This window comes from Carcharodon carcharias, chromosome 7 (assembly GCF_017639515.1).
Source record: "Carcharodon carcharias isolate sCarCar2 chromosome 7, sCarCar2.pri, whole genome shotgun sequence".
Lineage (NCBI taxonomy): Eukaryota > Metazoa > Chordata > Chondrichthyes > Lamniformes > Lamnidae > Carcharodon > Carcharodon carcharias.
In genome coordinates this window covers 172,329,200-172,473,378 of record NC_054473.1, presented here as the reverse complement: position 1 = coordinate 172,473,378, position 144,179 = coordinate 172,329,200, and the positions used below count along the sequence as shown (strand labels likewise).

Here is a 144,179-nt window from a genome sequence, read left to right as displayed (position 1 = left end):
ATATTTATGCCATGTCAATCATTTCTCCAGGCTTAAAATATTTTGATTTGTCACAGGATAAGCTATAATAATCATGTTAACCATCATTTTACATTTGCCTATGGACCTGCTGCTCCCGTGTCAGCTGTGACTCAGTGGTAGCGCTTGTATCCCCTGAATCAGAAGATTGTGGCCTCAGATTTCACTCCTGAGGCATGACTACAGAAACTTAGGCTGGCACTCCAGAGCAGCATTGAGGGAGTGCTGGAATGTTGGTGGTGCTGCCTTTCAGGTGAAATGTTAAACTGAGGTCCTGTCTGGTACCTCAGGTGGATGTAAAAGATCCCATGACACTATTTGAAGAAGAACAGTGGCGTTATCTCTGATGTTCAGGCTGATACTTATTTCTCAATCGCCATCACCTCAAAAAAAAATGTCTGGTGATGATTATTTGTGGAACTTTGCTATATGTAAGTTGACTTTTGTGTTCCCTGCATCAGTGAAGCCCTTTGGCTGTAAAGTGTTTTTGGGATGTCCCAAGGTTGTGAAAGCTGCTATATAAGTACAAGTCTTTCTTTTTGTTACCATGAAGTTAATTGATAATTAAACCAGTTCGGCCAAGAGGCTCTAATCTCATGATTACCATGAACTCTTGTGTTTTTTTTTTCTCTCTAAGAACGGTGATGTGGATGTCACTGGGGTCTTGAGCTGGTAACACCACAATGATTTTAGCGATTGCATTCAACCGAAACCAAACGCTCCAGGTGAAGTACATTTTTGAATGGCTGTTTATTAGATTCATGAAACTGGCTAATTAATGGTTCGCAACAGGACACTAAATACAAGCTTCTTCGATAAAAAGAGTTGAAACTCAAATTCAATTCCAGTTTTCCGTGATTCAACGTTACTTGTTAACAGCGTATTTCGAACTATATATAATTCTAAATTGCAGTCATTTCGATGCCAGCACCTCTTGGTGGACTTTAATGGCGGTGGAAAAGTTCAGCAATCTGACAGTGGTAAATATTATACATGGTCAACCAGATTTCAGGATGGGTTTGCAAGAAACATCAAAGAAACCTCAAAAAAGTCCCAGATGTTGCACAGAACAACTGCACTCGTTAGTGTTGATTGTGTGACCTTAAAAGTAATTGCATCCATTTTGATGTGGCTTTTTAAAGATTTAAGATTGCATTCGGCGTAATAAAGATTGTTGTTTGTACAGTGTAAATACACCGTCCGGATCTTGCTTGACAACACTTGTATTTTGAAGTGTGTCGTACAGGAGACAAACTCAAATGTGTGGAGCAGTGAAAAATGTGTTGATTCGGAGTATTCACTCCCTCCCTGACAAACCTTCATATGCTCCCGTACTACCTTGGAAAAAGGTTTAGTTCAACAAATGCAGAGATTGAAAATGGTCCAAATTACTAGCTGTGGCTGCTGGCAAGTTTGATCATGATTAATTGAGTGTGTATTTTATGATTTATGTTCTTTGCGACTATAGCATCAATTTATCAAAGAGAGAATTTAGAGCAGCTACATTGAGTTACACCGATGCCACCCATCGAGAGAATGATTGGCTTATTTAGCTTTCAGCAACGTGAGTTTTGAAATAATGAAGTTTTTGTTAAACCCACTGAACTACCCCCACCACCACCCCGTCACAATTTCTCAGCCTCCTTGCGCTATTATCCTCTCTAAAGCAAACGGTGTCCAAAGAAAACAACGTCGAGTCTCACTGAACACAACAGAACGTAAAGGCAAAAGATTAAAAAAAATAGAAACCCAACTGCTCTGCGCTACTTTTGGATGGGGTGTGTGAATGCTGCCTCGCCCATTAAAAGGTTAAATTGTGTTCTGTGATGGTGCAGCTTGTAAGAAGGAGAATACATCCCTCACGTTTGTTTTTCCTCTACTACTTGGGAAATACTTTCTACACACAAAAAAAAAACCAACACTTGAACATTCTGCAGATTAAATTGTATGAATGCAACACGAATGGAAGACAATCCCATTCCAACTAGCGGCTGGTGAATGACAAAATCACAGAAAACAGCTGCAAACATCACACCTTAGGGTCTCTCCCTCTCCTCCCCCCTCTCTCTAAGTCCATGGCATGTGACTTCATCAATATTGTTGCCCCACCTGATCTAGTTTAGCTATTACAATGAATCCCCGCGAGTAGCAATTTGCCTGTTTTGTCCAAGCTTAGGAATATTTAAATTTCTGTGAGGAAACATGATGGAGATCACCAGATCATTTGGACCCCTCTCTGCGTTGCGTTTTCTTGCTTGAATTTACAAAGGTCATTAAAATGAAGAATGCACAAGACAATAATGTTTTTTTTAAAAAAAACAGCGCCAGTGCGCATAGTTGACACGGATAATACTATCTCCCATTGGAATTGTATTTACTGGAAGGTATCCAATGGTTTGCGGGCTAATGATGGGGCTTTAGTGTTCATAAACAGATACAATGGAAAACACGAACACAATTTTGGATGGAAGACAGTTTTATTTTGTATGATCGACTTGGTGTTCTCCCTTTAAATGAGTCACTGCTATGGTTAGACTTCAAGAAGGCATTAATTTTGAAGATTAGAATAACATACACCAATGAGTGTTTTGAATAGTTTGGACCTACTTGTTTATGATTAGCAAATTACAACCTCTCACCTTGATGACATGGATGAAGAAATACAGTTACCGCACACTTCAGAACCCTAGTGGAAAAGTTATTGGCCAGCAAGGGGAAAAGGGTTCCCCTGAGCGCTATGTAACGAAATCATCACCCGCTTTGTTTAAGCGCCTTTATGATTTCGCCACATGTTTCACAGATAGGAAACGTTCCCCAAACGGCTGAAGTGCTCTTTTTTTGCCACATATTGGACAACCCGCCGTTGTAAATAGATGGGAGCACTGAGGGGTGTATTTCATTGCCTCAGACCCGTGCAATTACCTCGAAGGGAGGAGGGTTGAGAAAGGACAGATCGCAGTAAACTAACAGCGGTTTACAATTCTCTCTCCAACTTGCACTCAACCCACGGCGTTCCTTAAGAGATTTCACCAGTCAATTATGAAAAGACAAATAAGTAGTTGAGGCAATTGGAGCCAGGTTACTGGAGGCCCGGTCTTATGGCTTTTCACCAATACAAATCAGCTTGAAGTGTCTGGAAATGCTTCGGAAACAAACGAGGATGCCAATACATATACTGTAACACATCCACTGAGAAGGAATCACATGTAACTATCAACAGGAACTGTCATTTTATTTAACCTGGTAATATAGTAAACTTGCAAAAGGTATTTAATTTCATGCCTACTGAACTGGAATATGATGAATATATTTCCAATTTAGTTTTATGTGGTTAAAAAGCAAACCCTGTGTGAAATAAAATGTGCAAATAAAAATATACGCTGTAGCAGATGAGACAAAACACAATAATATTTATATAATCAGTGAAGACTTCAAAATCTGAAAAGACGGTATAGAATTATCACGCAGCACTTCCACTTTTCGTTACTTAACTATTAAGCCACAGACAGCAAAGGTTGCCTTTAATCTCCCCTTGCTGCCAATTAATGCTAATCTTGTGTCAATTTAATATCAATTTACCTGTTTTCGTATACAACACAACGAAAATTGCCGTGATGTGCATTGTATATAATCTCAAAACGAACCTTGTAAAATTCGTCTAATAAACGGTTAAGCACTTGAAATCATAGTTTGTTTATTTTTAATTTAATGTTTAACTCCTAATTTGAAAGTATTCAATTAAGTTGCAAATGTTGGCGAATTTTCCTTTACTAACTTCCAGTGCTGTTTGAGCCACGAGTGTACACTGGCAGCTCCGAGTTGTTACATGTTAACTCAAGCTAGCTCACTTGGTGGAAAGTGTGCATTTTCCTTGGATGAGTATATTATACCAAAGAGATAACATTATTGGTCAAGCCTTCGCACAAACAAAAAGCCCCCGCAACTCAGAAATTGCCAGCGGCTGAAGGAAATGTGCTCAATTATAATGTGTTTAAGTGAATCCTAAAATCCAAAACTATTTGCTTTCATAAAAACAAAGCTTTTTCTGAAAAAAATCTAAAATTCTTAAAACCTATTCTACTACATGTAAACGAAACTGTTTGAGAACTAAACAAGGTGAACTCCGAATGAAGGAGACACCTAATGATTATTTTCTGTTGTGCGTATCCAAGTTTCAATAACTTTGCTGAGCTCACTTCGAGTTTATTATTTTGATGCCACTGGGCCAACAGAGAAGAAGCAATGATCCAAAAAATGTCATCCACTGTAGATATGCAATACAGCATTTAGGTTTCAGGATATTAAACTTGACAATTAATCTTACATAATCACAATATATTTCATTTTTATATATTTAAATTTCTATATTTTAAAATCTTTGACTCCAAAAAGTAGTTGTTCTAATAGACTTGATCATTAACATCAGTTAATCTTTGTTAGCTTCTCACTACACACGTTATCTCACATGCACTTCTCGTGCCATTTTCCGTAGTGGAGGTAAAGCAGCAATTCCGGCGAGACTCAAGAGATTGTACATGACTTGCATAGAGCAACATTGACTATAATCATCGATGATTATGCTAGGAACACAATTGCAAATGTGGAACGACCTGCCGGTATTAAAACATTGCCAGGAATGTGCTTACATTCAGTTTGCATGGATGGGTTTTGGGGGCATTTGAGACGAGTTTTCTCGCTGGATCCCGAGGATCGTTTTCTAAAGCAACAACCTTTCCTAAAAATGCTTCCAAAGCTGAAAAAGCGTAACCTAGAAACTGCGAGAATGTCATTCTTTGTTCTGATTCAACTGTAAAAATAATCACCAGCTAATTGTTACTAATCAGATGACTTTGAAATTGCCTCAACGTGAGCCTGTACAGTTAAATTTCCATTTTTTTTAGAAGATGGACTATATTTGATATATGCTTAGCATAGGGGCTTTTTATTAATTGCTGCAATTGTACCAGAAAGAACGAAAGTTGTGTCGAGCTCTGAATTCGATATCCCGTTACTTCCATTATTGAATGTGTCTTGTGAATATTCCGTTCTCTCGGTATTAATAACACGTGTACTTCTCTAACCTGCTGAGTTTTCCCAGGTATTTTAGTTTTTGTTTTTTTACTTCTCTAACTCCTTGTTCAACCGGTTCTAATGAGGCAATCTTTCATACGATTTCAGATGCTGACCGACCTGCTGTGAATTTTCCCATTCCGTTTCTTATTTAAAAAAAAAAGTATCTTTTTCTCTTGGTATCCGAGGAAATGTTAAAGAGTATTGATTATGACTGGGTGGTATTTTTTTTTTGCCCAGATTTATTTTTTTCTTTGGTGTTAGCTCATTTACACAAAAGCGTGTGGCTCTCCTTAATTTGTTCGGATTGCAATTTTTTCGAGGCATCGCCAGGGGAAAGGAACTGATTTTTGATCTGGCCAAAATTCGCTAAACCACCGCCCCTGAAATAGCAGTAGATTGTGCATTTGTTTCTAATTATATTCACTTAACAATGACAGTCCCTTATCACATGTGTTTACTTCAGGTCAAGTCAGTTGTCAATACAATGTTCAGTGCAGCTTTCAACCAATAAAGAGCCTCGAAGTAAGACCCCTAGTGTTTACTCAGTAGAATTACAATTTCCTAACACAATGCCCAACCCCCATCAGTAAATGCTCACTAAAACAATGCACTCTTGTATACAAGTGACATTTACCACTGTAGCTTCACCATTTTACCAATCACATAAACTTTTAAATGGTCCTGCATCTCCTAAAAATCAATTGAAGAGGGGGAGATTTGCATTCATTTATCTCGAATTCGCCGGAGATGATAAAAGTGACAGTTCGAAAACTGAACAGAGATGCTGCATTTTGACACTTGCTTAAACTGGTTTGGCCGCTAATTCGCAAGAGGGTCAAAATTATCTTGCCATTTTGTGTACAAATACGGTTGGGATAAATATAAAAACTGATTTCGATTGAGCCTGTCTATAAGACAGGTGACAGTTATGCCAGTTCTTGCTATTCAGGGCTACACTGGGATTCGCTAAGGAGATAATTAGATCCGAAGTTTGCTCTTATCAGATCATCAATGAATGAAAATCCCGTGAATATTACATATCCTGTTGGGAAGAGCATAACTAGAGCCCATCAATACAAGCTGGTCACCAAGAAATCCAATGGGGTATTCAGAAGAAACGTCTTTACCCAAACAGTGGTGAGAATATGGAACTCGTAACTGAGAGGGGGGAGGGGGAGGAGGGGGAGGGGAGGGGAGGGGGAGGAGGGGGAGGGGAGGGGAGGGGGAGGAGGGGGAGGGGAGGGGGAGGGGAGGGGAGGGGGAGGAGGGGGAGGAGGGGGAGGGGAGGGGAGGGGAGGGGAGGGGAGGGGGGGGGTTGAAGCCAAGTGTCGATGCACTTAAGGGGAAACTAGACAAGCGCATAGGGGAGAAGGAAATAGAGGGTTACAATAGTTGATTTGGATGAGGAAAGATTGGGGGGGGGGGGGGGGTGGAGGCCCGATTGGAGCAGAAACGCCTGCAAACTGGTTGCACGAATGGCCTGTTTCTGTGTGGTAGATCCAATGCAACCCTGTGCAAACAATTAACTTATGTTTTTGTCTGATTACTCTCATGTGCAGCGCATTGGTACAAGTCAACACATGCTGTTTTGTTGGTTCTGGCTGGGGGGAGGGTTGTTCCGTTAAATTCTTATTTTGTAAGAATTGCGGAAGTCACTGACTCCGTCTCTTACAACACAATTTGTTACCCTAGAGCCATTACATTCTCCTCACTCGGCAAGGTAGGAATCTAGGTGCCTCAAACTCATTAATTGCTGCACTCCAGTACGCTAAATGTGCCCGTTTCAAAACCTAGCTATGTGAAGAACAAAAAAATACAATTGCCTTAAACTTAAGTGGAGCTGGAAATCTCCCTGAAGGGCTGAACACTGTATAGTACAGTAGACGTTAGAGATCGAGGTAGTTTGCTTAAAGTAGAATGTTTAGTAAAAGTAACCTATTTTATTGCAAAACAAGTTCAGAGGGAATGGAGTCGCGGTAGTCAAAATACGACATGTGCAACTGATATTTATTTCATTAGTCAAAACATAGGGAAAGAATATTCTGTTCCTGGGTGATTTTGTTCAGAATAGTTTATACAATCAAGAGCTTTAATGTGTGGGGGTCAAATTTGGATTCTTGCGCTTTTTCGTAAATAATAGCTATCATTGAATAGAACCGATAATATCCTCCTAATTAAAGAAGAGAATTAATAAACTATCATTAAAAAGCGGTAGCAACAGCATGATACTTGGCAGATTGTGCTCAGGGAAATCTTACCCCACTTGCATCAATCTAGACAGAAAATTTCATCGTTTGTCTCGAAGTATCTGTGGAAACATTTGTCCATTAACATAAATCTTATTTTACGGAATTATATTCAGAAATCTTAGTTTGCGTTGCGACTTACAAGCAGCCGCTTACCCTTCCCTATTGAAGGGTAGCTGCAGGTCAATTTTACCAAATACTGGCCTCTGTAATTCAAATTAGTATATGAGGAAGAGGTTGTATTCATAGTCCCATTAACGCAACAAACAGGGGGCATCGAGAATAGGTAATTGAAAGCAACGAACAATAATACACACGTATGAAATCCGTTGAAACATCCATCCAAGAACCGCGGTATCTTTGAGCAGGTAAAGGTACAAAGAGGTTGAACATGCCTGACAATCATGGTCACGAATGCCATTCGTTTACATTGCTGTAACACATATGGACTTGTACCATGTCCCTGCATTGTATTACTTCAAGGATGTGAACTCGCGATCCCTAATATTTCAGCGTGCTTTATCAAAATGCTAACAGGCAAGAGCGGTTATTGGCTGATTTTGTCACCGTCTGTCTTGCCTTCTTGAAGTTTGGATTTCGGATGGAGGAATTGCCAATAATTACATATTTTTGTCTTTTGATTGACGTGCCAATGTTTGTTTTAAAGCAGACTTGAATTGTACATTTTTGTTTAATATTAGTAATGCAAGTTCTAAAGATCATAAAACGGGGGAAGAGGCTGTAAATTCCCTCAACTACAGAGTTGTCACATATTTTTGTGGAATAACGTCATGGAAAATCTGTGCCTTCAATTGAAGGGCCAGGCAGAATGGGTCGAGCGAGGACGCCACAGAAGTAATTTACATCTCCACAGCAAAAAAGATTTACCTCATTAATAAAACATTTTGTTAAAGTATTTACGCTGAAAATTACACTGGGGCTTTTCTTGCTGGTGATTGTTTAAAAAAAATGTTAACTGTCTGCTGAAGACCATCTCTCTTAGAAAGTACAGTTTCCGCCCCAGCCTCCCTGTTAATGAAGATTGTGAGTGTATGACCTGTCCACAATTGCCACTGGAGTCACAAAATGCAGACAATAGAGCTCATTACTATTCAGTAGAAACCCATGTTAAGCAACGTGTCCTAGTGTAGTGAGCAGCTGAGTTGTTGGTTATTGCAATAAAGGTAACAAGGTCACCTATCACCCAGTCAATCGATTTGCATTTTATTCATTTCAATCCGCCTTGTCTCCCATAGCATTTAAATAACTACATGCACGCGCACAAAGTCACTGCAAACCTTGTGCTCCTGCTCAATTTGAGATTATATTTTACAGCATAAAACCGATCTCAGCATTTTACCCTCACTCCACGCCCAGTATGTGGCACATTCCTTCCTGCTATGTCAAGTGCATTTAACATTTAAAAATCAGTGACAAGAGTTCGCCTATTATGTTGTTGCATAAACTTAAATTATATTAACACATCAGTACGCTTTCTCCCCTGTCAACACATCCCTGATATTACTTAAGCAACAGAGAGCATAGCTGAACTGAAGGAGCGTTTCCTCCGCGCGTCAAGGCATACCCTAATCTCTCATCTCACAAAATCCAGATCGGAGAATATCATGCGCCGGCCAGTCTTTCCAGCCTAATGCATGGTCAGTTTGCTGGCGTTATTACTGTATAGATTATGTATAAGTAAAATAAGCTATTGCTAAAAGTGATGCATGATAAAGCAGCCAGAAATACACCTTTGCTCTTTCCTTTTTGCCGCAGAATCATTTATTACACTACACATCACAATATTGACATTGTTTAAAACGACCTCCCTATGCTTTAATAATCGTATTACTAGACCAAATGCACGGACCATGTTTTGCTCTATTGCTTTATGCGCCTCTTTCCTTTCCATATTACTCTTGGCTTCGTGTATGTCAGCTGAACATAGTAGTAGACAAAAGACAACAGCATTCAACAATTCATAATACATCTCTCGTTCCCAAATCCTGGGTCGCGCTTTATAGAAGGTATTTGCAAGTCTTTTCTTTTAAATGTTCACGAACCGTCCCTGTGCGTCCATTAAGAAGACACTACATTATTCTGTCACCACCTTGGGGGTGGAGGAGGGATGGGGGGAAGAAACTTTTAACAGTTGATGGAATTACTCCTGTCACTACCCCCTCGCCTTGCATAAACGTTGAGGGATCAATTTCCATGGCTACCCTGATGTTTTTTGTAGGGAGGGTTTGTACATTTTAAAATAACCCCTGTCGAAGGTGATCTTGGGGAGGGAGAGGCTAATTAAAAGCAGGGAGTGGAACGGGGCACACGCGTGCCTTAATTCCAGCCGTGGGTGGTCTCGGCTCCTTCTACCTCAGCCCCTAGTGCTGATAAATGCCTGGCCCCGGCTAACAGGGTCACTGATTGCGCAGCCTGTTTACAATAACAACCAAAACCTGGGGTCTTCGTGGAGCATAATACCTCTTGTATTAATTTTATTTGCACCCCACATACAATCTCGAATCCAATCAACACGACTTGGTCGATGCCGAATTTGATCTTGAACGGAAACTGCTTTTTAATGGGCGGTCATGGGAGGCGGGGGAGTGGGGTGGAATCAAACTGCCCCAAGAGGGTGGGATGGGAAATGTAAAACATTGGTGTTCCAAAAGAGGTGATTTTAGAACAGATTATGTTTTAAAATGTAGGCGTATAATTTTAGGTTGTTTAAATTCGATAAGCATTGTGTTACCTTCAATATTGAACCAGTACTTTACACCTGGAATTGACCCTATTCCTTTTTGATAATATTGTTTAATCTATAATTAATACGCATTTTAACGTTAATAGCTTTTTCGTACTACGAACATCAGAAAATGTCATATAATCACCACTAAATGCATTTTAGTCTGATTTTGAGGAATGAGTTCTCTCCAGCTACCATCTCAGATATGTTTTCATGATAGTTTTCTTTCTCCACAGATAGATTGTAAAGCAAATACTTGTATTTATCCAATCTGTTCTGTACCAAAAAGTAGATGCAATACCTAAAACACGGGTATATATATGTGTGTATATATATATAGCTTATCATAGTAAGTCGAGTTTATAAAACATGTTCCTATATTCCGATGATAGGGCGACATCATTTCTAAATCCTTTATATACGCAATAATAAAATGTAAGTGTACATTACAGCGTGGCCTTTTCTGTTCATCAATTCACACAGGCTGGAATGGTCTATAGCGCCTACTTTACTTAAACCACATAATTGTATAATAGTTTGTGTTAATAGTATATATATATATGCATGAAATCGGAATATATTTTAACAGTAGTGTGCGCAATCAAATCCTACAAGTTATTGTCTTGGTCGGGATCTATTTCTCATTTACTGTAAATAAGTCATGTCAACAATTCTCCTAATGGATACTGTGCCTGTGCGCAGGTGAGTAAGGCGTGTGAATATCATTAAAGTGCAGTGATTCAACAGATGGGTATAATATTTTTTTTATAGAGGCGCTGGCGTGCATTCTATCAAAAAAAGGAAATTAAATGCTGAAAGTATAATAGGTCGAAAGACATCTTAACAACAGCCCATTCGATAATCAACCTCAAGTATTAACAAAATAAATTGTAAACTGTTTAGGCAAATATGTCACTTGAATACACCGTGCATTTATAACTTTCGAATTTGTCTTATCCACTGGAGGCACACGGCTCGGTTTACGAATCCTCTCATCCAAATTTAAAGAAGGATCCGGCAAGTTTTATAGTTTTGCCTTTATCCTTCTTAGCATTGCATTTTAAAAAAACAAACACATTTGTTGGTCTTACAGTTTGAGTGCACCAAGTTCTTTTTCGCAATACTATTAACGCTTTTAAAAAAAATACTTTCCTTTTGCAATTACAAATATTATTTTTTGCCACATGCAAGAGGCACTCTATCGTTTAAGTTGATGCAGCATGTTATTGTTCTCTATCATTTATAACCTAAACTAGCTCTTTGCAACCAGACTGCACTAGGGATGTGGCCTTTTTTAATCGTGCCTTTGCTTCAATATTGTGATGTTATTGTGTATATGAGGACAACAGAACTCTGTAGAAAGTGTTCAGTAATGATGGTACAACTCTGATTAGGGTCGATGCATTAATGAGGACTATGATATGTATTTGTTGAAAATCACTGCTACAACTGGCTGTCCTACTGTTTTCGGAAGTGTATTTGGTGTGTTCGTATGAAGTCGTTTATACTTCGGCAAACCTTACTTTTCATAGCAAAAACAAAGCAAATCAGTTACAGAATCTCTAAAGTGCAACATATTTTAATTTGGAGATAACTCCCAGGGGAAAATAGATGCAAATTCCCTTCAAGATCATAATTTTCGCCAAATATGTAAAATATTTAATATATAAAAATGGGAGTTTAGATTACAACTTTGTCGGCATTAAATAACATCAAACCGATCTTCTCCAACGCTAATCCCAACCCTGTTAGCAATTCAACGCTTTCTATATAACTTTGAGAGAGAAAAAAAAATCAGTGATCTTACCAGAGAGAGAAAAAAGATCAGGGTATAGGCGCCGTCTGGGCTTGTCACAGGCATTTGCTTTTGTAGTTCATCTTAAACAGCAAGAATGGCACTTTCTAAATCACGACGCCCGAATCAAAGCACACTTTCTCACACTTGGCTTCTAATCATGTAAAAGCTTTCACTTTACATGAAAGAAGTGCAGAGATAGTTGCGATCTCCCTTACCTTTGGGTAGTGTTTGTGGAGATGCGACACGCTCTTGCAAACGATGCCAGGCGCCGAAGCTGCTCGTTCACGCCGCTGCTTTTTTCCTCTCTCTTGCTGGGACAGAATATGTGTGTGTGTGTGTGTGTGTGTGTATGTGTGTGTGTGTGTGTGGCAAACTCTGTGGGCCAGAAAGTGGGCACAATTCAGCTTGTACTGACTTATTTATATATATACATATATATATACACACACACATATATAAAGAGAATATCTAAACAGTCAGGCGTGAGGCTACAAAGAGCATTTTATAAGTAACAGAAAAGAAACAGTATTAGACGAGATTTCATTGAATTTTCTTTAAAGGGGCAGATTGCAGATGTTTACATTGTTTTTGTATAAACATCCTGTACATGTTCCTGTCTTTTAAACATCAGTTTTCAAACAAGGGACGGAATGTGTATCTGATCTACATTTTAAATAGGGGAAAATCCAATACTAATTTACTATCAACGATTCCTCAAAAAAATATATAAACTGGTTCTTAAAGTACAATAAACACGTTGTACTATAGTGAGATTTAATCTTGTGTTTTCTCTTTTTGTAAAAAAAATTGTTAGACCGCCAATTCTGTACCTTCACTTCATTTTGTAGTCTCTAGAATCCACTTTCTTCACGGGAACATATCTTTTGCTCAAATTATTGACTTTTTTTCCTTTTAAATAGAATAACATGTTAAAAAAATCATTCTATCAGTTCCTGCTTTTTTTCAGCTTGAAATCTTTATCAAGGCTTATAATTTACGTTTATTCAAGGGTTGGTTTTATGAATTAACTGCAGTTAATACTCATTTATGTATATACACATATATTGACCCCCACCCCCCTCCCCCCACCCCACCCCACCAACCGACACCCCCGCCGGCCTTAAAAGCTGGTTTGAACTGCGCAGAGAAAGACAGATACCACATCAAATCACTAATGAAGGCGGGTGTTGAAACGCTTTAACAGCCCACCAGTCCTGACCTAAGTGGGAGGGGGGAAGGAGGGGTGGGGGGGGTGGGGGGAGGAGGAGTGGGGGGGGGGGGGTCGGGGCGGGGAGTTCCTTGTTCCTTTACGTCTGACAGTCGAGAGGTTGGAGACGCTGATGACAAGAGATAAGTAAACGCGATCTCTTTGGCGTGGCAGATCCCAGAACAACTGCGATGAAAAGCTGCTCCCTGTCCAAGCGACCCATGCAAAAAGTTGCAGAGTTGAAGCAATAACTACGCCGAGGAAGGAAGGGCTTCCTCCCCTACAGCGTCTAACAACTGCATTGATATCACTTTTTGGAAGATCCGGATTTAAAAGAAACGATATATATATATATACATATATATATATATATATAATAGAAACATTCTAGCCAAAAAAAAACTTTTATTTTGAAACAAGTTTAACGGTTTTGGGAATATTGAAGAAACGGCGGAGTTGAATCAAAGCGCTCAGAGCTTTAGCTGCCGGCGATTCCGCTGTAAAGTGTCTTGCCGAGTGAGAATTGTTCCTAAATGACGGCCGAGGTTCAGCAGCCGCCGGCTCATAGCACGGCCCAGAGCAGCCCCATGTCTGCAGGCACCGAGAAGCCCAACAATCAGACCTCTGTGATGGAATCAGCCATCTCCACCACCAAAACTAAGAAAACAAACGCTGGCATACGACGCCCGGAGAAGCCGCCGTACTCCTACATAGCCCTGATTGTGATGGCCATCCAGAGCTCACCAACCAAGAGGCTGACCCTGAGCGAAATCTACCAGTTCCTCCAGAGCCGCTTCCCCTTTTTCCGGGGCTCCTACCAAGGCTGGAAGAATTCGGTGCGTCACAACCTTTCCCTGAACGAGTGCTTCATCAAACTGCCCAAGGGTCTGGGCAGACCGGGCAAAGGCCACTACTGGACCATTGACCCCGCCAGCGAGTTCATGTTTGAGGAGGGTTCCTTTCGACGCAGACCAAGGGGCTTTCGCAGGAAATGCCAGGCCCTTAAGCCAATGTACAGCATGATGAACGGATTGGGCTTCAACCACATCCCAGAGACCTATAACTTCCAGGGGTCAAGAGGACCCATCTCCTGTGCTCCAAACGGGCTTTCTCTAGATAGTAGCATTAGTATGATGAATGGACATTTGTCCAACAACGTTGATGGGATGGGTTTACCAGGACATTCTGTCTCTCACCTCTCGACTAACAACGGGCACTATATGGGAAGCTGTACAGGGTCTTCGGTAGGAGATTACCCCAACCACGCCGACAGCTCGGTGCCCGCCTCTCCCTTGCTGACCGGCGGTGGGGTGATGGAGCCTCACTCCATGTATACTACCTCGGCTTCAGCATGGGCTCCATCGGCCTCCGCACTCAACAACGGGGCTCCTTACATCAAACAGCAGTCTCTATCACCGTGCAACCCGTCGGCGAATCTAACTTCAAACCTGCAAGCGCACTCCCTAGATCAGTCCTATTTACATCAAAATAGCCACAATGCTACCGATATACAAGGTACAGAGCTATAGTTTTACAGATAGACATAAGCAAAAGTATTTGTGCTTTTACATTGCAGGAGGTACTATGCATTAAAACCACAGTGCAGCAATATATGACTAAGTGAAAAACTGATAATTTAATTTTAAGCAGGATTTTAAGAATGTGCACACAATGCGGTAGACGGAACAATGTTGTGATAGAGAAGGTTGCGCTACTTGCCGGTGAGGATATGTCAATTCAGGTATAGAACCCATAATTCCAGAAGCAATCATTTCGATTTATTGTTCCATTTGTGTCGGTGAAAACCTTAAGCATCAGTAATAGGGAAAAGAAAAAATAAACTTCCTGGTGCTCTCGCGATTTAATGAAAGCAAGGGTTAAATAAGATTTCAACCAATTATTTGCCTGACACAGCTTCTCTAATGCAGCATTTCCAAAAAAAAACGCGTATTTACTTCTGCAGATAGCAATTCTAAAACTCCAAAAAGATTTGGCAGTGTTGGTGAATAAACCTAGCGGTTGAAATCTCGTTCGAATTGGTCACATTGGTAAAAATCTCTGTTAAAAAAAGAGAAGTGGTGTTTTTCACACTGTGTATGAATTGTTTGGAGGCTGTGCACCAGTGAGATGCATTAGGAAATTGATAGAGACTGGATTTAGAGCCGTTGTCTTGTGGAAGAGTTTCAAAAGTGTCATTAAGTGAAGGAAGTAAGTTGTTTTTGCTTCCTCTCCGCACACGTAATTGGTTACTGGGCTGGAATAATAACAAACTGAAAGGATAAACCCGGCCTTTGTTTTTCCAACAAATTCCAAAACGTGGTCAAAGAAAACATCTCGATGCCATCCCCGCAGGGACAGTGTTTACTGTGGTGCCAACTCGACGGCAATAACAACATCAGAATGCAAAAAGCCGACTCCCTGCCGCAGAAACCGTCTACTGGGGATTCATAGCGTGCAGTTCAGCCCCAAACCAACCCCGCCAGAAGCACGATTAATTGTGTGAATCTGCAGTGTGGGGTGTGTGTGTGTTGGGGGTGGGGTGGGGAGGGAGGAATAGCAACTCTCCACCCCGCACAAATGTCTATTCCCACTTCTCCCCAGAAATATTTTTATATTATCATTTCTGTGAGCATTCCGGCTGGGATATTTAATTTGTAAATAGACCGAATAGCAAATATACCGCGTTAAAAAGCCTCAATAGGAGCGGCTTTAAAAATCCAACCACAAACGGTATGACCAGGTCGATCCCTCTGTTGGCTGATAGATACCGAGTTAACATTCGTATACGATAACTGCAGATGTACAATTCCCGACTAGGCAAGAACAGATTTTGATTTCAGTTATAAAGCAACTTTAGCAACCGGCTCTACTTTGTGAATCAAAGCAGCAACTAATTCATGGGGAAAATTAAATCCCCAAGGCCTCCAACTCGTGGAAGTATTTTTTTAAAATAAAACTTGTGCATTTTACAAAGGCCAGCAGTATAATGATATTAAATATGCTACTTTAACCACACGATCAGATTAAGTTCAACCGGCATAACTACATTGTAATGTGAAAGTATGTAGACAAACAAAACTCAAGTATGTCGACTAAGACGGCCAGGGGCTACTTCTAAATACAACGGAAATAATTCATTTCTGTGGGCGTTAAGTTTTTGAGCGTGACTAATTTCAAGATATTAGAACATGTGAAGGAAATTAATTTAAGCATGAAACTAAGTAGCTTTGACGTGTGTGAACACTGTGTTTAAATGTGTAGGTCAGAAACTTGCCTAAATGGGTTTCTGTTAGTAACAACTCGCAATGACGTGACTTTAGCCTCACCGCACAAATCATGGTAAGCATTCGTACATCTCTCATACTTGGCTGAGAAATAAGGCCGGATAAATTCAACCGACAGGGTGGCAATTTTTCTTCAGTAATCAGTGAAACAATCAGAGAGGGGTCCTTTTTGCTTTCTTATTTGAGAGAGATTCCCGCTCTGTGTAAAATATACTTGAATATACAATGTGAGGCGACTTGATGGGAAAACTGGAACGCAGTTTTGACATGCAAATAGTTCCGGGTTTGCATTTTGTGCAAATATTAAAAGTTAAATATAGGTGACAGTATAACAAAGGCAACTGATTGATTATATTAGAGTTATGAAAATAGATTTAAGAAAAAGTTCATAGATTAATGCATTATTGGGTAGTGAGGTGACAGTGATTATTGGTCTCTATTGGACACATTACAATCAAACCTTTAAGTCGAATTTATCATTTTAATAACAGAAGCCCCATGAAAAGATATGTGTCTATCACAGTATTAGAGTGGGCTCCCGTGATAGCTGAACAGGTCCATTGTGAACCTTCATTTTAATTTTATTCACCGCATCGTAGCTTGAAAGCAACGTATGATCAGGCTGGCTTTTTAGTGATAAGTACAAGCTCCTAACGAAGCTTCACTTGAATGGCATTTCTTCATCTCGGTGCGTTTTTTTTTTCTCTTCCCATTTTCTTTTAACAGGAATTCCGCGATATCACTCGCAGTCTCCCAGCATGTGTGACAGGAAAGAATTCGTCTTCTCTTTCAACGCCATGACGTCCCCTTCAATGCATCCATCAACTAATGGATCTTACTATCATCAGCAAGTGACTTACCAAGATATCAAACCTTGTGTAATGTGATACTATATAGAGAGCCCGTGGAATATGCTCCCCCGGCCTTGCACTGCCACAGCTCCATCAGCAGCAGCGGTGCGTTCTAGTCCATAAAAAAAAACTTTATTTGGATCCTTATTTAAAGCGATAAGTGAATCCAGGATGATTACTAGAGAAAGAAAAATACCATTTGTGAAGGCACTTTCAGCGAAGTTCAATCTAATAGTTCCTATTTATTCTAATTTTTTGTAGCTACCCAACATAAAGAACACCGCATAGCCTCCAAAACTTATCAGTATTGTACAATAAGTCAATGGTGCAGTTTGTTGGCAATATTTGCCGTTCCTGTAGTTTTTTTTGACATTTAATGTAAATCAAGCCTAACATGCATTTTAATAAAAAAAAGTTATCCTAACCTTTTTTTTAAATTTGAATATGTATTGGGAAAATACATATTTAGTGTTTCTTGGCTTTGGGAAAGATTTTAAAAAAACAGTATTGTGACACCTGACTTTTTAACGTAATCTTATGCACTGTATACCAATGTAATTCATGTGGATTTATAGGCGAGTTGGTTTGTACTTTTTGTAGATGAACAAAATGAAATGTTCTTTTATTCTGTGTAAGAAGTCTACATGGTATTGTATAATTCAGTAAAATAAAAAAAAAACAAGGCATGCAGTTTAGGCCTGGAATGTGTAGTCTAGTTTAAAGCGGGAGAGGTTGTATGGCCTGGACCCACCGCAGGCCGCATTACTCCCGAGGTCCTGGACAACTGAAACTGCAACGTTTCAAACTTGACATTTCAGACCTGGGGTGTAATTTATTTGAAAGCCTGTTCCTCTCGGATTATCAGTGTTATTTAACTCTGTAATTGTCGTGCAAATAAACAGCGATCCCAAATGCAATTCTTTAACTAGGATGAAAATATAACCATCGTTACTCAGTAGGAAGTTCCGATTTTTTAAAAAAGATCTGGATTTAAGTAAAATTAGAAAATAACTATTTCAAATACAAGAAAATAAATAGGAATTCTGGTCCAGACTGTTTCTGTTGCTGCTGAAAAATTCTTTGCATGCAAAATGTAGAAAATGTACCATTGACAGTCACAATCCAATAAGGCATGTCTCCACAGTATTTTTGTAAATAATGGTCAGTGCTATAACACTGGGATATAATTGTCGCATTATTAAGGGGGACATCACAGAATTATAACTAATAATGATAAGTGCATACGAAGACCTTCACGTACGCGTAGGTATATTTTATATGATTTATTTTAAACAGTTGTGAAATTTAAGAAGTATATTTTTCCAAAGGATGTGGTATCGCTGTATTAAAGTTCCAAGTTATTGTACTCAATTTGCCCAGGTCCGTTTCGATGTGAGTTTTCATTATCTCTCCAACTTATCCCCCTTAGCTCTTCCTTATTTCCTGACAGTGCTCAGTACACGTAGACATTCCGTCGCGATTTTTCGAAGGAGTTTCCTCTTTTTAATTATTGATTGCTTTTACCCCGAAACACTTTACTGGTGTAAATAGATCGTTAAATTCACACATGAACTATTCATCATTTGTTCTGAGTTGCTGAAATCACATTCGAATCTATAATCTACATTTATATCCGTGCAACTGTGTATCTTATGATCTGTATATGTGGATATTAAAATTCTAAAATGGTTTACAGCTGAGAGACATTTTTAAAAAAAAAACAATGTTCACAAACCTCTCCAACAACACATGAAAAAAAAAACAAAAACAAACAAAAAAAAAGTGCAGCCCCTCTTAACAAAATTGGACGCTGTAGGCGAGCTATTGAGTCTTGCGGATTTTGGAACCAGAGAGAAGAGAATGTCCAGATTCTGAAGAATACATTTCCCTCTAGCGCCATCGCGTGGCCCTGCTGCCTTTAAAACTATTGAGAACCCCTTGCATCAGGCAGTCCAATGGAATCCATGTCATTGTATTGTGCAGGCAAAGAAATAGAGAAAGACTTGCATTTAAATAAGGCCTTTCACGATCCCAGGATGCCCCAGCACTCTTTAAAAGTGGCAAGACACCCTCAGTTGTTCCACAGGAGAGTGATCGGACGAAAAGATTACACACAGCCAAAGGAGAAGCCATTTATGCCAGATGACCAAAAAGCTTGATCTGAAGAAGTGGGCTCCCGGGAGCCTCTTAATGAAGGAGGAAGAGACAGAGAAGTGAAAAAGTTTAGTGACAGTCACCCAGAGCTTAGCTGGCTAAAGGTAATTGATGGTTGGGGCAGAGGCTGAGCAGGCCTGAAATCAAGTAACTCGATAGGGTGAAAGGAAACATTGGACAAATAAATCTCTGTTCGATTGGAAAATTCATTCAGAAAACTAACAAGAATTATAGTGGTTTTGAATTCTTCTCTGCTGTTCAAAATTCTGTTTTTTTTGTCAGGAATATGATGATTTATAATTATTCATAACTACTCCGATACCAGAATGGTCACTGGAATTTAAAGCAGAATTGTGGTACTTGGGCTGCAAATTATGCTTCGCATGAGGGTTCTGGGTTGGCCAGCTCGCATTTTCCATCAATTCCATTTTCATCATAGAATCTTATAACACGAAAGGGAGTCATTTGACCCATTATGCCTGTGCTATCTCTTTGAAAGAGCTATCAAGTTAGTCACACGCTCCCAATCTTTCTACATAACCTTGCAGATGAAAGGAGCAAGATCTGGAGGTGGCCAGTGCAGGGGTAGAAAACCCATGTAGGAAATGTAGAAGCTTGTAAGACTTGTTAGGGGGATGTCAAAGCCACAGCAAATCATTTGCCCTAATCATGGTTCAGCTGCAAAGCAGGAGCCAATGACACTAAAGTGTGAGGGAGTGGACAGAGCATCAGCAGGTACACCATTAGCCAAGGGTGTTTTAGGGAACCTAGTTATTTCAATTCTATACAACATTTTACTCCCTCACATTGTCAAATTCAGTAATCCCTCCAAGACAGTTTCCAGATGATGTAATGAATGCTAAGTTTTAAACTGAACTATTAAAAAAAAAGTAGGACAGAAAACAGATACTGAAGTTAGCTAGAATTATTCATAAACATTGATTCTGAGATTCTGGAGTGATGGTTAAACTCCCACTTTAATTTATATTGAAAGTCTTTGCCATATTAATTACAGTATGAAGTGGACGTCAAATGTTTACTACAGATTTCCACTTGTCAATTTTTACACAAATCTCACATATACTCACATTGGTTGTTATCTCACCTTATCCATGAATGTCAATGGGCTCAGTAGCATTGTTGGTTCTGAGTTAGAAGGTTATAAGTTCAAGCCTCACTTCAAGGGTTGAGTACATACATTTCAGTATTGAAGGAGTGCTCCATTGCCAGAGATAAGTTCTTTTGCATGCGAGGTTAAACAGAGGTCCTGCTCAGACCTCTTTTCATGCTCAGGTGGATGTTAAGGAACACAATACGATATTTGACATAGTGGAGGAACCTCACAGGTATCTAAGGCGCCATTCCATCAGCACCAAAACAGGTTAGCTGTACATGTTTTTACAGGTGGAAGGTTAGAAAATACCAGTAAAGCAAAAGAAAAACACAAAATGCTGAAAATCTGATTTAAGTAAAAAAAAAATGCAACTGAAAAGACACTGCATGTTTATTAGTGCCTGAAGAGAAAATGAGAACAGGTGAATGTTTTGGATCTGTTCTGGTCAAAGGTTATGGGAGGCAGGCAGAAAAGTGGAGTTAAAGACACAATCAGATCAGCCATGATCTAATTGAATGGTGGAGCATGCTCAAGGGGCCAAATGGTCTTCTCCTGCTCTTATTTATTATATTCTTCTGTATGTGAGATGTTTACTGGATGGTGACGGACCTCTTGTGTATTCCCAGAATTTGCCCTTTTTAAAATTGCAACAAAGGTGATGTTCCATTTTTCATATTATGCAATTTACTGAAAGGTCACATATAGATAGATAAATCTCAGTGTCAGATTTTGCCTGGTAATGCTCCTGTGAAGTGCTTTCCGAAATTAAAGTTGCCGTGGGTTAATGTTGTAGATAGATGGATAGAGCTCCTTTTTGATGTAACAAAGCTGGGAAAGACTTTAAAAAGGTTGATGAGTGAAAGTTGAGGTAGCCTGCCATTTTGGAATTTCCTATCTCAGGTACTGTCAGAATGTGTTGCACGTTGCATAGGGAAAGGAGTAGAAAAGCTAAGGGAAAAGAAACCCAAAAGGTCCACGGTGAGGGAATGAAATAAACCACTGAATATTAAATACCAGTCATGTTGATGGTTAGTAGTTACAAACAGTGATTTTAGAACAAAATAACAATATAGCCATCATCTTCAAAGGAAACTCCTAGATCTCCATACAGTGGTAAAGACCTATAACAATTGAGAAGACTCTTTCACTTGACTGCCATGCCAACAACCTTGTAAGCCAATGTTTAATCAAATTCACTGAGCTGTGCTTAGCAGGAAGTTTTTCCACAGAACCTATTGACAATATTGGCCGAAAATCTAGTCATAAGTAAACATTATTACAGGACTTAGGGCTATTCTGGTGTTAGTAAATCCCTATATAGCAGCAAGCTTCAAGCATTGGGACACATTGCTGCAAATTTTGCACTAAGATGCCAAAAATATGAGCAAGGATCAAAGAGCTTGGATGACAGGATATAAACAGCCTCTTGGCCTACAAAACTCTTTTTACAGGCTTTTACACACTCAATAGAAACATTTTAGCTTTAACTGGAATTTCTTCATCACAGCCCTGTCTTGAAGATATTTCGGCAGTTTGAGTTATGCTTGTTGGACTCCATTGCCTAAAAAACTTGGGCATTGGAGGGAAAAAATCAACACATAATGGTGCCTGTGTAAATGAGCAGACTGGAGCTGAAAATCAGGGGTTTGGGGGCTGAAGAGAGGAAGTGCGGTAGGGGCACCTTGGTCATTATTGATGCACAAAGCCAGCCTGTAATCATATTCCGGTCGGCTTATAGATGGTAAGCAGCATGCCTGCCTGAGACATGCATAAAGATGTTTTGCTATGCAAATTGGAGTCCTACGCTGAGGTAGTGTGAATTGCTGAGGTAGTGTGGTTAAATTGCTCTTCATACCCCATCTTTGCCTCAGCCCAGATCTTTAATTGTGCTCAGTATTCAGTCTAATAACTTAGTAAAGATCAGATTAGCACAATTATTAGCAGAAGCTGTGATCAATGCCACAATATATTAAACTAAACCACTATCCCTAATAGTTTTATGCTGTGAAATCATTTAACTAATAAAAACAACATTTTTGTAAACTTACATCTTACAACATCTAAAAAAATTACTGGAAACCAATTCCTTGAGTGAACACATTTGTATTAATCACAGCTTGTAGCAATCATGTGGAGATAGGGAGATTTTCTGCTGCAATGCTCCTGGCATATGCCAGCATGCATATCAGGAAATTGCACACCCAACCTTTGACTTTCCACCACTAAATGTAATAGGCAGAAAATTATGGGGCTTGAGGTTGCATGATTTCTCAAGATGGAAAATCTCCCAAATTTTTAAAATCTCATATATTAGGCTTCCCAAAACCCTTTTTACACCCAGCTGCACTTTTACTATTGGGTGTATGCTTGTGTATAAATCCAACTGAGAAGCTGCCAATACAAATAAAGCCACAATGCCACAATGCCCTATCGGGCAGCTGTCTAACAAAAAACCAACACTTTGAGCAATGTTTACTATTTACAAGATGCACTGCAGCAACTCGCCAAGGCTCCTTTGACAGCACCTTCCAAACCGAAACCATCTACCACCTAGAAAGACAAGAACAACAGATGCATGGGAACACAACCACTTGCAACTTCCCCTTTAATTTACACACTGTACTGACTTGGAACAGTATAAATTGCCAGTGAGCAGCATTGCTAAATAGCTAAGCAGGACTGACAACAGTGTTAAACTGTAAGTTAATTTTTACAGTCTTGGCATGCCGCCAGCAATGAATAAATATAATAGTAGAAGTGTCATGTGTTAATAAGACTGGAATGTTCATTCTAGCAATATTTTCAATCCGTACTTTGCTTAGCAACGTATTAAAAAAAAAACACTAAATACTCCCTTGAAGGGAGAGTGGAATGGAGCTCATTTCTGAATGAATTTAATTCACTTATTGACAGAAAAATAATGATTTTCAACAAGATGATTACAAAGGATATTAACGAGTAATTTTGTTGGAGTGAATTTCCTATAGTCAGGTGCATTCCTTTTGACTGTGCAGTGGACTGGTCAGCCTAACCCTCTCAGAAGAGATTTAATTTTCTAACGAGAAATATGTTCTTAAAGTATTATTTTTCATAAGTTAAAGAATATTTCAGCAACTAGAATATAATATCACCAACAGCAGTGATGTTATAATGTTTAACTTACATCTTTTGATCATTGTTGTTAATTGTTCACATCAGACCTTTACAAAGTCTACTATTTTAATAGGCCAGTATAGGAGAGCTCATTCTTACTGCTCTGCCACAAAGTTACCAGCAAGGTGTAAACTGAGAAATTATTGTTGGCAAAGAATGCTGACAATGAATGCTTAATGGACTGGTATTAAAGCTCGCCTAAAATAAATGGGTTAATGCCTGCATCAGACTTGTGCCACACCAGAAGTACCCCTTATAGTAATTCCAAAACTATATTTTCACTTAAATGGTGGTCAGCTCAGCATCATTTACAGTTATAAATTGGGAGCCAACTTCACCTCACTCAAAGAGGGAAAATAAAACCCAAGTGACACTCCATTTGGAATTTGACATATGAGCTAGACTTTTCACCCACATGACATAATTGAAACCTTTTAAGATCCTGAGGGGTTTGACAGAGTGGATGTAGAGATGATGTTTCCTCTTGTGGGAGAATCTAGTGCTAGGGGATCACTGTTTAAAAATAAGGGATTGCTCATATAAGACAGAGGTAAGGAGAATTTTTTTCTCTCTGAGGGTTGTGAGTCTTTGGAACTCTCTTCCTCAAAAGGTGGTGGAAGCAGAGCCTTTGAATATTTTTAAGGCAGGGCTAGATAGATTCTTGATTAACAAGGGGGTGAAAGGTATTGGGGGTAGGTAGGAATGTGAGGTGGAGGTTACATTCAGATCAGCCATGATCTTATTGAATGGCAGAGCAGGCTCGAGGGGCCCAGTGGCCTACTCCTGCTCCTAACTCGTATGTACGTGTATTCGTACGTATGTTGATTAAATTTTTGGTGCAAAAGGCACTCAGGGATATGTCATCATATTTGGGTGGGTTTAAATCAGAGAACTATCTCCTCGAACATGCTTCTCATGATTTCTTTCCCTCAAATGTTGGACACAAAGCTCTCTGTTAGCCAAGTTGTTTTCACAGTGGATGGTGTGGATGTTGGGGGGCGGTGGTGGAGATGGTCAGATTTTTCTTCTGGTACTGGGAGCCTGTAGAAACATGCAAAAGTTGAAGAGGGTGATATAATAAAAAATTCCTTGGAGCCTTGCTGCAAGTAAATGGTAACTTGCATTTATATAGCGTCCTTAATGTAACAATTGTCTACAAACACAAAATGAATGCCAAACCAAAGAAGAAATTAGGAAGGGTGACAAAAGCCATGACCAAAAAGATGAATTTTAAAGAGAATCTTAAAAGGAGATTCAGGAGTTTGAGAGGTTTTAGGGAGGCTTAATGTAATGGTTTAGTTATTGGATTAGTAATCCAGCATCATGAACAAGGACCAGTGAATTATCTTATTTTATAAGAACATAAGAAATGGGAAAAGGAGTAGACCATTCGACCCCTCAAGCCTGTTCCATCATTCAATAAGATCATGGCTGATTTTCTTGTGTTTCAATTTCCACATTCCCATCTACCCCCGATAACCTTTGATTCCCTTGCCTAACAAAAATCTCTTTACCTCTACCTTAAAAATATTCAATAGCTCCTCCTCCACCACCTTCTGAGGCAGAGAATTCCAAAGTTGCACAACCCTCTGAGAGAAAAAAATTCTCCTCATCTCTGTCCTAAAAGGGCGACCCCTAATTTTAAAACAGTGCCCCCTAGTTCTGCACTCATCCACAAGAGGAAATATAATTTTGACATCCACCTTGTCAAGGCCATTCAGGATCTTGAATGCTTCTATCAAATCACCCCTCGCTCTTCTAAACTCCAGTGGAAACAAGCTCAGTCTGTCCAACCTTTCCTCTTAAGACAGCCCACTCATTCCAGGTATCAATCTAGTAAACCTCCTTTGAACCACCTCCAATGCATTTACATCCTTCCTTAAATAAGGAGACCAAAACTGCACACAGTATTCGAGGTGTGGTCTCAGCAACGCCCTGTATAACTGAAGCATAACATCCTTACTTTTATGTTCAATCCCTCTCATGATAAAATACAGCATTCCATTAGCCTTCTTAATTACTTGCTGTACCTGCATACTAACTTTTTGTGACTCATGTACTAGAACACCTAGATCCCTCTGAACATCAGAATTATGCAGCCATTCTCCATGTAAGTAATACTCTGCTTTTTTTGTTCTTCCTGCCAAAGTGAACAACTTCACATTTTCCCACATTAAACTCCATTTGCCAGATCTTTGCCCACTCACTCAACCTATCTATATCCAGCTGCAACCTCCTCATGTCTTCTTCACAACATACTTTTCTACCTATCTTTGTGTCATCTGCAAATTTAGCTACCAGGTCTTCACTCCCCTCATCTAAGTCATTGACGTAAATTGTAAAAAGTTGAGGCCCCAGTACAGGCTCCTGTGGGACTCCACTCGTCACATCCTGCCAATCAGAAAAAGACCATTTATGCATATTCTCTGCTTCCTGGCAGCCAGCCAATCTTCTATCAATGCTAATATGTTACCCACTACATCATGCTCTTTTATTTTCTGTAATAATCTTTGATGTGGCACCTTATCAAATGCCTTCTGGAAATCTAAGTACAGTACGTCTACAGGCTCCCTTTTATCCATTGCACATGTTACTCCTTCAAAACACTTCAATAAATTGGTCAAACATGATTTTCCTTTCACAAAACCATGTCTGACTCTTCCCTATTGCCTTGAGCTCTTCTACATGCCCAGCCATAACTCCTTAGGGGAGAATTGTTGGGAGGGGGTGGGGGGGGGGGTGGTGCAGTGGCAGGGGCGCAAAACCGATCTCCGCCCCCGATCAGGTCCATGTCGCCATTTTATGTGGGTGGGTCAGTTAAGGCCTGCCCAGCGTGATGCACGCCCAGAAGCGCTGAGCACAAAAGAGCGCAGAAATCTCCCTGAGGCACAGAGGTACCGCAAGGAGATTAGTTTGAGTTTCAAACATTTAAATAAAGAAAAGAAAAAACTTTAGGACATGAGGCCTCACATGGGACATGTCACTGAAAATTATTGTAAAAATTTATTTAATTTATAAACCCTTCATGAAACCTCATCCCGCTCGTGGATGAGGTTCCATGAAAAATGCAAAGGCCGCCTGGGCTCTTTGCCTGCCCCCCAACCTTAAGGTTGGACGGGCAGCTCAGTTTATTACTTTAATTGATTTTTAAATGGCCTTAATAGGCCTTTGACAGTTTGGCGGGCGCACAGCCAAGTCGGCTGCGCACCCCCCAAACTGAAAATCTAAATGACGCACGGTGACATCGGGACACCCGCCTGATGTCACCCCGCGTCAATTTACACCTCGGCGAGCGGGCCCCACCCCTGCTCCCCGAGCCGAAGATTCAGGCCTTAATGATCGATTCTAATAACCTAAGAAAATATGGTAAGAAGTGCCAGCTTGTGTCAGTGTCATAAATTGTACACATTTTTCAAAAGAAACTTGCGGTTCCAATTTAATGGCGTTTCTGTTTCCTCCTTCTTCCCAGTTTGAAAATGCATCTGGAACAGTTGAAGGGCATTTTCTGTAACAACAGTGGTAGATTTGGATGAATCATTTTGGGCAGCTCTCACTGGATCATTCACCTCCGATATTGGAACACGAAACTTCTGTTCAGGACCCAAATCTTTACGAATTTATACAATTCCCTCCATCGACCCCTTCACAATGCTTTTATGGCTCTTAAATGCCAATTTAACCCAGCCTGTCTGGCAGAAATGGTGTGGGCAAGATTTGAGGCTGTACAGGACTTTGTTTCTAAACCAGATGCATTGTCTGTCCCCTCCCTACTCCCCCACTATTTTCACTTCCCTGAATTGAGGAATGAGAAGTCCACCTACCCAAGAGGAACAGATGCCAAAACTAAATGACAAAGAAACACTCTCAAATCTACCAGTGAAAGCCAGTGGCAGCCAGGAGCATGGCAAGTGGAGGCCCAGATACTTAGCTGTAGTAATTACAAAACTATATTTTCACTTAAATGCCTGGAAGGGTGGTGGAGGCAGGTTGCCTCACATTCTTTAAAAAGTACCTGGATGAGCACTTGGCACGTCCTAACATTCAAGGCTATGGGGCAAGTGCTGGTAAATGGGATTAGGTAGGAGCTCAGGTGTTTCTCACATGTCGGTGCAGACTTGATGGGCCAGCTTCATTTACAGTTATGAAATGGGAGTCAACTTCCCCTTACCTAAAGAGGAAAAATAAAACCCAAGTGATGCTCCATTTGGAAGCCTCCTGTGCTTCCTTCCATCCTTTACATACATTGCTGAGGACTGTTTCAATGGGTCCCTGGCAGCCTGCCCCCACCCACCACCCTCCAGTCCCCCACCAAAAACAGATTTTGAATCCTGTCCGGCAGCAGTGACATAATTCTCCCGGCTATGAGAAGAAGTCAAATGTTGAAGCTAAATTCTACCGGGCCTCACACTCCAAGTGGGATGCACAGTTTGCCACCCACCTTGTGCCCCCATAGCTCCGATTTACACCCCGAAGTTCAAATTGGGGTTTTCATTTTCTACAAAACCCAAGTTAGTTGCAGGGCTTAAAAAGAGGTAGAAACTGGAGGTCGTCACACCCAGCGAGGCTCAATTTGGGGGAGCAATGTCATAAACCTCCTGTAACCACCTAAAACTGTGAATTAGATCCTCAAACACGACTGGCTCCTGCTTCAGGTTTATCTGCGTGGTGGCTGTCACCAAAATGTACTTCAAAAAATCTTCCTGTGAAACCATGAGGAGAGATTTTCCCCCCCACCCCCACCTCATCGTCTGCCTAGTCCTCACAATCATGTCGCCCCTTCCATTGCCACTCCCCCTCCATCTCCTAGGACTCAGGGCTGCTGTTGGCGAAACAATTGACCTGAAATTCACCTGGTAAAAATGGGCAACCTCCCTGTGGGGATCTGACAGGCGCTGGCAACTCCCTCAGGTTATTTAAATGAGGGTTTAACTAGGGGCCAGTGTTAGGGTTGCCTTGTGGCCGCATTGCCGGCAGTGGTCTTTGACCAACTTCCACCCCAAACGCCACTCCCACAGCTGGGTGTGTTTTCTGCACCATTCCTCCTACATGTGGCGGGTGGGGGTGGGGGGGTTCTGCTCTGCAGTCTTTCATTTCTGAACTCCAATCTTTCCCCAGTGCAGTCCTCCCATATCTGTCTCCAGTTTACGAAACGCCATCATCGTTGCTCCTCTGAATTTCCCTGCCTTTTTCCTTCGAAGTGTAAAATAGCATGCTATCCAGGACACCCTTCCTCCCATCTGCGCTGCACAATCTGTGCTCATTCTTTCCCAGTGCCTCAAAACTGCGGAACGTCCTACCCCGCCAAAGACCTCCTCCCCATCTTCCCTCCCACAGCATTTCAAAACCCAAGCTTGGTGTCACCTAGCATGGCTTTTTAATTCATTCTTCAATTTTGGTGGTGCCCTACATTCAGCCTTGCACCTAACTTTCTCAGTCATTGAAAACTCTTGGCTGCGTTTCTTTTCTTCCCCCCTTTCTCTTTTTCAGTCTACTTTATGATTCATTCTGAAGTCTGTCTTCCATCTATCCCTTAAAACCCACACACACTCAGCAGTACAGTGTGAACAAAACCTATCTCTGAAAGAATGGATGACATAGCAATAAAATATTCAGATTACATTATAACTAATATCATTAGCAGAGGAAGTCTTGTGCAGTTATACATTACCTGCGTGTGTGCACACACTGCAGCTAAATAACTCTCTATATATCAATCCACTGACTACAGACTAAACACAGACAGACTGAAATCTTTTCCGTTTTATACCATTTACTGCAGCACTGGTCCATGATAAAATGGATGTAAAGAGGTAACAGCAAATAATACTTAATTTTTTAAGCAGGTTTATAGAATTCTTCCATTTTTTTTCAATGGCATGTAAAAGGTTGGTTTTTTTTATTTTTGGAGTAACTTTAACAAAATCTCTCATTTCTAATGGCTTAAAAGTAGAAAATGACACTCAAGAATGAATGTGAACAGTAATCGGCAAGGAGTTGATGTAAGATCGTGCAAACACTGAAATAAACAAAATTAAATAGGAAGACTGGTTGCATCTGGGCTTGAGTTTGGTTCAGTTGTCATAAAGAAATGTAATGGTAATACATTATGCTGGAAATTTCCTCAAAGCTTCCCCTGATTGGCTACCGTAACTTTGGCAGAGACCCTCAAATAAACCGAGTTTTCTCCTAAAGGTACAGCAGTTGATCGGAACAAAGCCCAAGGAAATTTCTGTCATTAAATAACTCGTGTAAAGTTCGGCTTTCAATGTTTTCAGATAGAAATAAAACTTACAAGTTTTTAAAATAAAATCCTCGTAGTATATTGCATACTGCCAACATAGAATTATTTGTGACTGGCTTTTGTGTCGCCTTTTTAAACATGCAACAATATTGCCATCTTCTGGTACAAATGGAAGCTGCCACAGAGATAACAAACTGATTTTCCAGCATTGTTCTTCCTACTGCTTTGGAATGAATAATGTTTAACCTTTTAAATACCATTATACATTCACCAGAATGTACTACAAAGCACACTCTCAGAAAAGACGAAGAAACATATACACAGCAGCATACTGGGAAGTGAAATGCAGAAGTATTGACAACTTGACAATGTGTATTGGTACATTTTAATCTTTGTATAAGTACACCTCATGTTATGTTCAAGCGGGAAAATCCCACATAAAATTATTTCAGCAGTACTTACACACATAGTCCAAGAATTGCTACCTGTTTGCTTGTGTTGGCCGTAAATTAAAATTAAACGGCGGTGATAATGCCAAAGAAAATAAACAGAAATAGAGCTTCTGGTGTAGTGCTGACGGCAGAAAAATATATATTTTAATTAGAAAGGAAAGAATTACTACCTTAGAAGAAAAAATACTTGGTAGAAGTTTTGGCTAGGATCATGCTAACATAAACTTTGGCGCAAGTGCTAATTTTTATCGATTGAATATTTCCTAGTTGACAACGCTGGGGTTAATCCCTGCCAGAGGTTGAGGTCAAATATAGGGTTCTAGGAAATGTCTGTCTGGTCATTGGTTGTCTTTAATGTATGTATTTGAAAGTAGCAGGCAATGAGTAATATGCATTGCATTTCATTGTTTCATGACCTGCAGAACCTTGTAAACTTTGGTCGAACTTTAGAAACAATGAAAAAAAATGAATATTTCCTACTTTAGCTCAACACCACTCTAGAGGTTTTGCATTGGAAAAATCACTTTGCTTTGTGTAATTAATTTTTGACATGCCAATTATGTGATAAATATACATAAATTTGTATGGATGTTAAATGCAAAGTCCAAGGGAAAAGCGTAAAAGAAGCAGAACAAAGCCTTGGCAGACAGTACAAAGACAGATTCAAACAGCCAAATATTGACCTTCCAACAGATGAAATGTAACATTACAGGAAAATCTTTTGTAACTGCCAGAATATTGGCTCCCGAACAATAGTGAGGCAGAGGACCTGGGCTGGCATTGCAATCAAGTATAAGTCAGCTCCCAGGCCATAGGTTTTACAACTGACAGTCAAAAGTGGTTCAATAGCATCTGGAGACATGAAGGTGAAAGGTTATTTTGCATAGCTGAAGGATAATAAAAGCACTAAAAGTTGATTCAGTGACTCTTTAAGATGAGGGCTATCAAAGGATGTATAAGAAAATAATTTAGTTGAGGAATTGATAATGCAAACAAGGCTGAGGTATTTATCATGCACTATCAGTCAAACAATTAGGATTTATATTGAGAATTCAAGTATGCTGCTCAACATGGAATGTAACCCCAGCTAAGGTATGAAACAGCAAAATGAATCACCTCTCCCGTGAGGTAATTCTGGGGTACTGAAATGAATGCCCATTTCCCCATTGCCCAGTTTGGGATGCAGTCAGCTCCTGTGTTGGCCAGTCAGAGAGTGATGAATCAACCTAGGAAAGTAATGTATCCTCAAACAAGGAAGATGGCGTTGATAAGACAAAAGTATGTGCCAGAACATAATGTGCTCCTTCACGATACACCCAAGACACAGCCCCAGGGAAAAGGACCTGTGATGTGAATCAGAGAAGACCAATTTAATTTCACAACAAGGTTCTAAATCTCCAACAAAGTAGTGAGAATCAAATTGTTAGACAGGGACTGACAAGTGACAACTACCCGAAGAAGTGAAATATCAACCTTTTTTTTATCTTTCAGACTCTGAATGAACTGTGCATTTTCAGTGTTTCCTTATTTTGGAGGGAACATGGATATAGTTCAGAACAACAAGATCTTTAGTCTGTTGCTCTTTTGGGGTTTGAATTTGCAAAATGCCACTTACATATTTTTCACTGCATTGCATTACTACCTACCTGCACGGTTTCACAAAGCAAGCAAAAAATTCACACTGGGATGTATGTGAGTTAGTAAGAGAGAGCCAGCACAGATTTGTCAAAGATAAATTGTGTCTGACTAACCTGATGGAGTTGTCTGATGAAGTAACAGAGAGAGTTGATGATATAGTGCAGTAGATGTATAAGTGGACATCAAAAAACATCTGATAAGTCAATCTCATAACAGATTGACTCAGAAATTAGAAGTACATTTAAAGGGATGGTGGTTACATAACTAAAAAGATGTAGGGAAGAGCTTTCTGCCTGCTGGGCGGGAACAGGCTCAGAGCCGATTGCCATTTGCCATCGGCTGTGCACCGCCATTTTATGTGGGCGGGCCAATTAAGGCCCGCCCAGCGTGACACATGGCTGGTAGTGCTCAGTGCGGGTAGGGAGAGGAAGGGGACTCGGGGTCTGCGCTCTTTCGCACACGTGCATGAAAGAACGCAAAAATCTCTCTGAGGCACAGAGCTGCCTCAGGGAGATTAAGTTCACACTGAAATTTTGGAATAAAGAAAGATAAAAATTATTTAGACATGGTCCCCTCATGTAATAGTGTCACATCAGCCGGGACATGTTTGTGAATTGTGAAAATTTAAAAAATTTATTTAATGAAAACCTTCGGGAAACCTCATCCCACTGGGGCTGAGGTTTCCTGAAAAACACAAAGGTTGCTTGGGCTCTTTGCCTGTCTGCCAAACAGAAGGTCGGATGGGCAGCCCTGTTAATTATCTAAATTAGTTTCCTAATGGCCTTAACAGGCCTTTGACAGTTTGGCGGGCGTGCAGCCGCCTCTGGTGCGTGCCCGCCGAACAAAAGATCTAAGTGACACGTGGTGGCATCGGGACACACGCCCGACATCACTGTGCATCATTTTACGCGTTGGTGTGCTGAGCCCGCCCCCACACACACACACTGACGTCAAAATTCTGGCCAGAGAATGGTGGTGAATGGATTTTTTTTTTTGATTGGTGTGGGGCAGATGTTTACCACTGCTGGGTAGGGGAGGCATGTAAAATTCCTCAGCTGGCCTTCCTGCCACCTCCCCATCCCCCCTTGACCTGTCCGTAATTTTAGGGCTGGGCAGGGCAGGCGAGGCCCAGCGTGGTCCGTCCAACCTCGCCCCAATTGAGGCCCTTAAGTGGCTAACTAATTGTCACCTAAGAGCTGCTTTCCATCCGTGGTCAATTTTGAGGCTGACAGGAGGAATTCAGGGGTGGGGGAAGCCCAGCAGGTCTCCCCACTCAGATCTCAGGCAAGAAGTGGGTGCCTCTCTCAAGGACCCCCTTTCCATATTGGGCACCAACTCCCCACCACCAAGGCATGCCCCCTGTAGGTGCTGTCTCACACCCCCCGCGCACCCCCCCCCCCCCCACAAACCCTGGCCTCTCCTTCAAGACTCCGGCCCTCCTCTTGGGGACGGATGTGGTCCCAATCCTGACCACTGTTGCTGCTGGAGCTACGGAGCCGCTGGCCAGGCGGAAATCCCGTCTCCAGCCAATTAAGGTTCCTTGGTGCATTAAATGGCTGTGGAGCTGTTGTGATTGGTGGTGGACGTGTGGGAAACCCTGCCATCTGAAAAATCCCACCCAGCGTGCAGTGTCGTTCACCCAGAGGTCAGCTTCAGGACCATTGAGTTTCTTGTTATTTATAAATTACTGCGACGTGGGTATAACAAGTACAAAGTTTGTGGGTGATACAGAACTTGGCAATGCAGTAAATAGTGAGCATGATAGGAGTAGATTTCAGGAGGTCGTTGGCAAATTGGTGAAATGGATTGACACATGACAGGTGCAATTTCAGATATGTGTGAAGCAATGCACTTTGAGAGAAACAATGTGGAGAGGCAGTATAATCTATATGGTACTATTATGAGGGGGGTGGTGTGCATGAACAGATGACACTCCTGGTGCTTATTCACAGATCTTTGAAGGTAGACAGGTAAATTAATGAGGTGGCTAAGAAAGCATATTGGACAGAATTTTCTGCCTGTTGGGCGGGAGGGCCTGACCCAATTTCCAGTGGGCGGGGAGCCGATCCCCACCAGAGAAGCGGGCCCTGCCCCCATTTTATGGGGGCAGGCCAATTAAGGCCTGACACCCAGAGGGAAGCGCTATGCGCTTCCTGTGCGGGCGGGGGAGGGGGGTATTCCCCAAAAGCGAGAGTGCGCTCTTTCGCACATGTGCACGAAAGAGTGCATATCTCCCTGAGGCTAAGTGCAGCCTCAGGGAGATCGCTTACTCTCTGAAAAATGTTAAAAATATCAAAAAAATTCCATAACATGTCCCCCTCATGTGACAATGACACATGAGGTGGGACATGTTCATAATATACATACTAACTTTATTAAAATGTTTAAATCCCTACATGAAACCTCATGCCGCAGGTGGATGAGGTTTCATGTTTTTTCTATTCCCCTCCGGGGCTCCTGGTCTGCCCACCAGCCTTAAGGTTGGACGGGCAGGTCCTTTAATTGTTTTAATGATGCTGTCAATGGCCTCAATTGGCCATTGACAGGTCGGCAGGCCTGCAGCTGATTTGGCTGTGCCCCCGCCTTCCTGAAAATTTAAATGGGGCGGGATGATGTTGGGGGTTCCCCCTAACATCATCCCACGTTATTTCACGTGTCGACAAGCGGGCTCCGCCCCCTGCTCGCAGAGGGCAAAATTCTGCCCATTGGCTTTATAGATAGGGGCATTTAATACAAAAACAAGGAAGTCAAGCTGAACCCTGCCAAATCACTGCTTTGGTTATAACTGGAGTATCGTAAACAAATCATTTTAGGAATGATATCAAAATTCTGGAGAGGGTACAGGGGAGGATTACCAGGATGATACCTGGGGCGAGGGACTTGAGTTATTTGGAGAGATTGTAAAAGTTGGAGTTATTCTCTTTAAAGTAGAGAAAGCTGAGGGGAGAAATAGAACATTCAAAATTATAAAGGGTTTTGAAGGAGCAAGAGGGGTGATACTATTTCCCCTGGCAAGTGGGTCGGGAACTAGAGGTCATAGATTTAAAATTATAGGCAAAAGAAAAGAGCTGATGCAGACACCAGAGGCTGAATGTGCTGTAAGATTCTGTTAATTCTAATTCAGTAACTTTGATGAATATGGCACCACAGTTTATCTGGCCCAAATTAGTTACTGACTTGTTTTTGTGACAAACAATAAATGGGACAGGATTGTGGAATTTGATCCCCAAAACACTGGTCAAAAGAAATCCTGGAATTCTTTGTAAAAATAAGGGAAGTTCAATTACTTAGTCAGTTTAATCCAGCAGTCCTGGCAAGTTGCCTCTATCCCAATGAATGGAGGATGGATAGAACACTACATTTATATGGCTGTATTTACAGGAATTATAACTCTTTCCCTCCACTTCTAGTTTGCTGAAATCGACACTGTTAAGTTTCATCAAATTCGGTCGCTGCAACAAATAAAGATTTAGCTTATGAGCTGCTCAAATGGAAAGTTCATAGATGAATTTAAAGTAGTATTACTGTACTGTTTACACTTCTACCTGTCAATCAAGATCTAATTGCACTACTGGCCAAGCATCAGAACAAACATCATTTTGTAAACTGGATACAGATCGACATTTTCTGTATCAAAGGAGAAAAAGTTTCAGTGCAGACGATCTTCAAATTTCTTTCCTCCCCCCACCTGCATCCTGCTGCCCCCTTCCAATATTAAAATATATATTCAGATAGAACAAGCCCAATTATTTTCATAATTCCTGCAGTGTTTTTGGTACAACATATACCTTGTGGCCATGCTTGTTAAATAAATAATAGAAAGAGTGATGATAGTCTGGTAAGCTCAAGAAACTTTGGACCATAAATTCAATATTGTTGGGCTCATTTTATGGGTATAAAATGGGCACTACGATGGCAGATTTAGCAGAGCAATGACCTGTGCACAATTGTCTGTGGGTTTGGTGTACCACTAATTTGGTCAGGGCCATTAATAGGCAGTCCAACCCAGGCCACATTTCAACATGGAAATGAGGGTCTTGTGTCGATTTCTGGAAAATCCGTTTAAACCAGCCAGATTTTTTTTTAAAATCTGACCTTAACATGTAGCCAGGAGGAGCATTTTTCTTGTGGACTGTTGCCAGGTCGCACTCGACCTCCCTCCACCACCCTGCCCCTCCCCGTTTGCCTTTACCTCTGAAGTTACCTGCAGGGTAACAGTAAAGTGTGAGCTGGGCAGAATTAGATCAGCAAGCTGCATCAATTAGTATCTGCAGTTCACTGGATTTCTTCCAATTAGGCCCAAGGATGAGTTCATAATGGTTTTCAGGACCTCCTTCTTCTGCTTTATGACCATTTTGCGGTCATTATTGGGACCTAACAAACTTAACTGTAAGGTTATTTTTACATTCAAAGCTAGTTTTGCTAAAGGTTTCTACATTAATGATGGATATTTAAACCCTTATGCTTCAGGAAACCATGGACATTTTTTTTTGCAAAAGCATACGCTTATAAACAAATGTGAAAGCAGCATAATTTTCAAAGAAACAGTTTTACACTGTCAAGTGGTTTATGTTATTATGCTTTGTCATTAGCTGCTGTCCCACTCATCTGCAAACCAGGAAATGATGGGTTCAAGCCCTTCTGAGAATTGAATGACACTCCAGAGCATTACAGAGGAAGAGTGGCATTGCAGGAGATTCCACCCTTGGGATGAGATATTAAACTAAGCCACTGTCTGCCTTCCCAGTGGTTTAAATATACATAATTTTTGTCTTATATTCCCCCTCAACCAACATCACCAAAATCATCTGACCATGGAAGTTTTTGCAGTTTGTGGAATTTTGCCATGTACAAAATGTCTACCACATTTGCATACATAATAAAATCCAAAAGTAACAGTGCATTTGAAATATATTGACACGTTTCTGATCAACATGAAAAGATGCTGTAACAATTCAAACCTTTCCGTTTGATTTGGAATGAATAAATCCCATGTTAAAGTATTCGTAACGGTTGAGGTCCAAAAAATGACATTTCTATAATTGCGTTTTCTCTGATGATGAAATCAATAATACAAATTGCACTTCTGCGGAGGTTTCATATTTGAAAGGCTTTTTTTTCTGTATCTCAATTAAGTATCCTGAACAATTCTCACAGATACTTTCATTATATTCTATTCATTTTATTAGACTCAACTTTTAAAGTAATTTTTATCTTTTTAACAAATATTTTGTTTTTTTTAAAAAATCTATTTGAAGCTTTGCAATGTTAACAAACAAGAAAATGGCTGGTGAGGAGATTGTTTGTGGATAGTGGGGAAAGTGGGAGGAATCCAACTACTGGCATATTTTGCAGTCATAATATGAAACAACAGGAACCAATTGCTTTGGTTGGGCTCTCTTCTATGTTCTGTGCGCTAAGATGATAATCTTCCATTAATATGGTCCCCTCATGAATCTTCCTAACCTTTAATTAACAAACTCACTCTCTGCACAATGTTTAAGGACAGCCAAGTGGCACAGAGCTAATAGTTATCATGGAGGTGAAGCCGAAAGGGAGTTTGGGATGGGGTCAGTCAGGTGCAATCAGGAATTTAAGTGGAGAACAGCACAACAACAAAGACATTAATTATGGGAAGATTTAAAGTGTTGCTGTGCAGAGGAAGGAGAAAAGTGCCAAGAGGAGAGCTTCAAGAACAGTTGTATAACGCAACACATTTAAACACAGAATTGGCAGCACATTTGATCTTTGACTCAAAAATAAATAATTAACTGACAAATTAACATTCGCACAATATCTATTCAGCCATTGTAACCAATAGCCAAATTCCAGGCTGTTGTTCATAATGGTCAAAAGAAGATGGGCAAAATAATGCTTCTCAGTGCTGGTCATTAACATTAGTGCAACTTACTTTATTCACAACTCACACGAACAGCTTTTACAAAATAGTGCCAAACAGTAAACTAAACTGTATCTTTGACAAAAAGGGTGCAAAACTGAGCTCTGTTCAGTCTTTATTAACTATCCCCCCCAATTAACTATCTACATGAATTATGATGAAAGCTATACTCCTGAAACATTGTTACAGGTTATTTTTCTTCACAGGTGCAACTGACCCGCTGTGAATTTTCAGCATGTTCTGTTTTTATTTCAGATCTCCAGTATTTCCTGGTCCCCTTTACCTGAGTCTGATTGTACTGCACTGGTGTCTGTTCCCATAATTCGCGCTGGGTTGAGCACTGTGGAAGGAGATTTCCCATTCCTCTCTGCACAATGCCAGGAAATCCCATAAGCCAGTGTTTGGCTTAATTTACTTCACCAGGAAAAAAGCTTCCATTACAGTTCAAACAGGCAGAGGGCTGTCAAATCTATGAAGGTCAAAATGGTAACTGAGGTTGCCAAATGTAGATCAAAATTTCCTTCAGTATGCATTGGCAATACAGTAGTTATGTATCACTACATGACTCAATGATTTTAGTATCCATTTGGCTTTCAAATGCCTTTTGGCTGCCTGACTGAGATGAACTTTATATGTCATCCAACACTTTTTCACCGCTTTGAAGCCTTTGCAAAACCTGATTCACAGACCATTAAACTCACTAACTGCTCTCTTGTGATAGTAGTTAGCATACACAACTTTGACATTTACCTGTTGTCCTTCCTCTCCTCTTACTTTTGTGCAGATCGACAAAGAAGGTTGCTTATCTGTTATCATTTTCCAGTTCAGACAAAAGATCTGCACCAAAGATGTCAATCTTTTTCTTCATGGATGCTGTGCAATTCCAGTGTCAGGCAGTGTCCAAAAATAAAGTAGAAATGTGCAACGAGTCTGAAAGCTTTATGAGTGCTTTTTTAGCTCAGTTTTTAATGAAAGTGCGTATGTATGCACCTCCCTGGACGGAAAAAAAACAGTAAATCTTGGAAATGAAGGGTACCAGTAAAACTTGTCTAAACTGGTACCTTAAATTGTATACCTTAAATTGGAACTTCTGGTGCCAGTAGTACTGATTTTTACAGGGATTTGAAAATTTTGAACTGGTTTTCCCTTCTAAAAAAGGTGATACAATAAACAGCTAACCTCAAATTCTGAACTTTTCCAAAAGTAACTCCACATGGTGTATTAAATTTCTAGCTATATTCTGCCGGACCAGTTTAACAATAAAATTCATGACAATAATTTTAGACTGTACAGAACATTTCACAACCCACTCTGTAAATTGAAAGATAATTACAGGTGTGGAAGATAAATAGCTGGTCATTTAGAAAATAGTACTTGAACAAAATCCACAAGAATATTTTTACAGGACTACCCCAGCAAATCAAAGCCATCCTTTAAAATGACTTAACAATGGTACAGAGAGCACAAGATAATCTTGTTTACTGAAAATCACATGAAAAAATTTATTTGAAACTTGCGTAAAATCAAATTACAAAAATGTGTTAAATCATAACTACCCTCTTGGAGGCAAAGGCAGACAATGAGGCACCATCAGATTGTAAAGGTCCTGCTTATTCATTTCAACTAAATTGGGTCGAAAATCCTATCTGTAGAAGTAAAACATTTTTGCCCTTTGTCCATCCATCAGTTTCCAGAAATTTGATTTGTTCATCTAAGCCACATGACTGGTACACTTCCCTGTGTTAGTGAATGCATGGTCATTGGAGACTATTCACAACATGTCAGTTGCCAGTTTGTTCTATCCCTTGGGCGTGTGCTGTGGGGGCTGTTATCGAGGTCAGACTGCCACTGGACCCTCCCTGCTTGGTATCTGGTCCTGTTCCATTTTTCTGATCCTGAAGGCTTTAGTCCGGCTTGGCCTCCTACTGGAATCCAGTGCCAGATCTCCTCACTCCAGCACATTCAAGTTATACATTAATTGTGGTTTTATTTGATTTTAATATGTTAAAATAAAGAGATCAGTGAAAATATTTTCTTCCGCTATCTTTTCTCTTAGCCATTAGGAAGATAAAAGAATATGGTAGAAGAGTGACTGCTTTAAGTTGAGAAGGAAAGATGTCCCATGACATCCACCCAGCTTGCAACTTACTATGTGGATTGTTATCGCTATGTGATTATTAGTGCTTCTCTTTATTTCCTTTCAGAGCTAAGTTCAAAGTGTTGTTATCCACAATGGTGCTTTTTTTCTTTATAACTCCCTGCTCCCACTCCACCACTTCGAGTCAGCTTTCTTGCTTTGATGCAGTCCTAGCCGCAATCACTCCATTGTCTCCCATCTTGGAGATCCCAGCTCTAGTTCTTGTTTCTGCTTCCCTAGGTTCTAAACTTGTTTCAGGTTTCCAACCTTTGCGCACATTTTGAGCTGAATTTTGCCCTTGCCGGGTGGGTGGGTCCCACCGATTCGGCGGTGGGTGGGCAGCCGATCCCCGCCACCGAAACGAGCCGCACCGCAATTTTGCACGGGCGGGTCCAGGGTTCCGACTCCCATGTTCATCGGGAAAATTAAATTGGCGGCGGGCGTGTTCAGACCGCTAGTTCCAGTGGGGAACCGGCAGTCTGTATAAAGAGCAGCCAGGCAGCCTCCTTTAGGCTGTTCACCATGGCCAGGCACCAAGCAGCACAAGAGGTGAGGGCAGAGGAGGAGGAGGGGGGGGTGGCAGGCTGCAGGGTAGGCCAGCCGGAGGCCACTGTGCCCCTCGGTTCTCCGATGCCTGCCTTGCTGTCCTCCTCAAAGAGGTGTCCAACCATCTCGGGATGTCTTGTTTCCCGAGGATGGGAGGAGGAGGGCCGCCCACGTGACCAGGCAGGTGTGGCAGGTGATGGGGGAGGCTGTAAGCTCTCATGATGCTTTGCGGCGCACCAGAACGCAGTGCCGCTAGCGCTTCAATGATTTGTTGCGCTCTGGAAGGGTGAGTACCATGTCGGCCTTGGCCATTTCACCCAGCAGGTAGTCTTAGCCTTTGAGGTCCTGCCGCACCCCCCACGTCTTAGTGTCATTACTGCATAGGCATTTGGCACACGCTGGGTGGGCAAACAGATAGTGACCATGCTTACATCAGCCTTAGTGGTTGATGAGAAGATGGGTTCTTCCTGCAGCATATGTTGGTGTTTGTTGCATTTGAGTAGTCTGGCGGGCAACCTGCATGGGAGGCAGCTAGACACATACTCAGAAGGCCAACACATGTCTTATTGATGGTGGTGAGATGGTGGAAGGGGAGCCTAAGGTGTCGTGGTCAAGAGCCATCTGCTGGCCTTGGCGCTGCACCTAGTTGCTCCTCCTTGCCATGGGCGCTAAGACCCGTGTGTTATTCCAAGTGATGGACGCTGAATGTGTCTAAGGTGTCTGTTGGGGGAGGGGGCTGGGACCAGCTGTACTATCTTCTGGGGACTGATCATCAGTAGTGTGGACAGGAACCGCTGGAGGCCTCAGATGGGCCACTGTGGTTGGGGTGCGGCGTGTGCGTGCAGAGTACATGAGCGATCAGCCCCAATAAATCCTCTTCTCTGTTCTGCAGGCGAAAACTGAGAGCAATATGCGGGAACGGCAGTGGACTGGTGGTGGGCACACCATGCTCCAGCGCCTCACGACCTTTGAGGAGCAGGCCATGGAGCTGGGGAGAAGGCAGGCGGCCAGGTCAGCAGGTGTCGGTGAGGCTGGGGTGCAGCGGCCAGGTATTTGAGGGTCACAGTCCCATCCAATCTGTCTCCCCACCATCCAAAGCACTGATGGTTGCTGCAATCATTAATGCAGCAACACTGCTCATTCAGACTGATACAGTCAGACGTGAGGGTCATACACAAGGTCCCTTAGCCCCTTGAGGATGCGCATCTCTAGCACCTTCCAAAGTTGCCTTATCCCATTTGTGACCACTATCCCCATGGTCTAACATGCCATGGCATCGCTGCTGCACATCCAAAGACTTATTGCATCTTAGGGGGGGTTTGTACCTCCACCACCCTTTCAGCCAGTGCATCCCACATTACTCTGTCCAAAAGGTCCTCAGCACCTCACCTGTCAACCTCATGGCACTCAACTTATATAAATGCCACCACGTTAGTCATCCCTGCGCCAAGGGGAAATGTTGCCTTCTGTTCAGCCGGTCTATGCCCCTCATTACGGTATGAAGGTCAATAATGTGACCTGTCAATCTCCTGTGCTCCACGGCAAATGTCGCAAGTGTTTGCAATGTTTCCTCATCACTCCAACTCTCCAGGCCAGCATGCATCCAGGTCAGGAACCTCTGCACTCGCCCCACTCCAATGCCATCCCTCCCATGAAGTGCAGGTCACAACTGAACACAGAAGTGTAGCTGTGGCCTCAACAGCCTTTTCTGCACTTGCAACATGACCTCCCTTTTCCTACATTCTGTTCCTCGGCTAATAAAGGCAAGTCTGGCTTTGACCTTGTTAAACGCCTTATGTTCCTGTTCTGCTACCTTAATGGGTCTGTCCAGCAAGGTCCCTGTAATCGTTGCGACTTCCCACGGTCCTACCATTACTCGTGTATTCCCGTACCTTGCTTGTCTTGCCTAAGTGCTTAACCGAACACTTATCCACATAACATTCCATGTGGCATTCCTTAGGCTGTCTGCATGCACGTGTAATGTTTGGGCCTCCTCTTGACTATTTACCAACCCATCAATGTTTGTCTCCTTGGGTTCTTGAAGGGTGAGCGACCTATGAGGTGGGGGGGGAAAGGGATGAATGGTGTTACTGACTGAACACTAACTGATGCACTGTCTTTGTTGTTAATTTCAGCATCACCACCGCATGGCAGCCAGGAACATGTCCAGAGCCCCCCCTCCACACCTGGGGACCAAGATTTGCAACTTGCGTCACATCATTTCAGCGAGCCAGGCACCAGCGCAGCGACAAACACTTCGGTGGGGATTATGACATTGGCAAGCGTCCCGGGGCTCAGTGGAGAGGGCACTTCACAATCGCTGGAGGAGATGGCACGGACAAAGAGTGCCAATGGCGCCAGCAGCCGGAGGACTGCAGGGGACCAGGCACATGCTGAGTCCGGCAGTGATGATGTGCCTCTGGAGATGTCAGCCATGCAGCAGCTGCAGGACAAGCGGCAGGGTGCGCGGGAGCATCTGGCAGGGTTGCATGAGGGCATGCTTCAGTTGGTCTCTGTGGTGGAGGAGTCCAGGCAGAGTGTCAGTGATGGCATGAACCTCAGGACAGAGCTTCAGGCTTCCTCCATTGAGAGATTGGCGACTCTCATGGAGAGGGGCTTCCAACAGATTATGAATCTTCTGATTGGGTTACGCTCTGAGCTGTAAGCCCTCACAGCGCTAATGGCCACAGGTGGCCATTCACAATGTGGGAGATGTTCTGGACACCAAGTGGTGACGCTCGGTGCCCATCCATCAGCGGTGAGCAGGGAGGTCCAATGTGACCCCACGTTGGCGCAGCAGCTGCCTGTTGTCGCTGCGAGCTCCTCTCAGGGCGCTCCAGATGAGGGCAGCAGCTCCCCCACCCCTCTGCCAGTGACTGCTGCATCCATTGAGGCTGTGACAACTGGGAGGGTGCCAGTTCTGGAACTGGCCATACCCTCCCAGGTGGGACAAGCACAGGCTCCATGGACCAGAGGACGGCTGCCAAGGTCATCAAGGCCAACAGGACAGCAGAGTCAGCAGGCTGGCTCACAAGCCACACTGAGCAGTGGGGCGGCACCAAGATGTAGCACCCACAAACATAAGCATGAGGCACGTTAGGCACTGCATGGGTTTGTCACTGTGATTTTGTGTTGGCCCTAGATTAGGGAAAGTATAATTATGTACGTCTGAGCGATGTTTGTGTTTTATTTTGGACGGAATAAAGTCCACTTTTCTGACCATGGCTGAGGGTGTTTCCTTTGTGCTGCATCTGTATGTCTCACAGACATCTCATGTGTGTTTGAGTGGACATTGATGTTTCTGTAATAAGCCCTTAGTTGCAGCTGAGGTGGAAGATGTAGCACCTAAGTGCCACGTGTGGAAGTGCCAGGCAATGCTGGTCCTGCTGATCCACGTGTGTGGAGGTAGCTGAATGTTCTTTGGATTAAAGTGTCCCGGATGTCTCTGCCTCCTTGGTGAGTTGGCGTACTGCCCCTCATCATCGCCCTGTGCTTCCTCATCCTCTGAGCCACTGCTGGATTCATCATGTGTAGCCTCATCCACTGCATCAAGGTCTTCATCGTCAACTGCATCCCCCCTTTCCAGTGCAAGATTGTGGTGAGCGCAGCATGCTACCACTATCACAGAGACGTGATCTGGGGGGTACTGGAGTGCACCCCCTGAGCGGTCCAGGCATCTGAAGCGCATCTTGAGATGACTGATGGCTCTCTCCACCATAGCCCTTGTGGTGCCCTGGCTCCTATTGTACCACTGCTCAGCTTCTGTTCTTGGATGGCAGAGGCATCACGAGCCACCTTCTGAGGGGAAAGCCCTTGTCATCCAGCAGCCATCCATCCAGCCGAGCTGGAGCACTGAAGAGCCCCAGCACCTGGGAGTGTCTGAGGATGTAGGCATCATGGGAGCTGCCTAGGTACCTTGTAGAGACTTGTAGAATCTGCATCCTGTGATCACACACTATCTGCATGTTCATGGAGTGGAAGCTCTTCCTGTTGACGAAGGCACCAGGCTCACCTGCTGGCGCCTTGATAGCCACATGTGTACAGTCTATAGCACCCTGGACACGGGGGAAGCCAGCAATGGCCGCAAAGCCTCTGGCTCACTGTGTCTGGCTTGCCTGGTCGTAGCGGAAGTGGATGAAGGTCAATGCCCGTCTGAACAGAGCATCTGTAATCTGCTTGACACAAGTGTGGACAGCTGATTGGGAGACACCACAAAGATCACCCACCGAGCCCTGGAAGGAGCCAGAGGCATAGAAGTGGAGGGCAACTGTGACGTTCCGAGTCGATGGCATGGGGTGTCCACCCTCACAGTTAGGGGAGATCTCAGGGCCAATCATCTGACAGCTAGAGTTGACTGTCCCCCTTGACAGTCGAAGCCTCCATCGGCACTGCACCTCAGACATATTGAGGTAGCTGCTTCGCTGCCTGTATACCCTGGCAGCAGGATAGTGGCGTACTTTGCGGCCCCTTCCACCTTGGACTACCTCTTAGCCCTGCACCCCTTGTGCCTGCGCCTGGCATCCCAAAGGTTGCTCCCCCGGAGGCTGATTGTGCACTCCTGGCCTCCTCCTTATTCTATCCCTCCCTTCCTCCTCAGAGGAGCTGCCTCCAGTGGAGATGTCAGAACCCATACCCCCAGGCTAAATGGAGGCCTCCGGAAAGCTGCAGGCCCGATAAAGATTATTGTCTGCAGACTGGTGAGCTGAAGCTTCAAAGTTCAGAGAAAGCTATTGGAAATCGATCTGAACTGCTAACAATCACACAGGCAAGGTTAAAACACTTTCTGCAATAAATACTTCAGAAAAAACATGAACCCTTCTGAACCCACATATCCCGCCTGTGGATGAGGTTTGTTAAAAAATCAATTACCCGCCTGCTCGTTGGGCCTATGCGCCAAGGTGAATATAGCACGAGCGCCTCAAAATCGGCTTCAATTGCCGAGTTAAGGGCCTTAACAAAGCCTTTAAGAAATGGCAGGCATGTGTTGCACTTCATAGTGCGCCCGCCCAGCTAAATATCGCGATGGCGCACGCTGATATTGGGACACTGACCTTTTAAGCTCCGCCACCCGCATGTCATACATAAAATTCTGCCCTTTATTTTAAAGCTAGACAACTAGTGTGAGGATCAGATTAGTCCCAACCCCACGGGCTTTGGTCCCCATTCTGGCTGATATAGAATCAGGGCCTGCTTCCTCACGTGAGTAGTAAAAATCATGGCATTTTGCTCCGGTTTGGTGAATAATGGCCAAGGACTTGCCTTCGGGCAGAGAACGGAAGAAGATTAACCCAAAGTACAGGATTCAGGCAAATATAGCTTCGGATTCTTCAGTTTCATAATTTCATGGATGCATTTTCAGCATAACCATTAGGATAAGCTTCAATAAAGCATAGGAAACATCATTCTAGTTTGTTCAACATTTTAATGGTTCTTATCTGTTATGGTCACATAGAAGTTGGACATGCACAGAATCTAATCAAACAATATTGACGAGGAGGTGAAAAATTTGGGATGGCCAGAATATTTAGGTAAGCGAGCGGGGGTGGGGGGTGGGGAGGCCATTCCTGATGGGTAAAATTACGCAGGATGAGGTCGGGCCAGAACTCCCGGCATCACCCCGTGTCATTTTAATTTTCAGGTCGGCGGGGGCTCAGCCGGATCAGCCAATTGAGGCCATTGTAAATATAATTAAGCTCATTAATGGACCTGCCTGTCCAAACTTTGGGTTGGTGGGCAGGCTGGGAGCCCTGGCGGGCTTCAGAACAAGCGTGAAACCTCGCCCATGGGCGGGATGAGGGTTCTTAAAAATTTAATAAACGTTTGATTAAAAGCGATGGACATGTCCCACCTCATGTGACAGTGTCACGAGGGGGACGTCAGGGAAAGTTTATTTTTGCCCCTTCACCGTTTTTAAATTAGACGCCGATCTCCCTGAGGAAGCACTTAGCCCCAGGGAGATGAGAGCGCTCTTTCGTCCGAAAAAGCGCACTCTCAGCTTTGGGACTCCCCCACCGCACCCCCCCCCCGCCTCGCACATGGAGTGCATAGCGCTTCTTGGTGGACATCACACTGGGATGGGCTTAACTGGCCCACCCACCTAAAATGGTGGCCCGCCCGCAAGCTCCCACTCCTGCACTCCCCCCTGCCCCCCCCCCCACCCCCCCACCCGCAATGGGGGTAAAATTCTTCCCATGAGAAAATTTGCTCAGTCCATTCTTATTGAATGTATTTTAGAAATACCCTTGAAAGCAAGGTGAAAAATACAATGTAGGATTTTTAACTGGTTTCATTGTGGACCTAGCTCAGGAAAATAATGACAATTGCTCCCTGCAAAAGGAATTGGCAGCAGAAAGTGACAAGTTCATACATTAAATCAATGGAATAAGACTCACAAACCACTTCCATTGGCCCCACACTATTTAAACTGTACACTTACAGAACCACTGCATGCATACTCTGTATGCCTGTACCCAAAACTTGTCAAGACTCCAAGATAAATGAATCTTACAAGTGAAGTTACTGATAGAGCATCACATGACTTGCACTTGTACAAATGTTTGGATTTTAAAATGGATTTCTAAAGAAAGCAGGTTTAACTTAATGCTTTCCATGAAGGGTATAGTTAATATACTCAACACCAAAAAGCAACAAAGACAACTGGAACTGCCAAACTTGAGTAATAACACCAGTAAACCCTTTGGGGGCTAATTTCATTAGCACCTGAAAATTGGTATGGAGATCGTGACATGCAATTTGGCCATGTTCATTGAATGCAATGCAGAAAACTTGCTGACTTCATGCTGCCTGTTCACTGCAATTATTTCAGCCTCTAGCCAACACAAACCATGCTGTTGTTTGACTGAACGCATCAGTTGGGAGCCAATTTTGTGAGTGGCCAGCACCAATTAAAATTCGCCTGCACTGCTTAAAGCTAACCTGTGCCCCTTAAAGGGAGGTGCATTATGGCTAGAGGTACAATGTAGTCATAACCCTGCTCTAAGGTTGCAGTTGTGGCTGCAGCAGGTGGCAGATTAGAGTGAAGATATCCTGAGTGATGTGTAGATCTCTCACCTTGTTCCTGGTAGAGGTTCATGTGGAAAAATTATCCCTGAACACTCAGGGTGGATATGGTCTCCTGCTGGGAATCCTTCATTTCCCCCCCCCACCCCCCACCCCCCTCCTCCCTCTTCCTGCACATTGTCCTGCACTGTGTGGCCTCTGCTCAGTCTCCACGTCATGCTGTATTCCAGGGGAATGGTGACTAGGTTTGTGCAGAAGCCTTGAAGTCAGCAAAACCTTCAGCACCTGCCACGCCACTCCCTGTAAATTTGAAATTATAGAGGGTACCAAGCACTTGTACAACTGAAGCAACAACCAGAAGAAATCAACTCACGACAATGCAGTTGATGATATAGCACTGCTGGAGGGGTCCTTCCTGCTGCTGAACATGTGGTTAGCTGTGCAAGGTTAAGAAAGGGCAATAGCTGGAACATTGAGACTCAAACCTCGAACCGTGGACACCATGTTGGAGCTCTAAGGGCATTCATTGCAAACACAATACAGACCCAAACGATCCCAGTTTCTCAACCTTTATGTTTGGGGTACAGGGTAGTGAGCAATGCGATTGGAGGAACAGCAGCTTCAGAAACTTTGAGTGGATTGCCTGATCTTTCCTCACAGTTGTCACTAATACCCATTTTGCTTGAGTGTACGTGAGGTGCGGTGGCCTCCTCCTCCCATCTCTGAGGGCAAGGGTATCCCCCCTGGCAGCCAGCTCCACCAGGAGGAGACCGTGAGGCGCTCATCTGCAAAGAGTGGGGCCGAGCGCCCACCTGACCTGCCCCACCTGACCTGCACTTGAGCCCATAACTTGAATACTGAAAACGCAGAAGAGACGTTCTTCCATGGCAGCCTTCAAGGGGCTGCCTGTGCCGGTTTTAAACTGGCTGGCGGTTCCCAATTGGACCCGGCAGCTGACGGGCACCCACCCCTTTCCAACCTGTGCGGAGCCGCGTTACACACTGGGTGGTCCTTAGTTGCCCCCCCCCCCCTCCCCCTCCCCCTCCCCAAATTGTCAAATCACAGTCGTGGGCCAATCGCAGGCGGCGGTCCATTTCCTGGCCGATCCTGGGCCAGCCAATCGCACTCGCCGACCTGAAAACTCTGCCCTTTGTGTTTTGGTTTGAATTTTGTCTTCCAAACTGCAGTCTCACCTGGCACTTAAACTTGACTTTTCTCTTTCAGGTGCTGAAAGGCCTGCTACTCATTTTCTGTTGATATTCCAGGTTTTGAATATCCAGTAGTAAATTAGTAGATTTCAAACTTAATACTTCTTTTAGACATACGGTTCTAAATCCAGCAATAAATTATTGAAGTAACATAATAAGTTGCTTGTATCCAGGCAATGTAAAAATGTCCACAGTGTTTCCAAATGCATTGGTTCAAAATAGTAACCCATTCACTTTCACGCTAAAAAAATGATACTGATTGAAACTTTTAAGCTTTACTAACAATATTCTGCAAACGTCCTATTTTCAGACTGGATAGCCTGTTAGCAACTGCAAGTAAACTGACAGTTAAGTGACGGTGAGTCTGGGATTAGATCAGCGTCGGGAAAAATCAGAAAGCTGACTGACTGCCAAGCAATATCAATGGCAAAGAGACTTTGTAGGAAACACATAAAGGGGTAAGGTTTTTGAAACGGTCGGAGGAATCCTGAGAGGTGAATAAGAAGAGAGCTTGTTGCTGCTCAGCTCATCAAACAAAGTTCCAGGGTCACCCCAGGCAATCATTAAGCTGTTCTGCACTGAAGTACTGAATATGGCATTAGCTTGAATGTAAGAAAAAGGTAAGAAAAAACATTAGCATACTGAGCTTGTCCCTCTAGTATTTTAACTCATTCAGTTCAGTATCCAACTGCATTGTGAGCTCCATGAATATCTTGGACCCCACCAGCTTACCTGATTGATCATTCCAGACGTGGCTCACACTTTGAGTAAAGGTTCTTTTCTCTTTATATTTGACTTTTCACTCAACTTTAAGATTAAATTATATCCTCTTCTTCTAATGGAATGATTGACAAACTAATATTAGGTTCATCCTAAATATTTATGTAATTTAAAAACTTATAAGCCTCAATGACCTTAACCTTCTTTCTGAACTGTAAAATTTAAGCTTCTGTAATCTTAACTTCTAGCTTATCCCCGTTATATTTTGAATCATTCTCTAAACCTCTCCAATTCACAAATTTCACTTATTTAGTGACCAGAAACACATTATAGTACTCCAAAGAGGGTCTGAACAGTATGTTATAAAACCTTAGCATAACTTACAAAAACTCATATTCCACTGTGACAACCTATCCTAGCATTCTGTTTAAGTGCTTCTCCACATCGTATCGACACTAAAAGTGATGAATGTCACCCCAACGTCACTGTTAAAAACTCTCTGCTTATTTTTACTTTTTGATCGCCTGGGCATATGAAGTATGTGAAAACGCATCATTATTCTTCTGAGTCTACCAACAAAAAACACCGAGCAAAGCCCACAGGTAGAGTTCTGTTTGCCTGATGTGAAGCACATTCTCTCCATATAGGGGCACAGCGGTTAAAACCACCTAGCTTAGCAGCATGAAGTGTGGGAAGTTTCCTGTGGCTTTGTCGGTTGAAACCATTATGTTATTATTTCTCCTCATACGCAACACTTCATTTGTCAGCATTAAATTTCTTGTGCCCATTAAACAGAAGCGTGGAGGATTTCCATAGGGTTTCACACGATTTACTGCCGTGACTTTAGCAGAGACCCAGGGGAAACAGCGCCAATCTGGTTTTTAGCATTACGCCTTAAGCTCTACCATTTTAAAGCTATTTCTCTGAGGGCATCTGCCAAAGTTACAACAGTAGATCAGAAAAACCACTGTGGAAATTCCAGGCTTAAATATAGCTCACTGCACTTGAGTAAAAAAAGGTTTAATGGCAGGGTGATAATATCCTCTCGAATTCACAATGTCAAGAAGGGAATTTGTTACCTATATCAGGTTGGAGGTTTTGTGAAAGCTTTGAATCCTGCAGGTTAAGCTGTCCTTGAATTAACCATTTATGAATCTTATTGGATTTATTTTGTTGTAATAATATTAACATTGTCCCTGCAACCTGCATATTTCCTGAAAACGCCACCAGAATTAACAGACTGATCAATTATATTTTTCACGTCAGCACTGTTTGTTTTGCAGTTGCAGGTTTCAAAATGCAACAAGTACTTCTCTTTTTTAAAGAAATTCCTTGAAGACTTCAGAGATATTGAGTAACCTTGTCAGAATAGCAAACATCTCATTCCCTTCCTTGTAGCTTGCTTCCCTCTAGTGGTATAATATGGATAATACTAACCGTGGAGAAAAATGAATATGAAGTTTGATGTTTCAAAGGAAGAAAGGGACAGATTTTGTAGATTGTTGCACTTACTTTCACTAGGGGGAAGCGGTGGCATAGTGGTATTGTCACTAGACTAATAATTCAGAGACCCAGAGTAATGCTCTGGGGGCCTGGGTTTGAATCCCACCATGGAAGGTGGTGAAATTTGAATTCAATAAAAATAATCTAATGATGATCATGAAACCATTGTTGATTGCTGTAAAAACCCACCTGGTTCACTAATGTTCCTTTAGGGAAGGAAATCTGCCATTCTCACCTGGTCTGGCCAGAGCCACTTGACTCTGAAATGGCCTAGCAAGTCAGTTCTCAAGGGCAATAAGTGCTGGCCTAGCCAGTGACATCCCCATCCCATGGACAAATTTTTAAAAATTGTACTTAATGAATGAGGAATACTGATTTCAGAATCATGCACATTATTCTATTTCATTATGACCATGTACTTATTGTTACTATTTTTCTTTTAATTTAAGTATTCATAGTCAGTAGATGTACTGGCAACCAGACAGAATTTTAATTCAATTCGATTTTCTTTAAAGTTCTCATTCCCCCTTTGCTTCCTTTACAATAAAAATTGTAGAAATCTCCTTTTAACGCAGTTTGAATCTACACTGGATTTGGCTACATTGACAAAGGGATAGTAGGGACCTAAAAGATTCAAGGGGCAATTTTGCCCAGATATCTCAGATGCTAAACAGCCTCAATCTTCAATGCCATTTTAGCCTATGTTTACTGCAGGACATCACCTTGGTAAAGGACCTGAAATGCATGCTAGAAATAGTCAACTGGATGATAGTTAAGTGGCAGGTTGACACTCATTAAAGAGGCTGCATCATGTTTTAGTGGTTAGCACTTGGCCTAACCCCCTCTCCTAACTGGCAACTGTCTTCTTGTGATGTTAGGTTACTAGGTTTATTGAATTGGTAATATTCAATTACCAACCGAATTCAATTACCAACTGGGTAACTTGCTCAGGTGGGACACCATTACCACTATGTTCTAGCTTGGCAGGGCATACTATATACCTGCTTTAGAAGCTGCCCAATTTTCATCCCATTTGGTGAAAATATCCCCGTCTAATCCATTATTTCAATGCTTAAATGGAACTGCATCCCTTTTAGGCCATAATGTTCCAAGCCAAGCAGTTGTTTAGTAAAGGAACTACACAAGCCAGAAATTTTAAGTTCCAGGTCAGAATAAAATATAGCACTTTGAAGCATAGTAAGCAGAACTATTCATTCAGTCCTATGGATAACCAAGGGTCTCTGTGAAAATACAAATGGCTGAATATTCTTTGCTTATGGAGTACATTACCAAACCTAGAAGGTAACCTGACTCGGCCTCTTTCATTATGCAATGCATTTCAATTCAGGAGGTACAATTTTTCAGAATGTGGGTAAAGCTCTCAATATTACATTTGTTGCCCCTCCTTGGTTACCCCAGGGCATTAAGAGTCAAACTGTGAAGTGTAGACTGGAGTCACACATGTGTAAGGCCAGGCCATGTATAAGTGGCAGATTCCTTTTTCTAAAGAGCAGTTCCAACCATTTTTCTCTCAACCAGTGTCTAGGTATTTGCATTTTCATTCCATCGGTCATATCATAGTTGGTCCATACCATTTTAATAGGACTTATACATAATTAACAACTTAACATACGGCCTTACCTTGGACATTTCCTTATCGTATTCGCTCACTTTACACTTTTTTTCATAGTTATTGAACTTTTTCTGACCTCCGTCCACGACTAATGACAATGGACACCATGCACATGCTCAGTGTGATTTCTTGCCTGACATATTGGCATCAGGCCTATGCACTGTTACCCTGAATGAATGAGCAAGATACTCTTCCTTTCCAGGATTATATCACATCGCTCCTGAGATTGATTTCTGTAGAAAATGTGCTTTCTGAAAGGTCTGTAGCCCTCACCCTAGTCAGTTACAAGCCTTTTGGCCACTTAAAGCATGTGAAGTAAATCTTATTACAATAAAGTTCTGATGGACCATGTTTCTACTGTTAGCAGTAAAACTGCTGGAATCCATTAATTCTCCTGGCAAAATAAAACATAGGCATCATGGAATTAATGAAGTTAATAATCTGTAGGGAGAGAACTTTGAATACTAACATTATCAAGAACAAAAAGTAAATTGATGATTTTATGTTCACATATGTGTCAATCAAACTGTGAGCACAAGTTTGTGTTCACTTGATGCTTTCTATAAAGCTGAATAGGGAATACATACAAAGTCAGTTGCAATGTTTTATATGGTTTCTATATTATAGAGGCAATCATGTTATGTCAGACACCACATGCTGTGACAGAGTCCCACAGTATCCAGCAGATAACATCTGCATCACATCGGAATTGATCTTTGAATGCTCAGGCAAGACAACATTTCTAATTCCATTGACTGTTCATGAAATGCATGTGTGTTCTTTGACTCCCTTGCATTTTACACATCTCAATACAATCACTTTTAAAACACTTTAGATATGTGAAGTTTGATGCTGATATTTTTGGTAAGTGATTAGACTAGCAGTTGTTTGCTCGTTTCTTCAGTGGTTTGACTTCTTGATCTGTTGCCTCTCTGGCTCCTGGCAAGTTCAACTCTAATCATACTCCCACTTATACTTAGCCCAGCTAGGGAAGTTACAGCTTCTTCTGCAGTTACCTCATCCTTATAATCAAGAAAAGCCCTGTGCTGGGCACCCTGCCAATTCAGACGCAATGGAAGTGCATTGTGATCTCTCAAGATAATCTTCAACTCACTGACTCTCAGACTATGAGGTATGTTACCCATATAAACAGCAGTAACTCTGCTTGGAGCATTAAGCTGCATTTTACAGCCGGATTCCATTTGCTCTTCACTGGCTTCACTATTTCTGGTCACTTCAATTGGATTAGTTTTAATCTTGGCTGTGTTTCCGCCTTTCCCTGATGGCTTTCTTACGACCAACAGCCTCTGCAGTTCCTTTTTCTCCATAAGCCTTTCGTCCCTCAATGTAACGTCCTTTCCCGCTTTTCTTTCCCTGAACTGAAGGCTTTTAAGGATTGGAATTTTTTCCATCATCTCTGAATCCACCTGGGCAACAGGAAAGGGAAAACACAGAGTTGAAGGAGAGTCTAAGTGCGAGTGAGGTGGCAGTTGTTTGAGACACAATGGGAGTGATTTTTAATCAGTGCTCAAACCCGGCAAGAAGTGAGTGGTGTGGCCAAAAGACAGAGCCAGGAGGTCAGGGTTGGCCCTCATCAGCATAATTTGGACAAGCTGTCTGACCTAGTTCAATGAGTGCTAGCCAGAACCTCATCACACTGAGGTGGGGAAGAGAGGTCCAGCTGCTCGATAGAGAAGCACAGCAGTAAAAGAAGAGGGAGTCAGCCAGCAACAGCCTCTAGTACTTTTGTGGGACGACAAAACAAAAAAGGCACTCCTGCCCCTCCCGACCCAACAAAATGCCTTCCCCGCGCAGCACGCAAAGGAAAGCTGCAGACTGCTCCTGGAACCGTCTCCAGCAGTCTCTTTTGGGACCACTTATTAGGTTGCTCACTGCCTGGTAAAAATGAGCAAGACCCATTTGTACCTGAAACTTGTCAACCAGGTTCCACAATGTTGTAAGGCTCTGAGTTGTAGCCTTTCCACGCTTTCCGCCAAGAGCGTGCGGTGCTCCCATTTACGAGTTCAACTGAAAATTGTACCAAAAGGGCCAGGGGAGTCCACGGTGAAGTTAACCTCTTTTCCCACCCTTCGTAGCTGCTTTTCAGCGCTGGCCGCCTGTTTCCCAAGTGGATAAAGTGAATGGGGGAAGGGTTCACAAAACAATTGAAAATTGCCCCTTATGCCGCTTGTGTTTTTTCCTTTTTAAAGTTTCACAAGAGGAACCGTCAATGCAACTGCTTAAAACTATTTGTCCAGATAAGGCAAGTCAATTGGCTTGGTAGTGCTCATGACAATTGTTAACTTTCTAAGCTTGGCGAGAAACATGTATGGTTTTCTCATAACTCGGGGCCAGCATCAGACACTCCATGTTCATGGATAATATTGTACTATTATGCTGTGACATGTACACATTCCAACCTCAGAAAAAGTGCCAGTAAGATACTTCCATTTCTGACACTAGCCAGCTCAACACAGTGCCAATTAATGGGCAGCTTTATGCCATGGACACTTATCAATTAGGAGGTTGTGTGAGAATGCCCCAAATTATTTACTTTAGTTCACCTACGGACAAATATTTGGAGGTGAGGTGGGGGGAGGGGGTGGGGATCAGTGGGCATGTAAATTTGTGCTGCCGGCTGGTGTTCAGGTTTGCTGGTGCCATCGGTTCTGGGACTGGGGTCAGAAGAGCTACCTGCAAGTAAGCAGTGGGTAGCCAATTAAGGGAAATAAATGGCTACTAAAGGCAATTGTCAGAGGTCATCTGGAATTTTCCAGTCATCCTGTGGGTCTCCCACAGCCGGGGGGAACAGGGCATTTGCCTGGAGGCGATATCCTGGCAGTAGGCCAGGGAGCCAGCACTTCAGGTAGACTTGGAGACCCTCCCCATCTGCATGGTTACAGCTCCTGGAGTCACCCCATAGAGGGGTCCCCGCTCTACCACGGTAACCCCGGAGCTGTGGCCATTTTTGAATTCAAAATTTTAGAAGTGGCTGAGAGGGCACCTCATGATGGAATGGCAGGCCGCAACTCCTCCCATACTGGTGGGCCTCCTATTGGCCCTCAAGCTTTGAGAACCTAGGCGCCACCCATACTTGGACGGTAAACACATCTTCTGGCTGCCAATTGGCCAGTTCAGGGAAATATCACTGCCGGGTGACTGTTCTCCACTAGATCGGGACCCCCATTTAACCCCCCAACTTCAGGGTCCCTGACCAAAAACCCAAAATTCTGCACCCAATTTAGATTGCTTACTGACATCATAAGGAGGCTTTCGTTGCACCACATAGAATTAAAACTAAGTGTACAATGCAGATTGCAATGGTGCAATTCACATATTCACATGCAATGGTTTCCCCTATGATTTCCCAATCTTGGCTGTGCATACATGGGATACAGGGTGGGGGCCAGGCACTTTCCCATTGGACAGGGACCGGGAAATATGAATGGGAAGAGGGGGAATGAACATGAGAGTTTCTGTTCTCTCGATCACAGAGTGGTTAGATTGGAACAGGGGCATGTATATGGAGAATGGAATGTGTCTGAGGTAGGCCTAAAAGTGGGAGATGAGAGAAAAAAATATTTCGACAAAAGTAAAGAATTTTCCTTTTAAGCAACTCAGAAAAAAATAGGATTGTAAACCTTTGACCATATAATTCCTTGAGGTTTGGAGCGTTTGCAGTCTGTTTTGATCACTTGAGTAGGTGTAAGGATGTAATCTACAGTTAGATCGTGGTCGTCCATTAGCTCTTCTGGGATGTCAAGCAACTGGAAAAACATTATTAAAAAATATAAAAAATGATTAAAACTCTTGTAACTGTCTTCATTGTCTTTGCTCGAGAATTCACAATGTCAAATAGTCAGCAGGTTTTACTAGGTACTAAACATATTATCTCACTGACTACACCCTGCCAATCTGACATTAGTTGCTACTGCTGGCACTCACTCTTCACTACGAAGATGACACCCTCTGGCATTTTCACTGAGTCAGTGAATTGTACTGAGTGTGATACCAAATAGCACCTTTGGCAATGAATGAATGAATAAGAGGAAAAATTCAAGGATCAGGCTGCAATGCTGCCTTATCCTCGAGTAAATGTATATCCAGGTGTTTATTTTTTTTCCAATTTATCTAAAACTTTAAGCCACCTTTAAATGTTTACCTGGTCATGATTGGCTGCCTGATTGGAGCCATAGTTTTTGCACCATCTTCCGATGCTCAGCAGTGGGATGTAACACTTCAGCCTTCACTTCCAACCAGGTTTTATTTCACCCCAAGCCGCGGGGATGTTCCCAAGTGCACACCTTTCACAGCTACTTTTATATACTTATAAACGCTTAAGGACCTAGAGAAAATGAACCAGACAGCCCTTCCAATGACAACTCTTAAAGTCTTTTCCCTCATCTGAACTGTGACAGTTCAAAAATGATTCTTTTGGGCACCATCTACTTGTACTATGCAGCACATTTTCACCTCCTGTTCTGCTCTTCTTCTTGTGATCTGTCCAGGGCCTCTTGGGCTTTGGCCATATCTTTCTTCTCCTGAACCTGGCCCGATTTCTCCTGAATGGGCCGACTTGCTCAAGAAGAAGGTGCAATCTGCGTTCAACTGGGTAGGTTCTGCCAAGTAGGAGCAGCTGTTCAAAACTCCTATTCCTTTCTGAGCAAGAAGAGCTTGGATCTCTGCCTGGGTAAGAAACATGCAAACAGCACCAACTGTTGCTGTTTAGAAAAACAAGCGAAATAGCTTTGAAGAACAGCGGGATATAGTGTATTGTGCAGGTTTTGTGAGGTTGTTAGTATCCTGTCAACTGTATTTGTTGCTTATTAATGTTTCACCTGTCCTGGAGCCACTATACGGTGCTGGTAACTAAGCAACCACAAACAGCAATTCCAAAGGTGAAATTTTAGGAAATAAAGGAGTAGAATTTTCTGCTCCTGCACCTGTGGATATTCAGTGATCTGGACGTAAATCGAGCATGAGGAATCTATATGCCTAAGAAAGCTCATGCAATTTTCAATCTACTTAAAGTAATGGGGTAGATTAGCAATGGGATTAATGATAACATTTATGGATGGAGGAGCAAGCTAGCAGAACCTCTCATATGTGGGCCAATACAAACCTAATCGACAATTTTGACATTGAGATGAAATGCATTCAGTGCTGGGGAAAACCTAGTAAATAACTGTAAACTAAGATAACGACATTCATGAATCAATGTTTCCTAACTCAGCACAAGAACCAATGTGGCCAGCAAAGCCCTGGTATTTGCTCCCCAGTGGGTATGAAACATCAATGGCTGATTGGCCTTTTATTTTGAGAAGACTTGCTATCACTGTGAGTGGTGAAAATGCAGGAGCAGTAATGGTCACAGTGAACTGAAAGAGGAATTGCTCTTGATAATCAGTGATTCTAATCCTTGTGATTACTTCAGTTTTGGTGAAACTGGTTTGTTCTAGTAAGGCTCCTGGCTGTCAAACACATTGCAAATAGATGGAAAAAAAAGAAAAAAATTGTAGGAAAACACCTGCTATCGGAACATTGATAAGTTCTGCTTCAGAAATGGTTCTAAAAAGAACTTATCCATGATCCACTTTGCAAATAATAAAAAAATGGATGACTGGAGCCATTTAGTGTTGAAAAGTGTTTGAGACTAAAATATTAAGCTTTCTTCTATGTGATTGTTGTCACCCTGCAAAGGACACTTAGACCCTCACTTATGCCTTTTTTGCTTCTAGGCTTGACTATTCCAGTGCACTCCAAACCTCCCTTCTACCAACTCTCCGTAAACTTAAGATCTGAAACTCTGCTGCCCATGTCCTTACTCAAACCAAGTCAGGTACACCGACCTCTCCAGTACTCACTAGCCCACCCTGTCTCCTGGTTAAGCAATGCCTTGATTTTAAAGTTTCACTCTTGCCTTCAACCTCCCTATCTCTGTAATCTCCTCCAGCCCCCAACAAGCCTCTGTGCTCCTCTAATTCAGGCTTATTGAGCATCCTGTTTTTAATTGCTCCACTACTTAAGACCTTTTACAAGGCACATAGCTCTAAAATACCCTTCTTAAACCACTCCACCTCTCTCAATTTCATTCCTCCTTTAAGATGTTCCTTCAAACCTATCTCTTTGACCAAGCTTTTGGGTATCTGCCCTAATATCTCCTTATATGGCTTGGTGTCATATTTTGCTTTATAACACAGTGTGAAGTTTCTTGGGACATTTTATTGCCTTAAAGGTGCTATATAAACATAAGTTGTTGTTGTCGATGCCATTTATAGGTTAAGAAAGCATGGGGTTCAATTCAAATCAGAGATGTTTCAGTAATTCAGCATTTCCAATTAACATCAAATGGCAATATTGTTCCAACACTAGCATGGGTTGTCATAATTGGTGAGTGGAGCTGCCAAAGCAGACCTGGACCAAGAAATGACTATACACTACTTTCATTAGGATGATTGTGTGAATAAGCAATTGATGTTAGATCATGATCATCCAGAAGATGATAGGAAACATGTGCAAATGCCACAAATGGATCAACGTTCCTTTGTCATACAGACTGTGGCCTTATAATTGAAGCTAACAGATAAATTAATCTACATTGGTTTCCAGTCGAGAGCAAGGAAGTCAGTGGAAGAGGCAATGTTCCCTTGAAAATATTCAATGACTGCCTTTTGATGTCTTGTTAAATAGTATTACTGTTAAATAATGCCTATTAAATATACTGTAGCACAGGCACTTGAAATAGGATAAACCAGTGAATAAGAAATTGAAGCATCAATCGGAATTGGGCAGTCTGGGTTTTGAGGGCCAGATTGCCAGGGTTTAAAATGGGGACTTGTATGTAATCCAGGGGTTGCAGCTTGGCACTGCTGGGGTAGATTGTACACGACTTGCGGAAGGAATAGGCAGGATGGCCTTCTTTTGTTACATGGAGGATTATAAGCAAAATAACATTTAACTGCTTTTCCCACTTTTTCGGATAACGGCTGTTGGTAATGCTTCTGCTGTGGTCATTTAAACCTCCTTTAAAACAAACTTTTGTTCCTTTTCTTGTCCCATTATCACAGAATCACAGAGTGCATCGGCACCGACATATGAGAAACACCTGACCTACCTAACAAATCCCATTTACCAGCACTTGGCCCAGAGCCTTGAATGTTATGACGTGCCAAGTGCTCATCCAGGTACTTTTTAAAGGATGTGAGGCAACCCGCCTCCACCACCCTCCCAAGCAGTGCATTCCAGATGGTCACCACCCTCTGTGTAAAAATGTTTTTCCTCACATCCCCCCTAAACCTTCTGCCCCTCACCTTGAACTTATGTCCCCTTGTGACTGACCCTTCAACTAAGGGGAACAGCTGCTCCCTATCCACCCTGTCCATGCCCTTCATAATCTTGCACACCTCGATCAGGACGCCCCTCAGTCTTCTCTGCTCCAACGAAAACAACCCAAGTCTATCCAACCTCTCTTCATAACTTAAATGTTTCATCCCAGGCAACATCCTGGTGAATCTCCTCTGCACCCCACCCCCCAATGCAATCACATCCTTCCTATAATGTGGCGACCAGAATGGCACACAGTACTCCAGAAGTGGCCTCACTAAGGTTCTATACAACTCCAACATGACCTCCCTACTTTTGTAATCTATGCCTTGACTGATAAAGGCAAGTGTCCCATGTGCCTTTTTCACCACGACACTAACATGCCCCTCTGCCTTCAGAGATCTATAGACATAGACGCCAAGGTCCCTTTGTTCCTCGGAACTTCCTTGTGCCATGCAGTTCATTGAATACTTCCTTGTCAAATTACTCCTTCCAAAGTGTATCACCTCACACTTTTCAGGGTTAAATTCCATCTCCCTTTTGTTTGCACCATCATCTCTTTGTCAGTTATTCATTCCTGCATTTGGTACTATGACAGACCTTCCCTTTTGCTCTTTCCTGTTACACCCACCACCTTTTCCTGCCTCTGGACTTATTTAAAAGCTGTTACATCTCTAACCTCTTCCAGTCTTGATCATCGATCTGAAACATCAATTCAGCATCTCTCTCTCTCTCTCTCTCTCCAATGATGTTGTCTGACCTGCTGAGTAGTTCCAGCATTTTCTGTTCTTTAATTAAATGCACTGGGTGGTGTTAGTTGAGGGGCAACATTGGCCAGGACACTGAAAGAACTCCCAAATATTTTCAAAAAGTGCCCTAGGATCTTTAAGGTTCAGCTTAACTGATAAGACCTTAGTTAAATATCTCAATAGTTAAAGAAAAACACATCTAATGATCTAACAATCCCTCAGTGGTGCACCAGAGCCAATCTAGTTCATGAGCTCAAGTACTGAAGTAGGGCTTTTACGCCAAGTCAAAATAATGCTACCATTAAAATGATTGCCTAAATGTTGGCTTTACAATGAGGCCAAGTAATGTTAACATGATTGTCATTTGAATAAAATGTGATTGCTTTTTCATCTACTCTCTTATAAATTGTAACCATCTGCATATAATGACAACCCTGCCCAGTACTATGGGGCCCTGCAGTGATTCTCAAACCTCTTTGGTTGAAGAATCACTTTTCAAATGGTTTAGCAACCAGGAAACCTCATCTAAGTTTTTCTACATAACACTTAGAATAAGAAAGTGCTGCACGTAAGGAGTTTTAAATAATGGCCGGGGTTCTCCAGCCCTGCCATAGCGGGACCCACCGAGGGGGATGTGGTGGGCCAGCCAAAAGTCCGCTGACTTCCAGTGGGGCAGGACAATCCCAGCAGCGCTGCAAAATCCTGTCCAACATCTTTTAAGAAAACGGATATTTGCTTTCATGCCACTCTCGGTGCTCCTCCATGTACACTACACCTCAGCACGCCGCCAAGATGAAACAGTCAGCCCACTCTGCGTTGCACATATAGCCACAAAACTCTGTTTCCATCTCCAACTTTGATTTTGTGGACCCCACTCCCCACCCCAGTTTTGAGAACCACTGGTGTTGTAATGTTTGCGAGTCAGTGAAAAGAAAAAGTTAAGCGGAATATAAAAATAGCAGGTGCATTTTCTTAAAAGTCCTAGGCCTGAATTTTTCCCTTGGTGGGCACATGCGATTGACGGTGGGAAACAGGCCCCTGACCACGATCAGCCCATGACCTTGACTTCACGCTGACTGGCCAATTAAGGCCCACCCAGAGTGAAATGGCATCTTCTCAATGGTTAGGAAGGGCCGGGTGGTACAGGGGCCTGTCGGGCACCGGGTCCAGTGGCGATCCGGGAGGCAGCTCCCTGAAGGCTGCCAGGGGAGAATCTTTCTGCGGTCTGGAGACTGGAGCAATGGCCTCAACAGTGGCTGGAGACGTCAGACAGGAGGGCAGGTCGGGTGGGCAATCGGCCCCACACCGTTTTTCGGACAAGTGTCTCTTGGTCCTCCTGGAGGAGGTGGGTGTCAAGCCTTTGTTCCCAGGGGTGGCAGTGTCAATGTATAAATAATCACACTGCATGGCAAAGACAATTGCTAGTTAAACAGGGCATTGATTCATCCCATTTAAACAGAATAAAAAGATACAGCTGGAACACCTGTGTGGGAGTGACTTGGAAGGTCAGTAGCACTGAGGGGCTGTCTTGAAAATAAACCAGCTTGAACCAAAAGACCAGCCTGGATTAATTCTTCCCACCTCTTACAGTGAGTAACAGCAGGAAGAGGCCACAGCACCAGACTAGAAAGCTTGGGAGGAGGTCGCAGCTGAGGTCAGCAGCCACGTGGATGCAGTGCCGCAAAAGGTTTAATGGCCTGTTGCATTCAGCAAGGATGAGTACCATGTCAGTGTGGAGAAGTGTTAAGGTCTGGCTGTCCTCTCGTGCTATTAACTGCCAATGACTTCAGAGCTGGCTAAGAGGGTGATCCCTGGCTGCTTGGCCTGAGTGCTTTGAGGTTCCAGGGCCATAATTCAGATGTGCCCTGCAAGGTGTTCCTCAGCTGGGGTTGGCCAGGCTGCAATGGCGCTGCAGGTAGAGAGTGAATTAATCAATGCTCTTCTGTCCATTCGGGGAACAGCGGCCATGAAAACATCAAGAGGTCAAGGACAGACGGAGGCCCCCCAAACCTCCTAATATTGACGAGGTTTGAACTGGAAACTTGGGAACTGGAGAGCTGCCACCTGCCTCATTCAGCCGGTCGTGGAGAGGCTGTGTGTCTGACAAAGGTAAGGGTGCAGTGCACAGAGGTGAGAGTTTGGGAAGGTGCAAATATTCTTGTGTAGTCTCTTCATTGATGGGAGCCTCAAACCTGGAGTCCCCATTGATCACTGAAAGATGATGGCACCATGATGCAGATCTCCATTGTCTCACCAGGGTGCCTGGCATGCACAGTGACAGTGTGAGGACTTAAACTAATGGCATGCCCTTGTTCTCCCTTAGATTCACCAGCAGGCACTCATTCGCAGGACCCTGAAGAGCCACCTTTGACATCAGAGGACCACTGGCCTTCAGGTGCAACTGTGTCACATCCGCTCTCTGAACGAGGCACCAGCTCAGATACAGCAGCTCAGTGAGCGCTAGATCAGTGGCAGGAATGTCGGTGCGCAGCAGTGAGAGTACTTCACACTCACTTAAGGAGCAGGCAGAGGCAGAGAGTGCCCAAGGTGCTGGCAGTCAGAGGACTGCTGGAGACCAGGACGATGCTGAGTCGAAGACAGAGGATGGGCCTCTGGAGCCATCCATTAGGCAGCAGATGCTGAATGGCCAGTGGGATGTGTGGGAGGATCTGGCAGAGATCCATGAGGGTCTGCGTACCATAGTCTTCTTCATGGAGGAGTCCATGCGGAGCATGAGCACTGCGTTGACCCTCTTGGCTGAGCTCACTGGCTCCCCCATTGAGAGAGTGGTGACTCTCATGGAGAGGCAGCTCCAGGGACAGAATCAGGAGTTCCTGGGGTTGCGTTCGGACCTGCCTCACACAGGCAATGACCTCAGGTTGTCAGTGCCAGTGTGGGAGATGAATGAGGCACCCAGTATCCCAGCTAGGTGCTCATCCATCAATGGTGAGCAGGGAGGTTCAGAGCGACCTCATGTTGGCGCATGACCAGCTTGTTGTCCCTGCGGGTTCCTCTCAGGATGCTCTGGATAATGGCAGCAGCTCCTCCGTCCCTCTGCCAGTGACTGTGGCATCTGATGAGGCTGCGATGACCGGGGAGATGCCAGCCAAGGCACTGGCCGCTCCCTCCCAGGCGGGGCCAGCACAGGCTCCACTGGCCAGAGGACGACTGCCAAAGTCATCAAGACCAACAAGACAATAGAGTCAGCAGCTGCCTCCAATGCCACTGTCGGCGTGGTGGGGAGGCACCAAGATGTATCACTCGTAAACGTAAGTTTAAGGCAACATGAGCACAAGAGGGACTGTTCACGGGTGATCTTCTGTTCTGTCATGTTTGTTTATATGTCTACTGGTGTGGGCATTACCACCAGATATAGCTATGTTCATTTGTTTCGAGTGTCAAAGTTATATAAATTTTGCTTGTGTCATAATGCCCTGAGTGTGCTTCACTTTTTTTTGGTGTAGGGTATGCCAGTATATGATGCTGGACATGAGAGGCTCTAAACTTTATTGCACAGGCACTGAGTGGACTTTGGGTTCAAATGAAAGGGCATTTCAGACATCCGGGATGTAGGTGGCAGCCTCGACATGAGTTGGAAGCAGATCTTTGGCAGCCTAACTGAAAGACAATTGGATCAAGGCATTCCTGGTGTCCCTGCCTCCCTGGAGATTACAGAGGTCTGCCTCCATGCCCTTTGCATTCTCCTCGCTGTGCTCCTCTTCTGACTCACTACTGGGCTCACCATCTGTGGCCTGTGGAGCTGCTTCAAGATCCTCTTCCTCCAATGGGTCCCCCCTTGCCAGTGCCAGATTGTGGAGAGTGCAGCATGCAACCACTATCGGTGACAGCCAATCTTGGGGGGTATTGTAATGCTCTTCATGAACAGTCCAAGCATTGGAAGCCTTTCTTCAGAAAACCTATTGTCCTCTCTATCAATGCCCTTGTGGAGGCATGACTCCTATTATAACACTGCTCTGCCTCTGTTCTTGGATGGCGGAGAGGCGTCATAAGCCACCTTTTCAACGGATAGCCCTTGTCACCCAGCAGCCATCCATCTAGCACTGAACAGCCTTGGCACCTGGAAGTGTCTCATGGTATTAGGGTCATGGGAGCTGCCAGGGTACCTTGTACAGGCTTGCAGAATCTGCATCTTGTGGTCACAAATTATCTGGATGTTCATCGAGTGAAATCCTTTCCTGTTGATGAAGGCACCCAGCTGACCCGCTGGCGCCTTGAAGGCCACATGTGTGCAGTCGATTGAACTCTGGATGCGGGGGAACCCAGCATTCGCTGCAGACCCTCTGGCTCGCTCAGCCTGGCTGGCCTCGTCCGTTTGGAAATGAATAAATTTTATTACCCACCTGTTCAGAGCTTCTGTCACCAGCTTGACACAACTGTGAACAGCTGAATGGGACAAAGATCCCCCTCTTGACCCCTGGAAAGAGCCAGATGCATAAATGTTGAGGGCCACTGTGACCTTCAGAGCCACTGGCATGGGGCGTCCACCCACATAGTCGGAGGTGATCTCCGGCCCAAGCATATGACAAATGGAGGCCATGCTCTCCCTGGAGAGGTGGAGCCTCCTTCGGCATTGCACCTTGGACATATTGAGGTAGCTGCATCGCTGCCTGTAAACCCTGGCATCAGGATAGTGGTGTCTTCTGCGACCCCTTATGCATTGGACTACCTGCTGGTCCTGCACCCCTTGTGCCTGTGCCTCTCCTCCCGCAGGTCGCTCCCCTGTAAGCTGCACTGGGACACATGGCCTCCTTTCCCTTCTCCCCCTCTCTTCCTTCTCAGAGGAGGTGCTTCCAGTTGAGACCACAATGCCCATTACCAGGGTTACTGAAGACTGTCTGATACCTGCAAGGGTCCACACGATCAAAATTCTCTGGACGCCTTGGAGACACCAATGAGTCCTGAAATGAAGCCTGGAAATGCTAAGAGTGAAGCTCAGAACAGAGATGAAGCTGTGAAGTTCAGATAAGCAACCAGCAGCAAACTATCTCCTAAACTTCTCACTCCTCACAATGGCAATGCTGCTGACCCTTTTTATCCCGCCCTTGGATGAGGTTTTGCAAAGAGTGGGCTGCCCACCTGCCTGCTCAGCCCGTACGATGAGTGCAAAATCACATGGGCAATGTAAAATCAGGATCAATTGCCTTTTTAATGGCCTTAAGTGGCCTTTTAATTGATGGAGGATGCAGTTCCGACACCCATGTGTGCCTACGGGATGACGTCTGGACGCTTGCCCGATGTCACCTTGCACGACTTCATGCCCTATTGGGTCAGGCAAGGCATAAAATTCTGCCCTTTAAGTTGATACCACTGTGGATAGAATCACACAGCACTGAAAGATGCCATTCAGCTCATCATTCCTGTTCTGGCTCTTTGAAAGAGTTTTAAATTAGTCCCACTCATTTCCCATGCTCATAGCGCTGCAACGTTTCTTTTACTAATACGTATAAAATTCCATTTTGAAAGTTAATAATTAATCTGCTTCCATCACCATTTCAAGTAGTGTATTTAGATCATAGCTTAAGTAAATTAATATCTCCTTTACAGTGCAAGAGGCGGCGATTCATCTCCTCTCTGGTTCTTTTACCAATCATTATCAAACCTGTATGCTCACCCTCCTATCACTTAAAACAGATTCTTCTCATGCACCCAATCCAAATGTTTCATAATTTTGAACACCTCTATAAAATTGTCCCTTTTATCCTCTCTGCTCTAAGGAGAACAATCCCAGTTTCTATCGTCTCAAGTCCATCATCTGTTCCGTTCTGCGATACAATAAAATCACTCTGACCTTTCAATGTACGCTTGTCTTCCACCACCCTGCCCCCACCCCCCCAACCACCCACACCACCACCCCCCCCCCCCCACCCTTTCTGAATCTCATGAATAGAAAAGTACAACTCACATTTTGGACAAAATGTTGGAGTGAGAGATTACTCTCAGCAATCTCTGGGCACCAATACTGTCAGGACTTCAATGAGAAACACATCGTCAGTGCTACTCAATTACACATTGGCTCCAGCCAAATACCTTAATTCTTCAAAATATAAACTGAAAATGTTAGAAATTCACAGCAGGTTGATCAACATCCTAAACAGGCAGGTTAATGTTCTATAATAGAACACTTCAATAGAACAAAATATCCTGCTGTCCACTTGCAATATTTTCAGTTTTGATTTCGAATTTCACCATTTGCGGTTTCCTTTTTCCTCTCCTCTAGCTCTTATTTATTTTTTCTAGTTGAAAAGAAAACATTCCATTAACGGCCTCAGTCACAACACGGTTTTCAGCATTGCCCACTTGCAAAGATTGATTCTTGTTGTAGTCCAAACTGGATTGCATGCCAGTTGATAGATCGGGGGAGGACCAAGATCTATGTATTTAAACTTTGCAAAATCAGGAATAGGCGCTTTTCTCTGAGAGAAATGAGGCTCTGGAATGCTTTGCCTGCTGGAGCGGTGGATGCTGACTCTCCCAACACCTTAAAGAGGAAGCTCAGGCAGGGATCACATCATCGAGTCAGCCAAACAGCCAATCCCATTCCTCCACTCTATACCTGTAGGTCTTCATGTTTAATTCCCTCAAGTGCCCATCCAATTTCCTGCTGAAATCATTGATCATCTCTGCCTCAAAGGCAGCGAGTTCCAATGTGAGGTTATTCTTCACATTCCCCTGTCTCTCTAGCCTAGAACCTTAAATCAGTGTCCCTACTCCTTGTACTATCAGCTAATGGGAACAGCTTTTCTTCATCTACCTTATCTAAAGCTGTCATAAAACTGTATGCCTCCATTAAATTATGCTTCATATATAATGTAAGTGGATTAACAGTTAATGCACACTTGGTCACTATGATCTCCTGGATTGGTTTTGTTTGCCTGAGGGGAGTCAGACAGGAACTTTTCAGATTTTTAACGCTTTTTAGCCCTGGTTTTATTGTCTGGCTTCTTGTATCTCCCAGGGGATTACATGACAGGAGGGCAGAGCTGGGGATTGGGTTAAAAAGTGTCTAGCCATGATGCTTCAGGTATCATGGGTGTGAAGCAGTCTTGATAGACTTTTCCTATGATTTTCAAATGTCTAGATATCTGTGACCCCAAGGCTTAGGTTACAGACTGTGGCAGTGTCCATTATATTAACGTCAAGGCTCATTTTTATAACAGGATATTAGTTATGAACCATTCTTGGAGAAAAAGGTATTCAATGTTGCTTTTTGTTTTAAAATGAACACACTTGCTCAATTTTTCTCTTCATGTTTCCATGTCCTATTGTTCAACGAACCTGACAATCATGCACTGTAGTGACAACAACTGTGTTCTCATCAACGGCTCCCATCGATACCATCATTGCGTACTCCAGATCAGCAAAGCCCTCGCCTTTTCCAATTCTCCAGCCTTGATGAAAATACAATTTATACACGAAGAACTGTATTACAGGCAAAATTTTTTAAAATGGCCAATTGTGAAAAGAACATTTCTAATGTTTTGTTAATAGTGTAAAGAACAGATCCTTTTATTTTTCTCTATTTCTATTGGACTGTGGATTTAAAACTACAATAGCTGAAGTTTGAAAGACATGCCTACTAGAACAAGTTGAGAGATATATACAATGCTGCAGTACTGGAACAGAGTGTGCCATGAAAGACAGGATGGTGGCGGAAAGGAGTCCTGGACCAAGGGAGCTGCCTGACGACAATGTTTTAATTGGGTCCTGACCAAATGGGCAGGATTTATATGAGAGCAGTACAACAGAACAGCTCCTAGCCTAAAAGGAAAAAAGACCTAAAACCTCTTGTACATGTTAGATTCCAGTAATTCCACAATAATAGCTAGCTGGCTTTTTCTCCTCATATATCTATAACCTGCTCTCTTTCTGAAAACCCCAGTCAAGAGGCAAAGGGGAAAATCACTGTTAGAGACATTGAAAGGCAAGTGCTCAACCAGTGAACTACGGACTGAAAGTTCTGGAAGACCACCTCATGTCATCAACGAAGAACTGAAAGGAATTAGGAAGGCATCCATCAAAATCAACCCATCGAATCCTGTACTCCGGAATTGGTGCTATTGAAATGTTTTATCCCACTCTTTAAAATTCTTTTTTTTTTCTGTGTCTTATGTGTCTTCTATGTGCGTGTATAGGGATTTGAGGTGGTGTAGAGTTTAGGTTATAGAGTTAGAAATTAGCAATTCATATTTCTTTCTTTTGCCACTGGTTAAAGACAATTTGTTCAATAAACAGTTATTTACTTATTAAGTTTACAAAGCTGGTGCTTGTAATCTGTTAACCTAAATTAAACAGTTAGGTGGGTTGGTCAAACTTTTATCACATTTGTTGTGGCTTGGGGAGCATTGGGGCTCGATGTTACAGCGCACCATCCCCAGAGAGCCGTGACAATAGTCCAAAAAGTAAAATACATTTGTGGAGTGTCCCGCCAATAAAATATCATTTGCATATAAAAAATATACACTATTAGTTTTAAGACAAAATATGGTGGCTGTTTTTCATTTCTTTTTCATTGTCTAGTTCATAATATTACTACAAATTTTCTCTGATGCTCCTGCAAAATGAGAAGACGCACTGTTTTCTGAGGGGGAGGAAAAAAGAATGCTATCATGTGTCTCTTCCATGCTAAAGAGTGTAATCGGTGTGCATTCTTGAAATAAATAGCGGGTTCTCTTAAAAGGTTAGACTGCAGCTTGAAAACTCATAGCTTTAACATCAATTTAAGATATGGTTCAACATTTTAAATCTTGCTTCCTACATTATGCATTTTCGCTTAAGCACCAGTTGCTTTGTGTATAATGTAATTCCCCATTTAGTAGGGAGTGAGGTTTTTCTTATGGAAGTGACCTTTGGCAGTGAACACAAGTACCTGGTGAAGTCCTAACCCGTTAGCTGGGGATATGAGCACAGCATTCCAAGGTAGCCTTTAGGTGTGGTTAGGCACTCACAGTAATAATACTTTCAAAATTACAACATGCTATTTAAAATCAATCACTATAATAATAATGAAATGTCCTACGTATTGTTTTTTGCTATTTGGAATAAAAAATATTACAACATTTTAAACTTTCATTTAAATGCAGTTATTGGATGCAGTTAAAATTATGTCACCTGTTTAGTCTATGTAAAATGTTTTGTATCTCATCATGTTTAGTGCAGATTTCAGAATGGCGTTTTGTCACATGAAAAGTTAAAAACAATTAAATGTTATTCCTCCAGTGCTGAATACTTGAGTAATTTGAGTTGATAAATGTTTCGAATTTTCTAGCCGATCTGTAGAAAACCAAAGTTGTTTCACTAACACTCAAACAAAGTATGCGAGCATGGTTTTGACTGGCCGATTAAAGAATTGAATAGGTAGCAATATGAACACTCAGGGTGGGATTTTCCAGCCCCACCCCCTGTCAGGATCTTTCGGTCCCACCGAATGTCAATGGGCTTTTGGCTGGACCACTGAATCTCCAACGGCTGGTCCCACCACGAAGGGGCTGGAAAATCCTGGCCACAGATTACAAACCTGAATCTTAGGCCTCAACCAATCTTCCAAAAGAGTTTACTTGTTCAGGAGGACTCCTTAGAAAAATATGCGGAAAGTGTCATTCAGGAAACATATAACTTAGAAACTGGGCACCATGTGAAGGAATCAGGTTTTAACTATTTGTTCCAGAATCTTGAGCTCAGCCAAAATTCTGCTGCCTGTGCCCAGTCCTGTTCCCCCATCATTTCTATGCTTGCTGACCTACAACGTCTCCCAGTCCAGCAATGCCTCAATTTTAAAATGCTCATCCCTGCTCTCTTCCATGGCTTCCTGATCTTTGTATCCTTTACTAGTCCAACAATCCTGAGATCTCTGAACTCTTCTAATTCTGGCCTCTTGCCAATCCTCAATTTTCATCGCTCCACCATTAACAGCCACAACGTCAGCTGACTCGACCCTAGACTCTGGAAATCCCTCCCTAAACCTCTCCACCTCTCTATCCCCCCATCAAGATGCTCCTTGAAACATACCTCCTTGACCAAGCCCATTCTAATATCTCCTTATCTTGCTTGGAGTCAAATAAGGCTCCTGTGAATCACCTTGGGATTACTGCCAAGTTACTGGTGCAATCCAAATGCAAATTGTCATTGTTGTGGATACTAAAAAAATCTTTAACAGCAGCAGATTTTCATTTAATTTTTGATATTATAATAGGAAGTAGCTATTTTTTTGGAATTTACATTCTAAATATTACCTTTGTCTGATACAGCCACAGAACCCACCACAACCAGGTCCACGTGAACCTTTGCATCAAGTCCCACAGGCACACTGAAATCCTTCACTCCCTGGGGTGGAAAAGATAAAGTTTTACATCACACATGGAACAGAGATGTTCTTGCCAGCCAAGCATCCAAATTTGAATGGAAAGAAATGTTTTCGGTGAAATATCCTGGGACATTAATAACCAACAGTGACAATACTTCATTGGACGTTAAGTGCTTTTGGGACATCCTGAGGTCTTAAAAGGCACTCCTTAAAAGGCAAGTGTTTCATTTTCATTTAAAATTTAACAAGAACTTTATCATCTTATCTCCAAAGAATACTATTCACAAAATTATTTTTCTTTTCAAATCTATTTTGAAATGGTTAGGGAAATATACTCTCAACCATGCCTGCCCTACCTTTTTACTGCACACAGTGACAGAAACAATGGTGACCATGTACAACTACAGCTTGGTAAATAGGGTCAGATAGCGGACGGGCAGGAATCTTTGGCCACAGGGGGTGAAGTTCAACTTTGCAAGGGGGCAAAATGGATGTAACATATCAACTGTCATACACCCCATTCAATTTACTGTTTCATTTCAATTGAAAGGAAAATAGTGTGGGTTGTATAATGGTTAACCCAATACTGCCCATTGTATGCCGCCTGCCAAAGCAGAATGTCACTTTCACTATGTCCACATTGACATGTAATAAGATCCATGAGCTGAATCAACTTTGTTTTTTAAAGGCATTAATTTTGCCCTTTTTTTGGGGGGGGGGGGGGGGGGGGGGGGGGTGGGGTTTGGGGGGTGGGGGGGAAGAAACTAAAATGGTGAAAAATCACCAAACAGATATTGCCTCCAACATAATATTATAGACTGCTAATCATTAAATAGTGGTTGGTATTATCAATAGAATTCTGGTGATTAATTTAGCAAAGCTGTTGAACAATGCTGTAGAACAAATGTCTTTGTCAGATCACAACCTAAGAAATAGGAGCAGAAGCGGGCCACTGGGCCAGTTGAGTCTGCCCTGTCATTCAATAAGATAATGGCTGATCTGATTGTGGCCTCAACTCTACTTTCCTCCTTATCCCCCGTAACTCTTTTGTCAATCAAAAAATTGTTTAACTCGGCCTTGAATATATTCAGCGACCCAGCCTTCACTGCTCTCTGGGGAAGAGGATTCCGAAGACTAACAACACTCTAACAGAAAAAATTCCTCCTCATCTCCATCTTAAATGGGAGGCCCCTTATTTTTATATTGTGCACCCTTGTTCTAGATTCTACCAAGAGAGAAAACGTCCTCTCAGCATCTACATTTCAAGCCCCCTCAGAGTCTTGTTTGTTTCAAGAAGATCATCTCTCATTCTTCTAAACGCCAATGAGTATAGGCCCAAGCTGCTTAACCTTTCCTCATAAGAAAACCTCTTCATCCCAGGAATCAGCTGAGCAAACCTTCTCTGAACTGATTCCAATGCAGTATATCCCTCCTTAAGCAAAGAGACCAAAACTGTAGAGGTGACATTTGAATGCTGCATCGAGTTCTGATTGTCAAACGATGCATTCAAGCAATGGAGCCAATACAGAGAAGAGCTGTAAAGTTAATCTCTAGAGATATGAGTTAGGTGTTAGGCAATTCAGCCTGGGGGTGTCTGATATATATATATATATATATAATTGTTAAGGGTATAGCAAAAGCTATCCTAGAACACTACTCCAAACTACAGGAGCCAGATTTTCTTATCCCAATAGAGGTGTGAATCGGATCGTGAAATGCTGAATTTAGGACTGGATTTTCGGGTCGACTTTGGAGACCTGTAAAAATGGCAGAGGGACCAGGATGCAGAGGTTCCGCTCCTATTTCCGGATGATATCATTTCAACTGCTAGGGGAAATCCGAACTCAGCAGGGCTATTTGAATTTAGTGCCGAGTTCAAAAAAACCCTATTTTTACTGTTCTAAAAGTTTAACCCATAATGCGGGAGTCATGAATTCACAGAGTAGACGCAAATGCTCTTGAAAGATGAATAGGTCTGTTTAAATGTCATAACCTGAAGTTATTTAAATCCCTAGTCCTTTAGAATAAAAAAGCACAAGTTGAAGCTGTCAGAGTTAAAAAAAAAGGGCTGTTGGAACTGCTTTGACTGACAGGACATCTGGTACAGATTACAAAAATAAATCTGTTCCTGGAGTTCAAATAAACTTCTTTGTTGACATTCCCCGAGTGTTGCTATTCTAGCTTAGGTCTTTATGAATGATTGGCTGAGTTTCAAGACTGCAAAAGCACTTGTCTCAGTGTATGAGTGGGTTAACACCTTTTTTTCCAGTTTAAAGAGGCTATTAAAGGATTGGGTGTCATTGGTGTGGTTAACTGATTGAACACTTTGAGGGGATTTAAAATCTTTGAATGGCTTTCATGAATGAAAGATGTTTTTCTGTATGAAGTGTGTGTGCCCAACAGCTCTATTATATTGTTAGACCTTTATTTCTTTTCATCTCCACATAGCTCCTGAGGTCTCCCCATAGTGGATACTGGGTGAGCGTCTATGGAGGTGCCCTGGGGTGTGAGGTGGCATAGAGAGGGAATCAAGGCATGTAAGGGACAAGGAGAGTATGAGGGGTCATGGGAGGTGTTGGGGACATGTGCTGGCATGGAGGGGTCATGGGGACTAAGTGGGGAGGCTTGGGATGAGGGCTAGAGGGCCTAACAGCTTCTAAAACAACTGATGCAAAGTCCCATAGAACAAAGGCAAACCTTCAAACCAAACAGCCTTGGCACTCACCAACCCAACTCTATCCTGCCAGTCTTCCCAGAGTGAAAATTGGATGTAATGGGGCCTTTTAAGCTGAGGGTGGTCTGCTAAGTCGGGAAACCTCCTGACTGAAGCTATCTGCCTTGGCAGCAAACATTCAGCCCCTTATGTTTTTTTTTCTGCTGGTAAACCAATTTTCCTCTACCCACCCAACCCCACAACGTTTTCTTGTGGCCTTTTGGCAGGCAGGAAGGCAAAATGCATACGTACATCTCCCAAGTTCTGGGTCCCCATTGTGCGGCCCACGGAAAAATTGTATTTCCTCCCGGATGTTATTTTTGTACGCTGGTGTGGTTTTGGAAGCCCTAAAAAACAAGCCTCCTTGGAGAGTTTGTGCACACTGGGGTAAGCCTGCTGAGGAGTCGGGAATATTCTGAAAGGTAAGTGTACAATGTTTTGACATCTTCAAATGTCACTATTAGATGCCATATTGCAATGTAGGTGCGTTTTAGTGCAGTGATTCATCTGTGGGGATCTGTGCTGCAAAAGTGAGTTGACTCTTACATTGACCATAATTGTGTAAGTGTTGTCATGCACTACAGTACTTTTTCCTGTAAGCCTCTGCTGTCATGTTTTGTGCTATGATTTAAATCAACTGGCAGCTCTGGCTGTTAAAAATAACCCTGCCTTTGAAAGTTGAAAAAAATCTCTGTACTTGCTCCCATCAATTGACTTACAGGCACTCTGCTTTGAAATGGAAATAGGACACAAATTTAGTTCTGTCAGTTTCAGACAATGTAGCTGGAAGCTTTTGTTATGACAGCTCTGTGGCTATTATGCATGCATGGCTAGGTTTCAAAAGCTTATCATGGCTTCAGCTCAACAGGTGGTCTACTGATCCAAGAACAAATGAAACATTTAAGGGGCTGTAATAACAAAATATGCCTTTGATGTAATTCCTTGTTTGTTTACTAACATAATAGATACTGAAAGGATTACATTTTTTGTCCTCGAGTATTTCTTCCAATATCAACTATAGTGGGTGGAATTTTCTGTGCCTGCCAGCTTCAGGCGTGATTGGTGACATGAGAGAACAATATGACGTGATCGGTTTCACAACGGCGTGAAATCAGTTTGCGATCGTCCGCTCAGCCCACGGATGGCGCACCGCGTTTCCCATCAGACATCAGGAACCCTATTGTAACATCAACATATCATTATCAGGCCTGCCCACTGGAATTGTCCCCCACACTGGATCGTCCATTCACGTCGGCAGGAAAACATGCCGATGTGTTTCACAACAGCACATAAGCGTCGTGCACTTGGCAGTTCCCAATCAGAGGTGAGTGCACAGTAACGTTATGTAGCATTCGCCAGGGTCGCCTGTTGGACTTCAAGCTTGAGGAGCACTAGGGGGTTGGGATTAAGGGCAGCCCTGTCGTACAGGCAACTAGTGGGGAGGGGGCAGGGGGTCAAGGACAGCCCTGCCGTAGAGGCAACTTGTGAGGGTGGTGAGGGCAGCCCTGCCATTGAATACAGTGCACAAACATTCGGGAGGGAGGGTAGGATGAGTGAGGGAAGCGGCCACGCATTAAGGAAACCTGTATAATGTGACCATTCCTCTGCAACTCAGACAGTTCAGGTGCAGCCACATTGATATGATTAGAGCTAGGCTTCTAGTTCTGTCGAAGGGTCATGAGGACTCGAAACATCAACTCTTTTCTTCTCCGCCGATGCTGCCAGACCTGCTGAGTTTTTCCAGGTAATTCTGTTTTTGTTCTAGCTTATCTGCCCACTCAAGCAATGCAAAGGCATCTCTGTGTCAGCAAGCGCTCCAAAACTTTTCACACCCTCCCGTACCCCTCCCCCGACCGGCACAGGCTGCAAAGTCATGAGCATTTTAGTGGACTGCAGAACAGTTGCACAAATGCACACATTGTACAATCTCTTCGCTAGAGCTGGCCTTGGAGCAGTCACTGCTGGACTCACAGCTCCTTGCAATGTCTGCATCCTGGTTTGGAACAGTCTCCCCCGTGGTTCAAGCTAACCAGATGGCCATGCAGTGCGCTAATCTCTGGCCATCCAAGTGGTGGCCGAAATGATTCCGGGAATCATTACAGGGCCTTCACACTTAAGCAGGACAGGTTCTTAGGACACCCATGCTAACCACGTATCTCTCTCGTTCTTCCTGAAGGAGGACTACATCGGGATCATGGAGCCTGGTGAACTAACTTTATGCCTGATGGCTTACAGAAAGTGAAGATAACAGAGGAGAGAGCGACTCAGACTCCTGGCTGCACAGAGGCAGGAGCAGCAACCTCAGGAAGAAGTGGCGTCTGAGGATCCCGCACATGCTGCCCAAGGGCCATAGTGAGCTGTTGCAGGTTGGCGCCTAGCGACATCCAGGGTCTATAGACGCCACCCGCCATTCCTGCAGATGACTGAGAACCAGTGTTGCCGAAAACTGTGCATGTCCAGGGAACTGGCCAGTCACATCTGCCACTTACTGCAGGACTTGGCACTACAGGGACATGGAGGGCATCCACTGCCAGTGGCCCTGAAAGTGACCACGGCGCTCAATTTCCGTGCCAGTGGCTCCTTTCAGGGTCCACAAGTGACCTCTGTGGGATCTCACAATCCACCACCCACAAATGTTTCCATGAGGTCACAGATGCCATCTTTGCGAGGGCACACAACTTTATGCATTTCTCCCAGGACCAGGACAGCCAGGATGCAAGAGCAATTGGATTTGCCCAGATCTCGGGTTTCCCACAGGTTCAGGGTGCGATCAAGTGCACTCATGTGGTGCTCAGGTCTCCATTGCAATACACAGTAAACTACATCAACCGCAAGGGATTCCACTCACTGAATGTGCAGCTGGTATGTGACGCCAGAAACGCATTCTGGACGTGTGCGCATGGTTTCCAGGAAATGTGCACAATTCCTACATCCTCAGTTGGTCACAGATCCCTGATGTCTTCCAGGGTCCACAGAAGCAGCACAGTTGGTTCCTTGGGGACAAGGGCTACCCGCAAAGGCCATGGCTGATGATAGCCATGTAGCGGCCTAAGACTGCAGCAGAGTGACGGCATAACGAGGCTCATGCTGCAGCTCGCAACTTAGTGGAGCAGACCATCGGGACACTGAAGATGAGGTTCTATGCCTGCAACGGCCTGGTGAAGCCCTGCAATACAGTCTGCAGGGGGTGACATGCATCATCATCATCTGCTGCGCCCTTTACAACCTGGGGCTGCAATGGAGTGAGGAGCTGGCTGAGGAGGAGTTGGAGGAACTGGAGGTCTCCTCCAATGAGGAGGACGCCAACAGGGATGAGGGTGAGGAGGTCCTTGGAGGTGATGATAATGGTGATGAGGCCCTCACACTGGCTAGATGAGGCAGGTGCGCTCTGGAGGCTCTCACAGCTGCTAACTTTGTGCAGGATGATGGCGAACTGCAGTGAGGTGACCCTATAGACCCTTACATTGTGTCTGTGAACATTTAACTCCAGTCTGGCTTATGGTAGCGTGGATACCTTCTGTGAGAATGCTCCTGTCATGGAGATGCAGTGGAGGCCCTATTAGTCAATCGATTGCAGGAGGATGAGGATGACATACAGTGGACACACTCTATAAATCTTCACATAGCCTCTGAGAATGTCTGACTCCTGTCTGGCCGAGGGCAGCTCGTTTACGCTCTGTGATTAAGGTCATATCATACAGACACAGCCATGAAACTTTAGAAGGATCTGATCCTTTGTCCGCCTTCAGCACCTGAGCCCTTCAGGAGCACAGCATCAGCAGTCGCATATGCTGAAGAGATAGGGGCCAGCCCCACCTTAACACAGAGAAATGAGAGAACCCTGCGACACCTGCCCACTACATTCTGGTAACAATGACAAGCACCATTAAGGTGCAGGCATCAGTAATGTTTCCAGGGAGTGTGAGACTGGACCATCACATGGTCTGAAGGCTGCACAGAGCACAGAGAAGAGGCCCTGGACTGAGATCCCTGCCTTCATCTTGTACAGAAAGGTTTCACATCTGAGTGAAAAGAACACTGCTCATCAGAACAAGGAGCCATAGGCAGGGAGACATTCTTGGGAGTTTACTGACATCAGTGAACAGTATGTACAAGTGACTAACACCTGTGCCCAGTCTGTGCAACTAATTCTTCTCAACTTTCCTAACCCTGCTGTTATGTCTTGGTGCTGCCCGGACATCCACATTGGAGGTGGAGGCAGCCTGCTGACTGTAATGCCCTGTCTGTGATGACCTTGGCGGGCGTCCTCTGGAGGGCCCAGACTTGGTGGGCCCCGGCCAGCTTTTGGGGTCCTGCTGTGTGGCAGTGGCATCCTCCTCGGCCTGTGGAACTGGAGCTGCTGAGGGCACGGGAAGAGGGGATTCGGATTGGCTGGACACTCTCAGTGCCACCTGGGTGGATGGCCCCAGAGTGTGCTCCTACTGATCCTCCTCCTTATGAGTGCCCGAGGGTGCCAGGCTGACTCTTTGAGAAGGGGTAGCTGGAGTGAGATTGAGCTGCCCTGCACCCCTCTCACGCACAGACTGTTGGAGGCCAACTATGACATCTGTGATGGAGTTGAGCCCATGCAGCAGTGCAGGTGCAAGATCCTGGACCAAGGTCTGCATGGCATCCGCCATCCTACCAGTGTAGACCTCGGTGCGTTGGCATGCCGGCACTATCACCTCAGTCTGAAAGCGGGCTGAGTCCTCCATCATGTCTTGCAATCTGAGGAGTGCAGCGGACATCCTTCCTGATGTTCCCAAGTTTGCCTTTGCAGTTCCAGCAACTGTGACATGACTGAGTCCAGAGGCTCATCATCCAACTCAGACTCAGCAAATTTCTGGCCTCCAACAGTTCTCTGAGTGCCGGATACTTGGGAAGTCCCAGCCGCCACCTGCTGTGGATCAGATAGTGCGATGTGCTCACAAGATTGTGACCCTGAGGCTATTCTAAAGCTAGGTCCCACCGAAGTGTGTGTCTCTGCGCTGGTGGAGGGTGTGGGTGAGTGCTGTGACGGGACAGATTCCTCCTCTGACTGTCTTCGGGGCTTGACTGGAGGCCTTGGGTCATAGGCTCTCTTGGCTGTTTCCCAGATGTGCCTGCAGAAGCAAAAAGAGATAATTAGTGCATGACAGTGGCCTGTGAAAGAGGACACATCACTCACAGTATGGTTGTCTGATGGATGTTTCACTGCTGGATCCTCACTTGGTAGAGCAGCGCCGGCCTCACCGTCAGCACAGGACCAGTTCAGATCATCGCTGACCAGCTGCATGGGTCTGTTTTAAAAGTTCATGAGGACCCTGATCTCAGGTATTCCTACACCAGTCTGCGACCTCTCCCTCTTGTTGTCCTGCATGAATAGAGATGGAGAGAATGTAAGCAGGACGCCTGCCAGGCCAGATGATAAGTATGTTTGGCATGTGTGGGTGGTGAGTGGTGCCATGGATGGGAAGAGAACAATGAAGATATGTGTGAGAAAGTGAATGGTAACGTCCCTTGAACTGGCAGTGATTGAGGGCCCTGTGGACGTGTGATGGGTTTGTGCGTGTGAGTGAGTTGAGAGTGACGAGAAGAGTGACTTAACCTGGCAGAACAAAGGAGATCATTCATCCTCTTGAAGCCCTGGATGGCTGTCCTCATTTGAAGGGCGTTGGTGGTGACCACCTCTGCCACCGCCTCCCAAATCGGGTTGGTGACACTGCTGCCCATCCTTCGGCCAGAGCGGTGGGTAGAGGACATCCCTGCGGGACTCCACTGCGATCAAAAGGCGTTCCAGAGAAATGTCGCTGAAGCAGGGAGCTACAGTCTTTTTGCCTTTCGGGGCCATCCTGTCTCCCGTGCAGCAGTCATGGTCTGGAAGCACTGAGATGGGTGCTTTAAATATGGCGCCCGGTGTGATGAAGCGGCGAGGTGATGGCTGGCGGGTGAATGAGTCCCCACCCCCGCCATGGATACGCTGTATTTCTCGAGAGTGCATAAATAACGTGGCAGGTTTGGGACAATATGACGTAAAAACCCATATCACAGCCCGCAGGTAAAACATTGTTTTACCCACCCGCTACCGCACTTAGTGCAAATCTGGGACAATTCCGCCCAGTGTGCTTGTAGTCAGGCTTTTATGAGATTGTTAGAGCTTTAATTCTTTTCCAATGATTTTAAAAATAATCCCCATTGCTATTGCATGGCTCCTGGGGATCGTACAAAGTGCATACTGGGTGAATGGCAATGGGGGTGGCATAAGTGATCTGAGGTGGCATAGTGGGGTAGGCAGGGGGTGAGGGGTGAGGCTTCAGGGACCTTGAACAATGTTGGGAGCTGGGTTGCTGTGTTGGAGTCAGTTTTTCTAATCCCCTGATTAAGGCTTATTAATTTCTTATGTGTTTACTGTCAAAATTAAATAACTGACTTTCTATTACCTTATATCTCTTTTTTCACATTCTAAGTAGTTACATTATTTGCCCTGTTTGTCTTTTCTTCAGCCATGATTAAAAGTTCTTTTATTAACTCATATAACTTCATCCAGTTTCTGAGAAACAACATTTATTTACAGCTCTTCTCTTTTTATGTTTGGACTGGGAGTCTGGTCTCCTCAGCAATGCTGGGCTCAGCACCACTGAAACCATCTCTCTTATCGAAGCAGCAGAACTGTTGAACTACATTTTTGGCTTCTTTCCCTTATGCAATAAAGTCCATGAAAATCTCTTTATTTCAGCTGTACTTGTACTTGGGGGTACTCAAAACAGCTTTGCTAGAGGAAATACCTGTGACTTCCAGCCTTGTTTTCCTCTTAATGCATTAACCAGTTGCCTTTGGTCTATATTATCTCTCCAATGGACTTAACATGATAGCTTTCAGACACAGGAAAAATCGCATCTTGGACACTGATGAAGATATAGAACTCGGCTTCTTGGCTGCTGGAGTACTGCAAACTTACTGCCAACTTACACAGTCAACATAAAATTGCCGTTGGAAGAAAAGTCAGCATTTAACAGGAGAAATTCATTCATGAATACTGGTTCAAACTGGCATAACATTTTTTTAAGATCTTATAAGATAAGGCATGGCTTGCGGTTACCACAGGAAAGGTGTCCAATAAATACTGAAATAGAGTCTGATTCAATATTGATCCTGAAACCAACGTTACGGTTACTTAAAGCTGTTGTTAGACCTTGTTTTGAGTACTGTGTTTAGTTCACCTCAGGAAAGATACAGTCTATTGGGCCCTGGAGGGGGAGCAGTGTGGATTCAACAGAATGTTACCTGAGCTAAAAGACTTAAATTATGATTTTGATGAAATGCTAACTTTGCCTCCCTCTCTCCACAGATGCTGGATATTTCCTGCATTTGTTTTAGGCTTTCAATGTCCACAATATTCGGCTTTTGTAGCCTATGATTAGGCTAGTCTTCTACTCCCCTGAGTTACAGAATATTAAGAGGTGATTTAATTGAGGTGGTTAAGAGGATTAAAGGAATGAATAGGGCAGATAGAAATTATTTCCTCTGATGGGGGAGTCCAGAACAAGGGGCTATCATGAACTTAAAATTAGAGCCAGGCCCATTCAGTGGTGATGTTAAGAAGCATTTCTTCACACACAAGGGTAATGGAAATCTGGAACGATCTCCCCCAGAAAGCTATTGAGGCTGAGAGCAAATTGCTCATTTCAAATCTGAGGTTGATAGATTTTTGTTAGGTTAAGGGTATTAAGGCTTACAGAATCAAGGTGGGTAGAAGGAGTTACGATACAGACGAGCCATGATCTGATGGAATGGCAGAACAGGCTCAAGGAGTTAAATGACCGACTCCCATTCTAACTTTCCTGCAAGTTCCACTGGGATGAACAAGGATTTTATTGAAAGTCCACCTGTAATATTTGAAAGCAGCTTGCTCTATTAATGGATCACCAATCAAGATTCTCTTTTTGAAACAGGAATATTTCACCGGTTAGATACAATGGATACAGAGCAGGACATTTTCTCAGCACTTTCATCTCTGTTTGAAAACAGCGATAACTCAGTTATTCATGCATACAATATCATGCCAAAGCAAGAGCTTTCTGTGCCTTACATTCCTCCTGCTGGAAGTTAGTGGAGATATGATCAGGAATGTCTGAAATATTTGCAACATCTGAAAAGGCTCAAAGGTGGAATAAATCGATTGTTCTCATTGTTTAAGTCACGCAGGGCAGGAAGATCCTGTGCTTGAATTCTGGTCTGAGGTCTGACAAGAGAGTTACTGCAAAGTGGCCTCAGCAGTCCGGGGTTAACATGGGGGCAATCAGTCAGGAACATGGGTGGAGTCTTCCTGGTCCCACAGGGACTTCAAGATGGGATAGGGAGGAATTTCAGAGCAAGATGAGTCGGGCTCAGCAGGCCACAGCGTTCCCATCTCTGGGTGATCTTCCCGAAGATGGGTCATCGCTTGTCTGGCAGCCGCGGGTGGCCAATCTGCATAATTAGCTGCCCAACTGTTGGCTGATTGGGCACTCCACTGGGATCTTCCCAGCGGGCGGATGGGTCACCACGGAGGGCCAAGACTGGCAGGTGCCTTGAGGTGGCTTGCTGCCAGCTGGTTGGGGGAGGAAGGACAGCCGGGGGGGGGGGGGGGTGTGTCGAGGCCTCCTACACTAAACCCACTTCACCACTGGAGCAGCTTTGATTGGTGGGCTGTAGCCGCCAGCCTTCATGCGGAGTGGTTTTCCCACAGATGTGGCCAGAGGTTTTTAAAAAAAAAACAGATCCAAACCTCTGCACAGGGTGCCCCAAGTTCTGACTTCCCCCCTATAATTTGAACAATTTTTCCCTACATCTACCCTATCTAACCTCTTCATAACTTTAAACGACCTCTATCAGGTCACCCCTCAGATTTCTCTTTTCAAGAGGGAAAAGCCCCAGTGAATTCAGTCTTTCCTGATGGCTTATAATCTATCAGATCTGATATCATCCTTATAAATCTTTTTTGCACCTTCCCACTGTCTCTAAATCCTTTTTGTAATATGAAGGCCAGAACTGTACACAGCACTCAAAGTACTGTCTAACCGAGGTCCTATATAAGTTTAACAGACAGAATTAGGCTTGATGTAGTTGCCGATATTTACTGCGGGATCTCAATTGTGAATTGTGGCTAAGCGTGGGGAGATGACCCGAAAGGCACCCAGTGCCCATGACGTTGTACCCCAGCAAAGTGAACAAAAATTCGGAAAAGAGTAAGAAGTTACCAAGAAAAGAGGAGGGGGGAAGAAACTGAGTGGAGGTGCTTACATATAAATCATCCTAGCCAAAGTTACATGTTTTTTTCTATGGCCTCCCACATTTATTGGAGATGTCATCATTGGGATGAGACATTAAACCGAGCCCCTATCTGCCCTGTGTGGTGAGATCCATCCCATGTCTGTATTTAAATAAGAGTACTTGAGTTGCACTCAACATCCTGGCCAATATCTATCCCTCAACCAATTCACTAAAAATGATGATCTGATCATTGTCACATTGCTGTTCGTGGCTGCCACGTTCTCTGCATTACAACAGTGACTACACTTCAAAAAAAAAGTGCTTCATTGGTTGTAAGGAGCCTTGGGATATCCTAAGGTGTGAAAGATGCTGTTCAAATACTTTCTACATATAATTTCATTCTTCCTTCATATAATGCAAGTCTTTCTTTCCTGCGAAGTGTTGACGAGAGCTTGTACAAGAACATGTATAACGATGGTTCCATACTGTTATTAGTGTTGTCAATTTTTTCCCTTTGAGGCCAGGTTGGAGGGTGGAAATAGAAAGTGTCGTCAATAACATTCTAGTATGTATAGAAATTCACAGCAGAGTGTATGGATAGCTTGGTTTCAAATGCCACCTCAGTGTTGTCCTAAATACTTATAGTGCACCTATTTGCATGTAAATGTGTAACCAAGTAAAAATGCACTGAAGGTTGAACGTTTACTTCAAATGAATGAAGACTATTTCGGTAACCCTTCTGATATTTGCAAAAGCTTTGTGTAAACTTGTAAACAGAGTTAACCCTGTTTTCAAGTTTCTCAATTTAACAGTCCTCTCAATCAGGGAAACAAAAAGGAATTTAAATATTAACTTCATGTCAGGCAGCTTTAAACAAAAAGATCACAGTTTCAGTTAGCAGGCTGTGCCAGCACAAGGGGTTCACCCTTTCCAATGGAACCCTTGTCATACAGTCACCGGTATCATTATACCAAGACATGTGACCACGTTTCAGAATCTAATCATTTGCTGTGGATTCTCTGCACGTTTTTTCCATGTCCATTTCTCAGTTAATTCATTAACAGTTCATATCCTGTCACAGCGGCAATTTTAAGTGGCTGGTGACCCTGTTAATGAAAGATCTATCATTACCCCTTAACTTCTTCCTCTGTTAAAGGCAATCGTTTTTTTGTGTCCTCTCATTTATTCTCTACCAGATCTTGAATCAATGTAACTGTTGCTCCAGTTTGTGCCCTGTTCCAGATCACTTGAGCTACCAATCTTTAACTAGTTGTTAATATTTGCAGGCCCAGATTGATTGCCATTTCCAAACAGTAGCAATTGTTATTACCAGAAAGAAACACTAGGTGGTGATCTATCACCAGCAGAGTCCTCAGCTGTTGGCAACAAGCGGAAATATTCCCTCTAGTCAATAGGCAACTACTGCATGCTTTACTGGCCATGAAAAGTCTTTTGAATTGGGTCATCATAACATAGCAAACAGTTATCGAATGAAGACATCTAACAAAAATAAAAACGTTCAAAAACTGAAAGGACCGCCCAGAGTTTTCAGGAAGACTACACTTTTGGAACAGTCTGGCCATGTTTACCCAAAGTTCATAAAAGTTGATTTCGTCCTTAGATATTCTGACAAAAATGGATAAAGTTGTTACTATAGTCAGTTTAGAATCCTGTGGATGAGTGCTAGGTATGGTGCGTTTTCTTGGCAAAGCGAACATATCAGTTTCGGAATTTTCCAACACGTAGGTTTTTGTGGTGGCTGAGCTATGAACTAAAATGAATAACTGGTACGGACTTCAAACAGCATCTGAACAACTTGTTTTCAAACCTTATCAACAGATTCCTTGATCTCGAAACTAAATAGGCCACTTGCTGCCACCACGTTTTGTAATTAAGGCAAACGAGGTTTTTCATCTTCCCTGGAACTTTTTCTGTAAAATTACAACACATACAACAAGCAGCAAGACATGCTTATGCACCAACACAGATGTGTGCTGTGGAATGTCGAGATTTGTGGGATTTGCTGTGGAATACTATGGCACACCAAATAACTCGCCCTGTTCTGAGCCTAGCAAAGAGGTGCTTAAAACATGAAAAGGAGTGTGTCTGTTACTGATGTACCCACCTGAGCGGTAGAACACACTCGTAGTACTTCCTTTGAGGCCCCGGGAGGTGGGACAATTTTGTTGAACAGTCCAGTTCTCAGCCGAGGAGTTGGAACCAACAATATTTTTCTGGCCTAAAGTAGTAAAAGAGTTATATTTTGACACGCACATCTTGTCACACCACTGTATCTTAGCACACTACCCACAAAGGTTACAGCACCTTACCACAGTTCTCCCACTGCAAAGTTGAAAAGTGGCAATGATAGCATCCGTGGGACGTCCAACTATTCTGCAAGTTTTAATGTGCAGGCTCAGACAGTGTCATGACAGTGAGCTATTCGACCAGCAGGGCAGCACACGCTTGTCCTCACCCAAGATTCAGCTTAACTTTCTAGCAGGGGTCATTGAACAGTGATCAGAAGAGTCAAGAGTAGCGCAGGATAGAACAGAATGCAGCTGCCTTCTTTGCTTTTTTATGAGGCAAAGTTACCTATCATTGTATTAAAATGGAAGACAGCTACTGATCAGTTTATGAAATAAAGCAGGGCAGAAACAAAGTAGTCATGAATGCAGATTAAACTCAAAGAATAATCCATTTTAATACTTCAAAATTGCTTAATTTAATGTAGCTACTTATTTAGATGCCAATGTTGTGCAGTTATACAGCTCTAATGGGTTTAAATAATACAGTGCGCAAGGCAGCTGTTATCAATTATACTGTACCTCAAAACAGTGAAAAGCACACTTGTACTCAAAGCTTCTCCTTTGGAGATCTCTTCAGTGGGAAGATGGCCAGCAAAACTGATGGGCTCCTCAGGGAGAGAAAACAAGATAAATCGGGGAGATGGATTGTGAGAAGCCTTTGATCAGCTTCTCAGTCCACCATTTTGCTTTGGTGAGTGAGAGTAAGGTTCACGTGCCCACCATTTTACCCGACAGAAAATCCAATGGGCTGTATTGGACGGTGCCAGTGGAAAATGTACTCCAAGAATGTGTATCCATGCTTGTGTATTTGTGCCTAGGTTTATAGGCACGAATATGTGTACTACTGTGTAAGTGAGAGTGTGTGTGTGGGTGTGTGTGTGTGGGTGTATATGTGTGCGTGTATGTGCATGTGATCAGCAGCAAGTGTGTTGGTGTGTATCAGGAGAAGAAAAGTCAACAGAGGTACAAATCTCAATAGGGCAAAAACATGTGTGTACAAAAAATTTAAAAGGGTTTAAAAAAGACTTATAGGATTAAGATACCCTCACCCACCCTGTAACTTAGGCCAGGATTTTCCCAGCAGGGTGGGGGGGGGGGGGGGGGGGGGACCTGCTCACCGACCTGTAAAATGACAACGGGCGGAACTCCCAACGTCACCCCGCCCCATTTAAATTTTCGGGTAGGCGGGGGCTCAGCAAAATCAGCTGTGCACCCACCAACCTCCAACCTGTCAGTGGCCAATTGAGGCCATTGACAGAGTCATTTAAGTAATTAAAAACAAAAAAACTGTGGATGCTGGAAATCCAAAACAAAAACAGAATTTCCTGGAAAAACTCAGCAGGTCTGGCAGCATCGGCGGAGAAGAAAAGAGTTGACATTTCGAGTCCTCATGACCCTTCGACAAAACTGTCGAAGGGTCATGAGGACTCGAAACGTCAACTCTTTTCTTCTCCGCCGATGCTGCCAGACCTGCTGAGTTTTTCCAGGTAATTTCATTTAAGTAATTAGTGGTTAAAATATTGATGGAATCTTGCAAAGACTTTAAAATACATTACACACAGATTTTTATTTTATTTTATCAGAGGGATTTCAAATTACTTTACTTCTAATAAATGCTTTGTAATAAACTATGCCATTTGGGATTTACTGGATAAGGCTTTTTGATAACTCCACACTTTAATCTTCGGCAGAAGTTTCACCCCCTTATGGGGGTGAGGATGGGGGTGGGCGTGAAAAATTCGCACCACTGGCCAGTGCCCCAGTTTACTGGCACCATCCCGCCGCTGGGCCATTTTCCCGGAAGCGGAATTGGAGCCTTGCGGGCTACCTAACCTCAAGCAGAGCATAGCCAATTAAGATGAGTAAACGGCATATGAAGGCGAACCGTCAGAGGCCGACTGGAATTTTCCAGTTGCCCTGCGGGTCCTGCGAGGCCTCAGGAGCTAGACCAGCTGGCTCAAGATGGCTCCCTGGCAGCCGATCAGGGAACCAGTGCTCTCGGCAGGCTTTGAAGCCCTCCCTGCCCGTCATGCCACAGCTGTGGACAGTCCTCCCTGTGGAGGATTTTACCCTCCATGATGGTAGCCAGGCAGCTTTGGCTATTTCTTCCTGACAGAGTGCCTTGAGTGGCACCCTCCATTCCTCTTATCTGCAACAGAAGGCTTAAGTTCCTTCCAAACTGGAAAGCCTCCTAAAGGCCCTTCAGGTTTGAGAACCCGACCCGCCAAGCTCAATCAGACAAGATGTTTGACCCCAGCCACTAACTGGCAATTGACGGGGAATCACTGGAGGATGACTGTTTGCCACACATTGCAGGGTAGTGCGCCCCAACTGTTCCCAATTTTCAGGGTTCCATCCCAAAACCCCTCAGGCCTATGATACAGGGATAAAGGGAAACAAGAAATAAATAAAAACAATTAGACTACAGAATGTCCAGTTCAATTCTTTAAACCAAAGTGCCACAAGAGTGGCAACACGTTTAAGGATGTATATATATCTAAAACAATCAAGTGGGCTTATAAAGCACAAAGAGCAGTGCCATTTCCTGCCATGCCATTAGTGGCTTATTTCACATAAGCCAGAATTTTCTGTCAGGTGTGCAGGGGTGGGGGCCGGTGGCCGATGTGTAAAATGACCCGCGGTGATGTCGGGCGTGCGCCCCGAAGTCACCATGTGTCATTTGGACCTTCCGTTCGGCGGGCGCACACCGGAGTCGGCTGCGCACCCGCCGAACTGTCAAAGGCCTCTTAAGGCCATTAATAAACTAATTAACCCTATTGAGAAAGCTGCCCGTCCAACCTGAAGGCGGCCTTCGCATTTTTCATGAAACCTCGTCCCCTGGGCGGGATGAGGTACCATGAAGGTGTCATTAATTAATTAATTGGAAATATTTATGAAAATTCATAAACGCGTCCCAGCTCATGTTACACTGTCACGTGAGGGGACATGTATGAATAATTTTATTTTTTCCAAGTTTAAAGGTTAAGCTAATCTCCCTGAGGCAGCTCCATGCCTCAGGGAGATTTCCGCGCTCTTTCGCCCCCACTGTCTACCACCCCCCCACCCCCCCGGACAAGGTAGCGCTGAGCGCTTGCAGGGCACACCCACGTAAAATAGCGGCGCACAGCTGGGCGGCAATCAGCTCCACGCCCGCTCCCAACCAACCCGCCCAACGGGGAGAAAATTCTCCCCACAATTCATTGTTAAATTGGCAGGCATTTATCATGTCACACGCCCCTGATGCTACTTTGGAGGGGTGTAGAGGAGAGGAGGAGGTATAAAATTCCTCTACTATTCTACCCTTTCCTGTCTTAACCTCTCGCCTGCCATTGAAAATAAAATTTCACCCTGGCTAGCTTTGACAAATGAAAGCAAATGGTGAGCAGCATGAGGAAGGAGCAGATGAGAACAATCAAAGAACGGGCTGGAAAAGAATGAAACAAGAGTGCCCTTAGGAAAGGACAATGGAGGGCAAGAGTGATTCAGCCGTTTGTAGTGTCAGCCATGACTCAGCTGGTAGCACTCTCTCCTCTGAATCAGAAGGTAGTGGGGTCAAGTCTCAGTCCTGGGATTTAAGTACAAAAATCTAGACTAACACTCCAGTGCAGTACTGAGGGGGTGCTGTACAATTGGAGGCACTGTTTTTTGGACGAGATGTGAAACCAATATGCCATTTTCTCTATCAGGTGGACGGAAACAATCCCTTTGCGCTATTTCTACATAGAGCAGGGGAGTTCTCCCCGGTAAGTATTTATCGCTCAATCAACGTCGCTAAAATCTGGTACATAGCACATTACTGTTTGTGGGACCTTGCTGTGCACAAATTGGGTGTTGCACTTCTTACACTACAACAGTGACTTCACTTTAAAAGCATATCGTTGACTGTAAAGTGCTTTGGAATGCCCTGAAATTATGAAAGGCGCTAAATAAATACAAGTCCTGAATACAAGACCTTTGGCAGGCGTGCAATCAGAGGGTCCAGGAGCAGCCAGGAAATGGACCGTCGGCCGCGATAGGCCCTTGACCGTGATTTTGCACTGGCTGGCCAATTAATAGCCACCCGGTGTGAAACATGCGCTGAATAGCTCAGCGCTGCTGGGGTGTGGGGTGGGGGGGGGAAGAGGGCGGGCAATGACATCACTGCGGGCATGGGTGAGCGCTGCGAGAGAGCTCCCTGAAGGCAGACAGCTACCCCAGGGAGCCTCAGACCTGCAAATAATCAAACAAAAGGTGTAAAAGCTGCAACAAAAGAAGTCCATGCATAGAATCAAGCACCTGAAAAAATAGCTCACGAAAATGCTGTCCACAGATATTTATTTCTATTTTATTTCATAACGGAGATTCCATCCCACCCTTGGATGAGGTTTGACGAAAAATGCAGAGGCCGCCCAGCCGATTCACCCGTCCGCCAAACGTTAAGGTTGGACGGGCCACGGAACATCGGAGACAATCGTGCCGTTAATGGGCTTAATTGCCCTCTCTTAGTTGCAGGTGGACGCGCTTCAGAGTTCCGCGCGCGCCGGCCGAGCGAAATATCGCGTGAGTGCGCAATGGCGTTGGAACGCTCGTCCAATTTTACGCCTGATCGGGTCGGGCCCGCCCGTGGGACGTAAAATTTAGCCCCAAGTCTTTCTGTATTCAACACAGTTTGGCTATGAAGAAAGTCAGTGGCTGCCAGTCAATGACTGAAATGAGTAGGCAGGCACCACGGCACTGCAGAGCAGATGTGGAAACGGAACACCTATGGACAGCTACAGATCATCATAGGCTTCACAGTTTGCATCCAAGCACTTCCACCTGATTTGGAGAAAAACGTCTTATCTGCTTTTTTTACCTGTCACTCTTTACAAAGCAATATATCTTTGTGATTGATATAACAGGACTATCAAAACACAGTGTATTTTTGGCTCACCTGCACAACTGTTCTTCCTTTTAAAGTGCACACATGAATACGACATCAACGGTGTCAAACCGACCCGCAGTAAACTGGCAATTAACATCAGCGTTGTATTGATTTGTGACATCAATGAACTGCGTTATAACCGATGGAGATACCACATCACTCCTGGTGATAATTCATTAATATTTTCAATACAGACTTATTTGTTCAAGACCATGTACATTCTGCGCACTTTACCAAATGCAATGCACAGAAAGAGTATTGCTGAACATTCTGCATGCAGAGTGTGCTGTGTTCTACAGAGTAATGTCAATTTCTTACAAATAACACAGATAGCTGTGATTTTACTATTTAATCTTGTAATTCACCATAACAGTAACATTACAGCTTTAAAATCTAAAATACCTTTAATTACATTCTGAGTCAGTAACATTCTATTTATCTAAGCGATTAATAGCCTCCCTATTAGGTTTAGGCACAATAAACTGTGAATCTGAACTGCTTACACTTTGTTCCTTCGGTCCTTGTGGGTTACTCCCATTAGATTTAACAACTGAACATGTTCGACATCCCGTCTGTAAGGACATCTAAGGTATGAAGTTTGGACATATTAAAAGCACATTGCAGCATTCCTTGTAACCTGACTAACCAAGCGCTATCAGTTTACTACCAATGGGACTCCTTCCCCAAACAATTGTCCAAGTCTGTTAATTCATGGCATGTACCATATACGTGATTAGTACCCAGACAACCAATGGTCAGCCATCCTATAACAACCATGCTGGTGGACTGAGAGGTGATTCTCTGCACAATACCTATATGTGGACACCAGTGATATCTTGGCATTAGGACAGCCTGGATGCGTGCCCAAGGACAAAGTAAAAATACTCTGCAAACAGTGTGGAGGAGTAAGACAGGGCTGCAAACAGCTAGCTTGGGTTCTCCTTAAGTTCATGTTGAAATACTTCCCTTGCCTGAGCCCATTTTTATTATGGGTCAAATAATCAAGTATCCAGTCTGGCAGCAGTCAAATTGTTGACTGCAATAAATTACTGCGTATGACCTCCCAAGTTGAAGATGTTTTAATGCATCCTTCTTCAACTTAAAAGGTACAAAGTAACCAGCCGCTACCTTTTCACATCATATATGTTTTTATCGTATTTACAGAGGTAATGGTCCACCTAATGTATTATTAAAATGCCTGAACATGGAAATAAAATGTTATTCACTTGATAGAAAGCCAGTTTGCTCCAAAGGTAAGATAGAAACTTGCAATCGATAGCACATCATGAAAAGGTTTCAGAAGTGTGATACACAATTAATTTTAAAACGTAGTGGCCACAAAATTTGGCTCCGCAGCAGTTCCGGTAGCCGGCAGAAATGAAAAAACAGAGGGTGGGGTTTTCCATCACCACCCCCAGCCGGGATCGTCCGGTCCTCACCGAATCTCCCACGGTGGGTCCTGCCATGACGGGGCCGGAAAATCCCAGCCCATGTTTTTCAAGATGATAGCTGGGTGTTCTGTATACACATAGGAAGTTTGACGAGGAGGCAGAGCATGACATCAGTCAGTCTGGAACACTGGTTTGACACTTAACCAGCCATTTTGGACCTCATTGCTCTAGGCAACGTCTTCTCAAAGACACACAGATGGACAGGTGTACAGCTGCAGAGAATGACCAGCGAACCTACTCTCTGGCAGCCTGCTAGTGCACGGGAAGAAGTTAATGTGCTCAAATCTTCACGCAGGACTTGAACCCACAATCTTCAGAGCCAAGTGTGCTACAGCTTGAGCCAAATCAAGTCATTATGCCTTTAGATTGGACTATGTGGATGGGATTTTCAGTCAATTTTGGGATTGGGATCAGAGATTGCCAGGCCTGCAAACTCACGCCACTGACTGTGGCGCTGGTTTGGCGCCATGATCCCGACCCTGAGTCAGTTTTAGACAGGCTGGCTCAGGGTCAGAATGACTACCCGCTCACAAGTGGCGGGAATCCAATTGAGGGCAATTAAAAGACCTATTAAGGCCCCTTTCCTGTGCTGACTGGGGTTTCCAGTCAATATGTGGGTTTTTCACATCACGCCAGTGCATCAAGGCCACCTCAAGGCAAGGGATTCCCTTCCCCACTGGGCCACATCTGTGGTCTCTGGCCAACCCAGAGGCCTTCACGATCACCACAAAGCAGCCATTACGATTTTTTTTTTTAATTTGACCTTTTCTTCAGAGAGAATCTCCATATTGAGGCACCATCTCTCACTCCAACGCGAATCTGTAGCTTCCATCTCAGCTGATGGGGCTGCTGATATGTCATTGCTGGATGACCTCCTATTGGCCTTCCAGACTCTCAAGTCCACCCACTGTCCTTAAATGGATGGCCAGCCAGCTCCCTGTCCTTTAACTGGCTGACACTTTAATAATTGAGGTATGGGTGACAGAAACACACTATGCAGGGTCAGGACTTGGAAATGGTCCCAATGTTCGGCTTCTGACCCCAGAATGGAAATCCAGCTCTGAGGGCTTATCATTGTTTTTTTCTAATTGATGGTCTATCTCCCCTTTGCTAACTGCATAGCATTGCATGAAGTGTTAGCAAAAAACTCTGAAATTTGCAAGGTGACTTTATCATCAATGAAAGTAAATCTTTTTTAAAAAAAAGATCAGTGATTTACAATGGAATTTTACCATTAAACTTATTTTCATGATGCTACTTCTGGACTGATGAGAAAAACCTTCAGTGCCATTTAACTTCCAACAAAAAAATCCTTTCCCCCTTTTCTCTCCTGAAGCTGCTGACTTTAGTTCCACTCGCCAGTAAATTGCCCGGGAGGTTAGTCCTCATTTGTAACTGTTCTGAATGTTGGCCAACTGTTGGATTATGGGGGACACCATGCCCATGCCTGATCCCATCTTATGTGACATTTATATATGGTCATTTCCAACAAGGATCAATGGACAGTGATCAGGAATAGAAACATTGGCTGTACTTCCCAAGAAAAATTTCAGACAATTATAATGCCCTCCCACTGCCTTTTCCGAGAAACAACGAACACAACATAGACTGTGGACTGAGCCTAAAACCTTCTTGGTTCGTATCTCACAATGTTTTATTTTTACAAGTAAGGTATTATGCAAGGCAAAGCACTATTTTGTGAATTTCTGCAGATACAACACAAGTTTTATTAAAACCCCAAGGCACCTGAGGAGGTCACATGGTTGCTTTTGAAAGATATGACGGTATCATTAAAAATCACCAACACCAGCACATAATTCAGTGTCTGTCGGACAATCATCATGACTATTCAAATGACTGTCAGCTTGTGCCCATGATGTCCTGCATCTTGCTTTTCCAATATCAACTTATACTGTCGAAGAAATAGAGGGCAGAACATTACATCCCACAGGCGGGCATGCACCCGACACGATCGGGTGTAAAATTCATGCTAGGTGGCATCGGGTGAGTGTCTGCCAACAATTAAGCGGGCAAGGAAGCCCATTAATGGCGCAATTGTCTGCGATTTTTCATTGCCCATCCAACATCACGGTTGGCGGACGGGCGAATCGGCCAGGCAGCCTTTACAGTTTTCATCAAACCTCATCCAAGGGCGGGATGAAATTTCCGTTTGGAGATAAAATAAAAATAAAGGTCTGGGGACAGCATTTTTATGAGGTACACTTTCAGGTGCTTGATTGTGATGCATGGATGTTTTTTTGCAGCCTTTTACAGCTTCACTTCATTATTTGCAGGTCTGCAGCTCCCTGAGGCAGTTACCTCTTGCAGCGGTAACATCGTCGCCCGCCCTCTTCCCACCCCCACCCTGGCAGCGCTGAGCACTTCAGCGCGTGTTTCACGTTGGCTGGCCATTAATTGGCCAGCCAGTGTGAAATCGTGGTCGGGGGCTCAGTTTCCCACCCAGCGCACATGCCCAGGTGATTGAAACATTCAGGCCCAAAAAGTTTGCAAATTCTCCTCATTGCAGCAGCAGTACAAGGAGTGGAGGTCAACGATAAAGAGTTACTACAACAGCTATTGGTATCATCAGTTTATTGAAGCAGGTTGGCATCCATGGATATTCATGTGGAAAATATAGATGTGGTGGCAATTGTAAATTTAAAACTTTTCTCAATAATCGTCTGGCTCCCCGAACCAAAAGGGCTTCTGAACTCAGGAGATTTAAATTAGCATTGCAATGTTTAAGTGCTTAAATGACTTGTTACCTGGAGCGTAGCTAAGCGGACTCCTTCTAGTGGTTTGTCAGGATCCACCTTCACCTCTCTCGTCCTGATGAAACTATCTAGGTTTTTGATTTTACTACAGACTTCATACGCACCCTGCAATCACAATAAGAAGCAAAGACTTACTTCCAGCGTGAGCAAACGGACATTTTCCTGTGGCTTGTCGGGATTTACTTTGATAATCCTTGCGTTTTTGAACTCTTGCAGATTTGGCAAATTTTCTGCAGCCTGGGCAGCCCCCTGTTTCCAGAAGATGTGACGAATTACAATTAAAAACAAGCACCGGAAACATACATGGTTTATTATATCTTTATTTCCCCCACATTTTAAACTCTTCGCCCTCCCTTACAGTGCATTAACCTTTTTACCCACATAAATCTCCTTTCCCAGCACATCCTAAAAAAAAATCTAGATTACACAAGGGGTTATATTTCACTGCGGTATTTTGAACATTGAGAATAGAGCAATAAAACTGGAGCACCCACACACTTAATTTTTCTACATGCAGTCAACAATACTTTCAGGACAAAATTAGCTGAAAAAGCATTTTGCGCGATCTTGAAACTGCATAGAGGGACCTCTAGAAAACTGAAAAAGGAGCATTGCTGAAATGTAATCCATTGGAGAAGATAAATGTGAGGGAAGGCCGGGTTGAAGGGCACTTTAGGCTCAAGATCTTCATGCCTAAGACTTTAAATCCAGCACAGATGGATGAGCTGAATGTCTCCTCTATTTGTTGACTGTTAAGATCCCACTTGGAACATGTCGACACAGTCTCAATGGGTTTGCAACACAAGAAATGTGCTCTTAATTCAGCACTAAGCAGTCATTCTAATCAAAAGGACTACTGGATAGCTGGTCTGAGAAATCACACTGATGCAGTCCAAGTGTTAGCCTTGAAGTACACATTTAGGGCTAAGTAGAAGCAGTTTTCTGGGCCTTGCTGTTGTCTTTGATGCTAACACCAAAGCTCAGTAACTGAAGTACCAAGGGTTTTATTCTCCTACAATAAAATCACCAGGGCAAGCATTTTCACAAAAAAAATAATAAAACTGATCTTCTAAATCTTCTCACAAATCTTCGATGCGATGTGCTGGAATGCACAACACTCTCATGTAAAAAAGTAAACAGTCGACGGAGTTACTTAGTGATTACATTGCTCAGTCATTTTATGCAAGGGCCTCTCTTTGTTCTCTTTTTCTCTTCTTTTTGTACCACACTAATGAGCCAGTGCTAAATGATCAAACTAGGAGCAAAAAGTTCTAGTCATAAGCACTGACACCCTCGCAAGTATAAAATTGATGAAATGAAAACAAAGATAACAGCATGGTTAGAATAAGAGGCTGCCAACATGTGTGGAACCTGACTCTGTATGGGCATAATACAGTCTGCAAAGGCCAAAAGGATCAGTAGCTCTTTCAGTATCCACTCAGATTCTGTAAGCAGCTGCGAAGGGTATATTTAAATGTTTACTCCTAAGATTTGATTGTGCTTGGTTAGGTTGTGCTGGCTCACCTTTTTATTTTGTTTTCACCCACAGAATAGTACAGAAAACGGTGTTTAAATAAAAACAGCAACCTTTAATGATAACCTCTAACCTTATTACGAAAGCAGTGATGCAAGCAGTTATGTTTTTGTTGGATATTTATGCAAAATGTCAAGAGTGTATATTTTTAAAATTGCAAATACCTCATGGTCTAACATGTTCCAATCTTAAATATTGTAATCACTCAATTCAAATTCTGTAAATGCATCCATGTAACTGAATAAAGTAAGAGTTTATTGTGATTATCTACACCTTGATAAATCAGTTGTATTAATTATTTATTTTCTACTGATCTTCAGTAGCTCTAAATGCCCTAAAGCACATTCCTAATATGATTAGAAGGCGGAGAAAATATTGCAGAGTCCAATTAATTTTTTTGCACACCTATCAGAGAGATTATTACTGTCAGCTGAGCTGCAGTTTAAATTCATTTGTGTAAACTTTGTCTTGGCCTGGTTGGGGAAATAATGCAAAGCAAACTTCTCGCTGAATTTGACACAGCAATTTTGTCTGAGTAGATTCACAATCACGCTTCTCTTGCCTGCGCACCACTGAGTCTGTAATGGTGCTTGCTGCATTAGGGCTCACCTACATTAACGGAAACCACTAGAGGAGGAGACTGAGGAAATAGAAGTTTCTATTTTGGATCATTTGAAGTTCAGGGACGGGTAAACTAAAGCTTAATTTCTTTAACATACTTGATGTCAGTGTGGCAATTAAAATTCCCAGGCTTTAAGCTACCACATTATAAAATGTGCTTGACAACATGACAGAGCCACCAATCTCCTCTCAAGAATTTCACATAGGACAGAATGCTGTCTTGTTAATGAAATGCATAAAGACAGCGCTGGCTTTAAACTTCTGGCCAGGAGGAAGTGTCAGCATTTTATTCCCCGTCTCATGCCCCATTTTTGGAAGGGTTTTTTTTGTCCAGCTCCGACAGCTACAGCATGGACAAATTGTTTTCTTAATTAATTCTCAGCATGTGGGCATTGCTGGGAAGGTTGGCATTCATTGACCATTCCTGCTTTCCCCGAGAAGGCAGAGCTCGGATGCCTTCTGGAACTGCTGAAGTCTTGTTATTCTTTGTAGGACCTTGACACAACCGAGTGGCTTGCTCAGCCATTTCGGAGAGCAGTTAAGAGTCAAGCACACTAGTGTGTGACTGAAGTGACAGCCAGGCCAGACAGAATAATGACAGCAGGTTTCCCTCCTTACGTTACTGAATCAGCTAGCCTTTTACGATAATCCAATAGCTCATCAACACTTTTGTATTTACTGATGCCAGCTTTTAATTTCTAGATTTTTACATAGGACCCACTCTATTCTTATAAATAACATGGTTACCTCATGTTAAAAACAAATTCAAAGATAATGATGGTCTAAATACTGCAGATTTTGTATCCTGTACATAGAATCATAGAATGGTTACAACACAGAAGGAGGCCATTTGGCCCATCGTGTCTGTGCAGGCCCTCAAGGACCAATTCACTCAGTTCCGCTTGCCTGCCTTTTTCCCATAGCCTTACAAATTTTTTCTTCAGATAATGATCCGATTCCCTTTTGAAAGCCTCAACTAAATCTGCCTCCACCAAACTCTCAGGCGGTGCATTGCAGATCCTAACCACTCGCTGTGTGGAAAAGTTTCTCCTCATGTCTCCATTGCTTCTTTTGCCAATTACCTTAAATCAGTGCCCTCTGGTTATTGACCCTTCCACCAATGGGAACAGTTTCTACCTATCCACTCTGTCCAGATCCCTCATGATTTTGAATACCTCTATCAAATCTCCTCTCAAATTTCTCTTTTCCAAGGAGAACAGTTCCAACTTCTCCAATCTTCCTACGGAACTGAAGTTCCTCATCCCTGGAACCATTCTCGCACATCTTTTCTTAACCTAAAATGTGCTGCCCAAAACTGGTCACAATACTCAGCTGAGGCCAAACTAGCATTTTATACTGGTTTAACACAACTTCCTTGCTTTTGTGCTCCATGCCCCTATTGATAAAGCTCAGGATGTTATATGCTTTATTAACTACTCTCTCAACCTGTCCTGCTACCTTCAATGATATATGCACATGAACACCTAGGGCCTCTCTCGTCCTGCACCCTCTCCCCTGCCTTTAGAATTGTACCCTTTATTTTGTATTGTCCCTCTGCACTCTTCCTATCAAAACGAATCACTTCATAGTTCCTCTGCCACTTGTCTACCCATTCCACCAAACTGCCTATGACTTAGTGAAGTTCTACACTATCCTCCTCATGGTTTACAATACTTCCAAGTTTCTGATCATCCGCAAATTTGGAATTGTGTCCAGTATATCAAGGTCTAGGTCATTATTATATGTCAGGAAGTGCAATGGTCCTAAGACCAATCCCTGGGGAACTCCACTGCAAACCTTCCTACAGTCCAAAAAACAACCGTTCACCTCTACACTTTCTTTCCTGTCACACAGCCAATTTCATACCCATGTTGCTGCTGTCCCTTTTATTTCACGAGCACTAAGTTTGCTCACAAGTCTGTTGTGTGGCACTTTATCAAGTGCCTTTTGGAGGTCTATGTACATCACATCAACAGCATTAAGCTCATCAACCCTCTTTTTCCCTCATCAAAAAACTCAAGCAAATTAGTTAACTATGATTTGTCCTTAACAAATCCATTCTGGCTTTAATTAACATGCATTTGCCTAAGTGCGTGTTAATTTTGTGAGGAATAATCAGGCGGTATTTAATGGAGGAGACAGGGGTACCATCTGAGGGCTAGAGAGCTGGCAAGAACATCACATCACCTCTTTTAGGGCAGCTTGCAGCATTAGGTGCCACTCAAGCACTTCACCGAACGATGAAGGCCCTTCCTTGTGATCTTGGACCCTGGGGGTGGAAATCCCGCCCACTGAGAGCTTCAAGCTAATCAGAGGCTAGCTCTATTGAACGGCAGTGCCATCAGGGAGGCAGTGCCACCTGCGGTATGACACCCACCTGAGGCCTAGTAATGCCTCTGGATCCCAGGCCATAGGTGAATGATGACAGGTGGAGGGGGAGAGTCACAGAGTTGGGCTTGGGGATGGGGGGGATCTGGCAGCAAAGGCAAGGGTGTGGCTCTCAATGGGCGCCCACCCCCCCCCCCCATCCTGATGCAGGGTCCCTTGAAAAGGCACCGAGTGTCTGTGAATGAGGGACTCTCGCCTAGGTGCCTGCAAGCAACCCTGCACATGTGCTTGTCATGCCCCTGCATGACGAGCCTCCCATCCACACTAGTTTAATACTGGTGCAGGCGAAATGAGGCTCTTTAGGCCCACTTAAGGGGCTCAATTGGTGATGGGGCAGGTAGGTCGTACATGGGCCTTCCCACCAGAAATTTAATTGGGATAGAGGTGGGAAACAGTCCCGCCTGATTAAGTACACCCCTACCCCTAAACTCCCCATGGGAGAGGGCATTAAACTCTGCCCATCGTTTCGAGAAGTTTCTCCACCATCGAGGTTAAACTGACTGGCCTGTAGTTGCTAGGCATATCAATACATCCTTTTTTGAACAAGAATGTAACATTTGCAACTCTCTAGCCCTCTGGCACCAACCTTGAGTCTAAGGAAGATGTAAAATTATGGTCAGTGACTCCGCCATTTCCACTCTCACTTTCTTCAGCATCCTCGGGTGCATCTCGTTGGTCCTGGTGCCGTGTCAGCTTTTAAGTACAGGTAGCCTATCCAATACCGCCCCCTTATCTATTTAAACCTTTAAAGTGTCTGACATTGAGGCATTAAGAAAGTCTAGCATTAAAATTACATTAAAAAATATTACCATGATTTTGCAGGGAGAATAGTGTAAAATCATCATTATAGGGCAGGAAAGCTTCAAGCAAGGCACAAATTACCTGAATGGTAAATATGGAATCCTCACTTAAAATGTAAAAGTAAAGATTGTTAATGAAAACCTACTAAGCTAACCGTTCTTTCAGGTGCAACAGATTGTGTTAACAACAGACATCCTTGTACCAATCTAAAAACTCCACTAAAGTGGCTACAAACAAGATAGATATTGTGCACTTGTCAAAATCTTATGATCGTCTATTAAATCAACTGCACATTGCCTTAGGAAGCAACAACAGAGATATGGGTTCAGTCTGCTAAAAGCAGTGAATGCAACAAAAGAGGTTTGCTAATCATTTGCCTAAAATGAGTTTGACATGAGAACTTGAAATTTAAGAGGCAAATATTAGGGTTATTAAGTATAAAGTTGGCAAGGTTTCAAAGCGGTTTTACCTTGAAATTTGGAATTCTGCAATGAACTGGTCTTGGGAAGTTTGCCAAATTGTTTTCTTCCATATAATCCCAAACTTTCTGGCGAACGTCCCACTTAGAGACACCTAGGAAAAAAGATGTTAAAAGAGTCTGAAGTCTGAAATAGCATTCCAGAATTATAACTGCTTGATCTTCATCTCTGTTAGGAACAAAACAGTCCAGAATCACTACACATGAAGAATTTGTGTGCTGTCACCCAGTCAGGAGCCAGAATGTAAATGCAAACTGTAGAGCAAATTATGGAGCAGTTATGTAAATGTTACAATTTAAATAACTGCTCCATAATCTGCTCTATACTTGTAGACTGAATCTTGATTATTTGCATTTGCTTTTGAAACAGTCATTCTCCATTTGGTGACAAAAAAAAACTAGGCGCTGATTAAGGTGGCTTTTTAATCATTTTCTGCTTGTCATAATCTTTCAATCTATACAATTTCAATTCAAATCCGAACTAAAACACTCTTCTTACTCACACCCGCTGATTATGTTAGTTCTCTACACTGTAGATATGACAATCATTTATTTTTACACTTTTCTGACCATTGCGCTCTCCCCTTGCATCATTTCATCCAGTATATTTCCAAGTCCGACCCTTTATCGTCACATATTTTAGATGAATCCATCGGTCCAGTGAAGGGAATCAAAGATTGCAAACGAATTACAGAATTTTTTGGATGCTCTCACACCACTGCAATTTAAATTTCTAGGAGCTTCATTCTCACACACCATAACATCATCCAAACCCCTTGATTGAATGCATGTCCACTGTATTCTTTATGAACAGGTTGCGTTATGCTGAAATACCAGAAACACAAGGCGTGACATCTCATCATTACTTGCATTGTCAAGAAAAAAGAAACACAATGGGTAATGTCAGGTCAACCAGATATTATTAATCAACATGCTTAACTCAGGCTTTTTATATTAATACATATGCAAGAAATTTACATTTGAAGGCAGGATATTTTGTTCTTGGTGATCAGTCGTTGTTGAAATCAGGACTAAAATAGCTTATAATAATCTGATTTCATCATTATGGTATATCTTTCAAAAGCAGTATCTTTGTGTTCATGATCTTCAGTAATATCATTGGCTTCATTTGCAAGACTGAGTGTAATAATCTTCTGTTTTACCAACATGTCTAGTGAAGATTTTTTTGGATTGTCTAAATCTTTCGAATCAACACAATTCAGTAATTATCTGCTTTCATTCGCCTCTCCTCAAATTTGTTTAGGCAATATATATTGCATCAATTGGTCAAAGTAGTTTTTATTAAATAATACAATAATATGAAACATGAATGCTAACTGCAACATGCAGCCATAATCCCTCCATTTAAAAAAATGTTCAGTTTAGCCAATGCTTCGAGTGGTCATGAACATTCAGCACCTAATTGCTGAACATAAATATTGTAAATATTGCTTAACAGAGCTATTGTACAGCAGGGAAACAATGCAGAACAAATGAGGTGGAAGACACATTTGACTTTAAGAATTCTAAGTGCTTCGCGTGTCTCAAAAAAGTATGGCAATCTTAAAAGTTTAAACAAAAATTGATTCTGAAACAGAGTCCATTGTTAGGTATATTACTTTGTTCTTTTCAAATGATCAAAAAATCCCCAAATGTGCATTGTTCTCAAAAATTCTGCCCATTGTTCCGCTCTGATATGAGCTTTTCATTGTTACTGGCATGTATTTCCAATTTTCTCCAAACAAAATTTGTTACAGCTTATGTTTTGAGAATATCCACCTCTCTTCATTACATTTGGATATCTCTTAAAACAGACAGCGTGTGCAGTGATTTCTACCAGTATAATCAGTTTATGCAGTAGTACACTTCTCAGGTTGATATTCTCCACCAGCTGAATTCACCACCAGGTTTTCTGGAGGACGTGTGGGGGTGGGGTGGGGGATGCGTTCCTTCAGTGGCACAGGGAATAGTGCACATCAATAGACACCTCCTACCAGTTACCTGGTGACGCCTGGTAGGAGTTACTGCTACCAACTTCTTTGGCACGAACAAATACTTTGGCATCAGAAACTTTACAACAAGAATAAAAAAATTAAACACTGGCTTTTGTTAAGAAACACAAGTTAGTTGTAATTTTGAGGTCTATCAAAGATATTTTGGTGCTTCAGCTTTGTGAGGAAGAGTAAAAACGAGACTATCAACCATGTACTGTAAATCTATGGGCAATACCACATGAGGTCCATTATTGCCAAAGATGTAGAGAACAAACACACAAGAGAATGATTTAAATTCAATTCAGATTACACCTATAAATTGCACATTTCTCTCGTCATTTTCACCCTTAGGTAAAAGGCATAGACGTGCATTAGACATCAGTGGCTTATACAAAAAAAAATCTGGATAAACCATAAGGTATAAAAGTAACGATTGGTGGACTTAGTTTGTATATGTCACTCATCTCCCACATGTGCTCTTTAAACGGGTAGAGTACAGATGCAAAAAAACATTGTTTTGAGCTATACATCAGCAGGGTTTACAAGTTGCATTGAGTTTGCACCAGGGTTACTGGCAGCTGCGGACTGTCCTTTTCAGACTTAGGCTTGATGAGTGAAAGTATAAGGTTTCAAAAACATTACCCAGATGTTGAGCAGGAATCCAGTAGAGGAAAAACTATAGAGAAACTCATAGTCCAACACTGTTTTCTGACCATATTTGTCAAACAGCCAACAAATCATACAGCACAGAAAGATGCCATTTAGCGCATTTCACCTCTGTCAACACTTTGAAAGAGCTATCCAATTGGTCCCAATCTCTTTGCTCTTTACAGCAATAACCTTGCATTTTTTTTCCTTTTCAATTATTTATCCAATTCCTTTTTACGAGTTATTATTGAATATGTTTCCACCGTCTTTTCAGGCAGTGAATTCCAGAGCACAGCATGTCACTGCAAAAAAAAATTTTTCCCATTTCTATCAGGTTCTTTTGCCAATCATCTTACACCTGTGCTCTCTGTTTACTGTTAGTGAAAACTATTCTTCCTTGTTTACCGTATCACTATCTCTCATAATTTTGAACACCTCCGTCAAATTTCTCCTTAACCCTCTCAGTTCTATGAACGATTCAAGCTTCTCTGTACATAACTGAAGGCCCCTCATCCCTGGTACCATAATAGTAAACATTTGTTACACCCTCTCCAAGGCCTTGACACCCTTCCTGAAGTATGGTGTCCAGCAGCACAGTCTAATACTCCAATTGAGACCTAACCAGTGATTTACAAAGATTTGTCTCCATATGGTCAGTAACTGATCTGCATCTGGACTTCAGCTCTGACACATCCAATAGTGATTGTATTAGTAACAATGTAGTAATCAGGAGGAACTATGTTTAAAAAAAAAACAATGACACCAAGATAATGGAGCTTATAATAGCAAAGTTCAAAAGAATGCAAAGTGAATTAAAAATGTTTAATTGGAACACAATCATCGGAAGAAAAGTGGAAACTATTTGAAGGAAATTTGGTGTAGTTACAAACAGAATTGAACTTATTAAGTAAATTGTAAGAAAGATATTATTGCCTTTGAGAGAATTGGTTCCAGCAGAATAATTTAATTGGCACCTTCCCATTAATATTTTAAAAACAAAATTGCCAAAGCATAGCCTATAGTGCAAGACTTTACATAAGGCAGGGTAGATTTTCCACTAGATTGCATTAGTTTTATCAATGTAATCTGGATGAAATTGGCCAAAACAGTATAAAACATGAGGGAATTTTAAACCTCAGTTATATCAAGCATAAATTGAGTCTTCATGATCTTTATTCCTGATTTAAAAATCATTTTGCCTGAAGCACCCCCACCCATAAAACAGGATAAGCCCCAGATCAAAATAATGAGGGGAGCAAGTTTCCACTGAATGCACCAGTGCATAAGAACATAAGAAATATTAGCAGGAGTAGATCATATGGCCTCATGAGCCTGTTCCACCATTCAATACAATCATGGTTGACCTTCTACCTTAGCTTCACTTTCCTGTCTACTCCCCAAATCCTTTGATGGCCTGGGAGACCAAAACTCTGTCTACTTCAGCCTCAAGTATCCTCAATGACGAAGCATCGACAGCCCTGCGGGGTAGTGAATTCCAAAAATTTAAAACCTGAGTTCTGAGTGAAGAGATTTCTCCTCATCTCAATCCTAAATGATCCAAATGATCCACCCCTTTGCTTGAGGCTGTGCCCCCGTATTCTAGATTCTGCAGCCAGGGGAAACAACCTCGCAGTGTCTAACCTGTCAAGCCCTTTCAGAATCTTCCATACTTCAATGAAATCACATCTCATTCTTCGCATTCTACAACAGAGAGCGTAGGCTCAATTTACTCAGCCTCTTATCATAGAACAACTATCTATTTCCTGAAACCATCTCTTCCCAGGAACCAATCTAGTGAACCTCTGCAGGGCTGCTTCCAAGTCAAATACATCCTTCCTTAAATATGGAGGCCAAAACTGAGCACGGTACTCCAGATGTGCTCTCACTTAAGCACTATACAATTCTAGCAAGATTTCCTTACTCTTGTACTCCAAACTCTTTGCAATAAAGGCCAACATGCTATTTCCCTTCCTAATTGCTTGCTGCACCTGCATGCTAACTTGCTATGCTCCTTGTATGAGTACATCCAAGTATCTCTGAACATCAATATTTACAAGTTTCAATATCCTGCTTTTCTATTCTTACTACCAAAGTGAGGAAACTCACATTTCCCCAAATCAGACTCCATCTGTCAACTTGTTGCCAAGTTGATCTTATACAGACACTAGGTATGTTTTAGGAGTTGTTAAAATAGTAAAAATATTTTTTATACTACAATAAACTGATTAGTGTGTAGTCATGCAACTAGTAAATGGTTCTGCAGTGTTTGTTTTTTCAGGTCATTTTCAGTGACGAAAATCAGGTTACTCACAAAAGGCCTAGGCACCCTTATTAAAAATGATTAACACATTTTGTGATGACCATTTTCAGCTGTATTAATGAAACTGCAACAGGTTACCACTCTTAAATGAATGGGCATTTTTAAATATGAAAAGATCCAACTACATTTTATTACGCTGCGCAATTTCACTGGTCATATGATTTTGCAAATTCACTTTAGGGGAGTCCGGAACTGTAACTCAATCAGCAAAATGCCAAGTGCAATTTGCACCATTTTCCCAACTGTGCCCAAGGCTGAAATTCAACCCAGCATTTTACACCTTCAAATGAAGTAAAATATCCCACATCGCTTCTTAGGATTCCGGACAACATTTTACACCGGGAATACTAGGATAGGGAAAAGTTAGGTTTTAAGAAGCAGCTCAATGGAAGCAAGAGATGGAGAGGTTTAGGGAGGGGATTCCAGAGCTTGAAACCAAAACTGCTGAAAGCAGAGCCACCAATGATAGAGCAGTCAAAAGCAGGGGCTGGATTTAATCGAGGTGATGGGGAGCCCCATGTCACCTCCATTAGGGAAGGCCCCAGAATTAAGTGCCACTCAGGCACTTAAGAGGACAGTGGTAGGCCTTTGTCAGAATCAAGGACCCTGGGGGCAGAAGTCTCGCCAAGAAGCTGCCAGGCAATCAGAAGTTGCAAGTTCTGCTGAACAGCCGTGTCACCAGGGCGGTAGCATCCGCTGTTGGTATGACAACCACCTGAAGCCTCGTATGCATCCCAGGTCACCTGTGGTGGGAAAGGAGGTCCCGAGGTTCAGCAGCTATGACACAGGGGTGACTCTCAGCGCCAAATCTCTCCTCAGTCCTCCCACCCCACCCCCCCAACCTCTCCCCCCCACCCCCCTACTGGTGCCGGGTCTGGGTCCCTTGCAGGCACTAAGTGCTTTTGAATAAGGCACATCCCACCTACCCCGGGAGCCTGCAAAAGCAACCCCACACAGGTTTGCTTGTTGTGCTCCTTGCATGGCGAACCCCGTGCCCCCACCTGATACTGCGTTAACACCCATGGTGGCAGGATGGGGCTCTTAGCTGGGCATTAACTGGCCTCAATTAGCAGCAGGGCAGGAAAGCTTGCCATGGGCTTTCCCACCAAGGACCAATCGGGGGGAAGATAGTGGAATCCCCACCCAGCACCCTCCTACCCTAAAATGCCCACTCTGCCACTAAACTCGCCATGCAGGAGGGCAGTAAATTCCTGCTTAGGGATGTGCAAGAGGCAAGGAACTGCAGAGATCTGGGAGGAATCGCGGGGTCTGGAGGGGGTTACGTCAGTTGCAAAAGTACATCACAATATAATTTCAAACAGAAAACAAAACAGTATAATTTGATGACAATATGCATACGCTTTAAAAACTTTGCTGTAACACAAAACCATACCAGGCATTAACTTGATTGCAGGCTCCATGTTTTTATAAACTACTACAGGAAGGCATCTGCCAATGAGAATAATGAGGTGTCTGTGCCTTTAAACTGGGATTGTTTCCGCCCAGGGCTGTTTCCCAATAAGTAACGCGAATGTACAAAGTAGCTAAGGAGGGATCGAATTCGCGCAATGAGAGTTAATGTAACAATTCCCAGCTCCCCGCGGCTGACACGTGTCTCGGCTGCTGCTGTGGCGCAGCGCAGTGTCTGCAGGCAAAAGCAGCAGCTGCTAGCTGCCGCACTTCATCCAAGGCAAGAGAAGCCGAAACTGCGAATCGCTTCACAGTGCTGGTATATGCATTCATTCATACGCGCAACCCGTCAATCACTCTGTTGCTTCTGGGCTTTATGAAATGGTGCAGTCGTGACAAACAACCGCGGGTCACTCACTCGCCCCCTGTACAGCCAGAGCACATTGTTTCACGGATCGGTGGGACTGTCGCCGCACGCCACCAGCTAGCAAAATGAAAGCAAAACGCTGCGGATGTTGGAAATGTTGGAAGAACTCGAAGCGTCAACTCTGTTTCTCTCTCCACAGATGCTGCCAGACCTGCTGGGTTTTTCCAGCACTTTCAAACTAAGAAAAGCTGTCTCCAAAATAAAATAGCTGGCCACACCACCAATGCTGGCAACTGAGACAGTATTGAATGTAGGCACAGGGTGATTGCCAGCTCTGTTTGGGGTACCTGTGGAGGTCTTTGGGACTGGCGAGTGAAGCAGCCAGTACGCTTGGTGCTGATCCCAAAGGAAGCTACCCACCAAGCGTGATCTCTGTAGGGCTGTGTACCCCTCTCCTGATGCCAGTTTAAATCTGGCACAAGTTAAGGGGATCTCTTGGCATGCAGTGGCAGTTATGTCAGTAAGCAAGATTTCACACACAGCAAACCAGGGAGTTGCAAATATTTTAATATCCTGCACTTTTAATTTAACTTTTCAGATAGTGAAGGAAATTATTATGATTGGATTAAGGTAGACGCTAAAATAAAGATAAAGAAACTTTAAAAAAATATATTATTTTCAAAATATGTGGAATTCACAGAATTTTAATGGCACAGGAGGAGGCCATTCAGCCCAACGTGTCTGCGCCGGCTCCCGAAATGACAATCATTACCTAGTGCCATTGCCCTGCCTTTTCCCTTTAACCATGCACATTGTTCCTATTCAAATAATCATCTAATGCCCTCTTGAATGCCTCGATTGAACCTGCCTCCACCACATTTCCAGGCAGTGTGTTCCAGACCTGAACCACTCGTTTTGTGAAAAAGTTGTTTTTTCAATGTATGGAGAAATTTGACATTCCATAAACATGTTAGCTTCTCAGGGCCGGTGAGAGAGTTCAGCAGTGATGGTGAAGTTAGTGCACTGTTAAAAACTCAGTTACACCATATTCATCAAGGTGTAACTTTTCATGGGCTTTTGCAGTGAGGCTGTTACGCTGTTCTATTTTTCAAAGGACTAGGAACTTATTTTTATGGGAATATACCCGAAGTGCCAGGTTTCACTGCTGCGCAGCAGTCATGTGCTGAGTAACAATGTATCAGTCTATTCTGTATAGCTGCAGCATGGGGAGCTGAAAGAAACACTTGAAGTTGCAGCATTTGGAGTCTACAGTGTGATTATTTCTAACTCATGGGAGCAAGAAAACTTAACAAGAGACTAACAGTGAGCCATAACTACCGTGGAGTGGCAATCTCAGTCAGATTACCACTCTGCCCCTAGTTCCTTACACTGAAATGCAGTCGTGCCTTTCTCTCGTCTGACCTAACAACTTAGGCCAGGTGAGGAAGGTGCAGTGCAGCGGGTTCCCCAGGCCTTCAGTCAAGTGCAGGAGATTCAGGAGAAAGGAAGACACACCACTATTTTTTTTTACAGCTTTAGCTGCCATAAAGAAGGTAAGTTTAAAGGTCCTAGCCACTTGGAGAAGTTAAGTGTGTAAGGTAAGTGGGTAGGATTGTGGAGGGGTAGGTGGTCAGTGGGGGAGATCAGGTGGCCAGCGGGGTGTGGTCAGTCGGGGGTAGTCAGTTGGGGGGGTTGGGTCAGGGTGGTCAGTGAGGTGCTGGGTGGTCGGTGGAGGGGGAAGGACACCCGGAGGGGGTAGGTGGGGTGTGTATTTGGGCGGATGGGGGGGTCCCGTGGGGGTCAGGAAGATAATTAGGGGCGCTTCGGGAAGATAGTCGTGTGTTGGGGAGGGGTATCCCATGGAGGATCGCAGGGGGGGTGGGGTGGGGGTTCAGTACTATAGTTACCCAAGAGTTAGAAGTGGTTTTAAGAGATTCAGAACCATCTGAAGGCTACGATTTAAATAGGAATATCCATTCCCGGTACAGGACAATTCCCCACGGAACTTTGAACTTCCCAGGCAGTTGCTGTGCAATCTTTACATGGGGACCTCCATGTGTGTGTGTGTTGGGGGGGGGGGGGGGTGGCCTGGTGCATCTTTGGGGTACCCCCACCTTGCTGCCCCATATAACAGGGAATGGAAGTCATGGGCTTAACAGCTTAAGAATGGAAGTTTGTGTCAGTTCAGAAGGATATCAATCGTGCAAAAGCACACCTCTAGAGAAGTGTAAAATCATTGAAAGCAACTTTTGTACATTATTCTCCAGAAGTAACTGTCAGTTTCAGTGAAGTAATGATGACAAATGCTGACAGTCACACCACCTTTCAACAAAATTCGGGCCATGATCTCATGACTTGAACTGTCCTTCCTAGTCAAACATCTGCTTTACCCAAAGTAAAAGCAAAATACTGCGGAAGCTGGAAATCCAAAATAAAACAGAAAGTGCTGGAGAAACTCAGCAGGTCTGGCAGCATCCGAGGAGAGAGAAACAGAGTTAAGGTTGCAAGTCGAATATGATTATTCTTTGGAACAGAACAATTTTTTTCAATTTTCAGTATTTTTTTAACAATTTTATCAAAAAATCAACTTAAATTTGTCTGCTCTGGTTTCTAAACTTTCTGCCACTGGAAATAGTTTCTGCTTATTTACTCTTATCAAAACCTTCATGATTTTGAAAACCTCTATCAATGCTCTTAATAACTTGAAATATCTAAATCAGATACCCTCTACATCTATACGTGTCCAGTGAATCCAAACAAAGGCCTGAAGACTATTTTCATACTTCAGTACACTTATACCATTCCAGCTGGCTTTTTCTGTAGCTTCTCTAGAGTCACAAGATCCTTCTTGAGGCAGGGAGACCCAAATTATACACAGTACGTTATAACCCTATTATTGTGGCCCTGGTTTCATCATGAATAGTCCTGGCAATACATCTCAGGACCCTGTTCATTTTGGCTGCAGCTTTCTCACAGTGCTGGGAGTGGCTAATGAACACCCCAAGTCTCTTTCCCTAAGTTACACCCACCCATGCTGCATCCTACATTTAAATTCAAGCAAAAAACTGCAGATACTGGAAATCCAAACTAAAAATACCTGGAAAAACTCAGCAGGTCTGACAGCATCTGCGGAGAGGAGCACAGTTAGCGTTTCGAGTCCGTATGACTCTTCAACAGAACTAAGGGAAAATAGAAAAGAGGTGAAATATAAGCTGGTTTAAGGGGGGGGGGTGGTGGGACAGGTAGAGCTGGATAGAGGGCCATTGCCTGTTTGTTCTTTTGTCTATGACATCTTTTGGCTATCTCCAGCTATCACTGGCCCTCTATCCAGCTGTACTTGTCCCACCCCCCCCTTAAACCAGCTTGTATTTCACCTCTTTTCTATTTTCCTTAGCTCTGTTGAAGAGTTATGTGGACTGGAAATGTTAACTGTGTTCCTCTCTACAGATGCTGTCAGACCTGCTGAGTTTTTCCAGATATTTTTATTTTTGTTCTACATTTAAATTCTATGCCTTTAGGTGCACATGTCCAGAAACTTGTCAATCGTAGGCCACTTCTCCAATCCATGCTAATCCAGTTGCAGTTCATTCTTCTGTCTGAGGCCCTAACTCCTACTGCACTATTATCTATCAGTCTTGGATTTAATAACTGTATTACCTATGCCCTGTTCCAAATTATTAATAAAAGAATAAACAAAATCTGGACCCAAGTCCTAACCTTGGGCACCCCATCAATGACTGGACATGAATGGGAAGCAACTCCACTTTCAACCATCCTTTGCTCATGTCAATTCACAATTCATTTTGTCGTTTCACATTTCCATCGGACTCAGCACGGAGCCCTTTTAAAAGACAGGAGCCCGGACCCCAAGAACTGCCGGCCAATCGGAGGGCCTTGCAGCTCTTTCGTCTCAGTCATGTCATGGGAATGGTGGCCGCTAATGGAACTGCACCAGCTGAGAAGATGCACCATGAAAGGGTGTGCCCCTCCTAACAAGTAAGTGATGTCGGTGTTCAGTGAGGTCATTAAGGCAGTCCACGGCCAGGGTACAGGGGGTGTTGGTGAGGGTAAGGGAGGGCTCTACCCCGGGGGCACTATTGTCACTGTGGGGCCCCTACAGGCCACAGAGAACTCAAATATGACACCCCCCCCCCACCCCCGGCTCAAGTCCAGAGGGAGCCTGCCAGGGTTCTCCAGGCAGTTTCCCTAAACGGTGGAGAACCCACCCACCACTAGTATGCCAGCAGCAGCGGGAAGAGGCCCTTATTTAGCCACAAATGGCTCAATTGGCCTCCAGGTGGAAGCGATGCCCTCCACCTGGTAGAATGCCACTTCAGCAGGAAGGCAATGGGCACCCCCCCTTCCCCCACCCCCACCACTCAGCCCCACCTCACAGCCCATGCCCAGAGGACTGGTAAGATCCAGCCCGGCGTGTGTGCTTATCCTGCTTAAACTAAAGCCAACAGGCACACCACACTGGCAGGTGGAATTTCAGCCCTGCTGAATATCTGTCCTTGCAGTGCCTTAATCAGAATTTTCATAAGCTTTGCTGTATTTAGAAACAAATAATTTGTAAATAGAGTAAATGTCACCAGATAGTGAATAGCACAGGCCACTCTCCAGACATATGAGAAGCAGATTCTTGTTTGTGTGGATACAGTTGATGAGTCACGCAAGATCAGTATTCCAAAACCAAAGAATGTAATTAATTTGTACCACAGAAGTAAGATAGATGATTTCAGGGCTTTACTTCAAGCTGTTGTTGATCAGTACGAATGGAGAAATGATTAAACTGGTTGATCCTGGGGTGCTCACAATGCAAAAGTTCAGCATTGAGTGAGATTACTAAATGAGAAAAACAATGGCACACTAATTTGAAAAGAAACATTAAAGAGTGATTTTACTTACCTACTCATACCATGTCTAATGAAGTTAATTCTTGCAAAGATAATAGTTGGAAACACATTTAAAGGTTGAAAGAAAGATGGAAGCAATTAACCAAAGCAATTGAATATGGTATTATTTACATGCAAAGTTTAATTGTTACCCGCTGCAATTTGTACGATGTGGGGAAAAGCCAAGGACCAAGTTCTCACACTGCAATAAAAAGCATGCTTTATTTTTATACCCATACAAGAATGTCATTTTAAGGAGGTTATGCATCCCATTGATAGGATCCTACTTGATGTAACTTTTTCTGGCTGCCCTGATGAGTTGTGCAAATGTTTTAGAAATCTGCAAACCTGGAATTACTGGTGTTGCAAATCCAAGGTCAGAGGCACAGGATAACTTTGAAGGTAGTCAGGCTGTGGTATCCAGGCTTTACTAAGTCACAAGGAAAAGATTTCTGTGAGTTTCTGACCTCTGATGCCCTCTGCAGCTCTCAGCAAGGACCCCTCTGAGTAAATGCTGTCCTGGTGTTTTTGCTGTTTGAAGTTCAAGATTCTTTGCAGCTAGTATCCCTTTGGCCATGTTAAACTGAAGCTCTTCCTTGATGGCAAAGTTGTGCAGAGCAGGCAGTTGTAATTCTGGAGAGCTTACCTGGCCAATACTTCAGATCCTTACCCGTCCTATCCAGATAGCGAATGTACACTTTCAGCACCCTGATGGTCCTCTCGATCACTACTGCAGTATGTCTCACTGTACTACTCTTCTATTTCTGTTTAGGATAGTTTCAATAGGTAACAAAGGATAGGTCTTATCATCCAGTAGCCACTTTTGGATACATTTTTCTTTCTTGACGTGGTGTGGGAAGACCAAATTGAAGGAGGATCAAGCCCCATGACAATGTCCTGTAAATTGGCAGTTAACATGTGGAAGTCATGTGCGGTGTCACAAACCATCTGCACTCTCATGGGGTGGAATCTTTTCATGCTTACACCAGTGAGGGAGTCTGATCTCTGAATGTCTTCAATGTGACGTGTGTGCTTGATGTGACCCTGGACCTTGGGGAAGTCAACAAACCCATGGAACTGTACAGCCCTTTCTCTCTGCCATCTTGCTGAGATACCAACGCATGGCAAAGAAATGGGCTGCTGTGCTGTAAAGGACAATAGTGGCCCAGCATATACATGCCTGTACTACTGCTTGGCTTATGTTATACAGGTTCTCTGAGGCTGTCTCAAAAGAGCCTGAGCAACAAATTTTAAAAAAACACAGGTCGAGAAAATGTCTTCAAACTGTTTAAAACGTTAACCGCATTTTCAGATGTTTCAACAAACTCCTCGCTTTCATTTTGATCAGCTGATAGCAACTACTGCACTTCATAGTCTTCATTACTCTAATTGTAATAGCTGGGTAAAACGAGATTAAAGAAGTATAAAATGCCTTTGACTGGCATGTACTCATATGCAAATGATATCAGGGGACTGAACAGGCAAATTGCAGAATGGTTCAAAAAGAATGAGGAAATTCAGGGAGAAGGGTTTTAAAGGCTTGCAAGCAATAGAATTGACTTCCAACAAAACTTCCTCATTAAACCAGCGCTACTCTGTTCCAGCACAGCTAATGCGCTGGAAAAGCTGAGGAAATTCACCTCCAGTATTCTTTGTCAAAATGATTTGTGAGAATTTTTACATCATAATGGGTGTGGTGACCCAGATACATCCACAGTGATAACCTCATGGCCACCAAAATGTAGAGTTCTAAGCCAAGGCTGTAGCGAATGAAATGTTGCCCAGCCTTGCCTGTTCCATAAAGTTAATCTTCTAAAATATTCCCCAGTGTGACACGGCAGCCAATCTAATCCGTTTTTATCTCAGTAGCAACCATCTATTCATCCCTTCACTAATTTAGGATCATTTCATAACTTAATGATAGCCCCGTCCCATTTCCAAGAGCCTGCCTTCAAAAGCTATTATGTAACTAGGAAGGTAATGGGCCTAAACCCTTTTTGGTTCCAATATGTTTCAGCTCCAAATGGAAAACTTCTGTTCCATGTTCAAATTAAATTTGGAAGCGAGACCCCAAATGAATCTGAGGGCATCTAAATTGTTTCAACTAGCTGTGTGTTATACTTGGCTGCTGATCACCACAGTTGATGTTGAACATTCATTCTCTATCCGTGGCAGACTTTCAAATGACACACAAAAAAGTTTGATATAAGTCAATGTCAAATTGTTTATAATGATGAGATTTAGTAAGGATTATCTAATTGCTTAACTGAAGGAACAAATGCAAATAAATTTGATGGCTTGTGAATGCATTGTTTATTTAATAAATTAGTTTCACATTCATGTTAATGCTTCCCTATGCTGTAATTATAGGCAGCAGATGGTACATCGATTTTGTTGGTGAGGGAATATGTTTCGCTATGTGAAATTGTCCATATTTTTGATTAAGTAACTCCAAGTCTTTATATAATAACACAAGAACATAAAAAAAAAACAGGAGGAGGAGAAGACTTTATGGCCCATCAAGCTGCTCTACTCTTCAATTTGATCATGGCTGATCTTCTCTCTCAATTCCAACTTCCTACCTGCTCCACATATCTCTGATTCCCTGAGAGACCATAAATTTGCCTACTACATCCTTTAATATACTCAAAAATGGAACATCAATAAACCACTGGGTATAGAATTCCAAAGATGCGCAACTTTTGAGTGAAGAAGTTTCTCCTCATCTCAGCCCTTAATGATCAACACCTTATCCTGAGCCTATGCCCAATGTTCTAGGTTCCCCAGCCAGTGGAAAGCTCCTTTTGCTGTTTACCCTGTCAAGCCCCTTCAGATTCTTGGATGTTTCAATGAGATCATCTCCCATTCTTCCAAACTCCAAAGAGTATAGGCCCAATTTACTCATCTTCCCATCATGTGGCAACTTTCTCATCTCAGGAACCAATCTAGTGAACCTTAACCACACTGTCTCCAAGGCAACCATGTCCTTCCCTAAATAAGGAGACCTAAACTGCTGGCAGTATTCCAAGTGTGGTCTCGCCAAAGCCCTGTACAATTGTAGCAATATTCTTTATTCTTATACCCCAATCCCCTTGCAACAAAGGCCAATGTACCATTTGCTTCCCTAATTGCTTGCTGCACCTGCAAGATAACTTCCTGTGTTTCTAGTACAAGTACCTCCAAGTCTCTCTGTACATCAACATTTAGACATTTCATGCCTTTTTGAAAATATTCTGCTTTTCTATTCTTACTTTCAAAATTAGTTACTTCATACTTCCCCACATTATTATACTACATCCCCCACCTTGTTTCCCATTCACCTAATCTATCTTTATCTCTTTGCAGCCTTTTTGTCTCCTCTTCACAGCTTAAATTCCCACCTAACTTTGCATCATTGGCAAACTTAGATACATTATTACTGGTCTCTTCATTTAGGACATTAATAAATAATAAAAGGCTGAGGTTGCAGTGTTGATTCACGTGGTCTTCCACTGGGTATTGATTACTTGTAAATGTCCCACTTAACCCTAATCTCTGTTAACTGTCCGTTAACCAATCCTCTATCCATGCTAATATATTACCCCCACCTCCATGAGCCCTTATCTTGCATATTAGCCATTTGTGTGCCACTTTATCAAATAGCTTTTGGAAATCCAAATATGCGGCATCCACTGCATAGTTCCCTTTTAGAAACATAGAAACTAGGAGCAGGAGTAGGCCATTCAGCCCTTCGAGCCTGCTCCTCCGTTCATTATGATCATGGCTGATCATCCAACTCAATAGCCTGCTCCCGCTTTCTCCCCATACCCTTTGATCCCTTTCGTCCCAAGGGCTATATCTAATACCTTCTTGAAAACATACAATGTTTTGGTCTCAACTACTTTCAGTGGTAATGAATTGCACAGGTTCACCACTCTCTGGGTGAAGAAATTTCTCTCATCTCAGTCCTAAATGGTCTACCCCTTATCTTCAGACAGTGACCCCTGGTTCTGGACTCCCCCACCATCGGGAACATCCTTCCTGCATCTACCCTGTTTAGTCCTGTTAGAATTTTATAGGTTTCTATGAGATTCCCCCCTCATTCTTCTGAACTCCAGCGAATATAATCTTAATCGACTCAATCTCTCCTCATATGTCTGTCCCGCCATCCCAGGAATCAGTTGGGTAAACCTTTGCTGCACTCCCTCTATAGCAAGTACATCCTTCCTCAGATAAGGAGACCAAAACTGCCGACAATATTCCAGGTGTGGTCTCACCTAGGCCCTGTACAATTGCAGCAAGACATCCCTACTCTTGTACTCGAATCCTCTGGCTATGAAGGCTAATATATCATTTGCCTTCTTTACCGCCTGTTGCACCTGCATACTTACCTTCAGCTACTGGTGTACAAGGACACCCAGTTCTCATTGCACATTCCCCTCTCTCAATTTATAGCCATTCAGAAAATAATCTGCTTTCCTGTTTTTGTTACCAAAATGGATAATCTCACATTTATCCACATTATACTGCATCTGCCAAGCATTTGCTCACTCACTCAGCTTGTCCAAATCACACTGAAGCATCTCTGCATCCTCCTCACAGCTCACCCTCCCACCCAGCTGTGTGTCATCTGTAAATCTGGAGATATTACATTTAATTCCCTCATATAAATCATGAATATATATTGTGAATAACTGGGGTCCCAGCACTGATCCCTGCAGTACCCCAGTAGTCTCTGCCTGCCATTCAGAAAAATACTCGTTTATTCCTACTCTTTGTTTCCTGTCTGTAACCTACTAGTTACATCCTCAAAAAACTTCCATAAATTTGTCAAACACAACTTCCTTTTTGTAAAATAATATTGACTTTGTCTAATCGTATTATGATTTTTTAAGTGCATTGTAAAGACTTTCTTAATAATAGATTCCAGCATTTTCTTGATGTCTGATGTCAGGCTAACTGGCCTGTAATTCCCATTTCTCTCTCCCTCATTTCTTGAATAGTAGTGTTACATTCATGAACTTCCACACCACCAATGAGACCATTCTGGAATCTAAACCAATGAAGTAATGGCCAGTTTTCTTTTTGCTCATTAGTTATAGCATTTGCGCCTCTGCATTCCTTCAACTTGCTTACTTTTCTTTCTATTTTTGTTATGCTCTCGTTAGCCACCAATCAAATTGTGCAAGACTTTTCTCCCAGTCACATTCCGTCAAAAGAAATGTTCAAATACAGCTGGCATGTTAGTTCTCAATGCAGCCCATAATACGTTTCTAAAAATAAAAGTTTTCACATAAAATTTCATGAACGACCATAACTTAGCTCCAATACCTTCACTGCATCATCCACAATAATCATACCACAGCATCACAGGCCTCTTGGACTTTGATGAAAATTCACTTTCATATTGAATTGAATTTGATTATTGGTCAGGTGAAAAGGAAGCAGAAATTTTATTCAATCGAATCTATATGAATTTCGGTGAAAGGAAGCAAAAAAACTATTTTGCATATATGCCTCCCTTTGACATGCAATGTTTTAATTTGGCAGTTGGGTGGGGGGAGTTTGAATAAATAAGCATTGGAACTGCCCTGCTGCATGAGTAAAGGCATGTTGTGTAACGAAGGAGAAATAATTTAAAAAAACATACATTTATATCGGGTCATTCACAGCCTCAGAATGTATTTAAGTTCTTCACTGCGAAGTGTAGTCACCGTTGCTGTTTAAACAAATGCAGCCAGGGTTCTCACAAGCAAGGTCCCACCAACAGAAATGAAATAAATAAGATAACATGTTTTTAGTGATGATGATTGAAGGATAAATACTAGTCATGACACCCGGGATGTATTTGCCTGCTCTTCTTCAAGACAACACCATGGGATCTTTGATGTTCACCTGTGAGAGTTGTTGGGACTTCAGTTTAACATCTCATTTTGAAAGGTGGCACCTCCAACAGTGCAGCACTGCCTCCGTACTGCATGGAAGTGTCAGCCTAGATTATGTGCTCAAGTATCTGAAGTGACTCCACACATTTCTGACCCAAAAGCCTATGAGGAATATATTGTTACTTATTTAACTACAGTGCCTTAGGCTCACAATTGATTGATGTAACTTTACTATATGAAGGACAAAAAATTATTTTCCCACTTATCTACCTGCTGTGTGACAAGAGCCCCATTTGTTAATGTCATTAATTTTTATTTTTTTTTAAATCTGGGATGCAACATATTGGAGGATGCATAAGGTAGTTAACTAAAAAGGCTGCTGAATTTACTAAAGTTTTCTGCTGGTTTTGGTGTGATTCAGCAGTTTGCTAAAATCATTTCATAGTCAAACCTTGATAAGTACATAAATATAAGTGCATGAAACAGATTCGAGACCTGATAGCTGGGGTGGTGGGAATGTGGGGAAATACTTCATGCTTGAAAAAGGATTAGGGGTGGAATTTTATGGCCCCGTCGTGGTGGGCAAGCCGTTCAAAAATCCATTGACTTTGGCAGGACCCTAAAATCCCGCTGCCATAAATTTCCACCCTATGTGTTTTTATGCTGTGCTTGGATCAGGAAAGCTCTACAACTGGAATGAATTGAACATAGTTGGATGCGTTAGAGATCTAACAATTATGGGTTTGCTTGTCATTGATAGTCAATAATTGTGCCTTTCTGAGGGGAAGCTATTAACTCAAAAGATACAGGAGTTTATTAGCATTACTGTAACTCTTTCCTGTTTTGTTGGAAAATATTAAGTTAGAGAATGATGCACTCTTAGAATTGGGAAATGTTATTTAATATTTGCTTGATAGCAGATTTTCTGCTTGAATGGGTTCTCTGCAGAATTTTTCACTATTGATCCTTCCCATTTTTCAGTAGATGCTTTAAATTATTCCTTTCGAATTGAAATTCACCCTACCGCCATGTAGTCAAACCTTGCATCAATACTGACTTTAAAAAATTAAATGCATAAAAAAGCTCTTGTAGCCTACATGAATCTCAAGCCAATTCTGGGTAGGTTGCAAGATTTTAGCCAAGACGTTGGCATCAGAATGACAGAAAATCATTTCAAAATATGTACACTGGAGCCAAGCGCATTTTATATAAGACCAAGATGCCTTTAATAACATCCATAAGGTACTTGATCTTAAAATGTGAAGGTTTATTGCTCAGCACTGGTGGTCCTTCAGGATGCTGAACCAACATTTGATTGGATTGAATGGAGCTTTTTATTTTGGGTCCTTGAACAAGTCTGAGTTTTTAACAGAGATTTGTTCAGTGGATTAAAATATTAAAAGTTGGACGTATGTCCACAGAAATGTCAGAAAAGGTTACCTGTTAGCTCCGTAGCTATGAAGGGGACGAGGAAAGTGGTCACTGGTCAAAACTGACTGTAGTGAACCACTTGCATGTGCTATTAAGCAAAAGCATTGTACTTCTTCTTCTTTTGTATGACTGTGTATAAAGCAACAACTATAATCTTACATCAAGGTGGTCAAGCCAGGATATTGCATCAGGAGTGGTGGTGTGTATCACTATAATACCATCTTTGTATTTATGAGTCGGGCATTGAGTCGCTGTGTTCCATGGTCTGTTCTGGGTGACCACAGTCACACACAAGAGAGTTTTTAATTTTCCATTTGTGCATCAGGTATCCACATCTGCCATGATTTGTACAGTTGCAGTTTAGGGATGCCCATAAACTTCATGGGAGGTTGAAATCAGGGACCTTCTGTATCATGTCTTTCACAAGGTGTTCATTCATGACTTTTTGTGAGGATCATTCATTTTCCCCCAGGCTTCTTCAGGGTTGAAATCGCACTGCCTGAGGTTGTGTGCACGGGTCCAAAAGGGCTTACGTGACTTCAAGCGCAGGTGAGGGACATTGGTGAGGTCCTGATGGATAGGGAGGCATTTTTTTTCCTCGATTCACTGAGCTTCATGGAGGGTCGCTTCATCATGATGGAATAGAAGGTGGCAGCCTTCACGCTGCCCATTCCGTTGAGTGAGAAATCACGACAAATGCCATCAACCCGGCAACCAAACATAGATCAATGATCTCCCAGTCTTCAGAATGATAGCTCATGTCAAACATTGTGCTGGGTGTATAAGAGAGGAGAAACCCAAGAAATACAATGAATCATTAGGGAATATATCCAGATGGCATATCATAATTGTCTCAAGCCCCTAAATTCTCCCTTTTGTTTATAAGCACAATGTTGTTCAGGTATTAAAACCCAATGGGGTTTTCAATGATTTGTACTTGAAATCTGTGGCCCTATCAAGAACCTGTTTTTCTTGGGCCATGTAAATGTGTTTTTAGAAGCTAGTGGGACTGTTTGGTCTTAAAAAGCAATTCTGCCATGGTACAAAAGGGATAAAAGGAAAACACAGCTTCAACCACAGAAGAATTTTCCAGCACATCTTGTTATATTTTGTTTCAATCGTTTGTCAGTTTGTCTGCAAAACAAGTGTTTGGGGAGGAGCCAAGCCACTGAATTCAAATAAAAGCATTCTGTGTGAGTTATTCAAATAGGCATTAGATTGGCAGCTCCGACTGAATCAACAGACAGCTATTCAAATTCATGATTCCTTGGTATTCTTTTTGAAGATATTTATCAAAATTTTTTGAACTGATTATTGGAATGTGAGTCAGTGCTTCTGATTATTGGGATTATGTAACACAATTTCACAATGTTTACAGATGTAAACACAAAACTCTGAACGATGAGATGGTTAGTAAGTCTTCAGGCAGTCTGATAGACAGACTGGTGAAATGGCCAAACACTTAACAGATGAAATATAAAAAAGAAAAATGTGAAGCAATGTATTTTGGAAGGAAGAATGAGGAAAGACATTGACCCAGATCTTCTGGTCTGCGGGTCGTTGGACACCAGACATATGACCCATGATGTACAGAACTTCCGACACGCTGACCTCTGTGGGAACTGCTCGGGAAGTTTGGACTTTTGATGGGAAATTCCCCTACTCCTTGGGGCACTCCGCAAATGTCTCCGACTCTGAGTTACAGTCAGAGGCTTTGTACAATTCTGTGGGACGTAACTGAATAGTTACCCAGGAAATGTTAGACAGAAAAATCCTAGTCTAACTCCTGAGTAACTACAGAACTGAAACTCCAATCACTCACACTGACCACACCCGCCAACTAACACCCTCTATCCTCAACTAATTCCCTGACTCACCAACTACACCTGACCCCCAATTACCCCCAACATCCCTGACTAACCTCCCTGGCCCCCCCAACTATCCCCCTCCCCCATGAATAACACAGTACCCAGCCCAACCTGACTGCTCCGACCAACTGACTCCCCACCACCACCACCTGACTACCCATCCCAGACCCAACCTGACTAGACCCTGACCTGACTACCTCTCCTGTCTGGACCTGACTACCCACCTGACCCAACTGCCATCTCACCAACTTACCACCCTACGCATCTACCACCTCACCTACCTGCCATCTCAGCCACCTGCCACCCTACCCACCTACCATCTTATTCACCTATCATCTCTTCCATCTGCCACCTCACCCACAGCCACCCAACACACCTGTCACCCTACACATCTACCACCTCAATCACTGACAATCCTACCCACCTACCACCCTAACTAGTTACCACCTCACAGACCTGCCAACCTACACACCTGCCATCCTATCCACCTAACCAACTCACCCACCTGCCAATCTACCCACTTACCTTAACCACCCTACATACACACCCACTTACCTCACCCAACAACTAGCCTAGCACCCTATCCATTCACTCATTCATCCACTGACCCATTCGCTGACATTCACACTGGATGTTTAAACTCACCATACAGCAGCTAGGGCCATAAAAAAGGGCATGTCCTGTCTTCTCCCTATGCTACAGTGGAGCTCTCCGAGGGATGCTGCTGCTTTGCGGATGATCCAGGCCAATATGAATTAATTGGTAAAAGTTTAAAGGTGATGCAAGAGCAAGGAGACCCAGAGATGAGTGTACACAAATCTTTGAGAGTGACAGGACAAGCTGAGAAGACTGTTAAAAAAGCATATAAGACCCTTGCCTTTATAACTAGATGCATAGAAGCAAGAAAGTTAGACCCCGTTTGCAATATTGCCCCTCATTATCAAAGGATGTTGGAAGCAGATTCAGTGGTAACTTGTAAAAGAGAATTGGATAAATAATTGAAGGGGAGAAACTTGTAGGGCTGTGGGAAAAAGCAGGTGAGTGGGACTAATCCAATATCTCTTTGAAAGGGCATGCACTGTCAGGATGGGCCGGGTGGCCTCCTTGCTATATGGAGATTTAAATGGCTCACCGCATCTGCTGGGTGAAGACACATCGTGACAGGGCCGTAAAATCCTGGCCTATGAATCTGAAGACTTTGAAGGGAATATATTATGAAATAAAATTGAAATAACTTCTTACTCACTTGTTTTGGGCATATGGAAAGAGGTAAGAAATTAGTGGGTTAAATTCAATTGTCATAAGCAGTGGAAGGTCAGAGGTTACCTGACCTCTATGGCTCTTTGTCCGACTGACTCAGATGTCTTCAACATGGATTGTTTGCTCCCCCCTCCCTTGCCCTAGTTGGAGTTGGCAGATGTAAAATCACTCCTGAGATTTCTGATCACAACATAGTCATGGAAGATTAACTGTTGAGTCTATAGTAGAAATGGACCATTTCAACGGATGACACATCTCCCTGATTAATTGTATGAATATGTATTTTTAATGTAACTTCTGAAGGCTCTAAAGCAATATGAAAGTAATTCCAATTAGAAAAAGTTTGAGTATGTTGTAAAATTGTTCAAAATTATTGACCATTTGCAGTATACATGTAAGAACGGGGAATGGGCAATTGGAATAATATACACTGCACAATTGGAAATTTACTTATTAGGAACCCAAGATAGAAGCTTTTAGTTTCTGCTTTCATTCTCACAGTGAAACATATTTCAATGTAGCTGACATTAATAATTTCCTTTGGGAAACCAGAGTTCATTTTGAATAAAATACAAGCAGATAATGTGGGATTTGTACAAATGCTGACTTCTTTACTCTCCTGATTGGATCCCAATGTAACATTAATGCTCCATGGAAAATACTGCCAGTTGTCAAACTTTTTTTTTCACTGTTCAGGATCACACTTCAGTCTTGAACAGCAAATTCACAAATTAACACGAGCCAAGAAATGAAACCGTGGGAATGAGATAAAAAAATATTTGGGCACATTATCACTTTGCTCCTGTTGCACCACCAAAACAACTAAGGACAAAATTTACTGAACTACTTTACCGATAGAAAATGCATGAATATTTATTATGTTGATTTCTGTACGTGTTTCTGGGTTTACTCGATTGTTTGGCTTTTGCAATAAGGGAAAATGTACAGCAGAAGTATCCACAAAGGTAAAATTGATCACTACCAGGCAATCGCAAAAGATGTGGCAGAGATTAGGTGCATGGCAGATCTCCTTGTACTCCATTCCAATAAGGTACTAAATCCTAACCTCAGAGCCACTCCCCTTGCTATACAAGCACATACTTTCCATTTCCGACACCAGCTGTCCTTATGGCCTAAGTGAGATTGCCAATTTGCGGTTAGTTTTGTGTTTAGGATTTTGGGCTAAGAAATGGATTGGGACTGTTCACACTCATTTCACTGAGGCCTCTTATATCTTTTACAGAGAAGAGTCTTTCATTCCATTAATTTGGGCTGGATTCAAAACCAGGTGAAAGAACAGTTATGCTAACTTGCTGTGCTACCCAATTCCTCTCAAGAGATTTTCTTTTCAAAAGAAGTAAATAAACTAACTTTGAATGTTTTTCAATATATAGTGTATCCTTCCCCGTTATGCTCACTGTGTTAATTTGTTATGTGAAATGATAATTTATCTGTTAATCTTCAACTAAGCACTTTACTTAAATTAAAATAAGCAATTCCGTGAACTGAACTCCGCACCCTCCTCCCCCACTGGCATATTTGAAGGTTGGGGGGGCTTTGTGAAATAGAACAGGTGGTCTGTCCACCACCTTCCCACCCAGCCCTGTCCTGCCTCCCATATTATGGTGGATGGGTAAGGCTTTAGGCAGCCGGCCCACCCTTGGGCCGACTAAGGCCCTTAAGTGGTAATTAATGGCCACTTAAGGGCCTCATTCCATCTCTGCTGCTATAATATGTGCAGCAGGGGAAAGCAGCAGCAAGGCAGGCAGCCTGGCAGCTTTCACTGCACAGGCTGCTGTCAGATAGGAAGGGGGTGCCACCTTTGTAAGGGGGGGAGCCCGTGCCCATTGTAGGCAGCCACCAACCCCAAGATCGTAGCCCACCCCCGCTTTAAGCCCTTTAAGCCTTCTCCCCAGCTTTTAAAACATGGCCATCCCATCCCCCTCACCACCATCCCTCCCCCCTCCCACCATTGGGGTCTGCCAAATCTCCCTGGATTTACCATAAATCTTCTTCACGGATTGCCTGTAGTCCCAGCAGTGTCCACTACTCCATCTTGGCACTGCTGGAGCTATAGAGCTGCCAGCCAATCAGATTGTACTTAATTGTAAAATCAGTTCTCTGGGGCAGAACTTCCCCCCAGACAAGGGCAGAAGCCCCACTCTGGCTCAGTTAACTCTGTCCCAGCATAATATCGCTGCAGGCAGCCGGACTTTGGGTGGGTGGGCTGACCATGAACTTTGTGGTTGGGGGTTGGGGGTGGGGGGGGGGGGTAGGTAAGGTGACCAACTTTTGCAGAGAAAATTAAGGGATGGCCCTGCCACAGGGGACTCTACGAGTGGGTAACGGGGTGTGGTGGGGTGCAGAGTGGGGCAGTTGGGGGTTGGGGGGTGGGGGTCGCCAGGGCTGTGTGAAAGAAGGTAGCGGGGAAGGAGGGTGGGGAGTTGTGGGGGGAGGTGGGATGGTGTGGTTGGTTCCAGAGCTGTCAAAGCACATGGACAAGGAGTGAGCGTGCGCTGCTTGCTGTAATTTAAAGGTCCGATCTATGGTACAGACACCGGCCCAGCACCATGCAGCTTGGGAAAGGAGACAATGGAGTCAGAAATACGACAGTCCTGTAAAATAAGGGACAGGATTCCCCCCCTCCCCCCACTCCCCCTACCCCCCTACCCCCAGAAAATCCACCTCCATGAAATTTCAATGTATTTTTTTATGCACCTCTGTCATTTTCAGTTTTTGTTTTTGCTACTTAAACAGAATTAAAACATATACACACATCATTTCTGTTTTACACAAAAATCTGTGTGCTTTGCGTCAGGCTTGTTAAGACCTCACACAAATACGCCCACCACACAACTTTCCCTCCATATATATATGTGTATATATATATATATACATATATACCTCCTGAAATAGACAGATCACAATGGCATCGCAGATAATGCAGACTTGTCATTCTGTAAAACCTCAAATTATATATTAATGTATTCAAAATTAATTACATTAAAAGCTACGATTTAAAATGGTTTTGACCATGTTTTTCCTGCTCTGACCCAAACGCACAACCAGAAATAAAGAACAAGTATCTGTACAGTGCCTTAACCAAAGTGCTTCAGCACCAATGAAGTACTTTCTTGAAGTATTCTCACTATTATAACAAGGGGAAACACGGCATTCAATTTGCACACAGCAAGATCCCACAAACAGCAGTGTCATGATGACTAGATAATCTGTTTTGATGATGAGAGGTCAATATTGGCCAGGATATCATAAGAACTCCTCAGCTCTTCTTCCACACGGCCATGGGCTCTTTATTGTCTAAGTGAAAGAATAGTTCAGGCTATGGTTTAACACCTGATCCAAAAGGTGGCACTTCTGACTCCATCAATATAGCACTTAAATGCATACATAGATTATATGCTCAGGTTTCTGACTGTGGCTCAGAGATGAAAGTACAACCACTGAGCCAAAGCTGACATTAAGAGATAGATTATTACACTGGTAGTTTATTACTTTACAGCAAGGACTGGAGTTCAAAGGCATTTTATTGGCTGTAAAGCACTTTGAGATGTATGGAGGTCATGAAAGGCACTATATAAATGCAAGTTCTTTCTTTTATTAATTTAACTTTTTTTTTTAACTTTAATTAACTTTTATTTAAGGTTTACTCAACTCATTCCTGGGATGAATGGCTTAACCTATGATGAAAGATTGATCAGGTTGGGCCTATACCCATTGACGTTTAGAAGAATGGGAGGTGATCTTATTGAAACATATATGACCTTGAGGGGACTTGATGGGGTAGATACTGGGGAGGCTGTTTCCACTTGTAGGAGTGACTAAAACCAGGGAACACAGTTTAAAAATAAGAGGTCTACCCTTTAAGATGGAAATGAGGGGAATTTTTTTCTCTCAAAGGTTTGTTAGTATGTGGAATGCTCTTCCCCAGAAAGCAGTGGAGACTGGATCATTGAACTTACTTAAAGCAGAGTCAGACAGATTTTTGATAGGCAAGGGAGTCGAGGGTTATGGTGGCTGATAGCAAAGTAGAGTTGAGCCAGATCAGCCATGATCATATTGGATGGCGAAGCAGGCTCGAAGGGCCGAATGGCCTACTCCTGCTCCTACGTCCTCTGATTCCTATGTTCCTAAGTTAACTTATAAGAGAAGCTTCATAATTCACTCACATCTATGGCACGCACATTCATGCATGCATAAAGAACCAAGAGAAAACTGCTAACGATGCATGATCCCATGAATTTATAATCATACTGAACCTTGGTACTTAATCAAATGAAATTTCAATATGATGCAATCTGTGATTATGTGAATTCCCTACAGCAGCAGAGGAAATGCTGATAGTCAGAGCCACAGCGCACAGGATAAAATATTCATGGGGGCCTGGCAAAGTTACATTTCTCCTGGTTTGATGGATGAATTGTTCCAAGGATGGAAATGATTGGAGAAGACATACGGTGATGCAACATTTCACTCTGGAAGGAACTTACATTCAATTAAAAAAAAATCTGGTATTCTAAACAGGGAAGTGCGATAGCATTGTGACATAATTGAGCTTATGTTAGATGAAGCAAAAAAATTAAAATAATAAAATAACAGCTCCAAAAGTAAGTTTTAAATGTAAGTAAACAACTTGTTAATGTGTGATAAGCACAACACTCTGTGATTTGCGTGTCTCTGTGAAATGGGCCTGGATTTTGTTGTGGGCTTCAGGACTCTGACTTCAGGGCCAAATGGCAGCAAGACTGGCACAGCAATCTTTTGGGAACCGGCTTCTTAATTGGCCACCTCTGTGCACCAATTAGAAGGCCAGCAGCTCTGGAGCTTTGGCAGCCCCACTTCGAGAAGTGGGCACTGCTGAGGCTGGTTGGAGTCTGTGAGGGCATCTCAATGTGGAGGTGCAGAAAGAAACAAAATCAAAGCCAGCTGGCCCATTCGGGTGGAGGGGAAACCCTTCTGTTGGACTGGGCTCAGCTGCGATTATGGCCTTTCATTCTCATGGCCCTGTCAGTGGGGCATGGAGCCTCTAGCTCTGAAGACCACCAGCCCCCACCTCCATTGAGCTGGCAGCCTTCATACATGGCAGGAGGGGCCAATCTGCCCATGACAAAATGCCAGTGAGGCCAGAAAATCACCCTTCCTTTGGGCTTTAACATGCATAATTGCCCGGCTGTCTCCGCGGAGCAGCCAATTCAATTCCCAGCCTGCCCCTGGGAAAGGTCCCCAGCAACAGAAATGTGTTGGGGACCTATCTCAACACAGTTCTCCCCAATTTCCTGGCTCCCCCACTTCCAATCCCACCATCACAGGCTGGAAAAATTGAGCCTGTGAACATTATTTCATGAAGAACTAATTTAAACACATTCAGTGATTGATAATACTACAAAAGCTACATAAATTTGTGGGGGAAAAATTTCAGATGTTGCGTTATATCATTGGACTTTTAGTCTGGTCAGGTGAAATAATATTCAAATCCTTTAATCAGAAGCGAAATCAAAACTTCAGTGAAATGATTTCCACATAGTGCACAAAAGAATAAGTCTCAATCTCAACTCATTGTAAGTGATCGTCAAAATTTCTTATGTTCTGCCCCATTCCCACTCTCACAAATGGCTACCTAATGTCACTCTTCTATTCAGATTTATCTAATATTATTTTAAAACGTTATGGTAAAAGTACATTCAAGGCATGGTTGAAAAAATTGATTTTTAATTTTGCTTTAAAATCAGGAAAATGGTGCAGCAAAAGCCTATTGTGCTATGTTTTTTGTCTTAAATTAATTAAGATGTGAAAAGTTGTTATCAGTAAATGGCATTTGTGCTCTAATTGCGCCCACTATGATAGGAACAGCCCAGATTAACTGTATGGTAAAGCTTCCTCTACTCTAGCTCAACAAAGAGGTTAATTCTAAACTCAAACAGCTTATTCCACCAGTGTTTCACTTCTTGTGGCCATTGTTTCTCAAGACCCAGGTGAGACTATCAATTTGTGATCAGTTTTGTGCTTCAGATTATGAACTTTTGGCTCAATTTAGCTCTTATTAGCAAGCCTCAAAGCAAAGAGACAGCTGGTTTGAAACCCAAATGAAAAAGATAAAAGGATAGCTATATTAACTCAAATTATACCCAGTTCCTCTTGCAAATGTGCTCTTTCATTCTTTAGCAGTTTTTGGACATCTGTTCAGATTTAATATATTGGTTGTTAGTTATAGTTTAATTGTACTTGAAAATGAGAATTTTCTGTATTTGATAGAATAGGTCCCAGCTACAAAAAGCTTAGATAGTGTGGCTGTGTGAAATAATACATAAATGGAAAGGTGACAATGAAAATGGGCATGTCTTCTATGGAAGTGGATAGAGTGTAGATTGTAATAATGAGGTCTGATGGTATTGGTAAGTGCCTTGGTTAGAATGACCATAGTCTTAAATTCAGATTGCTAAAGCTAATCCAATCAATGTAATTGACCTGGACTCAAATCCAAAACATGGCCAAAGCTTTCTGATTACGCCCTTCTCGAGAATGCAGACTAAGTTTGCAGTTCTGATGAAAGCAATAACTCTATTTCTTTGCCCCAAGAGGCTGCCAGACTTGCTGAATCTTTCCAGCATTTTCTGTTTTTATTTCAGATTTCCAACAACTGCAGTATTCTATTTTTGTACAGCTTAAGTCTGTTAGTCTGAACCAAACAGTCTGGAGCAGTTAAGGAAAATCAACTGAGGAAGAAATACACTTATTCAGTTTGATGGAGATATCTCCAAGTTAAATTATCCCATCCTTCTGGTGTAAAGGAAAAGTGGAAGGTACAATATGTAGATAGAGGACTATGGTTTTTCTCTGACATCACAATTGCAGGATGAAGACTCTTGAAATCAGAGTGGAAAATCAATTAAATCGCCATTTGCAGCTTGCTGCATTAAGTGATTCCCTCTCTGATCCATAGATCTATTTATATCGGAGAAAATTTTCAAATATTCAGCAATCTGGTGCAAAGACCTATAAGCATACAATCACACATTTAATCGGATAATGGCAGAGATGTAATGCAAACAAATCTTCAAGTGAAAATGCTATTATGTTGCTATATCTGCATTAATAATGAAATCCCTTCAGTTTTTGGATATGAAATAATTGGTAAGACGTTTTCTACGAATAATGCAAAAATGAGAAAAACATTATGCTAAATTTGATGCTATAGATTCCTCCCTTGTGCCTGTTTCCACAAAAGTATTTTGAAGAGACAATAAAATTGTCTGTGCTATAAAGTAAATGATTCATTACTAACATTTGAATGTGATTTCTAAATCACTTCTGATCCTTATCTTCTGACTGAAGTCCATGCCAAAATGAGAAAAGTTGATGCAACTTTACTATAGCTAACAACCTGAGACTTGTATCATCTGGTTCCAATGTGCAATTGGTAAACCCTTGATATAATGCATTCTAACCCAAGTCTGCTCAACAATGAAGACCTGTGACAACGGAGCTCTACAGAGCACGTGCCATTTGACACATGAACAAAGGTCCACTCCTAATTTTTCATGTTAGGAGAATATTTTGGGAACATCTGCTTTCTCCTAATGTACATTAAAAAATACATTCCAAGTTTTAAAAGTGCCCAGGTAGTCCAAGAAATTATTTGAGTATTTTTAAAATGCGAATTTATATTGGGTTGAAGTTATAGTGCACACTGTGGATAAATTTAAATTGATGTAAAACATCTGATTTGCTTAGTGGTCTTGGCTTTTTTGGATTGAGAACCGATGCCCAAATTATTCTACAACTTTTTTGAACAGTTCACACCAAAAGGTACTCTGCAAAAGAGTCAGAAGAACTCTATCGCTGGAGTATAGACAGCAGGATTTTTTAATTCATTTATGGGATGTGGGCTTTGCTGGTTCGGCCAGCATTTATTGCCCATCCCTAATTGCCCTTGAGAAGGTGGTGGTGAGCTGCCTTCTTGAACTGCTGCAGTCCATGTGGTGTAGGTACACCCACAGTGCTGTTAGGGAGGGAGTTCCAGGATTTTGACCCAGTGACAGTGAAGGAACGGCAATACATTTCCAAGTGAAGATGGTGAGTAGCTTGGAGGGGAACCTCCAGGCTGTGGTGTTCCCATTTATCTTCTGCCCTTGTCCTTCTAGATGGCAGTGTTCTTGGGTTTGGAAGGAGCCATGGTGAGTTTCTGCAGTGCATCTTGTAGATGGTACACACTGCTGCTACTGTGCACTGGTGATGGAGGGAGGGAATATTTGTGGATGTGGTGCCAATCAAGTGGGATGCTTTGTGTTGGAAGGTGTTGAGCTTCTTGAGTGTTGTGGGAGCTGCACTAATCCAAGCAAGTGCAGTGTATTCCATCACACTCCTGACTTGTGCCTTGTAGATGATGGACAGGCTTTGGGGAGTCAGGAGGAATCACACGAATGCCAGCTTCTTACCTGCTCTTGTAGCCACAGTATTTAAATGGCTAGTCCAGTTAAGTTTCTGGTCAATGGTAACCCTCAGGATGTTGATAGTGGGAGAATGCAGTGATGGTGATGCTATTGAACATCAGGGGATGATGGTTGGATTCTCTCTTGTTGAAGATGGTCATTGCCTAATATTTGTGTGGTGCGAATGTTACTTGCCACTTGTCAGACCAAGCCTGGATATAGGCCAGGCCTTGCTGCAGTTAGACATGGACTGCTTCAGTATCTGAGGAGTCATGAATGGTGCTGAACATTGTGCAATCATCAACGAACATCCCCACTTCTGGCATTATGATGGAAGGAAGGTCATTGATGAAGCAGCTGAAGATAGTTGGGCCTAGGACACTACCCTGAGGACTTTCAGTGTCCCTTCTGTTTTAAATGAGAGGCTATTTTTAGGCATCTTAATTGTTACTAAATCTCTCCCAAGTCCCTTGAATTAAAAAATAAACATGAAAATTCTGAGATACACTGAGATATTTTCAATGCTTGTCAACTTTGGTCAATCTATAGTTACGACAGTGCTAAATATTGACAATCTGCACTATAGAATTAGTCAAGAAATCTCCGCACAATCTAATGGCACAGATATGGACAGCAGCCTGTGTAAGAAGACACGACAGCCTGGGCTGACTGGAATCAGCTGTTTCTTTTCTAATTGCTTGTTTGTTGAAGTTTAGATATGTTTTGCAACAATCATAATCCTTAAAGAGGCTATTCAACAAAGTAAATAATTGTTAGAAAATATACACTATTATAATTGGAAACTGCAACAAGAGGAAAATACTTATGTTCCAGGCACTTTGCTGACAGCTGCACCCTTTTCCATGGAAATTGCTGACATCAGTGAATGGAAACTGACAAACTGAAGCATGGGAGTCAAGCTGAGAAAAAACCTAAAAAACACTTATTAGTACTTGTATCAGAGGAAGGCGGTAGGATAGGGACTTGAAAAATATCATGCAAATATAACCCAAAATATCACGACTTATCTTAGTAACTGCAAAAGCCTTAGCAAAGTATCATGAAATCTGATTGTATTTGCTTATATGTATGCCCATCCCTGTAAAATTCCTCCTTTACGCTATGGTTTTCCTTCTTATTAACCATTAAGAAAAGTGCAAAGTCCTATGCTGGAGGAAAATGAATTTCAGTGCTGAAGCAGCAGAATTCAGCCTGCTTTATATAAATGTATTTAGAGCATAAAATATCTAATCATTCTCTTAATTGTGTCTTCCTGCATCGTGCAACTGAAACTCAACAAGTCAAACACATAAATTCAACACATTATTTTAGTTCATTGCCTATAAAATTCAAAAAAATCCTATCATGAGGGACTTAATGAAAATATATTGCATTTCACAACCCAATTTCATAATTGGTTACATGATGTTAATGTCACGTCGACCCACATTAGGGTTGGAATGTCCATTTAACAAATAGCAAGTATTTTAAAAAAATAGCATTTCATTTTGACAAATTGGATTTTATTTTACAACAGTCATCAAATCATAGTAACAAGTTCAGTGAGGTCAAAAACTTTATGAGTTAAAATAGTGTTACAAAATTTTCCATACCGTATTGGGCTCTTCAATAGCTGCACTTCAGTTATTTGATTTCCTGGTTTTCAGAAATTTATTGGGGTGTTCATCTATTTTTTTTGTTCAATAAAATTGCAAAAAAACAAACAAATGTTTATTTTGTTACTTGCATTCTGTCCATCTTCATTTCTGGACCTAGTATGTGGTTGCATTTTATTACCAAAATCTGGGAAGCTTCAATTGTCTGCCAATTTCCATTAACCTTTATACTACAAAAACAGCTTTTGCATCATATGTATACTACCTGGTGATATTATTCATATCTCAACCAACATCACTAAATAAACAGATGATCTGGTCATTACCACATTGCTGTTTGTGGGACCGTGCTGTTTGCAAACTGGTTGCCCTACTAAATTACAGCAATGACTACACTTCAAAAGCACTGAATCAGCTGTCATGGGATCATTAAAACAATCCTATAAATGCAAACTCTTCCTTTTTGGTGAACCTGCATTGTTTTGTTCAATCGACATCAATATTATACTTATTCAAATAAAAAATGAAAAAGATTTTAACATTAGCTTCTGGCCTTTGTTTTACCAATCATTATTTACATAAATATGCAGAAATAAAATAGAGAAAGGGGTAAGAGTTTTAGAGTGGTGCATATGATGTACAATCTGCTTGTATAAAATCAATGTCATACGTCAATGTAATTTATTTGAGAGACATTGATTGAATGGCTCGAAGTTTGATGGTTAAAAGAATGTTTGTAATTTGTACCTGCTTGATTCATAACGAGAGAACTTGCATTTGTATAGCATCTTATATCATTGGAATATTCCGACACGCTCTGCAACCGACAAATTGCTGCTTGAAATGCAAACACTGTTTTATGTAGTCGGGCGAGTTTCGCCTAGGAATAAAAATAGGACAGACTTGCATTTAAATGGCGCCTTTGAGAAACACATTGTGTCCCAAAGTGCTTTACAACCAATGATGCACTTTTGAAGTGTAGTCTCTGTTGTAATGTGGGGGTGTTATCTTAAGGAGAGAAACGTGGTCTAATTAACTTGTCTAGCATGAATCCTAGCAGGAGAAGAACAGTCACGTAGGATCGCCACAGTAAATGCCTTGTGATCTTTAGAATTAATGAAAATTATTCACATCTTTCTGAGTATTTTTCACAAGCTATTGAAAACCCTCCAAGCCTGTTGTTTTAAAGAGCTGTTCTAGAACTGGGAGTCAAGAACAATAAAGTGTCACAATCGAATTCCCAATCACAAGTATCACCCCGCCTCAAATTAGTGGAAAGGAAAATGCACTAAGTGATGACTACATGGCTAAAGGTGAAAGGAGACTTTGAGCAAGTGGGAAACATCCTGCAGAGCTAGTCTTGTCCCTTAATCACTATCTCCTAATCAGTAGCTCCATCCTTTTCTTATTAATGGTTAGGCTATTTCAAAAATCCTTTTCACCCCAGTGCAGTAAATCTTCCCTCTTCTTCCTGCTGTGGGGTCATAAATTCTCTTTACAATGGATTCTGCAATTAGGGATTATTATTGTGTAATCCGAAGATTAATGTTCCCATTTCCTTTCGAGGGCAAAAAATGTTGACGAGCTTATTAGGAAAATATGGAACTGCGCACATACACGTTAAATTATGTCTTAATAATAAAGACGGAATTGGCAAGCTTTGAACTGCAATAATGGCATAAACAAGCCCGGGTTTAATTATTCCAGCCGATAAGAAAAGCTTCGATTCTCCGAAGGGAGAGTTTAGTGTTAAAATTTCTAAGAAGCAAGGAATACTCCAGACACTGAAATTGATCCTGCGAAGATCACTTCGTTTGGTTCTTCTATGTTAAGTTTTATTATAGAACGCAATAACATTTCAAAGCGGCGTTTTGCAGGGATTTCAGTCTACTCTTGCGGAGTGTCTTTATTTTTTCCTCCCTCACTTTCTGTTCACTTGGTCCTAACGTGCTGCCTGGGTGCAGTCGCAGTCCATTTAGTCTTGTGGCGATGCGAAACTAGCTGGAGAGGGAAAGTGTGATTATTTTGCTACCATTCCGCTCACAAAGTGCGTCATTTTATTCATTCTGCTGACATAAAATTGTATTTAGGTTCTGTGACAGAACATTTCTTTTTGCATTTCCGAAGGTTCTTTTATATTAGTTTGTTCATCTTGAGATTGTCACAGCATTGTCAGGAACGAAATATTGAAGGAAAATAGGGCAAGTGACACTTAACCTTGGAAATATTTTCTCCCCCTTCAAGGCATTCAAACTAAAACAAACACCACGATTTTAACTCTCTTATACTGTACATGTACCGTACACAGAATCTCTGCGCGACTTCAAAATAAGAACTCTGGGACCTGCCATCGTCTGTATTTATGTTTTTGGTGGAGCCACTTTAACTTACAAGTAAAAATAGGCTCTTTCGCCGGCGCCCAGAAAACTAGAGGGATGGAGATGTGTGAAGGAGGACTGAAACTGCAAAAAATCTAACTGCGAGAGACTGGACGTAGTCGCTTCGTGCCTTCCCTTAACCCAAACGCTTCTTCGGAGTTCGCATCGTTAACTGAGTGCTATCCGCAGCTCATCTGTACTCCAGCTCATGCAATTCAGTGCCAGAATGGACCAAGTTAAGCCTTTAAACAAACCGACCCTAAAAATGCAACGCAAGGGTTTAGCATTTCGATTCTGAAAGAAGACAACTTTTGGATCTGCAAAGATCCAAAGGGGGTTGGGGGTGGCGGGGGGGGGGGGTGGTGGGTGGTGGGGGTAGGAGAGACAACATAAATTATTATTTAAGACATTGATAATAATGAGTGGAACAGCGGAAAGGTGCTTGCGTGTTTTTCGTCTGATATTTTATAAACCCGTTGACATTTCTGTTGGGCATCGCTCACGTTTTAAGACTCGGAATCGAATGCAGAGTGGATGTTGGCAACGAATCCCAGGCAAATCGAGAGAGCCTGCAGAGAAATCACTTCTTTGAAGTGTCAAGGCACTAGCCCCGATCTTGTTCAGAAGTCGGAAATGACATTCACATCGAAACTAAGCCAATTAGATGTCCAGTCCACGTTTTTATTATAATTTATATATTTCTTTTAAAAAAAAAACATCCTCTTTGTTCGCTAAAGAGATCAAGGATGGTGAATTCTAATTTATTCCTGTGACCAATGCCATAAAATTCTCTCGCAACAATCTGTACGTTACCTCCCCAGTTCATCAGGTTTTCGGTGGATCTTTGCACTATATTGTTAATCTGTAAATTAACATTTTTACGAGGCTAATTTTATAACCCTCACTCCATTTATTCTTCCCATTTCTGATCTTAATCGTTACTGGTAACTAACGAGCAGAAGGATGGGTTTTTGTGAAGTCCCGATTCTGGGACGGTTGGAACGAAACCAAAAGCGAGAATAAGTAACGAAAACCATACGCAAAGCAGGAAAAAAAAGTAATTCTATTTAGGTTGATCAACTCAGGTAAAGGATCTGAAGATTTTTTCAAATTTCATGACAAGAACCCTGCAGGAATGAATACCGTCACTAGAGGGCAGCAATAAATAGAGAATGAAGGGACCGCTTCAAACAAGTGCGCGTAACCAGTCGGTTCTCGTTATAACTTTCGTCCCCTTTGCACGGGTGGCGGGATTAACGTTAGTCCTAATGCTCAAGGAAATGCGTGGACTCGCACAGCGTTAGATGGAAGGCTTAGTTCGGTGCCAAACTCATGAGATAACGCATTGTTGGAAATAAGCTCAAACCCCGAATAACATTAGACTGATCCCCACCGTTATTGCCACAGAATTAATCTCAAATTTTAGTTATAAACGTTCCTTTTTCACGATAAGTGTAGACCCTTATATTTTTTTTAAAGTTTATCCATTGAAAACATGGAATCCTCGTGCAGGACATTAAAGTTTGCCAGTAAAATCTTCCTGTTTTCTTCGTCACTTTTATAGGTACGTGAACCCGTTTTCAAATAAGGATTTTATCATTTAAAGCCGCAGTGGGAAAATGACTTTATCTATAAATATCCAGCAACAATCATGTGTTAAGTGAGGGAAGAACCTTTATGAGGGGGGAAATTTGTATTTTCAGCTATTATTAGCTTGGCAGAGAGAAGAGGCACCATACAGACGGTCAGGGTCCAAGTCAAGGGAAAATCCGACCTTATCCGCACGTACCTCTGGCTACTGAAGACCTTCTTCTTGCTCTGACTTTCGCAGCAAGTTGTGTTTGTCACTGAACCATGGTGCTTTCAGTTGGTATTGACATTAAGGTCAGCACAGACACAATAAAACGCAGAGACACAATATTTGTTCGTTGAGTTCAGTGTGTCAATTTTAACAGACTTCTGTGACAGTTCAAAAAATGAGAGAGAGAGAGAGAGAGAAAGAGACCGTCCAGGACTGGGATGTGATGGCTGGGATTGTGGAGTGACGTAAGCGATTTACCGCTGAAACCTTATTCAAACAGAGGTGTGATCAGGCAATATCACATTGCCTGACAACAATAAAACTCACATTCACATCCATGTACCGGATTAAAAAAATGAATCCCATTTGTATCCTGCGCTGTCCTGGTTATGTATGGCCAATGTCCACGATTTGGTTCGTGGGATGATGATACCTCGTCTGGGCGGATGCTAAGACAAATGTTTACATTGCTTTAAGCGTATCTGTCGAGCTATAACCGCCACCCCCCCCCCACCTCCCCCTCCCAGAATAAAGGTGAATCCACATCATTCCCATCTCCCACGGTTCTCCTGTTATTTCCACGGCCTATGCCTGATTTTAAGCAATCTTTGGTTTCAATCAATCGTTGGCCCATTTGGCTGCAATTGCACAGGCACTTTCTCGCGGACGGTTTTAACACAACTTTAGCAAAATTTGCCATCCGGAGCAGGCTTGACAAGCCGATGGAATCGGCACAGGCGGATGGAGTGCGGGGAGGTTGAAGCGGGGTGGGGGGGGTGGGGGGCGCACAGCTGTCCGTATGCAACCTAATCCCTGCCGGTTCTTCACTCAGCCAACAACCAGATGTACAAACTGATGCCCGAAGAGCACTTGCTGCTTCCCCTGTTGGCCCATTGCCTTTGCACATTTAATATTATCCCGATTATTGGCTAAAGAGCAATTAATCCAGAATCGCTTCTTCTGTCTAATGGCAACGGCATGGTCTCTAGTTCGCTGACTGACTTAATTCGATAGTCACTTCACTGGCTTCTCACAGCTACTTTCTTTTGACTTTAATGTCTTTGGTGTTTGGTGGAGCTTCACTAAAAAAAAAACGCAGTGGAAAACAATCCTAAAAATTGTTCCCAGTGACTGTGCGTTCGGGATGAGAGGAGGGGGAGAAGGGGGGTGGGGGGTGGGGGGCTGCAGATAACAGCAATAAAAATAACTGGACAAAATGAAAAAGAAAACTGTTATCAAAGTCCGCCAGACTTCGGGAGTTGGGGGTGGGGGGGGGGGGGGGGGGGGGGGGAGAGGCACAGGACGTTAATCAATAATCGGTATCATTATTACCAACAAATGGACAGTCTGATTAATGCCGGTTAAAAATGTGAGCTAAACCAAAGAGGCTGTCCAAAAGGAAAATGACCACCAGATATATGAAAATAAAACAGCCCTTCAAATGTAGGATTGATAAATCCTGGTGATTATTTCACCACCTTCCCCACCCCACCCCTTTTTTTTGTTTAATTATGAATGGGGGGGAAAAAGCGGGAACCTCAATTATAACCCAACTTCACGAATCTTTCAACGAAAAGTGTAATCGAAATCCATGCACAATGCATATGGACCAGAAGGGAGAAAAACATGTATATTGTGTTCAACAAAGAGTCTGGCGATTTCAATACAATTCAATACACACTTTAACCGCCTGATTTCTACGACATTCAGAATTAAATGTAAAATGTATCGTTTGAGTAAATATTTGCACATGTCATTGATTTGATCTTAAACACATTCGAAATATAGTTTTCATGCCTTTATAAGGTAAACCTTTCATACATTCCTTGATTATTACCCATTTTGGGGTAACTTACTATACGCCGCTGAAGTTACAAGATACTTGACCAGGGTTTACACAAGAAATCTTTTTCCTTCAAAATTCTTGTTCTAGAATAGTTTTCTCATTTGCATATTCCATTTGGGATTTCTCAGACTAAATTGCGTAACAATAAACTGAAAGCAGAACAATAAACCCTTTTTACTTCGCTACGTGAGGAGGAATTTCACAATCGGCACCTTGTCAGAGGAGGTCATTCGTTAATTGACTGAACTGGATTAATTTCTAATAAAACCATTAAATTGCCACGGATTTAATCCGCCGTCCCCTGCCATTTATTGAGTGGCGAGCAAACACCGCTTGAAATCTGAAATGAATGAAATTGTTTTTTTTTTAAATTACAATTGCAAATGCGAAATGAGTGTGTTCTGCGATATTTTCGTTCGAAAGAGCCAATTTCACGTGCGAGCTACGTAGGTAAAGACAACGCAATAAATGACACGAGCCAAAAATCTTAGTGATTTAAACTACCTTCAGAATAAGATTCATGTACCTGCACAAGAATCCACTCTGTGCAATATATACACTATTTACAATACATAATATTGTCCCCCCCCCCCCCTCTATATTAGTCAAACCTGTTTCACTTCACATTACGCCACCTACGTGCGTGGACATGTATAAACGCCCCCCAAATCCCACTCCGATTGGCTGAAAGTTTGGAGAAGGGGCGGAGCATGCCTGCCGTAAAAGACTCGCTCGCCTGAAAGTTTTTGAAACTTCCCCAAAGCTTTAGGACTATCTCCGGGCGCGCTCTTAATCAAGGACTAAAATTGGATCCACGCCTTCAACCAATAAAGATTATTTCCAAATACTAGTTGCAAGCAGCGTTCTGTGTCGGACCAAAAAAAAAATTACACTCCGACGATGCAGGCGCGTTACCCCGTGTCAGACCCCAATGCTCTGGGAGTCGTGCCTTATCTCAGCGACCAAAATTACTATCGAGCCGCCGGCAGTTATGGCAGTATGCCCACCCCGATGAGCGTGTATTCGGGACATGATCAGTACACTACAGGTATGGCGAGATCGTACGGACCTTACCACCATCACCAACAGCCGGCTCCCAAAGATCTGGTCAAGCCTCCTTACAGTTACATCGCCCTGATAACTATGGCAATTCAGAACGCGCCTGATAAGAAAATTACTCTCAATGGGATCTATCAGTTTATCATGGACCGTTTTCCTTTTTACCGCGAAAACAAACAGGGCTGGCAGAACAGCATCCGCCACAACTTGTCTCTGAACGAGTGTTTTGTTAAGGTGCCTCGGGATGATAAAAAGCCGGGGAAAGGCAGCTACTGGACGCTGGATCCGGACTCCTACAACATGTTCGAGAACGGCAGCTTCTTGCGGAGGAGGAGGAGGTTTAAGAAGAAGGACGCGATGAGGGACAAGGAAGAGCGGGACCGCCAGCAGAAAGAGCCGAAAGGGGGTCAGAACGTGGCCTCCCAGACCGACACCTGCAAGGACGGAGCGGAGAAAAAAGTGGTGGTGAAGAACGAAGCCATGTCCCCCGGCATGCCTGTCATCACCAAAGTGGAAAGCTTAGAGAGCCCGGATAATAGTCCCCTGATCCAAGGCAGCCCCAGGAGCGTCGCTTCCACGCCGTCAGTTTCTACAGAGAATTCCATTCCGGAGCCCAATCCTGCAAATAACAGTCTTTCCGGCTTTAGCGTGGAAAATATCATGACACTAAGGACCTCTCCCCAAGGAGATCTTAGCCCAGTGGCTGTGCCCTCCAGCAGGACTGGTATGGGCTCCTCATTGCCAGTGAATTACCCTCAAACGCAACAGTCCATCTACAGCCCATCGTGTAACCATAACATGGACTCCAGTGGAAGTTACCATTGCAGCATGAGAACCATGAGTCTGTACGCGGGGGACAGGAATAACCATATGCTAGTGCCCACCACGCTGGAGGATGCTATCTCAGACCACGCTGTCAGCACTAGTTCCTCACTGAACGCAATGAACCTGAGCACAGGACCGGAAGGTGTCCTAACCTCCAGCCACCATCAGCAGACTGGGGGCGCAGGCCAAGCCGCTTCCTGGTACCTGAACCAGGGGGCAGATCTCAATCACCTCTCGGGCCACGCGTTCGGCAGCCAGCAACAGACTTTCCCCAATGTCCGGGAGATGTTTAACTCCCACCGGCTCGGCATTGAGAGCTCAGCCCTCAGTGACCATCAGGTGAGCGGGAACACAAGCTGTCAAATTCCTTACCGATCAACACCGTCAGTATACCGTCATTCAGGTCCATACGCCTACGACTGCAATAAGTATTGATTTAGAAACCGACCTATCTATCTTTTTTAAAAAAAAATGTATATTGGGAGATGAAAACAAAACTGCAAAAACAATTTAAGACTGCACATAAAATGTTGACTGAGACTTTCCAAACTGCGTTGAGTGGCCAAGCATGTGACGGATTGTAGTTAGAAAGTGTGCATAAGGAGCTTGAAAACTTAAAAAACACAGAATTTGTTTAACATTCTTAAATTAAGGGAAACCTACTTGAATAATTAAAGTTCAGCAAGATGGCAACTGCCAAATGTAGGGTCTAAACTGTTTAATGGACCAACATTCTAGTGATACCTTGTATGTTCTGTTTATGCAGTATTTGTTTAGTACAATCACGTTCCATTTTCAACAACTAAGGATTTTTTTTTCCTCCTGACATTTTGTCCCGTGTTGATGCGACTTTATATTTGATGTAAATTGTACGATTTTCTATGGAGGCTGCGTTACAGAGCCATTTAATATATTTTAAAGTTCAGTTCACTGGATGCTGTTTTTTTTTAAATGTTCCCCAGCCATTGTAAAGTGCCAAAGCGTAACTGTTATTCAACCTCAGTTTTATAGTCATGTGCCTTGTACAGTGTAATTTTTATTACGTTCATATCATCGATATATTTGCTCCGTTTAAAACCAAAGATCTAATTTATTGGATGCATAATATTTTTCTAAAACTCGAAATCTCTCTTTTTAGAAAAAAACATGACAGTTCTGTATCGCTGACCTAGGCCCCAGTGCGTTTGCACTCCTTCAATCTGTAGTGGATTCCTTTAAGATCGTTTCCTTTCTGAGTTCAGTTGATCTTAATTTCTGTATTTATCTGAAAAAAACCCACAATAAATCAGTGTTTGTTTTTTTTTTGCCTTACGTTGAAGTGGCGTGGTGGATTTTTGTTTTGGTCTAATGCATGCTGGTTTGTTATTGGCCTTCTGTCTGATGTGTGCAGAATTTTCTGACCATAACCGTGCAGGTCTCTGTTAAATCTGCGATCAAGCCCATGCCCTACTTATTGCAGATTAGCTCACCAGGGTAGTAGCAAACTGCGCGGTTTACGGTAAAGTGTTGACCACATCACACCATGCCTTTACTGACAACTGTTATGTTCCGAAGCTGCCAAATAAGTGCCGAAAACTGAAAGCCATTCCGCTTTTAAGCTTTGTAACAACCAAAAAAGCAAACTGAGAACAAACAAGTCTATAACAGACATGCCAAGGATCTGAGGTGACTTTATATGTGTCTCAGCCCATTCTTTAAAAGGCAGCTTCATGCCCCGTGAATGCATTTTTAACTGTAAATTGTTCAAAGGAGCCAGGTCATTTGTTTGCCTCGATTAAACTATATCTTTTACTGCCTGAATAAGCATGCCTATTTCTAGTTGCACTTATGTAAGATGCGCACTCTCTTCTTGATATATCTGTCGATTACAAAGCATTTGATTTTGCAAAGTTAAGATCCAAAGGGCATTTACCTTTCAAGAATCTCAGAACTGAGAAATTTGAGACGGCGCAAGTCCATTCACTGACAGACTTAGTCATCAATTTTAAATTCATTCATCAGATGTTCACCAGCAACCAAACACTGAAAGACTGGGGATTCGCAGTAAAACAATTCGCCTCCCTTTAAATGCTCAGACTTGATTGCGATTGTCAGGAACTCACTACAAAGCTGCAGCAAGGCCCATGTACGTTTATTTTGCAGATCAGTCTCCTTAATAGGCCTCAAAGAGCCTGCAGTTATTACCCCGAAACTGTAGCTCTAACTAAAATGTTGGATTAGGGGCAAAATAGTCTAACTTTTCTGACAATCGAAAGTGATGAATACAGTGGAGGTTAGTAGTAATTCCACGCGAAGTTTTTTTGTGGAATCGCTTCTGATTCTACATTTACTTGTGGTGGCGTATTTCATGAAAACAGTTACTGGTCTGCAGTGCATTGAGTGAATGTCATGCAAAAGTTACCAAGGCCTGCAGCCAAATGTTTATCCGGCAGGCTCCATTGTAAGCTAGCTTCGGCAGGTTTAAACCTGAGGAAAGTTATTGGAAAGTGCATGAAGCAAGCCCGAGGTGTATTATAATTGACCAAGAGGCGAGCTGTATGAATGAACGTACGGACGCGTTTTCTCAGCATACATGCGGGCTCTGTTTCAAATCGGGTCGTTCTATCTACTCATGCACAGACTCCTGGACCAACTGATGGCCCCGCTAGATAGTTGCACCTGTCATTAACAATATATAGTTGTAAGTCAGCTGCGAACAGAATGCGCAAACATCTGGCGTTGGGTAATCAAAACGGAAGTCTGTCTGGCGCTCTGGGATCCCATTGATTTGCATGATCCAAATAAACTAAAATGTCCAATGCAAATTTGGTATAAATGATTCCTCTATTTCTGTTATAAAAAAAATTAGCTGCGCATGCAATTTCATGCCAAGAACCAGGCAGGGAAATCGCGTGCATTTTTCGACAATCTGAGATCAATTTTGACCTGGCGCTATTATTTCAATACAACTTTTCAATCGTCACACGCTACCACACTAAACCCAGCAAGACCGTGTCCAGCATATTGAACAATTTGGCAAGGTTTAAAATAAACGATTTTTTAAAGAGCAAGGTTGACTTCGAAGTGAACTTATACTTTAATTCCGCGCTACCTCCAAACTGGAATGGGGGGTTTGGCGGACAATGGAACAAGCCTTTAAGTGCCATAGGCCTATAGGTCGTGTACCTTCAGTCCCCAATAACAATGAGAATTGAAGCTGGATTAGTAAACTATCTGTCTACTAAAATCAATCTCAAAGGTGGTCCCCAACAGATAAATTCCCCCTGCAAGGAGCAACCTACTACCTAAAAACTCGCAGTAAATTGTGAACAAGGGTATTTGGTCCCCATTCTTCTGCCCGCCCAGGATTTAAGTCCTTATTCCATTATTCTATTATTCCTTTGAATAAATAGTAAATTCCCATTTATGTTTTTAAAATAAACGCCACTCGACCTTGCAGCCGAGGATGATTAATGGCCAAATGTGATCTGGGTACAGGAATGGACTTTTAATCAAATTTAATATATAAAAAATTAGCAAAGGGTTCTAACAATAATATCGTATATAAGAGCGCCTACTGTAAAATCGACATCTACTTGCAATTCAAAAGCGCTCTTGTAAGCTACTGACTTATATGTATATATGTAGGATTTTATATATATATTATAAATGGGACTTTATATATTTATAGGACTTTATATATATATAAGGGTTTTATATATATTATATATAGGACTTCATATATATTATATTGTATATAAAGTCTATTAACCATTCCCGGCCCCGTTCAGGAATTACATTAATACTTACGCTGGCTCGTAAAGAAAATAATTGACAAACATCCACTCGTGTAGTGTAAGTCTCTGAGTAAGTGACATCAAATGGCAGTAACGCCATTGATTGAGAAGTTATCCCCCAGGCACGGTTTTCGCAT

At 42.8% G+C, this 144,179-nt stretch overlaps 3 protein-coding genes and 1 long non-coding RNA gene across 9 annotated transcripts; 2 read left to right on the top strand and 2 right to left on the bottom strand.

Annotated features, from left to right (window-relative positions):
- Positions 1-13,567: 13,567 nt before the first annotated feature.
- On the top strand, positions 13,568-17,435 carry foxf1 (forkhead box F1). Its single transcript, XM_041192349.1, has 2 exons — positions 13,568-14,603; positions 17,099-17,435. The coding sequence occupies exons 1-2, from the start codon at positions 13,622-13,624 to the stop codon at positions 17,257-17,259; spliced, it is 1,143 nt and encodes a 380-aa protein (XP_041048283.1). The 5' UTR covers positions 13,568-13,621; the 3' UTR covers positions 17,260-17,435.
- A 35,693-nt stretch (positions 17,436-53,128) lies between these two features.
- On the bottom strand, positions 53,129-106,822 carry mthfsd (methenyltetrahydrofolate synthetase domain containing). 5 transcript variants are annotated; one of them, XM_041192268.1, is made up of 9 exons: positions 106,593-106,822; positions 100,229-100,332; positions 94,551-94,664; positions 85,104-85,217; positions 70,964-71,054; positions 68,010-68,122; positions 57,115-57,327; positions 56,283-56,408; positions 53,129-54,068 (listed from the first exon to the last, which is right to left on the bottom strand). In XM_041192268.1, exons 1-9 carry the CDS (start codon positions 106,618-106,620, stop codon positions 53,514-53,516), a joined length of 1,458 nt encoding a protein of 485 aa, XP_041048202.1. In that variant the 5' UTR covers positions 106,621-106,822; the 3' UTR covers positions 53,129-53,513. The 5 variants fall into 5 exon arrangements, with proteins under 5 accessions (XP_041048202.1, XP_041048203.1, XP_041048205.1 ...); XM_041192269.1 differs by lacking the exon at positions 94,551-94,664 and adding an exon at positions 94,407-94,520; XM_041192271.1 differs by lacking the exon at positions 57,115-57,327.
- A 25,431-nt stretch (positions 106,823-132,253) lies between these two features.
- On the bottom strand, positions 132,254-135,329 carry LOC121280237. 2 transcript variants are annotated; one of them, XR_005943567.1, is made up of 2 exons: positions 135,239-135,329; positions 132,254-134,994 (listed from the first exon to the last, which is right to left on the bottom strand). It is a non-coding gene; the product is annotated as an uncharacterized LOC121280237 (long non-coding RNA). The 2 variants fall into 2 exon arrangements; XR_005943568.1 differs by having other exon boundaries at positions 132,254-134,358; positions 135,239-135,326.
- Positions 135,330-139,118: 3,789 nt separating this feature from the next.
- Positions 139,119-142,057, top strand: LOC121279646 (forkhead box protein C2-like). The gene has a single exon (XM_041190849.1). The coding sequence runs from the start codon at positions 139,283-139,285 to the stop codon at positions 140,699-140,701; it is 1,419 nt and encodes a 472-aa protein (XP_041046783.1). The 5' UTR covers positions 139,119-139,282; the 3' UTR covers positions 140,702-142,057.
- Positions 142,058-144,179: the final 2,122 nt, after the last annotated feature.

What these genes read in the sequence shown, in the direction of transcription:
- LOC121279646 (XM_041190849.1), top strand. Translation starts at nt 139,283, where the DNA reads ATGCAGGCGCGTTACCCCGTGTCAGACCCCAATGCTCTGGGAGTCGTG.
- foxf1 (XM_041192349.1), top strand. Translation starts at nt 13,622, where the DNA reads ATGACGGCCGAGGTTCAGCAGCCGCCGGCTCATAGCACGGCCCAGAGC. An exon ending in CAATGCTACCGATATACAAG is followed by an intron (nt 14,604 to 17,098) that starts GTACAGAGCTAT and finishes TTCTTTTAACAG; the next exon opens with GAATTCCGCGATATCACTCG.
- mthfsd (XM_041192268.1), bottom strand. Translation starts at nt 106,620, where the DNA reads ATGGAGCCTGCAATCAAGTTAATGCCTG. An exon ending in GCAGAATTCCAAATTTCAAG is followed by an intron (nt 94,665 to 100,228) that starts GTAAAACCGCTT and finishes TTCTGGAAACAG; the next exon opens with GGGGCTGCCCAGGCTGCAGA. An exon ending in TCCGTTTGCTCACGCTGGAA is followed by an intron (nt 85,218 to 94,550) that starts GTAAGTCTTTGC and finishes TTACTACTTTAG; the next exon opens with GCCAGAAAAATATTGTTGGT.